Below are 144,179 nucleotides of genomic sequence, written 5' to 3'. Positions count from 1 at the left end.
GCTGATTGACTTACTCAGTGATCACATTCCTAGTATATGTCTGAGGTAGGCCAGCCCTCTACCTATTATTTCTTGTGCTTAATATGCAAACTTGGGTGCTTTGTAGAAGTGATAAGACAAGGGCAACCTGAACCCCTGTAGGTGAGGAATGGGCCCTGAAGGACATATTCAAGAATATCACCCCGGGAGTGACATGTGTCAGTCCAACTCTATTAAACATTATAAATGCTGAGGTCAAGGAAAAGAACAAAATTTCCTGGAAACAAATGAGGGTGGAACCAGGGGTATACAAGGACAGAAAAAATTCCCAGGGTCCCAGGGTGGAAGTCCCCAGAGTCACAGTTCTGAAAATGTTTCTAAGGAAAGGAGAATAGCTATACTGCCTAATGAGAGTTACAGTCTCCATCCAGGAAAGCACTAGAGGTGCCGCCACATGCACAGTGTGCCAGTGGGCATGGGAACCTCCATGTGTACTTGCTCAACTAGCCCTTTTCTTTGCAACATCCATAACAACAGTTATCTTGCCAGCCTCCCCTTGACCTCTGAGATGTTATTCCTATACATGAGAACACTTTCGTGATTTTTATCACATAAGCCAATGGAATGATTAGATTCATTTATTCATAAAGCTATGTTGACACAAACTTTTCCTATAATTCATCCAGAGTATAAAGCAACTGCTGGACTTGGAGCCAGGAGGACTCAAATTCAAATCCTGTCTCAGACACCTACTAGCTATGGGATCCTGGGAAAATCACTTTATCTCTCTTAGCCTCAATTTCTTCATCTGTGAAAACAAGGAGAATAACAATATCTTCCTCATGGCATTATTGTGGGGATCAAATGTGGTCATGTATGTGTGTAAGTGTGAAGGCTGATTGCATCACCCAACTTAGTCCTCTGCATTGCATAAATTCTAGTTTTCGTTTTCCCGTGTACAAGCATCAAAATCAGAGGATTTTAGAGTCAAAAGGGACCTAACTATTACCTGTTCTCTCATGCTTCTCAATTAACTTCATTTTAATACTAATTAATAATACTGCTTTCTGGACCACTGTGAGTTTATGTTGAAGGTTAGCTTGGTTCTCTGACTGTTCCCCTTCCCCAACCCAATTCCCAAAAAGGAAAAATATAAAATAAATCCAGGCCGTCCATGTCAGGGTTAGTTTATTGAGTTAGTTGTTCAAGGAGAGAGGAATCTCCCTACAGCAGCAAAGTACAGGTGTTAACAGTGTGAAATCTGGAAGTGCAGGCAGATGTGGGGTGTGAAAGGGGCTTCTACTGAACCAAGGTCTCCTTTATGCCCCCACCTGACCTTGGTGACTAGGTAGCATGCAGGAACCTCTTGAAGAAGCTGAGGGATCTGGATTCTGTCAGCCAAGTGGTGGGGGAAACTCCATTCACACGATTTGATTTTCTCTGAGAAAAAGAGAGAGAGGAAAAATGTTCCTTGAGACAGTATTGATGAATTCTCAAATAGCCCTACAGATAATTAACTTCCTTTAACTGGGGAGGAACAAAAAAATTCCACTAGGCAACATAGGGTTCCACTAATTGGGAAAGTGCTAAGCAATTTACAGCACCATGAAAGTGGTGGAATATTAGTGCACCATAAAAATGGATCAGTAGGAAGAATTCAGAGATGCATGGGAATACTGCTGTGGAGTGAAATAAGTGATAGACACAGTGATTCCTGAACACAGGTAATTAGAATGACCAAGTTCGACCCAGAAGAAAAGATGAGAAAATGCACTTAACTTTCCTTCTTTGCAAGTATATAATATTGCACATACTTTTAGACTTAGTGATGCATCTGTTAGCTTGGCCAGCCTTCCTTTTTCCCCCCACCTTTTATAACCTATTCTTTGCTACAGGAGATGATGTTCTGGGGGGTGAGGGTGGGGAGTGAGAAGAATTCATCTGCAAGTGAAGGCAATGTAATCATTAATATATAATATGTATTACTAATAAAACATTTTAAAGAAAACTACATTGAAAAAGAGAAGTCTCTCTATGTCTTTAGCTAGTAAGTAAAAGGGAAAAGGATGGTAAATTTTTCTTGGTTTCTGAATTGAGCTAAGGGACCTCCTCAAGAACAACAAATCTTATAAAGGGAGGGTGGTATTCCACTTTTATTTGAGATGGGGGAGAGGAAAGAGCACTAGATTCGGAATCAGAGGTCCTGGATTAAAATTTCAGTACTTACTACCTGGCTTGCCTTGGGCAAATCACTCTTTGATCCTGTTTCCTCATCTATAAAATTAAGGGGTAGGATAAAGTGACTTTCAATTCTAAATATATTTTCCTATGATCCTAATAACAGTGACCACCAGGAATGGCCACAGGCATCCTCTGGCCACCTGACTCACAGATTCTTCTTTTTGTATTGCTTAAGGGCTTCATCTGCTACTATCTCCATGAACTTGGGGTCATCCCAGGAGATCTCTGCAGGCACAGTCAGTGTGATTGGTTCGGAGTCAAAGAGCTGCACGACCACTTCTGTGTCGGAGGGTTTGGATGGGTCCTCCGGGTTTGAAGATCTGGAGTATACCTAAGGAAAGGGAGAGTCCAAGGCAGAGCATTGGAAGCTTTTCATTTCTAAAGACAGAAAGATATCCTATGAGATCTCAAATCTGAAAGTGGCTTTAGAGGTTGTCTAATCCAGTCTCTACTGAAAGTATCGGCTTTCTGCACGACATCCAGGAGAACAGTTTTCTAACCCCCCTTAACCTTGTGATAGGAGAAGAAAGGAAGAAAATAAGCACTGATAACATACCTACTATGTGCCAAGCACTGTACTGAGCATTTGATGAACACTATCTCACTGGCTAATTCTCTACCTCTGGAAGAAGCTCCTTTCATTTTGGGGGGCAGCTCTAATCATTCAGAAGCTCTTTCTATCGAGTCAAAATCTGCCTCCCCCAATCATTTCCAGCCTCTGGTCCCCTGGGACTAAACAGAGCAAGTCTCTTCCAAATAGCAGTACTTCTAATACTTGAAGACAGTAATCAAGCCCCTATGAAAACATTTAGGTAATTAGAGGAAGAGGTAATTGGCATGAAGGGCTTGGAGTCAGGAAGACCTGAGTTTCAACACTGCCTCAGACACTCCATACTTGTGTGATTCCAGGCAAATCACTGAACCTCTCTGTGCCCCAGGGATATTGTGGGGATCAAATGAGGAAGCATATTCTGAGAAATGATTATTTCTCTCTTATGAATTAGGACAAGGATTTTTCAGATGACTGTAGGTTGTTCAGTCTCTAAAGAACGTTGTTAATGGAAGAGATTGCCCAAATCCCCAAGATATATGCCTTTTAATCCTGGATGGGAGTTCCCACTCAACTAGAGAATCTTTCAAAGAATTTAATCTAATCTGGGTGAAATCTGGTCCATTGTGTTCTAGTCAGACAGATCCCAGTGATCAAAGTCACATCTCCGAGGCCCTCATTAGAGTAGGTCCACCTCCCACTATAATATTCATTCTCTCACTACTTACCAAACAACAACAACAACAACTGTGCTGACTGACCATTAGGAGTTCTTCTGAGGGCACCAGAAATAAATACCAGTAAATCCTCTATCCCCCACCCTACCCCCAATCTAATTGAGGTGCAGAAAAATCTAGAGAGGGGATAAGGTGGTTCACAGTCTAATGAGAGGCTTAAAATATCCCTCCTTTTCATTTGGGATAACCAAGACTAAAGAAAAAGGATCAAATTCTACTAAATTGATAAACTGATAAAAAAGTGAACCTGGCTTTATTCACCAAATCTTAGAACTAAGGTGGCACCATCCTGAAATTGGAAAGAAACACACTTAGGATGATCCCAGCTCTGTCACTTGCTCCATATGTGACCTTGGGTAGATCAATTAAATTCCTGAGTAAATCACTCCCTGGGCCTCAGTTTCCTCATCTGTTAAAAAATGAGGAAGTTGGAGTAAAAGACTTCTAAGGTCCTTTTGAACTCAAGATCTTGGCAAGAGATTTAATCATTATTGATCTAGAACTAGAAGAGATCTCTGTCCAACCCCCTCATTTGGCAGTAGAGGAAGTATAATCCCATGACAAATCTTAGGAAGCCCATAGCAATCTATAAGTTTAGAACAGGAACATCATGAAAGGTTCTACTAAATACACAGAAGATACTCCAAATGGACTCGTAGGAAAAACCAAACACTTGGGAAATATCCCCAAACTTTTAAGATTGTCATAAAAAAACAATAGGAACAACAAAAAGGCCACCTCTAGCCTTCTACATTCTGGGCTGGGTAGAATACTTTCAGGTTCTTAGCCAATGAATTGTCCACTTGGAGATATCTCCCAAGCCAGTGGGAACTCTGGGTATTACAGATGTACAAATAAGCATATTGGAGAAATAGACAAAAATATGGAGAATTCATCTAGTTTGAGGACACAGGGTAAGGGCAAGTGGCAAACATTTGTCAATGGAAAAGGAACTTACCGTGGAGACCTGGAGATAATCGCCATTCTTGCTCTGGGTGAGGTTGGCCAGCCGGGACACCCAACCGAACTGCTGGTTCAGTTGGTTGAGGAGGGAGGAGGTGTTGAGCATCTTCAGCTGGTACATTTGGAGGAGGTCTTCATACTCTCTGTCAAATTTTTCTACTATCCGAAGAGCATCTTCATACTTTTCCCTCAGGCGGCTCTGGCTTGGGTCTGTATCAGAGCAGTCTTTCCACAATGAAGAGAAAGGTAGAGAATGGAGGCATGAGGTGACCAGATAAGAATGGAAACTTGGGCCTCCACTGAACTAGAGGCCAGTCTGGGGTATTCAGGGTAGGCTGGATGATAGAATGGCAAGAGCATTGGATTTCAAAAGACCAAGGGTCATGCTCTGATCTTGACATTTATTCATTATATGACTTCAGGCAAATCAATGAACCTCTCAGTCTCCTTTTCTTCATTTGTAAAATGATAATGCCCAGACTGCCTACCTCACAGGGTTCTTGTGTGGAAAGCACTTTGTAGGCTGTGCTCATGTCAATGGGAACTATTATCACCTATTTTTATTACCACTTTACTCACTACTTCAGCAGCTAGGTGGTCCAGCAGATAGAGAACTGGGGTTGGAATCAGAAAAACTCCCATTCTTGAATTCAAATCTAGCTTCAGATATTTACTAGCTCTATGACCCTAAGCAAGTCACTTAACTTTGCCTCAGTTTCCTCATCTGTAAAATGAGCTGGAGAAGGAAACAACAAATCACTCCAGTGCCCTTGCAAAGAAAACCTCAAATGTGGTCATGAAAAATCAGACTCAACAACAAACAGCAACAAATCACTTTTTATTGAAAAGTCCCTGAAAGAGCCTGAAAACTGGCTGTTCTCTGTAGTCTCTTGAGTTTATACAAGTGGTCCTGGGGTTTTTTCCCACACTTTATCTTTGGGCATCAGAATCAGGGATCAGCTTTCCTACTTAGATTAGCCATAGGCTTGTCCTTCAGAGTCAGTACAGCAGCAAAAAGCATCCAGCAGATTCTGTTCTTTCACTCATCAGTTGATGTCCTTTGTCTATTCCCCTTTGATGAGTAACAAAATATGCCAGGAGAGTGATAAGAAGGATATGGATTTCCAGCACTCTGCTACCAGTGAATGTGGGGAGAGAATTACCATAAAACTCTGTTTTATGAGGGCGCCATTTTGTTCCATGGTGTCTTAAACTGCTCAGAACAATAAAATACTTTGGGTCCTTTTATGAAGCCTCTGGCAAGAAACTAGGTTTAAAAAAATGTTTTCTAAATCCTGTTGGGAGTTGTTGTTTTGATGGAGAAAGGAAATGAAGCAAACTCTGAGTAGTTGAGAATGCTGCCAAGAACAGGGGATGATTCCCCTCATAAAGAGGTAGCTCTTTATACTGAAAAGGAGCTAGAGATATTTTTTTAAAAATCACCAAGGCAACAAAGAGCTGTGCTAAAGAAGGAAATTAATACCATCTTTTAGATAATATACAATATTATTTACCCCTAAAAACACCACGTTGTTATTGTTGTCCAGTCATTTCAGTCATGTCTTACTCTCTGTGACCCCATTTGGGGTTTTCTTGGCAAAGATACTAGAGTGATTTGCCTTTTTCTCCTTTAGCTCATTTTACATATGAGGAAACTGAGACAAATGGGGAGTCAAGTGACTTGCCCAGGGTCACAGAGCTAGTAAGTATCTCAGATTGCTTTTGAACTCAGGTCCTCCTGACTCCAGGGCTGGTGTTCTATTCACTGCACCACCTGGCTGCTCATAAAAAACAAACAAACAAACCAAAAAATCCATATGTGTGAAAAATGAAATGCTTTCCTTAAAGCAATAGTTTAAGTACTTAGAGATCAAAAACAGTTGAGTTAGTTGGCAAAAGGCCTTTGCCTGGGTGTTTATATGTCTTTAAATCTTACTTGAACATATATTCCTTTCTTATATTTCAGTTCTACCAGGAGTTGTAATTTCAACAGTATAGGAACTTCTCCTACCCATGAGGACTACAATCTCTTCACATCTTTGAAGACTCCCTGTAAAAACAGAAAGACTAAAGACCTCTCACTGGATGGTTTTCATGAGTTATGGTCACTACCAGTGGCCAACCTTTTTCTGGCAATGTGCCACTTCAGAATGAATTAAGTTGGTCCTTTAACAGCAGATGTAGTTCATTCCTAGGTCCACACTCAAACCTTTCCAGCAACCTCAAGGCTCTCACCACCCTTCCTCCCCTCCCCATTCACCTCATGCCAGCTACTAGAATTGCAGGTGTGAAACCTGTTACAATAGGGCTAATTGTGCAGAACCTAAACCAGTGAAGCCATATGTCAGTCACTGAACTGACAGAGCTTGGAAAAGCCTTGGGCACCACTAAACAGACTACTGTTTCAGGATTATTCACACAATGGGAAGAGGAAGAAAGGCAGGTTTCTAGATTCCTGGTGGACTTTACAGCACTCATGAAAAGAAAAATATTTCTTTTGCCTTTACAAAGAAAATAGGGTAAAGTACTGAGATGTTATTTAAAGTGGCATTCTGACCCTGGAAGCCAATGGTTGTCAAACCTTCTTATTATTGACCTAAGCTTTGAGCATCTGGAAAGGAGAAAGAAAAATAGAACATGCTCTCCATCCTTACCTCATAGAATCTCAAACTTTGATTTGTCAGGATCCCCATACCAAGACCACCCCTCTCTTTTGACTCCTCTCTATTTACCACTAGGAGAAACCCTGTTTTCCAGAGCTAAGGTCCAGCAAGCAAGGTGTGCCCTGAGCTCACCTTTGTGCTCACCCTCTGGATGATCTCAGTCCCAGAAAAATCACAGAATTGTTTCATACCAGTACTAGGTGGTCCCTGAGCTTGGACAGGCAGTGGCAGTACCCATGTTCTGGTCACGAAGTCCTGCTAGGAATCAAACTTGTTTCATCGTTGCTATTAGCCCTCACTGTGAGGGTTACAGCTCACTAAAGTGGGTCTCCTAAAAGAGATCCTCTCAATTTACAAATAAGGAGACCAAGGCCCAGTTAGGTTAAGTGACTCATCCAAGATCACACAGGAACTAAATGACAGAATTGGGATTTGGACTTACGTCTTCTGGTTCTAAATTCAGTGCTCCTTCCATGGTACTACTGACCCAATGAATAAAGGGACACATGTGCTCTTTGGGCAGTTAGTAAACAGTAATTAAGAATAACGTTGTACTGATGAAAAATATTTTCCCCATGTTTCCTTACCTAATGACAAAATCTCCCGGCACTTCTCACATTGATCCTTCATCTTCAAGCATCCTGCTGAGTTGCGACGGATTTCCCGGCATACCATGCGGTCGTTGGTGCCATTTTCTAGGGACAAACAAAGAAGAAAATTGCATCTTGTCATGGTTCAACTGTTAGTCAACCATCAAAGGAAAGAGTGTTCCTATGGTCCATATACATCCCTTTCTCCTCAGAAAACACATTTCTTGATTCCTGTGTCTCTTTCTTACTTCCTGCCTCTCTAACCCTTAATGTTTATGTACAACTATGGAGGATGAATTTTTATAGGATGAAACAAAATTAGTAACTAACGTATCATTCTCCTATGGTAGAAACAAGATCATAAAGCTTGAAGGAACCTTAGAAATCATTAAGGAGCATACTCAAATACAGAGGTTACTTTCTCTTCATTCATTTAATTTATTCATATCCACTGATGTTGGACTGGACTGCCTTGGAGGATGGCCAAAAACTCAATAAAGGAAAGGAATCAATTCAGTTCCTTATTAAGTACCTACTACGTGCCAGGCACTGTGCTGTGTGCTGAGGATACAAAAACAAAAATCAAATAAAATCCCTGCTTTAAAGGTGTTTCCATTCATTGATAACCAGCAAAGTGGTAATCAGTGTAGAACCCCAACATTCCCTCCCCTTTCACCGTCCCACTCCAGAAAAGGGGAGTCACCATAGCAAAGCTGGAGAAGGAGACAGGAAATCTTTCTAACTGTCAAGGCCCAGAAGAAAATCAAAGGCTTTGGTATTGGGAAACTAGAACAGGGTTACGTGGGCAAAGGAAGCTAGGGATGGCCACAATGATGGTTGCCCATAGCCCCAATCTGCTACTTCCTATCTGTGTGTCACTGAGCAGGGCACTGAATTATTTCATTTTCTCAGCTTTAAAACAAGGGGGTTAAACTGGGAGGCCTTAGATGCTTTAAATCTATCCTATGAACTTATCTATTCAGCCCTGCTGGGATTTATAATAGGAATGGTTTGAAGAGAAAGGTATGATGCATCAAAAACTACCACTGTTGTTGTTAGCCTCTCCCCAGACACCTAAGCAATCCTGGCAGCAGCCACAGCCAGAGCTTCCATTCCAAGCCTCACATACTCCTGCCCTTCTTGACAATGATACTTTCCTGCCACGCACTGGAAAATTCTCTCTCAAGGTAGAGCGCTACCAAACACTTCACCCTGACCAAATTTATTTTGTTTAAAACATATAGACTCTTGGGCCTCTAACCAGTGAGGAGTAGTCTTCAGTACAAAACAGAAAAAAAAAAAAGACCATAGATTTAGCATAGGTTCCCAAAATGGGCAATACCACTCCCTGGAGGGTGCTGGAAAGACTGGGGGCAAGGGGAGTAGGGGTGGTAGTAGCCTCAGATGCAACTGAGGGGCACTGAATAAAAATAAGGGGATGGTGGAAGCATAACAAAAGAAGAGAAGAAAATTGTGAAAAAGCATTTGTACATGTTTTGCCTGTTGGGTAACAGAGTTTGAGTCATGGTGATTATATTATTTTCCAAATAAACACATAAAATGCAAGTTATAATCAATCGGTGGTCGTCAGCCAAGAAGTCTTAGGAAGCAAGTGTTGGCAGGCAAACGTTGCATATTATCAGGAAGTCCAGTATGAATTAGCAGGAAAATGTGCATGTAATGACTTGTATATGATAGGATATTATATGGTTATATGATACAATATTGCATCATCAAAATTAAATGCTGGGAGAAAACCCACAAGTTTATAATTAATTATTCAATTTAAGATGCGACATTTAAAAAAATTTATATATTTTTTGAAATGACGCAAATTTCTAAAAGAAACCCTGGAAGGGTTAAAGAAAATAGCTTTCCAGGGGAGCATAATTTTTTTTAAAGGGGGCAGTAGGCCAAATAAGTTTGGGAACCTTTGATTTAGAGCTGGAGGTACCCTTAGAGGTCATTTTACATCCTCATTTTACAGATGAAGAAACTGAGGTCCCTATAAATTGTGTGACTTGCCCAAGGTCACATGAGTGACTGAAGCAACATTTGAGGCTATGTCCTCTCACTCCAAATCCAGTGTTCTCTTTCTCTGTAGTGGAATTCATTTTAGCTTAACCTTAACACATGCCTTCAGCACAAAAACATGTTGAAAGTCTCCATTTTTTGCTTCTGATCTTGTATACACCTAAGTTTTGGGGGTAAAAAAAATTATTCTGAACTTCAGCACACAAACATGAAAAAAGGGCAATTTCCACATAGCAGAAGACAGACAGGATTCTTGTTGTATCTACTTATGTAGAAATTTTTTCCCCAATTAGAGTATAATCTCCTTGGTTTTTGCTTTTTCTTTGTAGCTCTAGTGTTCATTAGAATGTCTGGCACATAGAAGGTGCCTAAAAATGCTTGCTGATTGATCAGTCCTAGCTCCCTAATCTGCCATAAGAACAAGATGATCTCCTTTGTTTTGAATATGTAGACATGGGGGTTTTAGGCACAAGGCACTCTAAGTTCCTGGGAAGATGTTAGGAGCAGGAAAGGAGAAGAGGAGAAGGAAAGGAAGAAGAGAAAATTAACCTAATCTAAGAAAGAAGAATGAGTGAATAGCTCCAATTTATTGAGTACTTACCTGAAGAGTGATAGGAGCTGAAATTCCAGTGTTTTTCCCTTTCCATAGCCCTGTGGGCACTCTCCATAATCCTTTGGGACATTTCAAAGAGTGGCTGGAACAGGTGATGGAAACCTACTGGACGTTGGGAGAAGAATGATGGAATGTCTCGGACTACCCTCTGCTTTTGGAAAAACCAAGGTCTGAATACAGGCCTTGGAGAGTCATCGAATACCCCTCTAAAGGGGCTGATGAAGAAAGGGTGTGTGTTCTCGGGGAACAGGGGGCTGCCCTGGAATAACTCATCAAGGTTGCGTTGAACCAAACTGTAATCCTCTTCCAGGTTCATCAGCCTCTGGTTTTGTTCCTGATCATCTTTCAATAGGGTGTCCATGCGGTCCCCATTTATCCAGATGGAGAAAGGTGAGGACTGGTTCAGGAACTCCTCTAACTGAAAAAGCAAAGAAAGGAACACCTGAGTGTCAGTCTCCCCTGCCTTGTTCACTCTTTGTGTTGGGAAGCTGAGCCAAACTGGGGATGTAGGTATTTCTACAGACCAAGGGTCAATAGGGATGACAGCTAAAGGTATCATTTTAGGGAAGGGTTTTTCTTTGTTTGTTTTAAAAATATAAAGGAATTTGAGTGGGATTCTAGTTAAAAGTATTTTTAAAACATCTCCTCCCACCACCCACTCTAAAATGCCTTAAGTATCAGGTTATACTAGAGTTATAAGGGGCTTGCGTTTCTTAGAACCAATAAGATTCACATGCTCAAGTATTTTTGTTTATTTCAGTTTACTAAAACCCCATCAAGTCCATACATTCCCTCATCTATAGCCTTGATAGGTCTTGCTCCTGGGATGACTTATCCAGCTGGACTGTCCCTTTCACACAATAGGAAACTCTATTTGAATGTCAATCACTCCTCAGAATCAGACATAATGAGAAAAGGTTAAAAAGTCATCATTTCAGGGGAGGGAAACAGCTATTTTTATCTAAGAGCGATTGTCTTTCTTGGAGCTCACATAGGACTTTTCCTCAATTTTGTTGTCCTTTCAGTAGTATCTGACTCTTGACTCCTTTTGGGGTTTTCTTAGCAGAGATACCGGAGTGGTTTGCCATTTCCTTCTCTAGGTCATTTTGCATATGAGGAAATGGAGGCAAATAGAATTAAGTGATTTGATCAAGGTCACACAGCTAATAAGTATCTGATGCCAGATTTAATTCAAGAAGATGATTATTCCTGACTCCAGGCCCCATACTCTATCCCTTATACCACCTTGCTGCCCTCTACAGTCTAATGCAATGTATCATAGTTGTCTGTATCTTGTGTTGTTCTCAAATTTTAAGTTCCATGAGGGCAAGGACCATGGATTATCTAAATATTTGCTGACATGTTCAGCAAGGCAGATTCCACAGATCTCTACATTAACCCAATCAATTGTTGGTTGAGAAGAGGCTAGACCATTGGTCCCCATTCCCTAGTCAAAAATAAGCAAATACAGAAAAATTGAGAACAGGGAAACTTTTCAGGTGAGGGAAAGGAGGAAGTAAACCGTCATCTAGAAGTACCTCTCATATAGCCCTCACTGCCCAAAGACTGGATACTCATCACCAATTCTGAAAAGGCAGTTGCCCCTACCCCCATTATTCATTTCAGTTTAGATTTTTTTGGGGGGGACAGGAAAAGAGAAAAAGAAGAAAAGGGGTTCCATGTAGCTTTAAGATAAAAGGGTTATTTTTTTGGTAATGTGCAAATCCTTGTTATAGGTGGGTGTTTTTGTTTTCTGGTGGGTTTTTTGGGTTTTTTATTTTTGAAGCACTAGCTATTTTAGCTTCTTTTCAGGATTTAAGGTCTCTAAGTCCTATAGAATTCCAATTTAGATCCTGGGAAGGAAAGTTGGGGAATCACTGGCCTAAACCCAAAAACCCAAAGTGGTTTTGGGGGGTTTTTTTGGTACTCAGGAAATACCCTGGCCATGTCTGCTTGGGGTTGGCTCACTAAAGAAGAAACAGTCTGTGATCACATCAGTGTGAGCATTTCCTCCAACATTGCAGACAAAAGTTCATCCCATAAATCTGCCATAGGGCAACCAGCCAACCATGCTAGGGACCCCTCTCCTATTCTCTTGACACTAACAATTTCACTGAAGCACATGGGCTGTCCATTAGTTAGCTCATGCCCTTGCCAAATGACCAGCCCATCTTTATCTCCCCAGTCATATATTTCTCTGTGCTTAGCATATAGAAGGAAAGGTCTTCTTGTTCTTTGCCTTGAATGTAGCCAAGTGGATAATAAGTAGAAGTGATAGAAGTGGCTACAAAAATAATTTTGGTAAGAAAGGCAAAGATATGGAAGCAGCCCTCTCAATAGTCTGAAAATCTTAGGTCTAAGGTTGGGGTTAATTAGAAGAATTAGCATCCTAGAAGCTTAGGGTGCTATTATGACCATTTCACCTAGGTGGACTATGATGTCACCAGGCCCTTCTGCTCTTGCTTTATTTCTAGCCTGGGTTTTACCACTCCTAGAAAGAAGAATTTTCAGCCCTCATTAGTTTGGGTTACCTATCACCTACTGGCCTGAGACTTTGGTTAGCTCATGAAGTCCAAAGTCATCATTTCTCAGTTGTTTATGGCTACTGCTACCTTAACAGGTCCCCTTCCTTAATTCCCTGTGGGATAAAGGAGGAGGCTAATGTTTCCTTACCAAGTGACCCTGTGGGATAAAGGAGAAAAAAGCTGTTTCCTTACCTGGCGGCCCACAAGACCTGAGCCACTCCTGCAGACCTTTGTGTAGAACTTCATGCAGGTTTGTTTCAAGCAAGGCTTGCATTCCTCCCACAGGGCTAGCATGGTGTCGTTGCACACTTCAGGCTTCTCAACCATCTGCTTTTCTAGGTTCTTGGCCTCTCTGATGGCTTCCTAAAGGTGGGACAAAGTGATAACAACCAATCACCCACAAAGCCACTGCATGCTAGATGCCTCAGGCTTATTCCTGATTCTTACCTGGGAGTCTGCTCACCACCATCCTTCATCCCCAAACCTCTACTTTTCTGTCCACAGAAGAGCTTATGTGGTTCCTTCCCGATGGCTTTCCTTGGGGGAGTGACAAAGTGGCACGTGCATTTGCTCCCACCCTGCCCTGCTCCCTATGCCCCAACTACAAGGGATATTCAAGCATCTAGAATTTTTTTTGTTTGTTTTGGTATCACTACAAATATCTAGAAGCAACTCTTTCAACTCCAAGGAAAGTCAATTATCATTTTCAGATAGTAGAGTTCCTCCAGACCATGCTCAGAGAGCCCAGAGCATCTCCATTCCTTTAGAGTAAACCTGAACAGGCTCCAGGGAATGACAGCTCCCAAGAATATATACTTTCATGACCCCTGAACAGACAACCCAGGTCAAGGCTTCCCTTGCCCACCCTCTTAGAGTGTTTTTTTCACTGGAAGACAAGGAGAAGATAACCAAAATTCCTCCACAGATCACTAGGAAATGTCAGGAGTGTTCTGGACACTACAAACTATATACTGTCCTTGGCACTTTGGTAGAAAGCCTAGAAAAGACATCTATGGAGCCCCAAGATCATTCCATGATAAGTTTATGTTCCTAGGATGATTTCAGCCAACCAGGAAGGTTCAAGTGAATGGGTCCCTTATGGATACCACTCAGAATGAGAGTGTCCATTTGGGTCTATGCCATATAAATTGGTACTCCTTCAGCCAAGGCCACCCTTCAGTTTCAAAAAGCTTCATGGGATATGTCAGTCTCTACAGTGGCAGCCAAGCCCACTGGGCTTCCAACCATCCCATCTAGAAGCAGTCATGTCACAGTAATTATAAAGAGGTCTCTTTTGTGGTAGTGACCTTAGCAGCTCCCTCCAAAGGGCATAAAAGAAATCTAGCAGGGACTTGTCCTTTCCTAGATTTGGCAAGTGTGTCAAAGAATTACATTATAATAATAACTAATATTTATATAGCACATACTATGTGCCAGGCACATAGTTAAGCACTTTACGACTATTTCCTCATTTGATCCTCACACCAACCCTGGGAGTTTGGTACTATTATGATCTCCATTTCACAGATGAGGAAACTGAGGCAAAAAGAGATTAAATGATTTGCCCAGGCTTACACTAGCACTAGTAAGTTTCTGAGGCCAGATCTGAACTCAGATCATCTAGTCTGCAGGCCCAGTGCTCTATGCACTGCTCCACTGGGCTGCACAGAAGTACCTCTGAACAGGGAAAGTGCAATTAAGTAGGTATTTGAGTCAAGGTACTCTATCCCAGCTGGTGACCAAGCGTATGTTAGTATGAATGTTTTCTTCCAGGATGCCTAGGAAAGTACAGGTCCCTGCTAGGCTTCTATTAGTCTATGTATGTCTCCTGGAGGGGGCAGCTAAAATGTAAGAGTGCCTAAAGATGCTCAAGTTGCCAGGACAGTGACAAGTGATGAGATCTCTGGGTAGACTAATAACTAAAACTGTAGCCACAAGGCCCTATTTAACAGGAGGGGGTGCTCTTGGGAAAGGGAAAGGATACTCACGGTGGTGGCCTGCCTTTTGGGACACTCATTCCCCAACATGCAACTTATTTAGCCTCCAAGGGTGAAGTAGAGAGAGGGAATGATAAAATATTAAACATCTTTTTATGAGACTGGATGGCCTAGAGAATCTAGCTAAAGCCTTGGGACTAGAAGTGCCAAGTTCAAATCACAGCTCTGTCAGTATCTTTGGGTGTAGTACAAGAGAATTACTGGCCCCTCATTTACCCCATTAGCAAAATGGGCCTCATAAAATGTCACATCTAATAATGCCTCATGTGATCAGTTTGCAGTTACCCATGCTAATGTGACACCAACAAGCTACAATGCCAGGAACTGCTCAGAAAAATTTACTGTGGAGAGTCCAAAACTCATTTCTATTTGAATCCTATCTGATGGCTTTTAGGAGAGTCAGCAAATGAAAAAGGAAACGGACCTCCAGAATCTTGACCTACCAATCCACCATTGGCTCTGGCATTCCAGGCTTGTCTCTTAATTAAGAATCTTCACTAAATTGTAAGTTTCAAGAAGGCAGAGACTACATTTTATGTTTTCATCCTCATTTCCACCCATGCTCTCTCCAGTTCAGCGTGTTTTGCATGTTAGAAACCAATAAATATTTGCTGAAAAAAAAATCAGTGAAAGATGGTGGATGTAGTAGAAAGGTCTAGACTGGCAATTTGGAAATAACCTCTGGACCAGGATCTACGCCACAAACTAGAATCCAAAAGCCTTGACAAATACTCTTTGGTAATCCCAGCAGGCTTCAAAACAAACAGACCTTCCCCGTGACTCACCGCTTACTCAACTACTTCATTTTAAAGAAAAATAATAACAACCAAAAACTCTTGAGAAACGAAACAAAACAAAAAACCCCCAAAAGAGCTACTTAAAACATTCTCCCAGGAGAATTAGAGACTGCCATAGCAATCTAACCAAGAAAATCACAGTTCTGGCTCAGTCTCCAGTGAAGGCAAGATTACTCTTCCCTCATCAGAGTGGAGTCCCCCAGAGGTACTGGGGTATGGGGCTGTCCATTCTCACCTCCTTGTGTTTCTTGGTTTCTTCTAGGTTGTCGAGAAGCATTCTGCGGTCCTTTCCTGTCTTGTCCATTAGGTTTTTCATCTGTTTCACGCCATTGAGAGCATTTTCAAATTCATTACCAATGTATTTACTCCCCTGGGCAGACATGTCTGCAACAGAAGGAAAGAGTGAAGCTGAGGGACCATCACAGAATGTTAGCATTGGTGGGGACCCCCAGAGACCATCCAGGCCAAGCCCCTGCAGCCTAGTCATCCCCCCACCCCATCTCCAGCACCAGGGCATAAACTGCCCCCACCTTCATTTTACAAATGAGTCAATGGAAGCCTGAAATGGGAGTCTGGAACCCACAGCTCATAGTTAGTATATACAAAAAGGGAATTTAGAGTGGAGAAAGCCTACACCTAAATCCTAGGCTTGGTTTGGGGTTTGGAAAGATGTGGCTAATCCAACTAGTAATAAGGTGAGAAAATGTGTCTCCTGTTTGTGGTTATTCAGTGTTGTAGGAGATAGCCAGATTTCTTCATTTGCCACTCAGGCCATTAAATCCACCCAGCTTCTTGGGTGCTGAAGATGGCATGCAGGCATGCATTCATTCGTTTTCCATTCATTCAACAAGCTTTTATTAAACATCTAGGTGGTACAATGGATAGAGTGCCAGGACTAGAGCCAGGAAGAATCGTCTTCATGAGTTCAAATCCGGCTTCAGACATTTACTAGTTGTGTGACCCTGGGCAGTCGCTTAACTGTTTGCCTCAGTTCATCATCTGTAAAATGAACTGGAGAAGGAAATTCTGAGGCAAATAAAAACCAATCAATAACAAATGCTCCAGGCGATGGGGAATACAAAAAGGGAATAGAAACCATTCCTGCCCCCAAGAAAGCCTATATTCTACTGGGAGAAAAAAACATATGGAAATATGTTAAGCACTTATGTAAGTGGCAAAGAATGTAAATAAATATAAAACGCATACAAAGTAAATACAAAGGCATTCTAGGAGAACAGTGGTAACAAGTGTTAAGGTGACTCTAGAGAGGTATTATATAGGAGGTGGCATTTTAAACAAAAGCCCATTTAAGACTTTAAGGAAGCTGAGGAAAAGAGGGAGTGCATTCTAGGAAGGGGGAACAGCCTGTGCAAAGGCATGGAGGCAAGAGATGGAATACCTTGTACAAGAAACAGCAAGGAGTCATTTCCTTTTTGGGTGTAAAGGGTTGGGTAGAGGCAATTTTTATTAGGATGCAGAAAAACCACTTTATAGCTCTGTTTAAAACTGCCATTAAGCTCATTTTAGAAGTGTTGTTGGTGTTGGTGCTGTTGTTAAACACATTCAGGGAAGATGTTTTAATTTTGTTGACTCTTACAGCCTTAAAGAAAAACATCCACTCCCCAGGTCATTTTCACTGTTCTCTAGCTGCTGGAGTTGGCTGATGAGGCACTAAGTGTCTAGGAGTCAGGCAGAAACCAAGAGGAGAAGGTAAAACAATTCAGAGAAGCAGCTCTGGACGTATCTCTGTCCATCCTTTCCTCCCCTATCTGGGGGTGGTTGCTGTTCAGTCATTCAGTCATGTCCAATTCTTCATGAACCCATGAATTTACCCACGGGACTTCCTTGGTGAATATATTGGAGTGTTTGCCATTTCCTTCTCCAGTGTGTCCTCAGTGGGGTGGTTGTAGCTATGCTGTTTCAGTCATGTCTGACTCTTCATGACCCCATTTGGGGTTTTCTTGACAAAGATACAGGAGTGCTCTGCCTCTTTCTTGTCCAGTTCATTTTACAGATGAGGAAACTGAGGCAAAGAAGTTAAGTGACTTGCCCAGGGTCACACAGCTAGTAAGCATCTGAGGCCAGATTTGAACTCAGGAAGATGTCTTCCTGATTCCAGGCCTGGCATTCTATGTACTACCCCACCTAGCTGCCCAGCTTGAGGTCGTGTACCTACAAATACTGGATGGATAGATATGCACTCTCTTTTTCTTCCACATAATCAGAAAAGATCCAGCAACTGTTTGTAACAAGAAAATTGTTCCAAAGTGAGGTGAAGGCAATTTAAGGCCCTTCCTGGGACTTATAGGAAGCAATTATAAGACTCAGAAGGTAGCTGTTAAGGAAGCTGGTGGGGAAGGCTATATGCAGGCTCTGATGAAAGCCCCTCCTTGGACTTGGTGCCAACTTCTGGTCTGCTCAGTGTCCTTTTGGGTTTACTTTCAGGTTTTGAAATGCACTCAAGGTCACTGAGATTGATGGATAAGTGACTTCTGCAGAAGGGAGTTGGTCTTGTTCCCCGAAAGCCCCTGGATCCAGGAACATGGTAGAAGCAGCAGAACCAGCTCAAGAGTGCTTCTATTTTTAACATAAGCATTGGTGCCTCACAAATCCACAGCTACAAATCAGGGCTGGGTTTATTGTTTTGACTGTTTAGACATAAGAAAGTCTTAATTAAATAAAAGTGCATGTGTTGCTGCTATTATTGAGGTTATCTTGGCAAAGATACCGGAGTGGTTTGCCATTTCCTTCTCTAGCTCACTTTATAGCTGAGGAAACTAATATAAACAAGATTAAGTGATTTGCCCGGGGTCACATAGCTAGTAAGTGTCTGAGGCCAGATTTGAACTCCGAAAGATGAATCTTCTTGACTCCAGGCCTGGCACTCTATCCACTGTGCCACCCATACTCCCCTCCCTCTGCCTGTTCAGAGTCCAATTATTAAACATTTACCAGCACACTCCTGTATTGCCCTGTTTTGCTTGAGCTCCACAGGATTGCTGAAAAAGGTTTAGAGAATGAAATTGTCACTAAAGACTAAAGAACCAGTGACTCAGACAGCAAGTTGACTCAGTAGATAAAAGTGCTGAACCTTGAGTCAGAGAGAAGTGACTCTAAATCCTCAAACCCTTACTAGCTTTATGATCTTGGACAAGTCACTTAACCTCTATTTCTTCACCTGTAAAACTGGGATATAATAGCATATACCTCCCAGAGTTGTGAGGATCAAATGAGATAAAAACACTCCTCTTCATGAGTCCAAATCTAGCCTCAGACACTTATAACTTGGCACATGATGCACCGGCACATAATAGGCACTACACAAAATATTAGCTATTAATGATAGCTGGCAATCATATTGAGTTTTGAACCTATCTCATTATCTCATTTGAGCCTCCTGACATCCCTACTTAGACCCTAACCCCTCTTTAATAGAACCACACCACTTCTCCACCATATCAAAAATGTACTGAGTTCCCTTGATAGTAGAATAGATTTAGATTAGCCCACTGTCATCTATCTAATGTGCAATCCCTCAAGGATCAAACGTTTTTTTCTCCCACACAGCTGACATCTGCATGCTGAGCAGCAACCCCTCTACAGACAATAGCACCCTTGTTCTCAAACCACCTTTCTGAGCAAGGACTGCCATTACTCAATTTAGGTCATGTTTCTCTATGATGAGCAGACACATATGGAGGCAGCTGTGATGGGGAGTCCTCTGGCTTTGGCATCTGAGGATCTGGATTTGAATCTCAGCTCTGCTACTTAAGACTTGGGCAAATCCTCTACCTTCCCTGGGCCTCATTTGGCTTCTGAGGTCCCCTTAGTTGTAAATTGGGGATCATATGATTTGTCCCTTCCAGTTCCAAAGCCTACAATTCTATGATTTGTTGAACCCCACTGGCATTCAGCATCCCCTTAAGGTTACAAGAAGTATAAGACCTGGTCCCTACTCCAAAGGTAATGATCTGGCTGAGAATATGGTATTAATACACATCAGACAGTCAGAGAATAATACAAAGCAGTATGTAATTGAAGGTTAAATAGACTATATGTTCAGAAATAAGCTACTGAACAGTAATCGAGGAGCCTTCCTGGTGGAGGTGGTGGTCTTCTTTGGGAACAACAACAACGATGGTAGGCTAGGCTTTTGAGGGGCAGCTAAGTGGGCCAGTGGATAGAGTGCCAGGCCTGGAGTCAGGAAGACCTATCTTTGTGAGTTCAAATATAGCCTCATACACTTGCTAGCTGAGTGACCCTGCCCAAGTCACTTAACCCTGTTTGCCTCAGTTTCCTCATCTGCAAAATGAGCTGGAGAAGGAAAAGGCAAACCACTCCAGAATCTTTGCCAAGAAAATAGCAAATGGGGTAATGAAAAGTTGGGCACAGCTGAACCACCACAAAAAGGCATTGGAGAGGTAGAAAGCAATGAGAACCACCCAAGTAAAGGAACAAAACTGAATATAAGTGAACCAGAATGAGCAGGGCAAGCTTGAGGCACAGTAGAAAGACTGGATTGACAGGATGGCATCATGGTAGATAAACTAAGTAGGTAGGGTGGGGTCAGATTAGGGGAGACTTTGAAAACCAAACCGAGGCATTTAGGCTGGTCTCTTCAGAAAAGAGAAGTGAGGGAGTCTGGGAGACACAGGAGAAAATTCATTCCTTTATGCCACAAATGTTTAGGGAGTAGATAATACATACAATGCAAAAGGGCCAGGTGCTGGGGGAATTCAGAAGATGCATAGGACACCTCATTGACTAGATTTTTGTACCAACTGTGCCCCTTGACTGTAATACACTCCTTCTTTAGTCTCCTTCACTTAGAATATTCCAGGTTTGTCAAGACTTTGTCAACATCTGAGCCTTCTCCCCAGCTGCCAGTGCCTCCTTCTATTGAAACAAATTACCCTGTGTTTACTTTGTATATATTTGTATTCAGGTATATGTGTACATATGTGTGTACATATATATATATGTATGTATGTATGTGTGTGTGTCAACCTGCTTATGATTTTCCCAGGAGTAATGTCGTTAAAAAGAGGCATGATCATCAGCTTTGCTGTTGAACCCTAAGGACCACGAGCCCTTTCCTTCTAACTTGCAGCTTCAGTCTTCTCTGGGTATTGTCTCCCCCATCAGAATGTGGGCCTTTCTTATTTTTCTATTTATATGGCTGATACTTTGCACGTAATATATGCATTTTCATTCATTCATTTGTTTATGTTTCCCCCTAAAAGAGAAGGTAAGTTCCCTGGGGGCAGGGTCTATTTCCTTTTTCTTCCTTTATATGCCTAGCACTTGGTACTATGACTGGAATACTGTAGAGCTACATAAATGATCGCTGACTGTTTGATGTTTGTTACTTGTATGTGTGTCTGAACCTTCCTTTCCCTTCCCTTCCCTTCTCCTCCCTTCCCTTCCCTTTTCTTCCCTTCCCTTCCCTTCCCTTCCCTTCCCTAACTAGATTGTAAATTTCATGAGCGTATCTAATCTTTCCATCTTTCTGAGTGCCTGGAACGTTACAGGTATTAATGTGCTCAATCAAATGGGAGATTATCTGAAATGACCCGGCACATAGTAGGAGCTTAATAAATGTCACTTCTCTCTACCCCATCCTCTCATTAGGGATCTTTTGGGATCCCTGGTCTCCTCCACCCTTCCACTCATGCACCATCCTCTGCCTGAGGGCTTCCTGGCCTCCTCCCTCAGGTTCCCTTATAGATATCTGTATTGTATCTACTTATATCTGCGCATGTGGCCTCTCCCGTTGGCATGTAAGCTCTTTGGAGACTGGGACTGTTTGACTTTGTGTCCCCAGCACCCAGTCCATGGCTGTGCACATAGTAGGCAGGTAATAGCTGCCTGCTGATGGATTGAGTCATACTGAAAACCCAGTCCTTAAAAGAGTTTAAAATCTATAGAGAAGTAGGACAGCATTACTAACTTACCCTGGAGGTCATTGGGAGAAACCAGTGCCTCTCCTCTCTTCCAGTTCAGTGAGAGCCCAAGGAGCAGAAGTAGCAAGAGGGACTTCATTTTCCTTTGGTTTTTGGTTCCAGAATCTTAAGGCAAGGAGGCTGCATGAAGAAAAAAGAGGAGATGGGTCACAGTAACCGTGGAGACAGAGCTTGCTGGCCGCCAAGGCTCAGCAGGCTGCCTTCCAGCAGCTGCATAGGGCACTCCAATCCAAGTTTATAGGCACAGAACGCTAACAGACTCAGTGTCAGAGTCAGTCTCTCCTCCACTCTGGGTTCCAGTTACCCGAGTAATAAAATAAAGTAGAGGTCTTGGCCATCCCCAGTGAAGCCAAAAGATGGCCTAGAGAGGAGGAGATGAAAGCATTATTCTTGGGCCAGCTAAGGGAGCAACAGGAGCACATCTCTGGGAGCCTTTCAGAGGATTAGAAGGTCAATCTGCAGGTAAAGAAGAAACTTTATTTAAACAGAACAAAACAAATGAACAAAACCCTCTATTATGCACATGATGTGAACAGATCATCTTGAAAATATTCCTCTAACTAGGAACTTTTTGTTTTTAATAACAATAGCATGTATATAATGCTTTTAAGGCTTGTGTCTGATCCTCACAACAGCTCTGCGAGGGAGATGCTATTATTATCCCCATTTCACAGATGAGGACACTGAGGCACAGAGAGATTAAGTGACTTGTTCAGGGTCACACAGTGTCTGAGGCAGAATGCCAGTTTGGTTCTTCCTTGCCATCCATCCACAGTGCCACCGGGCAGCCTCACTTGGTATGAACAGAATTTTTAATATATTTAATCTCATCTACTTGGAAGTTCTTTTGAGTTTTTGTGACTATCACAGCCTTTTTGAGTGCAGTTTTTGTGACCACTGTGTTCAAAATAGCATAATAATGTCTAAAATGGAATGACAGTTGTAACATAACAGAAAAAGCCCCTGCCTAGAAGTTTGGAGATCCGGAGATGTGTGATCCTGGGCAAGTCACTTAGCTTCTCTTGGGCCTTGTCTCCTCATGTATAAAATGAAGAATTTGGAGTACATGGTTCCTAAGGTTCCTCTCAGCCCTGGTATTCTGTGTCTGCTGCCTTGAGGAGATGAGGAAATCCTGAAGGGAAGACAATTTCCCTTCTGGTTTTTTGGGCCCCAGCAAAGCCTCCACCGAACAGGATTTGGGAAGTACCACCAGCCTGGTTTTGTTTTTTCTTTAAAACAAAACTCCTCCCTTCATTAGTCTCCTAGCCAGTATAACCTGCCACAGTGTGACCATAGCCTTGGGGCCAGAAAACCTGGCCCAGGGCCTCCCTCTTATGCAATAGATACTTTCCCAGAAGCTAAGGGAGGTGTTACACAAGACCTGAAACCCCCTCTGCCAACTGAAGGCCACCAATTTCCCATAACACATTAGGGGGAGGTGGGGTCCCTTTTTCCTAGAATTGTCCATTGTCTATCCATCAAAAGGGAGCAGGAAGATTCTAAGGATTGGAGAAACAAATGGGTAAACTTGAGGTGGGGGCTGGGCAACGTTGGACAAGGGCAAATACCACCTCAAAGACCTCTTTTTGGTTGAATGACCCCCTTCCGAATACAGAAACGTTAATGAAAAGGCGCCTCAAAGAAATTGCACAACTAATGAGTTGCCTGAGCTGTCTTTCCAGAACTGGATGGGCAACGATGGGGCAGGGAACTGGGCCGAAGGGGCACAGAGCCAGGAGTGACCATCTACATGGCTTGCAGCTGGGAACAGCCTGTGATTTTTTTCCAGATACCCCTTCCTATACACACTGTCCAAAACGTTGTGCTAATCTGCTCAGTGAGGCCTGAGGGTTCCTCCTCTAGGGAATCCTGGTAGGATCAGGGATTCAGAGCTGGAGGGGGACGTTAGAGACCATGTAGTAGTCCAGTTCCCACAGAGACAGTTGGTGGTTCAGCGGGTAGAGCCCTCGGTCTCAGGAAGACCTGAGGATCAATGCAGTCTCAAATACCTACTAGCTGTGTGACACAAGACAAATCACTTTCTCTCTGTCTCCCTCAGTTTGCTCGACTATAAAATGGGGATAATATTAATTAGCACCTATCTCCCAGAGTTGTGAGTATCAAATGATATGATATTTATAAAATATTTAGAACAGTATCTGACATGTAGTAAATGCTTATCTCATTTCATTTTGTAAGGGAAAGAACTGGGGCCTAGAGAGGCAAAGAGACTTGATCAATGTCCCATAGGTAGCAAGCAACAAACAAGATGCAAATTCAGGCCATCTGAATCAAAATCCAATATTCTTCTACTATATCTTCATTTCCTAAAGAAAACAAGGGCTTAAGACACAGAAACTGTTATAGTCCAGTGGAAAGGATAATGGATTGGAGTTAGAGGACCTGGGTTTTCATAATAACAGCAACAATAATAAACATTTATTCCGTGCTTTATGGGGGCAGATAGGTGGCCCAGTGGAGAGTGCCAGGCCAGGAGTCAGGAAGACTTACACTCCTGAGTTCAAATCTGGCCTCGGACACTTACTAGCTATGTGACCTTAGGAAAATCGGCTTAACCCTGTTGGCCTCAGTTTCCTCATCTGTAAAATGAGCTAGAAAAGGAAATGATAAACCACTCCAGTATCTTTGCCAAGAAAACCCAAATGGGGCCACGTTCAATGAAATGACTCAAAAACAAAAATCGTACTTTATGGTTACATGGCACTTTGTAAAGCACTCCAAGAGTGCTTCATAAATATTATTTCAGCTAATAAGTGACTGAGGCCAGATTTGAATTCCTGACCTGGAGTCGGGTTCTATCCATTCTACCCCTAGCTGTCTCAAGCTCTGGCCCTTAGTACCTTTGTGATCTTGGGCAAATTGACTGACCTCTCTGGGTCTGAGTTTCCTGTGATGCTATGAAATTAACAGGGACTTCAATATATACTACTATTCTCGGAGCCTGGCTGCCTTCAACTCAAAGCCTACCTTCTGAGAGCCTTTCCCAGTCTTCTATCCCCTTCACATACACCCTTACCACCTTGCTTCTGAGATGACTTTCCATCTGCTTCGTATATGTCTTGTATGTACATCACTGTTTGTGTCTCCCTCTTTAGAATGTAAGGTCCTTGAGGGAAGGAACTGTTTTTTTAGCTTTCTTTGTATCCCAGGACTTAGCATACAGCATATAGCATTTAATAAATATCCCTTGACAGAAGTCCTGGGTGCCTAAGAAAAAAGTACATCTACTTTTAAGTTTTGCATAAGGTTTGGTATTGGGAAAGGGGGTGAGTTGGAGCTCAGCTCTGTGGGCTGATGAGCTGCGGTATGCATGAGTGAGCATTACTCAGACCCTATTCAAAAATAGCTTGGTCCTCTTTGGGCTAACCTATCAGTTTCTTCCTTGCTTTCCAAAGCTCTGCCTAAATGTAATTTTATTTGCCTGACCTTGCTCCATATCAATTCCATTTCCCCATCAACTAGTTTGTCAGCTAGCTCCTGCTGGGAGGGAAGTGGGTGCAATACTTCTCAGCTGCTCCCATTGGGTGATCTTCACCCCTCCCCTCCCTTCATTTCCCAGGCACATTGATCCAGTGCTGTATCGCTGAGACCAGATGACTTGAAGTGACCTTGCAGGTATTCTGTTCTCGGTCAAGGCTGGTGTCACAAACTCAGATGAGCCTAGAGCATAAGAGCTGGGTGGCATGAAGGGGAAAGGAGGGGAAAGGGAAAGAGAATGCCAAAAGGACTGGTCCTGACACTGGCTTGTTTTTCACCCCCACCACAAAAGAATGACTCCCCCCTTAGAATCAAAACACATGCATAGTTCAAAGGAGAGATGTAATTCATCTCCACTGAAAGTACCCCAAACCCTTATTCTGCAGCATGAGGGGTCTTTAGCAAGAAGAGAATTGAGAAGTTCACAGAGAACAGCTAGGCAAATGCAAGGAGGTAAAAGATGGAGGTACAAATGTTAGGAAGGGTAAAAAGTCAATTTGGCTGCACCAAAGTGTGTGTGTGGGGTGTGTGTGTATGTGTGTGTGTGTGTGTGTGTGTGTGTGTGTGTGTGTGTGTGTGTAATCAATTAGAGGGGGAAAGGGACAAGGTTATGAAAGACTTTAAATGCCATCATGAGCACTTTATATTTGATTCTGGAGGCAACAGGGAGAATGGAAAAGTGAGGGATGGGGGATAGGGAAGAGGAAGAGAAAGAGGTAGACAATTTCAGGCACTCCCAGTTTCCCTACTGAGCCAAACTAAGCATTTGAATCGAATGAAGGGTTTTTTTGCCTTTATCAGAAATTCCTTCTTCTCCCCACCTCACCAATCACAATTCAACTCAGTTCAATTCAATAAACATCCATTCAATAAATATTTATTTCACTCCCATTATATGCCAAGCACTGTACCTATAATACTTGCAATTGTTGTAGGTTTATTTTTTAATAACATTATAGGACAAACTCCCCCACCCCCATCCCAGGGTCTCACACATTTGTAGACTCTTAGAGGAAGAAGGAAACTTGGAAGTCACCCTGCCCAGTCCCTCATCACTCAGCCTCTCAGATGTAGAATTTAGAGCAAAGAAGATGCAGGAAGTTGGTCTAATCAATACACTGCTGGTCAAGGATATCTATTCTTAGATGATTAACTGTAAAGGTTTGGGGGGGGGGCATCAGAAAAAGGGAAGGATAATTTCAGAGACTTTTAGAGGTCCTGAATGATGTTCAAGGGCTCATGGGGGGTCCAAATTAAATAGTGAACTCCCAAAACTCTGTGGATATGGTTCAAGATGCTAAGAAAAGACCTTAGAATGATCCTAACTTCACCTGGAAGTCTCTACAAGACAGCAAACCATCCTCTAAAATCCTCTGGTTTGGATCGGTAGCCCTGAGTTAGTCCCAGAGTCTTTTAGGATTTGATAGTCTGGACAGAGGGATGCCAAAAGCATGATAGCACCTCAAGCAGTGACAGTCAACAGTCAACAAGCCTACTATGTGTCAGGCAGCACACTACAGTACTTGGAGTATTGGGGTACAGGCAACACTGAACTAAAGGTCAGAGGATCCAGGTTCGAAACCTTCCTGTCTACTTCCTAGCCATACTGACCTTAGGTAACATTCTACCTCTCTCCAATCTCAGTTTCCTTTACCTGTAAAACAGGAAGGATATTATCTAACCTCTACCTTTTCAGGTATTTTGAAAATGAAGTAAGGCAACAGAGAGAAAGGATTTTGAAAACCATAAAGGAAGTTACAAACATAAGCTGTTATTCTTAACATTTCTGAGATCAAGTAATAAATAACTCTTATGTTGAAAAAGGAGAGGGAGAGAGTTGAAGGAAGCTACTCAGGATCTCAGGCTGCTGGGTAGCCCTAGGTGGCAGAGTGGGCCAGAAGGTAGAAAGACCTCAGCCTTAGACACTTATTAATTATGTGACCCTGGGTAAGTTATATAACTGCTATCTGCCTCAGTTTTCTCATCTGTAAAATGGGAGTGATAAGTTGTCATGAGGATAAAATGGGATATTTGCAAAGCCCTTAGCACAGTGCCTGGCACATAGTAGGCACCTAATAAATACTTATTAAATCTAAATCCTAACATGATAGGGATTCAGTAGTAACCTCTGTGCTGAACAGCAGGGCTGAGGGAACCTTGTCAGGGGTTGCTAGATAACTTGATGGGGATAAGAAGCCATTTATCATCTACATATTCCACTTTTCCCAGTTCTTTTGCTGATCTGGTTCTTCCAGCTTGATTTCTTTAAATCTATCAGGATTTTTCAGAGTCCTCTTGTTCACTCACCCCTCCTCACTCCTACCCCAGAATTTTAAGCCTTGAGCCAATGGATAACTCAAGGGATGGGCAAATACTTGCTGCAAATGGGTGGAACTCTCACATGCTCAGTCTCTAAACCTATTTAACTTTATTCAGCAAACATTCTGCCTATAAAACTACTCTGTGGTTAAAAAAAAAAAGATGAAATAGACATTATCCCCACCCTCACTGAGGCAGCCAGGCAGTGAGTAATCTCAGATAACTCAGGTAGCTGAGAGATTCTGGTTAAGTCACTGATCTTCTGTCTGCCTTAGTTATCTCAGCTATAAAGCAGGGATCATAACAACACCCACCTTCTAGGGCTGTTGTAAGGATAACGTGAGATATTATTTGTAAAGTGCTTAGCACAGTGCTTGGCACATAGCAGACAATGTATACTTCTTTCTCCCTTCTTTCCTTCCTTCTTCCCTCCCCTTCTTTCTTCATTCTTTTCTTCCTTCCATCCTTTCTTCTTCCCTTTCTTGCTTAAAATTTATAAACCTAATTTGAGTTTTAAGGATTTGGAAACAAATTTTCACAGTGAAGGTCCTTATTTTTTTCTGTCCTCTCTACTGTCAGGCAGATCATCAGCTCTAATCAGCATTATCCTTAGAGATATATCCAGGCATCTTACAGAACAGTGTCGTAGAAAATGACAAAGCTGAAAGACAATTGATTTGTGTTCTGGCCCCAATCCATCACTAACAAGCTATTTGGCTTTGGGAAGATATTTGCTTTCCTTAGCCTCCATTTCCTTCTTTGTCGAATGAGATGTTTGATGGTCTGTAAGGTCCTTTCATGTTCCAATATTCTATCTGTTCGTGTAATTGGAGAAGGGAAGGCTGAGGTAGCTCTGACTCATCTGGAGGGAGATGACTGAATGTGGAGAAAAAGGGAAAAGAATAAGCATTTATAGAACTCCTACTATGTGTCAGGTACTTTACAAATCTATCTTATTCAGGCCTCACAACAACCATAGCAGTCTGGAAGGCAGAAACTACTATTATCCCTATTTTACAGTAGGGAAGACTGAGGCACACAGAGCTTACATGACTTGCCCATGATTATACAGCTAATATCTGATGCTGGTTTTGAACTTAGGTTTTTCTGACTCTAGGTCCAGCACTCTATCCATTGATAGCTGTCTAAGAGAGGGAGGGAGGGTCATGGATAAAGAAGTAGACACAGAGTTAGGAAGACAGGTCCCTTTGTGTGACCCAAGACAAGATTCTCTTGTACTCAATTTTCTCATCTGGAAAATGGGAAAAATAATAGCTCCTACTTCACAAGGTTGCTGTAAGGGTCAAACAAGATTTTATACACACAGATATATGTATATTGATATTTATATACATACACATAATACATATGTATTTATTACATATATGCATGCAATTATATGCATATATTTCTATTATATAATGACAATTACATGCATGCATTTATATTATATATAATGATTTGCAAATTTTAAAGCAAACGTTCGCTAACTGTATCCTTAAATCTTACAATATTATATACATTATCACAGAACTCAAAGTACTTCACAGGAAATGATGGGAAGAACAAGCCAACACTGTTAGCCATGCCCCTGGGCTCTGAGGAGCCCCCCCCTCCAGTGGGAGCCAAGAAGGAGTTGTGGGCCCCTGATCACTTAGAGCATCAGAGGCTCATCTGGAAGCTTTATCCCTACACAATCTTATCCCCCTGCCTCTAGGCCCACCCTCTTTTTTTTGGACAATGGCCAGTAATCATAAGCTTCAGGATTTCAAAGCCTACCTTTGATTGCTTACTGTCTGTGTAAAGTCACTTCTCGTAACACTGAGCCTCAGTTTCCTCATCCATAAAATGAGAGAAGGGGACTAGATGCCCAGGGAGATAGAACTACAATACAAATTGCTGATGCTGCCAAGTCCTAACTCTTCTGGGTGATTTGGAGATAACTGACACATCAAAAAGACTAAGAGTCTAGCTCTGAGTTATAGCCAGAATGCACCTCAGAGATGATCTAGAATCTCCCTTCCCCCCTCTTTTTCTAGGTGGGTTAGTGGAACCCAGAAAAGTAAAATGATTTACCCAAGGTCACATAGATAACTAGTGGCATAGGTTAGGACTCCAGCTCAAGGATCTAAACACTAAAACTTTCCTTGAATCACAAAGCTGTTTTACTACTAGTTCCAAGAAGATTTAACTACTGGTCTGAAAAGCAAGAGGGGGAAAAAAAAGACTCTGAAGGAGATCTATCTTGTTCCAAGACTCACAACCAAGGGAGAACATTTGACCTCCGTCAATTAACTGAAAAGGGCTTGTTTTTCTTCTCTGGCAGCAATATTTCTTGTTCCAGTTGACCAGGGGGCTTGTAAGGACTATGAAGAAGGGGCCTTGGGTTTACCTTTCCATTGTTTCTTCCTGTTTGCCCCCTCTGCGGGTCACAGTGACCTCTCTTTGGCATAAAGGCAGAAAATTTTCCCAGTTGCTGCTAGCACCCATTTCAATTAAGCCATATGGAGTTTCCACTATCCTGTAGACAGGAGATTTCTCTGTAATTTACTGAAACTGGTTGGGAGGTGGGGAGTGGGAGGAAAGGAGGCAGGGAGGATGAGCATCTTGACTATTTTTATAAGCAGTAAAGGGTTAACAACATCATAGGATTATCAGTCTGGAACTGGGAGTAGCCTAGTGAGTCAACTAGTCTCATTTTGCACATGAGAAAACTGAGGCTCAGGAAGGTGAAGTGATTCACCTGAAGTAACACAGGTGGGACATACCATAGCCAAGATTCAAACCTGGGTCCTCTGACTGCCAAGTTCAGGGTTCTCCCTGCTGAAGAGAAAGGATAGCTATAGGAATGAAGGGACCCAGAGAGTTCTTTATAGATTATCTTTTCACAAAGGTTATGTCTCATTCATTCTTCATCACATGGGGAAAGAGTGAAGGAAAGAAGAGAGGGTAAAAGTCAAATATAGTTGTCATCTATTCACTAGACACCTGGATGCCCCTTACCTGGACAGAGGAGGAGCCAAAGACTACGCCAAGGTATAATAACAATAGGATAGAATAATATAAGGATAATAGCATGTCCCAGAACCATTTCTTTCTAGTCCATTGAAAAAGATAAGAATGAGAAAACAGTAATAACAGCAACAGTAACAGTTGCTAATCTTTATACAGCACCTTAAGGTGCATAAAACATATTAAATATATTATCTCATTTGAGCCTCCCAACCTTCCTATGAGATACCTGCCGCTATTATCCCCATTTTACAGATGAGGAATCTAAAACGGAGAATAGCTCTTAGCCTAAAAAAAAGTAATAGAAATAACAATAATGACAGCTGGCATTTCTGTCACACTTTCCAATTTACAAAGCCCTTGACTTCCATTATTAGCTCATCTAAGCCTTCCAAACCACCCTGTCAGGTAGGTATTGCCTCACGGGTTTCATCTCTGCTTTTAAAACCTCATCTTAGTAGAGTCATCAAATGTCAAAAGAAAGGAAGGAAGGAAGGAAGGAAGGAAGGAAGGAAGGAAGGAAGGAAGGAAGGAAGGAAGGAAATAGACTTTTTGAAATTATCTTGCCTCATTTTTTACAGATGGAGAAACTGAGGCCCAGGAAAGGGAAATGATTTGCCCAGGGTCTCTTGCCAGATGATTGGAGGCAGTTAATATTAAAAGCCAAGTTTCCCAACTCCTAACTCAGGGCCCTCTTCAGTCTCTCAGAATACAATCTACCTGAGCCCACAGATGCCCCCTGAGCACAGTCCCAGACATCCCTTCCCTCCTGTAAGAACCTGTATCTCCCCAGCTTTGGTAACGCTAAAAACAGCTGACTCCTGAGACAGGTGCATCGCCCCCAGCAAGTCCTCGCTCTCTATTTCTGTGCCAGATCTTCTTTGCAGTTGAGAGAGATTTTACAAAGCATCTCACCCTGTCAGGAGGATGCCGGGAGGCCCAGCTCTGTTCCTCTCCACTCCTCGCCTCTCCACTCCTTTCTTCCCTGCGCCCTTGGTGATGTCTGATGGCTGGCGCTGTAGGCAGTATTTATAACCCTCTGCGCACGCACCCCTGCCTCTCTCTCCCGTCTGCAAACCTTAATGAGTCATACACAAAGAATGCCCTGGAAACGTTCAGGGAGCGTTCTGGAAGCTGGCAGCTGGAGTCAAGGCAGGCTGCGGCGGGAGAAGTGGCAGCAGGGGGCACCTGCGCTCTGTGGATGGAGGAGGAAAAGGACTGCAGCTTCCCAGGGACAGCTCCTGACCTGCAGCCAGGCAGTGAAGGACGCGGGGGGGGGGGGAGAGAGAGCGTCGTGGCATCACTCGTCTGTGCGCAAGGGCAGAGAGAGGCAGAAAGGACAAGATTTAGGGGAGCAGGGATTCGTGCAAAAGTTGGGAAAGTGACCCCCGCCCCCAGAAGGGAGGCATCATTCTTAAAACAGTATATACATTGTATACCCCCCAGTCTTTCATCCCGAAGAGCGCATTTTCCGAGAGCCTGTGCCAGGAGGATTGGTTTTGTTTTTCATTCTAGAGACAATGGGGGAAACTACTGAAGATCTTTGAGTCACGGAATGACGCGGTCAGACCTATGCTTCAGGAATGTTAATTTGGTAGCTGTTTAGAGAAAGGTCTGGAAGAAAAGAAAGCCTAGGGAAATCAATCAGGTGGCCCCATCAGGAGCCCAGATGAAGCAGACGGAAGGGAGGTGGGCTTGTGATGGAGAGAAGGGGTTGCCTCTCCTCCCTCATCCCAGCGCTGGGGCTCACATGCAGTTGTGAAGAGATCTGAAATCCCCTAACTATATACCACCACTCATGGCCCGATTCCCCAGGCTAAATCATGCAGTAAAAATGATTCTTCACCAGGAGAACGCAGTACACAGTAACAGAAATATTGTTCTAAGAATAACTTTGAAATACATTCTGAGTAGCATGCTCAAATCAACTGCAAAGAACGTATGGAGGAAAATGCTAGGAGCAAGGAGAAAAAATAAGTGAACATCGGACACCAAAAGAAAACTAGGAAGCCCAGAAAAACTGGGTAGCTTTGAAAATAATGTGTAGGGGCAGCTAGATGATGCAGTGAATACAGCACCCCACTTGGAGTCAGGAGTTCAAATTCCCCCTCAGAGGTTTTTGATCCCTAGCAAGTCACTGGTCCTTGATTGCCTCAAAATAAAAAGTGGTGTGGGATTTTTTACATAGTTTTGAAAAACAAAATAAGCAGTGGGAAATGAAAATTCACAGCTCTATACTGAATCTTTTTGTTGTGCTATGTACATGGAAATGTTCTCTGTTTTGTATTTAAGTTCAAAATGGATATTAAAAATTGTTTAAATGATTCTTCACGTTGAACCTATTACCCATTATCCCATTTCAATGGGAAAAGGTCAGAATGAGGGGGGGGGTCAGGGTTCTCTACAGATCTGAGGAGTCAGAGTGAGAGAGGCAGCTATGGGGCCATAGAGAGAACACTGGGTTTGAAGTCAGAGGCTTTAAGCATGAATCCCAGCTCTGGAGGTGGTCAGGGGTCCAGTCATATGCCCTCTTTGGGTCTGTTTTTCAGATGTAAAAGGGAGAAAATGAAACCTACCTTATGGAGTTGTGAGGCTCAAATATGATTATATATGTATAACACTTTGCTAATTACTAAGTTCATATCAGTTTTTATTATTCTGTCCAATCTTAGTAGGAAGCTGGTAACTGTGCTTCATTGTTCAGAAATGCCAGGAAACTCTTCCGAATCCAGGACCTAAATTGAGACCTTTTCGTGGGAAAGCAAATAGTCTAGAAGGGCATTAGCTGGTAAATGTGATCTAGTTCCAAAGAGATGGTCCTGGAGAAATGGTAGAGAAATCTCCTGTAGAAATATTGAAGAGCCATTTTGTTCAGGATCATAGATCTAGAGTTAGAAGGGAGGCCATGTAGTTCAACATCTTTATTTTATAGGTGGGGAAACTAAAGCACAGAGAGATGAAGTGATATGGTCACATAAGGATCAGAACTGCTAGGATGAATTAGCGTGAGCAGTGTTTTGAAAAGGCTCCATGATGAAGCTGAAGGATATACTTGTCTGGGGTCTTTGATGAGCTGGTAATGTTAAGGTCATTCCTTGGGCCTTCTTGTCCAGGATAATACAACTAGTAAGTATCAAAAGTGGTATTCAAACCCAGGTCTTCTTGCCTGTAAGACCCATACACTATCTGCCATACTATACCACCAGTCATCTCAGGTTCTATAACTTAAGGGAGCCCTTATCTCTTCATCTGGACCTAGGAAATAATGCCACCTTTTCTGCTTTACCTTCTGTGGTTGTGAGGGTAAAACAAGATAATAAAAATAAAAATATTTTTAAAAACATAAGCTCACCCTACAAATATGTCTGTAAACTTTTTCATAATTGTAACAATAATAATAAAAAATTCATTGGGCATCCTTGGGATTCAAACCATCATGAGAGGGCTTCAAACAGAGAGAGACTGAGAAGGTTGAAGAGAAAGTTTCTTTTCAGATGGGGGTTGGATTAGATGGTAATGAAGGAGTTACTGGAAATCCTGCATATCTTCCCATAAGAAATCTGACTCACCCCACCGAGTAGGGCCCCTGGTGCATGGAATGGCCAAGCTGGAAAGAAACAAGTTATGTACCGGCAACATTAGACTTTCAGTTGTTAATGATTACTCTTTAACAATTACTGTTCTTGTTTTTTTGGCAAGGGAAAATGAGGGTAGGGGAAGGAAAATATCTCAGAGAAAGCTGATAACAAATGTTCTTTACTATTTTTATTATCTGTTGGTTTGCTTGGAAATGATCTAACCAAAATATGGTTAAATTATTATTTCTATGTACATAACATACACTTCTTTATATTTGGGTCTAATCTTTTTTCCTGAGTTCCAATCTTGTCTTCAAATGCCTGTTACATATCTCTGGTGGATGTCCCATTGGCATCTCAAACCTTGCATGTCTAAAACAAAATTCATTATACATCTCTTTGCCCATCCCCCCCAAAAAAGTATCCCTCTTCCAAAATTCCATTTGTTGTTCCACCTAGGTAGGGAGGTATCACAATGGATAGAGCCCAGGATTTGGGAGTCAGGAAGACCTGAGTTCGAAACCTGCCTCAGACACTAGTTGGGTGATGCTGGGCAAGTCACTTAACCATTCTGTGACTCAGTTTCCTCAGTTGTAAAATGGGCATAATAATAGAACTGATCACAGCGGTATGAGAGTCAAATAATCTGTGTTGTGTTTTACAAACTCTAAAGCACCATATAAGTCATAATATAAATAATAATTATTATTATTTGTATTGAGAATATCACTTTCCTTTTAATCACCAGGCAAAGTTATACTTAACTCTTTCCTCTCCATCACCACCCATACCCCATCAGTTACTTAGTCTTATCCATTCCACCTACATATTATTTATTATCTTCTCTCTCTTCATGAACCCACCACCTTGCCCTCATCACCTCTTCCTGGTTTATTGGAATAGGTTCCTGATTGGTTTCTCTTCTTCCAGTATTTCTCTCCTGTAATCTGTTCTTTGAAACTGCCAAAGTGATCATCCAAATATAGGTCTGACCACTTCATTCCCCTACTCAGAAATCTGCAGTATATTTATTGACAATAGGATAAAATGAAAGTCCTAAGTCTAGCATTTAAAGACTTCCACCACATGGCTCTCACTCATCCTTCTAGACTAAGTGGATCGAATAGCTGCTCCCCAAGTGTAACAAGTCCCCTCCTCCCTCAGTGCATCTGCACTTGAAATATACCGACTCTTTATTTGCATCTTTTGGAATCCCTGGTTTGGTTCAAAGTTCAGGTCAGATACCACCCTAGACAGAGCCAACCTTTCCTGATTCTTTCACTCCTTAATGCTGCCCCTCCTAAAACCACTTGCATTTACTTCTCTTGATACAGTAGAAAGAACAGGGCCCTAGGAGCCCAAAGGCCTTGGTTCATATCTTGCTTCTGTCACTTACTAGCTGTGTGACTCCAGGTGAGTCACTTAACCTCTCTGGGCCTCAGTTTCCTCAAATTGCAAAATACCTCTGAGGTATCCTCCAGTCTAATTCTCTGATCCTATGTTCTGTGTCTGTGTTGCAAATACTTCCCCACACCCACAATGTTAGTCTCTTCGGGGTAGGGACTGTAATATAGAGAATACTATCTATAGTATGTATCTACCTTATAGGACTGATGTTTGTTTTGCATCACTCTGATTTAGCCTAGTTCCTGGCACACAGAACATTGTTTAGTATTGTAAAGACATTCAACTTTGAAAGATTTCCTAATTGTGATTAACACAATGATCAGCCATAATTCCAAAGGACTCATGATGAAAGACACTAGGATGCAGATTGAAGCATATTTATATTTGATTTCTTTTCTTCTCTTTCTTTTTTTGGATATGACTAAGATAGGATTTCTTCTTGCATGACTATACATACATACATACATATATATACATACATATTTGTAACAGGTTTTGTTTTTCTTAGTGGGTAGAGGAGGAAGAGAAAGGAGACAGAGAATTCAGAAGTGAAAATAAAATAGAATTTAAAAAGAAATCTTTGTTGACTCAAAGTAAAAGGAAGATTTTTGGTCTTTTCTTTACCATTATCAATAAATAAAAAATCCTACTAAGGTATAAGATTCAAGGTTTAGCCTACATCTCATAAGATATACCTAAGGAGTCTGAAAATGCTCTCCAAAGTCAATGACTAATGCTTAATATTGTATGTACATACATTAAAAACATACTGAATATGAGAGACAGCTCAAGTGGGGAGATCTCCCAATGAGAGGGAAAATAGATTCATGAAATCTTATTTTAGGTGAAAAAATTGATATGGCAGGAAGGGAGAAGGGGTTAGAAATAGGACTGGCAAGCAGAAACCCATCTCACCGCCTCAGCATTCTTGAACACTCTGCCTTCTCCTTTCAGACAAACCTGCTGTATAGAAATGGTCTGATATCAGCCTTGTACATCTTAGTACGAATAAGTTCAAGTTCCATATGACACTTTTCAAAAGTATTTACATTTCAGAAAAACCTGGTAAAATAGAAGGGAACTAGATTCTTTGATGCATAGTAGTTGTGTCATCAACTGAAGCTCTCTGTACATCAGTTTTCTTATCTGTAATATGGGGATAATACTATTCATAGTAAATATCCCCCTTATAGGATTGATGTATGATCAAAGGAGATAAATTATGTGAATCACTTTGTAAAACTGAAAGTTTTATATAAATCCCAATTATTATTGCTGTGGTATAGAAGGATCACAAAAGTGTAGAAATGGAAGGGAGTATCTATCATTCAGTCCAGCCTCCTCATTTTAAAGATTAAAAAAACTGAGTGCCAGAGAGCTGAAGGGATTTACCAAGGTCATAAAGTAGTAAGTAGTACAGATTGGGTTTGAACTCAGACTGTCTGACTCCCTCATTAGAGGAATGTCAGGCACCAGCCTAGGAATTAGGAGTGATATTTTTGAGTCAGAGGGCTTTTCATGCCTTGAAGCAGCAGGTAGGCACCCATTCATTTTGCATTTCTGGGAGTGATAGGCTGCTTGTGCTTGGGCTCCAGCCCTAAGACCATGTCTCTAGAAGTCACTCAGTTTCTCCATAGGCCTGTGGTCACATGGTCACATGAAGCTCAGACTGGGAGGAGCTTGCCCAAGAAGGAGAGAGAGAAGAGAGAGAGAGAGAGAGAGAGAGAGAGAGAGAGAGAGAGAGAGAGATAGAGAGCACGAGCAGACTGAGAGCAGGCAGAGCAGAGAGAGAGAAGCAAGCTGTGAGTGGGCAGAGGAAGGAATTTGTCTAGGGGAACTTGTTTTGGTGGGAAGATATGACAGAAAGGTTTAACATGTCGTCACTCCCTGAATTAGTGATATGAACCCTGCTAAATCTTACCTCCTGGTATTCTGATGATGTCCCAAATAAATATTTTGGTTTTGCCTGTAAGGAAGAGGGTTTATTATATTTTTAAAATTTACCCTGGAAACACACGTGCATATTCATAGTGGTTGCTATGGGTATTGTATTGGCATTACAGCCCGGGTGAGAAAATATTCTTTTGTTGCAAGCACATGCAAACCTAACCCTGGGATTCCTTTAACAAAAGCTATCTCAGAGGTTCCTGGCCCAAGGATTCTTTCCCTGATGCCAGATCCCCGAGGACCATGCTCTGGCAACCCTTCTATCTTGTTCTCTCCCAATTGTCTGGTATCAACTGAGCTATCTCTGCTGACTCCCTGAATTTTCCTATCCATAGATCACTGGTACATTTTTTCAAGACACCTTGCATATTCCTCTGAAGTCCCTAGATTCCCTAATTAGCATCCTTGACATTCTTTTCCTGGTCCCTTATCCATTTAAGCTCTAACACCATCCTCACTAGTTTGCAGGTTCCCTAAGAACACTTGCCCACTTTGTTAAGGATTACACTAAATTTTACCATTTGGCTAAGAGATGGCTGGCATGCAGGAATTCGTTCAAGGCAACTCCACCTTGTGCTCTGACACTTCAGGGTCCCAGAACCCCTAAACTGCATTACAAGTGCTTATGCCAGTTGAATGTTTCTTCATACAAAGGGGAGAGGGAGAGAAAGCAACATGTTTCTATAATGTCTTTGATTGGGCAGACTGAATTAGGTGCCAGAGAAATGGAAGTTACCTTCTTACTAACCTCCTATGACAGTGAGGATACTAGCAAAGTTATCAACTCATAAAAACTTCTAAAATTTAAATACCTCCTGGAAAGGCACCTCCATGATTTCCACCCCTAGGAGTACCATGAAAGAGAAAGAGATGGAAGTAAACAGACCAACTAAGAAATGTTGGTGGGCAGATATGTATACAAAAGTCAGGATTACCGATGACTGATGACAATTGTCCAGGTTTCTTAACCTATCTTTTGTTCTTGCCTTTAGCTTTGTTTGCATGCCAGTCAAACACCTTAACAGTGTGGCTAAGCTCTGCACCCTAGCCTTCTGTCTATACTTTGGGGTTTTTTGGTTCAACTAGGTCTCCCAAATAAGGTTTGGGGATGTGGAATTCAACCAGGAATTTTAACAGAAACTATGAAGAGTTTTCTAATCCCAAATCAGATAGTTGTCTGAGACCATGGACCTGGAATCAGCACTAAACAAAGCAGGTCAAAAGACTACTTAATCTTAGCCTGGGGGCACTTAATCCATGCCTTTCTCCCCCATATACCCCAGATAATAATCTCTGAGAGGGTAGACTGGCACTCTTTTAAAACCTAGAAGAGATTATGAGGCACTATACAAAACTAGGACAGCCAACTGAAGCTCTCCTTTTTTCTTTCTAGCCACTGCACTTTAATTAATTATCTGGGATATGGGGAGAGAGATGAATTAAATTTATCCTTTTTAAGTATAGATACTAGTTGTTGTTCATCCTTTGTTTTTGAGACATCCTTTATGATATTTTGACTTGCAAATGAACTGGATTTAAATGAGACAGAATTGCACAGAGTCATGTCTCTGTTCCAGAGACATCCAAGGCCAAAACAAATCTCAATATGATTGGCAATGACCCAGGATGTAGTGGATAACCTTGGCATTCTCAATCTCTGACTAAACTAAGCATTCCACAGAGCCTGCTTCAGGTACCTTCATGGTTGTGGGAACAAAGTGTTCTCATCCACACATTCTGATAAGGGCATTCTTCACATCCTTGGGAAGACACCACCTCCCCCCAATTCACCTACAAGTTTGAGGCTCATCAGTTACCCTTAATGTAGTTTAATCTATGTGCAATGGTAGTTTTACTAGGGTGTGGCCTCTTCTTGGAGCCATGGGTGAGATTGGGTGACAGGTGGACCGAGTACCATGGTGGATGAGCAACCCTAAAAAGTGCCTAGCAAGGCCTCACACCAGAGGTACTAGTCTTCGCTGAACACCCATACACCCCTTAGATGCTAGTAGCCTGAATATGGAGTGGTATGCTTCAGGAGCACATAGGTCCACTTGTCAATTTGCTGTTCACCACCATGAAGAAGAAAGTCCAGGACTTCCCAACCATTCAAGATCCAGATACTACTACAGACTCACGCCTTTCCCTACCCCTGATCAAAGAAGAGCCCCACCTTCAGGAGCACTGAAGGACTGAAGTGAGCCTCTAAAAAGAAGGCAGCTTGTCCAAAAACCTCTCACAAAGAAACCTGGTGAGACCCTGCAACAATGCTCCCCCACCCCAATGTCTCAATTTATTTTATTCAGTAGTTTCTAAAGATATCTAAAAACAAAGTCTGATTGTTAATAACAATTATTTGGATACAAATTGCTCCCTTTTTATTTATAAATATTCAGGGTCAGGATCCTCCCTGGTAAACATTCTTTCTAAGTTTCCCATTATCTGCAGGTTCCCCCAGGATCAAGCACATGAGCATGGACACAAGACTAAGATAGAAAATATGACCTTGGAAGAGAGATAGGGAGGCCTGGCCTATCTTGTTGAAAAATGGGAAAATGGATGAGCATAGGAGGAAGAAAGCAATCGGTACTCATCTATGTAAAACCTGGTGGTTTTACCTGTGGTCCCTGAATAACGGAGACACTTAAGAAACAACTGAGTTAAGGAAAAGTTTGGATTAAAAGTTAGGAGTGGAAAGAAAGCCAACAGCATCATTGACAATTCCCAGCCCAAAAAATTAGGAGTGGGAAATTGACAATGGTTCATCAAAACACTGCATCTAAGGAGACCGAGGAGTCCCTCTCCTGGCTGGTTTCTTATCCAGCATTACTGGAAGAATGAGCTGCTTCATGTTAAATGACTTTACTTTTTTTTTTTCAATGACTTTTCCAGCTATCTAAGACCAAGAAAAGTTGGCTGGCGGATATGTATACAAAAGGCAGGACTGTAGATGATGGACAACAATTGCCTAAGTGTTTATCTCTCTTTAAACTCCCTAACTTAAAAAAAAAAAAAAACTTTCCCCATTATTTTTTATGGAAAGAAACCTTTCAGTGAAATCACATTTTGCTGCTTCTTTAAATAATATAATGAAAATAATTTAACTCTTTCTTTTTTAACTTTTCAGGGTCATTTTGGACATCAATCACTATAATAATCATTGATTTTTTTTTTAAAGTAGCCTCATAAATATGTATTCTCATTGGAGTGGGTATTTTCTTTCTTCATATTACAACTCCCTCAGATATTCTCATTCTGTGATTCTTATACATACTTTCTTGTGTTAGGCAGCTCAAAGAGACCTGTTGCTGGATATATAGATATATGTGTATGTATGTGTATGTATATATACACATACATATTTATACACACACATATATCATAAAGACAAGAAAGACAAAGACAATAGGAAGAGGATGATCTTGCCATCTTAGCTCAGCTTTTGTGTTTTCTCAGATTCATTTTCATGACAGTACCACAAGGATTTTGTGGGGCCTGAGGAAAACTTCAACGACTAAGACTCAAACATCCCTTTGTAATTCATTACAAGGGAGCCCCCTAAATGATTTGAGGGTGGTACCAGTGGGTCAAAGGAACTGAAAAGAGTTAAGTTGGACTTTTTAACCTTAAGTCAGAGAGAGTCTCTGTACAGAGATATTAATTCTGTTAGCAGGAGGAAGTGATTCAAAGATAGTCTAAATACCTAAAGACTCTACTGTTCCAAAATAAAATAAAAATAAGCCCTAGTTCTTGATGGCAGACTCTGGGAGCCAACAATTTCTACTCTTCATAGGAGGAAAGCACCTAGCTTTTCTTTTATTTTTCTGGTCTAATGACTGGATTAGGAGGGTCCTTGCATTTCTAAACAAGCTGAAGCAGGCTCTGGGGATTAAACTAAAAAGAAGATTAAAGAGCAGACTCCCCTTACAAACAAGAAAGCTTCTCAGCTGAGATTTTCTGTCTAGGAGAGAAAAAGAGAATGAGGGAGTGGCAGAGACATGGCACTCAACAGGGGACCATGAGGTACAACATGATGAACAGATAAAAGCTCAACAGAGAGCAATTGACCATGAGGACCAGGCACATCATGAGTTGCACAATGTTATTGACCTTTCAGCTACTTGGAGACTTTTTTTGTTTATTCCTGGTATCTCATTGCATTCAAGAGAGTTGTTTTTTCTATAACTGGACCCTAAGTTAGTTAAGTGCTGCTCTATGCAACTTTTGGAAATTTTGGCACTTTTCCTCATGCAGTCCACAGAAATCTACCATTTGTAGAAGCTTAGTGCTAGCAGGAATTGCTAAAATAAAGAGTTAAGAAATGCGAGGTCAAGAGAGACCAGCCAAGATGGTGCAGCAGAGGGAAGCCATGCAGACCAATTATCCCTCACGACTACTCCACAGACGTCTAGAAAAGGCACCAAATTAAGTTATGATAGAGAAATGCAAGGAAAAAATCAAAATACATCATTTTTCTAGGCCAGGGCTGCATGAGAAGACAAACAGAGGTTTTGGACAATAAGGATAGGGTTTAGTGAGGAGAGAATCACACAGAATCTTCTAGCATAGGGACTAAACTGGGGCCTGCGGCCTGGGGCCATATACTTGAAAAAGAAGAGGTTCTGGATCCAATGTGGAGTGGCCTGATGCTGGGTAAGGAGCAGAGATCAGTGCCAAACAGCAGCTGTTACTTATATTCAAAAACTGGGTCATGGGCCCAGGGCAAACTGAGGAGAAAAATCTGTGTGTAGGAATGGTCATACAGGACAGGTAGTAGTTGTGGTTGTAAGCTTGGGAGATGACATAAGTGGCCCCTCAGAGCCCTCATATCATTGGAGATCACAGAAGAAGTCAAATAACACAAGAAGGCCTGGGAATGATTTTGTTGTGATGATCTTTAAAGAAAGGAGAAATAAAGATAAAAATATACCTTTCAAATCTTGGCTGGCCTCTCAATGAGACCATTGCATTTCTTAATTTAACTCTTTTTTTTAAAATTAATTTATTTTTTTTATTTATTTAACTTTTAACATTCATTTTCACAAAATTTTGGGTTCCAAATTTTCTCCCCTTTTGTCCCCTCCCCCCACCCCAAAACTCCGAGCGTTCTAATTGCCCCTGTCTGCCAATCTGCCCTCTCTTCTATCATCCCTCTCTGCCCTTGTCTCCATCCTATATCCCTTTACCTTTATTTCTTATTTCCTAGTCGCAAGAACAGTACTCGACAGTTGTTCCTAAAACTTTGAGTTCCAACTTCTCTTCCTCCCTCCCTCCCCACTCCTTCCCTTTGGAGGGCAAGCAATTCAATATAGGCCAAATCTGTGTAGTTTTGCAAATGACTTCCATAATAGTAGTGTTGTGTAAGAACTAATTATATTTCCCTCCATCCTATCCTGTCCCCCATTACTTCTGTTCTCTCTTTTGATCCTGTCCCTCCCCATGAGTGTTGACCTCAAATTGCTCCCTCCTCCCCATGCTCTCCCTTCCATCATCCCCCCCACCCTGCTTATCCCCTTATCCCCCACTTTCCTGTATTGTAAGATAGGTTTTCATACCAAAATGAGTGTGCATTTTATTCCTTCCTTTAGTGGAATGTGATGAGAGTAAACTTCATGTTTTTCTCTCACCTCCCTTAATTTAACTCGTAATCCCAATAAAAATACCCATTTAAGCAAACATAAATGGAAAATAATTTTTATTTATTTTTTAAATGAATTATTTTATTTGTTTTCAGTATTTGACAATCACTTACATATATCTTAGATTTTTTTCCACTCTTTCTCCCTCATTCCCCCCTCCCTCCCCATTCCCTCCTTGAGATAGCATACAATCTTATATACGTTCTACATGTACATTCCTATTAAATGCATGTGGCATAGAAGAATTAAAATGAATGGGAGAAATCACAAAACAAAACAAAACATAATACAAAAGAAAATGATCTGTTTCTATCTGCGATCAAATTCCATAGTTCTTTTTCTGGATGTGGAAGGCATTTTGCCTCGAGTCCATTAGAAATTTTTTAAGTCCATGCATTTCAATGAAGTACTAAGTCTACCAGAAAAATTCCTCGCACACTGTGGTTGTTGCTGTGTACAAAGTTCTATTGTTTTGGGTCCTTTTACTCAGCATCAGCTCATATAAGTCTTTTCAGGCTTCTCTGAAGTCTTCCTGTTCATCATTTCTCATAGCACAATAGTATTCCATTACATTCATATACCACAACTTGTTCAGCCATTCCCCAATTGATGGGCATCTCCTAGATTTCCAGTTTTTGACCGTCACAAAGTGAGCTGCTATAAATATTTTTGTACATGTGGGACTTTTTCCATTTTTATGATCTATTTGAGATACAGCCCCAGAAGCAATATGGCTAGATCAAAGGGTATGCACATTTTTTTAGTCCTTTGGGCATAGTTCCAAATTGCTTGTCAGAATGGTTGGATCAGCTCACAGCTCCACCAACAATGAATTAGTGTTACAACTCTCCCACATCTTCTCAAACATTTATTATCTTCCTGTTTTGTCATATTAGTTAATCTGATAGATGTGATATGGTACCTCAGAGTTGTTTTGATTTGCATCTCTCTAATCAATAGTGATTTAGAGATTTCTTTCATGTGATTATAGATAACTTTAATTTCTTCCTCTGAAAATTCCCTATTCATTTCCTTTGACCATTTATCAATTGGAGAATGACTTGTATTCTTGTACATTTGACTCAGTTCTCTATATATTTTAGAAATGAGACTTTTATCACAGACATTAGTTGCAAAAATTCTTTCCCATTTTTCTGCGTCCCTCCTAATCTTGGTTGCATTGGGTTTCTTTGTGCAAAAACTTTTCAACTTAATGTAATCAAAATTATCCATTTTGTACTTCATAATGTTCTCTATCTCTTGTTGGGTCATAAATTTCTTCATTTTCCATAAATCTGACAAATACACTATTCCTTGCTCTCCTAATTTGTTCATAGTATCAATCTTTATACCTAGATCATGTATCCATTTGGACTTTATTCTTGTGCACAGTGTCAGGCATTGGTCTATACACAGTTTCTGCCACACTGCTATCCAGTTTTCCCAGCAATTTTTGTCAAACAGTGAGTTCTTCTCCCAAAAGTTGAGGTCCTTAGGTTATCAAACAGTAGATTGCTACATTCATTAATTACTGTGTCTTGAGTACTTAATATATTCCACTGGTCTACTCCTCTGTTTCCTAGCCAGTTCCAAGTGGTTTTGCTGATTGCTGCTTTTATAACACAATTTGAGATCTGGTAGGGCTAGGCTACCTTCTCTAGCATTTCTTTTCATTAGTTCCCTTGATATTTTGGACCTTTTGTTCTTCCAGATGAATTTTGATATTATTTTTTCTAGCGCTAGAAAATAATAATCTGGTAGTTTGATTGGTATGGCACTGAATAAGTAAATTAATTTAGGTAGAATTGTCATTTTTATTATATTAGCTTGACCTACTCACGAGCAACTGAAGTTTTTCCACTTACTTAGATCTGATTTTATTTGTGCGAAAAGTGTTTTGTAATTGTGTTCATATAGTCCCTGGGGTTTGTTCTGGCAGGTAGACTCCCAGATATTTTATAGTGTCTACCATAGTCTTAAATGGGAATTCTCTTTCTATCTCTTGCTGTTGGGCTTTGTTAGTAATACATAGAAATGCAGATGATTTATGTGGGTTTGTTTTGTAACCTGGAACTTTGCCAAAGTTATTTGTTATTTCAAGTAGTTTTTTACTTGATTCTCTGGGATTCTCTAAGTATATCATCACATCATCTGCAAAGAAGCATATACTCTAAATAAAGTTTCTCTCCCAACCCCTGAAGACTATTTTCCAAGTGGCACAGTTTGTGGCTGTTAAACTTTGGAAACCAAAAGATTGCTAGAGTTGTGCAGAAGGACACTGAAGGGCTACATGAAGCAAAAAGGAGAAGGAGGAAGAGAAGGAGGAAGAGAAAAAAGGGAAAGGGGAAAGAGAAATAGAAGAAGAGGAAGAGAAGGGGAGGAGGAAGAAGAAGGGGGAAAAGAGGAAGAAGAAGAAAAAGAAGGAGAAGAAGAAGAAGGAGTAGAAGGAGGAGAAGGAGAAGAAGGATAAGAAGGAGGTAAAGGAGAAGGAGGAGGAGGAGCATGAGAAAAAGGAGGAGGAGGAGGAGAAAAGGGAGAAGAAGAAAGGAGGGGAGGAAGAGGAGAAAGGAAGGAGAAAAAGAACATATTGGGTAGAAGGGAGAAGCTTGGGGGAAATTATACAATCAATTAGGTTGTGCAAGTCAAAGTTCATGCACACAAGGACAAAAAGGTAGAGGGTTGGGCAACACTTGAAACTGATCAAAGGAAAGAAGAATGCACACATACATATAGTTGGGAACAGAAACACCTTTGGTTCAATAGGAAACAGGAAGGAGAGGAGAGAAGGGGAAAAGGAAGATAAGAGGCTTGGTATATTTAGGGAAGCATTAGTCCTAAGCAAAATAAGTTCATGAAGAGGAGTTAAGAGCAAACAAAGAAGGGGAAAGAACCTTAGATCAGGATCTAGGCCAGGGAAACAAAAGAGGAACAAGAGAGCAGAAACAAACTGGCAATCCAAAAATTTTAAAAGATTTTACACAAACAAAACTAATGCAGCTAAAATTAGAAGGGAAGCAGGTAACTGGGATTGTTTTGTTTTGGTTTTTTTTGCAAAAACATTTCTCTGATTAAGGTCTTGTTTCCAATATATTGGCTAAATGAACTGATTCAAATTTGTAGTAATAAGAGACATTCTTCAATTGATAAATGGTTGAAGGACATGAACAGGCAGTTTTCAGAGGAAGATATCTAGACTATCAATAGCCATTGCTTGATTATGCACATTTGTTACAAAGGGTTTGTTTATTTGTTTGTTTCCAATTGAGGGAGAAGTGACATATAAAAAAAATAGAAAAATTACTCCAAATCACTAATAACTAGAGAAGTGAAAATTAAAACTCTTTTGAGAATCCACCTCACTTCCATCAGATTGGCAAAACTGACAAAAAATGAAAACAATAAGTATGGGAGGAAATGCAGAAAAATAGGTATATTAAATGCACTATTGGTGTAGTTATAAATTGTTCCAGCCATTTTGGAAAACAATTAGGAACTATGTCCTAAAAGTTATTGTATTGTGCATACCCTTTGGCCCAGAAATGCAACTGCTATGTCTGAGGAAAAGGATGCATAAGTACAAAAATATATCAGCTCTTTATGTGGTAGCAAAGAAGTGGAAACCCAGGAGGTGCCCACCAACTGAGCAATAGCTAAACAAAGTATGGTATGTAGATGTATTGAAAAACTATTGTGCTGTAGGAAATGAGGAAGATGGTTTCAAAGAAACTTGGGAAAACTGGAATGGATTGATACAGAGAAAAATTTATTCAAAAACTGCAAAGTTGTCTTAACAATTTTGAAAGACTGAAGAACTCTGATCAATGCAATCACCAACCAGAATTTCAGAGGGCCCATGATGAAACACCTACTGACAGGTAATAGAATTAGGGTACAGACTAGGACAGAACATATGTTTTCTGGATGTGATCAGTATAGGAACTAATTTTGTTTGATTAAGCATATTTGTTACAAGGGTTTGGTTTGGTTTGGTTTTCCAATAGAAAGGGAAGCGAGATAGAGAAGAAACATTTTTCTTAATTGAAAAATAATAAAGCAAAATTAAAAGAAAAAGAAATGCAAGATTATGATAGAGAAGGATCTGGGAAACTTTAAAAAAAGAAGAAAAAAAGACAACCTTTAATCATCTTTCAACCATCTGCGTGTTGATGAGTGCCTGAAATTTTTTTAACCCACCATGACTTCCTCCAAACACCCAAAAAGCTCAGAGCCCTTCTTTCTCCCACTTCCGCCAGCTGAGGTGAGTTCAGGGAATATCTGCTCATTTTAATGTAGTTTAAACCAAACATCATTAAGATGGCAGATCTACTGAGAGGAAATGCTTTCAAAAGTAAAATGCAAATGATTTTTTGCTTATTCTCAGTTTAAAATGATGTGTGTCACTGTTCACATCCAAATCTGTTCTGAGGAAACTCTTGGGAAAATAGCTTAAAGCTGCCTGGATCGTATTTTCATGGGAGACCCTGGCAGCTGGAGCCATCTCCCTTTTAGTTTAGCCCCATTCAGAAATTCACATTACATGTTTGCAAGCAAAAGACAATCAGCATTGTCCATGATGAGTTTTCAGTGTTTTACCCCATGAAAATATTTAACACTCAACCACTGAACACCTAAACCTCTTTCTTTCTTGTCTAGGGTCCTTCTCATTCAATTCTGGAGGAGTGGAATATTTTGTCATTTGGTAAGGGGAAGGAAAGGTTACCACTTCAACTAAAGTCTATAAACTAGATAGATTTTACTGGTTACAAAGGATCAGTGACTCAGCTTAGTGAGTTATAGTTTCGTGTATGTAGCTGATCTCGACAGGTAAAATAAAGAGGCACTGCAGAGCAAACTAGACATAGAGTAAGGGAAAGAGTCTCACCTTTTACTTTTACATAGGGACAAAGAGCATGAAAGAAGTCCCTTCATTTTGTAGAGGAGTAGAGGCTGGAACAGAGGCATAATACTGGAAGTAGGTTTTCTTTTTCTTTTTTTTCTCTTTTTAAATTTTAAACAAGAAGTTTTTTTAAACTGCAAGATGTTTGACTTAAAGGGAAAACTATCTAGGATCAATTTCTTTATAGTAATTTATCCCTACTGAGAGACAGAGATTGCCCTACATGTAACAACTATATACAAAAAGTTATAAAATTGTCCTTGGTTTTACAATGATAAAAGAAAAACATTGAAATTATCCAATCAAACAAGGTATGCAAGAATTTTTTGTGTGAGGTTTTTTTTGTTGTTGTTATTAAACAGTGAGAGCAAAATAACTTACTGGAATATAAAGATCAAAGTTGAATGAGCATGCCACTAATGGAGAAAAGGGATATTTTCACAGAACCAGTTTGTTTTTTCCCTTCCCCATGTCCCTTTGACATAGATCAAAACACACCATTGGCCATTTAGTTTAAAAAAACACGCATTATGCCTGTGCACATACACCAGTTACTTTATGTACTATAAAGGAATGGGGGAAGGGAAGCAAAGAGAGAAAACTATACGGCAGTACTCAGGCTGTGGATGAACCAAATCTTGGTTTTCTAATTGTGAATGTATTGTTTTCCTTGGGAGCACAGTTCTGGAGTACAGCTGTAGATTTTCTTTTTAGTAAGCGCCTCCTGCCTGTTGCTGGAATACATCAACTGTATCTTCATCCTCCATTTCCAACTGTGCAAGTGTTTCATTGATTGGTTGCCCTTCAAATCAGATTCTGATCTGCCTCATTGACAAACCCTGTCGTTCACAATAGGCTTTCATTAGTTTACTAAATGGTATGTGCCTCTTAATCTTAAATTGCACCATCGAACCATCTTGCCCTGCCACCTTCAAATTAATGTGGTCTTTGTTTTCAATCTTGACTCCTTCCCTAGGCTTCTCGCCTGCCATGGCGAGTCCGGGGGTCTCCTCAGCAGCCGCTTCACAAAAGAGGCACCAGGACGGTCAGCTCCAAGGGAACAGGGCGGGGTGGGAGGACGTGGGGAGAGAGAAGCAGCAGCGGCAGGAGCAGGAGGACGAGGAGGACGAGGACGAGGAGGAAGACGTAGTAGGTTTTATTTTTCAAAAAAGGAGACCTTTCTTAATTTTTTTCCTTAGGAGTCTGGGATTTAACTTATAATTATGCCAAACATTTGAACACTCATAAAGGATGCTTCCAAGTTACCACGGTCGTTTGAAACATACTCAACAGTCCCCAAGATGCACAATCTCATTTTTATGTGACATTTTGTTACAATTGTGCTAAAAACACGAGCCTTTGCTCCAGAGAACAGCTTGGAATCATTAAAAAGCTCTGTACCATTTCCCAACTACAATCCAGCCTGGTCTCTTTCTTCTCCTAAATTCTGGGCTTAACCCACTCCCCATGTACAGTGCCTGCCCCAGATATTGATGATGCAACGTTAGCCTGGCCATCCGATTGCATGTCATAGTGCAGAGTTTAAACAATAGGTATATTTTATCCATTTAGTTTTTCTGAATGAATTCTCAAGCTAATTTCCTACCAATGAGATCTATGCAAAAGTAGATGGACTGACTGACTTGTAATAGTTGGATGAAAGTTTGTCAGGTACATTGCAAAGGTAGAGAAACATCTCATTCAGTTACAGGTTACATCAGATGGCCTAAGATCATAGATCTTAGATCTAGAGTGGTCATTTTACAGATGACCCATCAAAGTTAAGAGATTTGTTCATGGTCAGATAGGCAGGCAGTAAGCTGCAGAGCCAAGGTTTATGTCAAGCTCTCCAAGTTCAGGGCTGTTTCCACCATACTACCCTGTCTCAGACTGGCAACTAGGTGGTGCAGGAGATAGAGTACCAGGCCTGGAGTCAGGAAGTCTTGAATTCAGAGTCAGCCTCAGTCACCTATTAGTTGTGTGACCCTGGGCAAGTCACTTAATCCTGTTTGCCTCAGTTTCCTCATCTGACAAAGTGAGTTGGAGAAAGAAATAACAAACCATCTCAGTATCTTTGCCAAGAAAATCCCAAATGGGGTCACCAGAGTCGGACATGACTGAAACAACTGGACAACAACAGCAATCCTGTCTCTGAGGTCCCTTCCAACTCTGGGATCCTGTGAGAATAATCATGGATCTCACAGAGGAGGTCTTGTGATATGTCAGGGCTTGATGCAATTAGCATAATACCATTTGCAAACAAGGGAATCTGGAGGTTCCCACCATATAGAAAGAATCCCTTTCTTGGATTTAGGCCTCAAACAAGACATCCTTCAAGACAGGGATGGATGCACATGGTGGAAATGCATCACCCCCTCTTATGCCTCATCTGATGTGAAGAGTCAGATAGTCCCTGACCAAAGTTGTCTCTGTGGTTTCATTTGTAGAGAAAGTTTGGATCTGGACAGAAGGTCATTGGTGACCCTTCCCAGAATCCCAGAATTGGAAAGGCCTCAGTGGACATCTAGCCCAATCTGTTCCCAACAAGGACCCCATCTTCACAACTGCCCTAACAAGGGACTATCCAGGCTCTACCTGAAATCCTCCAGGGATGGGGAGCTTACTGTCCCCTCAGGCAACCCAGCATGATGTGGGGCAGCTCTCAGTATTGAGTGTTTTTTTTTTTTTACCAACATCAAGACACCCACCTCTCTGCAACTCTACCCATTGCTCCTGATTCTACCCCCTTTCCCATACAGAGCAAATGTAATCCCCTTCCTCATCATGGCTCTTCAAATAATCCAAGGTAGCTATCATGTCTCTCCTAAGTCTTGTCTTCACCAAGCTAAGCAAAGTAATGGCCGACATTTTAGTAGTACTTTAAAATCTGCAAAGGGCTTTCCATATATTATCTCATTTAATCCTTACAATAACTCTTAGAATTAAGGGCTATGTTGCTATTTGTTGTTCAGTTGTTGTTTTTCAGTCAAGTCTGACTCTTCATGACCCCTTTTGAGGTTTTCTTGGCAAAGATAGTGGAGTGGTTTTCCATTTCCTTCTCCAGATCATTTTACAGAAGAGAAAACTAAGGGAAGTGACTCACCCAGAGTCACACCACCAATAAGTGTCTAAGGCTAGATTTGAACTCAGGAAGATGAGTCTTCCTGATTCCAAGTCCACTGCTCTATCCACTGCACCACCCAGCTGTTCTCCTTAAGGGCTACAGTTATTAATATCTCCATCTAGAGATAAAGAAATTGAGAAGTCCTGAGAAAGGAGGGGAAGAGGGCAAAACCAGGCAGTAAATGTTTTGATATGTATTTTTCATTGTCTTTGTTCACATGTCTATGTCTATGTTCAGTGGTAGGATTTGAATTCAGATTTTCCTGACTCTGGGTCAGTACTCTAATTTTATTTCAACAGTTTCTCATTTGGTGCAATCCGAAGGTCTTTTATTGATTAGGTTTCTGTCTCCTGGGAACTCTTTAACTTATCAAAGGTCTTCCTAAACTATGGCTCCCCAAATCGAACACAACCTTTCAGATGTGATCAGATTGGGGGCAGAATATGGTAAGAAATATAGTATCACCATCCTAGGATGAATTCTGTTTATTTCAACTCAATAAAGGGGAAAGGAAGGGAATAACCTTTTATATAGTGCCTACTATGTGTCAGGTCCTGTGCTAAGCACTTTGAAAATATGCTACCCACTCCTGGAGAAAGAAGTGATGGTGTCTAAAAACAGATTGAAACAGACTTTTTAAAAACTTTCTTTATTAGTTTTGTTTTTTTGGTCTGTGTTTTCTTTTCAAAATGGCTAATATGGAAATATTTTGCATAACCACACATGTATAATCTATATCAAATTGCTTGCCCTCTCACGTAGAGGGGATGGAAGGGAAGGAAAGAATTTGGAACTCAAAATTTAAAAAAAAAATGTTAAAAATTTTAGTTTACTTATAATTGAGAAAAAATATAAATGTAAAAAAATATATAGAATCTTGTTTGATCCTCACAACAACCCTGTGAGGTAGGTGTTGTTCTTTTGCATGGAAAGGGTCAATGGAGACAAGAGAAATCCTGCTCCATCTTTTATTAAAAAACAAACAACAGAAAACGACAACACAAAAAATGCTTCTCTCACTCAGTCTTGCTGTTCCAAGCACCTCCTTCTAAAAATGTTTTCAGGCTTTAGTTGGTTGCAAAAGATAGAAGAGACATTAACTAGCTGAAAGTAGGTAGGTACTCAGTGGATAGAGGAAGACATGAGTTCAAATGTGACCTCTGACAACTTACTAGCTGTATAATTCCAGACAAGTCATTTAACCTCTGTGTGTCTTTGTTTCCTCATTCTGTAAAATAAGGATAATAATAACATTTACTACATTCCAGGGTTGTTGTAAGGATCAAATGAAATAATAGTTGTAAAGCACTTTGCACAGTGCCTGACATATAGTATGTGTTTAATAAATGTTTTTTTTCTTCCTTCTTTTAGATCTGACTTTCCTAACCTGTAAAATGGGGATGTAGCTATAGTCCCTGTAACATTAGGCTAAAGCAATATAACTTAGGAACACACAAATGTCAGCTACCATAATCATTATTATGTATTAATATGCTTTTGTCACTAAAAGCTTTAACATATTACCTGAGGCAAGAATTAGAAATCTATCTTATCAAGACTTCAGATTGTCTTCAATTTCCAATTCAGAGAGAGCTATTACAAGACAAGAAGCTTGATTTTATGAATAAGTATTTTAAGATTATTCTGGGCTGAGCCAGGACGACAGAATACAGACAGCAACCCAGCTAAATTCTCCCAACATCCCTCTCTAAATGACTTTCAAATCCACCTTTGGAGTGGCAAAGTCAACAAAAAGTCAGAGTGAGTGAGACATTTTCCCAGTCTAAGACAATCTAGGAAAGAAAGATCTCTAACTCCAAGGTGGAAGCCAGCCCAGAGTGCAGCAGGAGGACCAGCAGTTGCCATGACCAGGGTAGGAGCAGCAGCAGGTCTCAGCCCAGAGCTGGGACAGGGGTTGGACAATAGGGCAGAAAGAGATTCCAGGGGAGCCTTTGCTGGCACTGGGAACAACTGGCACTGATTAGTAGCTCTGTGCCTGCATGCAGTTCTGGGTCACAGTTCTGGAGCAGAAGGGAATGCTTGTGGTCTGTCACAAGGAAGAAGGGACCCTGGTCACAGTTCTTAAAAATAAACAAATATGATAAACCAAGCCATATCCCTCTGTTTGGCATATAAAGTTCTTCACAATTCAGCTCCTTCCTATTCCTCCAAAGTTCTTACATATCACTGTCCTGCACACACTGTACAATCTTGTCCTACTGTCCTGCTTCTCATTCCTCATACACAATACTCCCCTTCCCATCTCTGTGCCTTTGCAAAGGCTGTTGCCTATGCCTAGAATGGACATAGAAGGACTTAAAAAATGCTTATGAGTGGATTGATTCCAGGAGTGAAAGCTCACCTAACCAATTAAGATGAAGCAGCCTTGGGCCAGGCCTCCTATCCTATCCATTTATTCATCAGAATATCAGGGTCTACTTAGCTAGAGTGCACCCTGTCCCTACTACCACATTGTTGTCGCTCAGTCATGTCTAACTCTTCAAGACTCTGTTTGGGGTTTTTCTTGGTAAAGATGCTGGAATGGTTTGCGGCTTCCTTCTCTAGCTCATTTTACAGATGTGGAAACTGAGGCAAGCAAGGTTAAGTGACTTGTCCAAGGTCACACAACTCATAAATGTCTGAGGCTAGATTTGAACTCAGGAAAATGATTTTTCCTGACTCCAGGACAGGCACTTTATGCACTGCGTCACCTAGAGACCCATATACCCTACCACCATACACACATCTTTCCACTCCTGCTCTCACTCCAGGAACAGCAATGAAATTAATGCCACCTTTATTAATGAATGGGAGGATGCAATAATCAATTGTCCTATGACCCCACTCAAACTCCCTCCAACTGCCCAGACCAAAATTCCCTAACTCCCACTGTTCTGTAGTTTTTGTATCCCCTTCTTAAGAATGGAAGCTCCTGAGGAAATGTTATGTCCTAGTGAATGGCTGGCGTATTTGATGTGCTTGATAAATGCTTTGTCATTCATTCATGCCTTCATTTATCCATTCTCATTTCTGCTAGCTGAGAGATATGTCACATCTCCTCCCCCTCAGTTTCTCAGGACTGAAATTTGTCTTCTGCCCCTCCCTTCTGATGCCTCCTCTCCTCCTTTCTGATTGCACCCACTTCTCATGCCACCAATAGCCAAAGACCTGGCAACTCCTGGTGTCAGGAGGGGTCAAAACTAGAGAGAGATCTAGGAGCGGCATTTGGAGAACTCCAACCCTCCTTTACCTGAACCTTGTTGGAAGAAACATATACTGATATCTAGATAAAGATATATGTCTGTATCTGTATCCAACACCTACTCTATTTTATGCCATGGAAATGTTAGACTCATTTGTTTTTCTTAGCAATAATCAGTAAGTCAACAAGCATTTATGAAGTTTTCACTATATTCCCGGCACTGTGCCATGCCCTGGGAATACAAAAAGAAAGACAATCCCTGACCTCAAGGAGCTTATATTCTAATGGGGGAAGATATAACATCAAATGGATCTGAAAAAGGTAGGGGAAAAGATGAGGGAATGATGAGAAAGTTGTGTGAACCAAACTGACCCCATCTTTTTTTTTGGAGGGGGGAGGTGAGGCAATCGGAGTTAAGTGACTTGCCTAAGGTCACACAGCTAGTAAGTGTCCAGTGTCTAAGTCTGAATTTGAACTCAGGGCCTCGTAACTCCAGGGTTGGTGTTCTATTCACTGTGCCACCTAGCTGCCACTAAAACTGACTCTATCTTGTGATTCAATTCTAGACCTAGCTTAATTCTCTTTCTATTCAATTATGGGAATTGTGAGAAAATTTCATCACATTGTTTGAACCTGTCCCCAAGTGTGTGTTGGTCCTTTGTTGCCGAAGAAGACCATGCCATCAGAGAAATAATGACATGACTTGAACTTGACTTTGTTTTTGAGTGAGAGAGGGCTGTGCAGGTCACCAGCCTCACTTCTCCTCCAGAGCCATCTGAATCCAGTGACCAGATATTCATCAGGATGACTGGAGATGACCCAGGATGACTGGAGATAGCCAAGGATGAGGCAATTGGGGTTAAGTGACTTGCCCAAGGTCACCCAGCTAGTGAGTATCAAGTGTCTGAGGTGAGATTTGAACTCAGGTCCTCCAGATTCCTGCACTGGTGCTCTATCCACTGCACCACCTATCCCCGAATAGTTGGGAAGTTGAACCGCCTCTACCTGCTACTTAGAGACCTTTAAGGACCTAGGTTATGCTGATCAGAAACACAGTCAGATCTGAAGACTGGACAAATAGTTTTCTCACAGTTATACATCTTGAGCAACCTATGTGTCTTCTCTGAAAACTGGCCCTGTACTAGAACACTTGAGTGAGAGGGGATACCTCTTTTTCTGATTTCAGGGAATTTGCTTATCCTCTTCTTACTTAGAAAGCCCCTAGTCTTTCCTCCAATTAGAAATCAGATGATCTAATCCTGTATCTTGGTTTTTATATCTTGTTGATTATTTTCTTTTAATGCATAAAAATCTATCTCCTCCTGTATTTGCGGTCCTTTGACAATCTGAGGACACCTGGTCCTGATTTGTTATGTAATTGGCTTGCATTACTTTATAAATCGATATGCTAGGAAGCTTGAACCTTTGTTTCCTCTGTTATTTCAGATTTCACCTACCACAGGGAGAAGATACTAATGCAGTGGCCTAGAGAAATCTAGAAAGTCAGGATCAGAGTCTGGAGAAGAGTGAAGGAGTGAATATCACTAGGCTGAACACTTCCCCAAAATGGAGGTTCTGGAAGGAATTCACCAATTGGAGAAGGAGTCCATATAAGCAGAAAGATCTTCTGGGATAAGAAGGTTTCAGAGAAAGAGGCATGATGGAGAAGTATGGGGAATAAATAACCTTACCGCTAGTCATTAAAATATTTAGAGTAACATAACCAAAAGAAACAAAAAACAGCATTCTGGCCATAACAAAATAGCCCACTGAGGCCTGTGCAATGGCAAGGAAGAGATAAAACAAATTGGGTGTTTCTTTTACAGCACAAAAAGTAAGTGATAGATCGTTGAGGTAAAAGATGTGTGTTGAAAGTCCAGGCCAGAAGAAATCAAAAGAAATAGGTGGTGATCTATTATACTGTTATTTTGTCCTTTGTTCTCAGAGGACCAATGACATCAGGGTGACGTCTTGACTTGTGAGAGAATTGGATTTAAGCGAAGCAGAGCTGCACAAAGTCACAGCCTCACTCTCTCTTCCAGTCATCAAAGTCCAGTGGCAGGACATAGGATGACCTATGGATGCAGTGGATGACCTTGGTGTCTTTAATAGCTGACCAAGCTCTAAGCACTCCACAGAGCCTGCTCCAGCTGCTTTCACAGCTGTAGGAACAGATTGTTCCCATATACCTATTTCACCAGAGGCAGTCTTCACGTGTTATGCATAGACATTCTATTATACTAAAAACTGTAGAGAGACTGAATGTAAACAGGAGACATCATAATTACCTCCACCTTCAATATTTGTATATAGAACAACATCTTACTCCTGGGGTGGTCTGTGGAGGAGCTTTAGCTTAGGAGGATACTTTTCCACCTCCTCTTGCCCGGGAATAGGCTCGATGCCACTCCCCAGCCATCTTCTCATCCTGCTGCCCACTCTCCAGCCATCAGCTTCATTTTCCTTCTTAGATTTCATGCCTGGTTCTTTCATCTCTGACAGGTGGGCTTTTACCTTGTCTTGCCTGTAGTTAGACCTCCGTGTCTCTCGCACTCATCTCCTCACCAGGTTACCTTCTCTGTCCTCTCCAATCCTTTCCCACTCCCCTTTATGTGTTGTCTTCTCTCATGAGAATGTAAGTTTCTTGAAGGAGGATGTATCTTGACAGCTTATACTTGCATCCTCAGAGGTTAGTACAGTGCCTAATATATAATAAACACTTAATGAATGCTCTACCAATCTTTATATATACCTAGATATATCTGTATCTATCTATATAGATCTAGATAGACATCTATCTATATCTATGGACATCTATTTATCTCTAGATAGAGATATGGATCTATAGCTATATTTAGAGAGAGACGCTTTAGATATCTAGATATCTGTTGTTGTTCAGTCATTTCATTCATGTCCAACTCTTTGTGACCCCTTTTGGGGTTTTCTTGGCAAAGATACTAGAATGGTTTGTTATTTTCTTCTCCAGCTCATTTTATAGGTGAAGAAACTGAGGCAAACAGGGCTAAGTGACTTGCCCAGGGTCACACAGCTAGTAAGTGTTTGAGGCTAGATTTGAACTCAGGAAGAAGAGTCTTCTTGACTCCAGACCTAACTCTCTATTGTGCCACTTAGCTGCTTGCAAATATCTCTCTATTTACGTATACATGTATGTATGTATACACCTATATGTTATATATATATGTGTGTTTACATCTAGAAATAGATACAGATCCATAAATATAAATGTCTCACTATCTTTCCAGAGTATTCTGTATGCCACTAATAATAGGACATTGGGGTTTCAAACACAATTTAATAGATATGGATTCTAATATCTAATAGATATGAATTTACAAACTAGCTTAATGTCAAGTAACACCATCAACCACCAACAGCTGATCAGATGACCAGCTCAAGAACTACCTCCCAACTCACCCAATGATAGACAAAGAGAAACCTTATAACAGTCCTCTGCTCTCCCAGGATCATGAGACCAGACCACTTCCTCTTCCATAACCCAGAAAGAAAAAGGGCAAAAGAGAAGCTAGCCTAGAGACTCGTTCCGAAGAGTAAAAGGCCAAATGTGAACATTTCTAGCACTTTTCTCTCCAAGATATGATATAGTACTCTTAACCCAAAAGAAAAACATCTGGTAGTTGGTGGCAGCCTCTGAGTCAACAGAAAATTGCATGTTTCTTGTACAAAGCTTTTGTCACTTAGGAAAAATGAAAGCAGGGTAGCATGACAGTTCCACCCAGTCCTGCCTTATGTTTATTCTTAGCCTGCCTCACCCTTCACTGTATTAGCTTTCAAGGGCCTGCCAACACCTTCAGAATATCCCTGTGGTATTATCTATAGAGAGAGGAAAAGGAGAGGTTGTCTGAATACATTCCATTTCTTTCCTTCTGAGGTCAAGTATCATTGACCCACAGAACCATTCCAATCATACTAATCCAAACTTTCCTACTCTCCAATAAGTAACGACAAGATGTACCACATGACATACCTTCCCTACCATTTTCCTGGAGTTGGTGGTGTTCCTACATCATATGTTCTTGGCTGTCCAGGGTCCTGACCTTATCTACCTTGGCTTACTTTTTTTTCCCACAGTATGACCACAAGGGTTTTCTTCCCAATCTAGCATGTAATGATCTGAGTTCTGGAAACTCTGTAGGGACTCTTTCCCATTCTCTAATGGAATTCACAATTCCAAAATATTTCCTGTGATTTAGTATAAATTCCCCTTTGCATAGTTCATCCCATCTCTCTTTCCTTGTCCCATCCCCATGCAGCCCCAAACAGATGGCTCTCATTAGCAATCAGAGATAGCCATCATAGATGACTTGGCTTTGCCAAAACTTCATTATTTTGATCTGAAAGATTCCTTTGAGTAAAGGATCAGGTCTCCCAGCAGAAATATAGGCATCTTTTCTTCTAACTAAGCTCGTCATACAGAATGTCAGACCTATAGAATTCTTAAGAAAAGCACCATTAGCTAATTTTGCAAAACATAAAGCTTTAACTTACAGAATTAACAAGCTGTATTGTATATATTACATATTAGATTGTATATATTATATGCAATCTATACTTTATATATATATGTATGGGTATATATATGTATATATATTTACATACTATAGAGTAGTTTCTACTGATAGGTTATGGTATTGTAAGCCAGAGCTATCAGAAATCAGGAATACTTAGGAAAGCTATTCCAAGGGATCTTCAGGCTTAATAGAAATTGCATCTCATGAGTTATCTTTCAAGAACCATACAAGTTGTTTGCCCCCCACTTTCCTCCATCCTTGTTGCTGTTACATGATGACCTACAGGCCATTGTCCCAATTTTTTCAGTGACTCATGCTTACCTAAGTAGTAGTGTTCCTCTCCTTTCCTCTGTCATCACCCTTGGAAGATTAACATATACATTGATGAGTCCTCTAACAACCTGAACATACACTGCCCCAACTCTGATTTTCTCTTTCACCCCATTTTAGTCACACAGTACATGGTCACATCTTAAATTTCAATGTCTGTATAAATGTGCTAGATCCAAAATCTGAAACTTGGAACAGTCATCCTCTGACCACAACTTCTCATCCTCCTATGCCCCCACATTTTCATTCACTTTAAGCCCACTTTTTGCATTGTCATTGGCCATCCATATTCTCCAATCCACGTCCCTCACAACTTCCTTTTCTTCCATATCCATCTTTAAGTCTGTGGTCTAATCTTCATCTTTCACTCTCTGTTATCATAATATCCCCTGAACTTCTGCCATTCTCAATTTGTAAATCCTCATCCCTGGGTAACTCTTGATATCTCTGATTTCTGTCTTCTACCTCCAGGCTGCTGAAGTAGATGGGCAAAATCAGAAAATTAAGCCAATTTCACCCACTCCAAATCTGTGTTATGGTGTGCAATCTTGCATTTCCCATGAGCCTGCTCTCCTCTGGATTTTTTTATTATGTGCCAGTATGATGTACAATCTATGTTTAATCATGTACCTGGAAGATCACTTCATCCCTAGATCTCATACCTTGGAAGTAAGCTCTGCTCCTGGGGCCCCTCCCTCTGATTGGAGGGTGGAGGGTTCTGCCCAGAACCTCCCTTTATGAAAGGACCCCAAGTCAGCCATTTCTTCCTTTCCCCCCAGACAGCACTCCCCCATACTTTATCATTTCCTGTGCCAGATACCTTCACTCGCCCCAATTTTCAGTTTCCTTTTTTTTGTCCTCCCCATTAGAATATAAGCTTTTTAAAGGTAAGGTTATCTTTCTTTTTTGTTTATATTTTTATCCCCAGTGCTTAATATAGTACCTGGCACGTAGTAAGTGATTACTAAGTGTTTGTTGATTGACTAAGTTGGGTCATCATTGTTACTCAACAATCTTGCTCTCGTCTTTAACTCATAGCCCTATGATAAACTTCAAAACATTTACTTCACCAATGACTTGCCCTTTACTGGTCCTTCAAAGTTACCCTGTAACTATTTCATACATGTCTGGTGTATACAGTTATATGTGCATATTCACTCCCCATTTTCAATGTAAGCTTTGAGGGCAGGGACTAGTTCAACCAACTCCCTGCATTGGTAGAGCCCTACAACTAAAAATAGCTTTTAGAATTTTACATTATTACAATATGTAAAAACTACTCTTAGCTCCTGCCTATACTAGGTGTATATTGCCAGCTGGGGTGTAATTTGGTGACCCCTGAGTCCTATCACAGTACTGGGCATATAGTAGGTGCTTAATAAATACTTCCTGATTGTCTCATTGACTAATTGATACACCAGATACTTCTGGATTCTTTCCATATACTCCCTTCAGCTGTGTTCAAGCTTCTGCCCTCACCTCTCTAATGAAACTGTCTTTTCACAGATTATCAGTGACATCCTAATCAACAAATACTTTGAAAAGTCCTCTTATGAAACTTAATCCTCCTTCACAGGAAGCTAGGTGGCACAGTGGATAGGATACCAGGCCTGGAGTCAGGATGACTCATCTTCCTGAATTCAAATTCAATCTCAGATACTTACTAGCTGTGTGACCCTGAGCAAGTCATTTAACCCTGTTGGCCTCAGTTTCCTCACCTGTAAAATGATCTGGAGAAGGAAATGGCAAACCACTCCAGCTTCTTTGCCAAGAAAACCCCAAATGGGGTCATGAAGAGTCAGACATGACTGGAAACGGCTAAACAAATTCTTCTTTGCCTCTCTACACTCTTGGTCACCGTCTCTGGCTTCCCAATTCATTCCAACTTCCTTTCTTTATCCCAACCCTGTACAACCTAAAGTAAATCCAGATGGTCCTCATTAGCCAAAAGAGATGACCATCAAAAATGACTTGGCCTTGCTAAGACTTTATTATTTTAATCTGAAAGATTTATCTGAGTTCTCTCTTCCTTTGGCTTCAAAGATTCCATGCTTTCCAGTTCCTCCTGTTTCTCTACCTACTCCTTTTCTAACTCTTTCCCTGGCTCCTCAGCCTCTCCCCAATCCCTTACTGTAGGTGTTTGCCAAAGGTCTGTCCTTGGCTGTCTTTTCTTTTCTTTTCTCTTTATTACCGTCTCCTTTGGCAATCTCACTGATCCTTTAATTTGTAAGTATTTCCTCTAAGCAGATGACTCCCAAGTCTGTATGTCCAGTTCCAGACCCGCATGTCCAATGGCCTACAGGACATCTTCAGGCAGATGTCCTCTGTCAATTTCAAGTATCCAAAACTTCAGCATTAAGACTGAAGTTTCCCCACCCTGACTTAGATAGATACTATCGTTGTCTGCTCCATCCCAGCCCCAAACTTCTCCTGTCATCACTTTTCCTTTCCAGAGAGCTACTGTTCAGCTGTCTCCTCTGTTTATAAACTTGGAATTATCTTTGATTCTTCACTCTTTCCTCACATCTCATATCAAATCAGTTACCAGAGCCAATAGATTCCAGTTCCACACCATCTCCTACATTTCTACCCTCTTCTCTATCCCTACCATCACAACCCCAGTGCTAACACTTATCACTACTTTTCTGAATTATTTGTGCCACCTCCTAACAGGTCCTCCAGTCTGTCCATGCTGCTACTAGAATCCTCTTTCTCGGGCAAAGATCTGGCCATGTCATTCCTCTGTACTGAGTGAAAGTCAAACTTCTCTGCATGGCATTTAAGCATCACCAATCTACCTTTCAAGCCTTATCTCATACTAACACCTATGTCCCCAAACACATGAATCTTGTCCTCTAATAGCTGTGTGACCCTGAGAAAAACATCTAACCTCTCTCAGTCTTAGTTTTCTCATCAACAAAATGGAAATAATAATAGGACCTCTCTCATAGGGTTATTGTGAGGATCAAATGAGGTCATGGATGTAAAACACTTTGCAGACCTTAAGTCAGTTTTTAAGTGTTAGCTATTACACTCCAAGCTTCAATCTATCAAGCATTTATTACTCGCCTGCTGTTTGGCAATATGCCCTGTGCTCTCCAGGCCACACAAAGTCTGTGTTGGCCATTTTGCAGAAAATGAAGCTTTACCTTAATGAATTTACAGGCTGGATTGTAAGTTACTATTGCTCAAAATGTGCAAAATTGAACTCAATATATTTCCCCAAAAATACTCCCCCCTTCCAAGCTTCCCTATTACTATCAAGGGCACAACTATTTTCCCAAACACCCAGACTCAAAACCTAAATATAATCCTTGACCCCTCAAGATCTCTCATCCTCCATATCTAATCCATTGCCATGGTCTCTACTTTCCCTTTGTAACATTTCTGTGTCCTGTGTCCTTCTGTGTCCTCATTTCTCCTCTGACACTGACACTATCCTGGTGCAGAAAGAAAGGAAACATCTTTTAGGTGCCTGCTATGTGCTGGGCACTATCTTTTACAAATATTATCTCCTTTGATCCCTGAGTGGTAGATGTGAATATCATCCCCATTTTATGAAGAAATGGAGGCAGATAGAGATTAAATGACTGGCCAAGGATACAGTGTCTGAGGCTGGATTTGAATTCAGGTCTTCCTGACTCCAAGTCCAGAGCTCTATACACTGCACCACCTAGCTGCCCCTACTCCTCATAGCTCACAGACTCTTGCAGTAGCCTGTGGTTGGATTCCCCCATTTCTCACTCAAGTGTTTTCCCACTTCAGTCTCCCACTTAAGCTGTCGATCTTCTTCAAGTGCAGATCTGATAATGTGCTCTGCCCAATTCACTAAATTCTCCTTATTGCCTTCAGAGCCAAATATAAAATCTTCTGTTTGGTATTCAAAGTCCTTCATGACCTCTTCCCCTCACCCCACCCCCACACTTTTCTAGACTTCTTATAACTCACACCCTAACCACACACTCTTCAATCCAATAATATTGGCTTCCTTGCTGTTCCATCTCCAGACACTGGGTATTTTTACTGGCTGCCCCCAGTGCCTGGAATGCTCTCCCTCTCCATCTCTGTCTTCTGAATTCTTGACTTCCTTCAAGCCCCAGCTACAATCCCACCTTCTGCAAGAAGCCTTTCCCAATTGCCCTTAATTCTACTGCCTTCTGTCTGTTGTTGGTTTGTCGATTAGTCATGTCTGATTCTTCATGACCCTACTTGGGGTTTTCTTGGGAAGAATACTGGTTTATCATTTCCTTCTCCAGTTCATTTTATAGATGAGTAAACTGAGGCAAATAGGATTAAGTGACTTGCTCAGAGTCACACAGCTAGTTAGTGTCTGAAACTGGATTTGAATTCAGATTTTCCTGAATCCAGGCTGGGCACTCTATCCACTGGGCTATCTAGCTGTCTTTTTCTCTCCATTAATTATCTCCGATTTATTCTCTCTCTCTCTCTCTCTCTCTCTCTCTCTCTCTCTCTCTCTCTCTCTCTCTCTCTCTCTCTATATATATATATATATATATATATATATATATATATATATATATATATATATAATCTTGTTTGTATGTAGTTGTCAGTATGTTGTCTCACTGCGAGCTCCTTTAGAGCAGGGACTATCTTTTTTAATCCTCAGTGCTTAACACAGTGCTTGGCACACAGTAGGTCTTTAATAAATGCTTACTGACTACTTGCCCTCTTTTCTACACCTGTAATCTCCTCCTCCACTTCTTGGCCTGTTTAATTCTTCCCTATCCTAGTTTAAACCCTAACTTGAATACCAATCCCTCCTAAAATTTTTCTTCCCTCAGGTTGGTAAGGATCTTTCAGAAGTGGAACAGCATATCAGAGTGGGTAAGAACTGAATTGGAAGTTGGAAGACTTGGGTTTACCTCCAGCCTCTGCTACTTAAGACCTAGAGTGACTCTCTAGGCCTCTAGACTGTCTGAGACCTATATAATACATTTGTGTTACAGGGCAAATCATTTCACCTCTCTGCTCCTAAGTTTTCTCATCTCTAAAGTGAGGTGGGGAGACTAGGTGAACATTGGGGGCCCTAAAAACTCTAAATCTGCAAAGGGCCAGATCTGCAATCAGGAAGACCTGAATTCAATCTGGCCACAAACACTACTAGCTATAAGACCCACACAAGTCACTTAATCTCTGTTTGCTTCAGTTTCTTCAAATGGGGATGGGGCAGCTGGGTGGTGCAGTGGATAAAGTGCCAGGCCTAGAGTCAGGCTAAGTTCTAAGTTCAAATCTGACCTCAGATACTTTCTGCATGACCCTGGACAAGTCACTTGGTCCTGTTTGCCTCAGTTTCCTCATTTGCAGTATGAGCTAAAGAAGGAAATGGCAAACTATTCCAGTATCTTTGTCAAGAAAACCCCAAATGGGGTCATGAAGAGTCAGACATGACTGAAAGGAATGAACAACAACAAAAAATGGGGGTAAATAGTACCTACCTCCTAAGATTATTGTCAGGATCAAAGGAGATAATAATTGTGAAGCCTTTACCACAGGGCCTGGTACATAGAAAGCATTATATAAATATTAGCTATTATTATCATTAATCTTAAAGCTTCAGATAATGCTTTGTTTTGTAACTCTTTAATATACTCCAGGACAGGATCTGTGTCTTTTTTTGTTTTTGTATACAGGCAACCTAGTACCTAATAAGTACTTAATAAGGGTTTGTCCAATTGCATTGAAACTAAATTTGTGTTGAGTCTTTATTCCCTCTACTAGACTATAAGCTCCTGGAGGACAGGAGCTAGGTCTTGTCTAAACATTCCATCTTCCCCAGGGATTGGCATTGTGCTTTGCACTCATAGGTGTTATTGCTTATACTTGATGAGCTCTGGTCCAAACCCTGCCCCTCTGCCCAGGAAGAGATGGCCTCCACCTTCTTCCTTCTAAATGCTAATCAAAAACATCTGCTCATGGGCAACACCCCCCACCACCATGTCTGTAGAGCCTACATTGGAAAAGGGAGAAGGGAGAAACTTGAGACTGGGAGACCAATTGGCAGGCACTACAATGGAACAGGCAAAGGTGACAGGACCTACACTGAGGTGGTGCCAGTGTGTTTGCATGTGTTCGTCCTTCATTGCTGAAGACCATGCCATCAGAGAAATAATGACATGACTTGAATTTGACTTTGTTTTGAGTGAGAAAGGGCTGTGCATGTCACCAGCCTCACTTCTCCTCCAGAGTCATCTGAATCCAGTGACCAGATATTCATCAAGATGACTGGAGATGACCCAGAATGAGGCAACTGGGGTTGAGTGACTTGCCCAAGGTCACACAGCTAGTGAGTGTCAAGTGTCTGAGGTGAGATTTGAACTCAGATCCTCCTGATTCCTGCACTGGTGCTCTATCCATTGCACCTCCTAGCTGCCTATAGCTTGCCATATAAATTGCAAGAAGATAAGGAATAGAGATGCTGTATGATCAGTGCTTAATAAGTGTTTATGGCTCAAGTAGTTGAACTTGGCAACTGATTGGCAGAGAGAGAGAAAGAGAGAGAGAGAGAGAGAGAGAGAGAGAGAGAGACTTGAAGCAAATTCTGAGGTTGCAACCTTGGATAATTGGAAGATTATTGGAGGATAATTGGTGGTAAGCTCATCAAAAATTGGGAAGTTAGGGAGAATGGTAGTTTTGAAGAAGGAAAGAAAATGAGCCCCATTTTGAACATGGTGAGTTTGAGATGTCTATGGGATACCAAATTAGAAATGCCCAATAGGCAGTTGGTAATGAAGAAGTGAAGCACAGGAGAGAGATTAGGGCTAAATACATAGATGTGGAGGTCAGCTGTACAGAGATGATAACTGAACTCATGGGAGCTGGCAAGAATACTTCAGAGAAAGATGAAAAGCCCCATCATATAGCCTTGGGTGACACAAACTGTTAGGGGATAGGATATGGATGATGATTCAACAAAAGATATTGGAAAAGAGTGATTGGACAAGCAAGTGGAAAATCAAGAGATAAGAATAAAGAAAAACAAGAAAAAGAAGGGAGAGAAGGAGAAGAGGAAAAAGAAGATGACGATGACAGCTATGACAATGATGACAAAAAACAAAACGATGGATAAGAAATGGTGGAGATTAGGAGGGATGCTGCAGGGATGTCAAGAAGGATGAGGATTAAGAAGTTTCTAATGGTCTGGGGACAAGAATGGAGAAGAACACACTGTCCTATAAGGAAAATATTCCCTACCAAAAACACATACCTTGCCCATGTACAAACATGAGCCAATTTTTCCCATGGTCAATAGACAATGACCTCTTCATCCCATCCCACAAACCCTTTCAAGAGATCCTTATATCTAACCCCCATGCACAAGGGTTGGAGATAACCAACCTTCAAACCCATCAGGTGAACTCTATCTGCTAAGTCAAAATATTGATTCTGGAGAGTCCACCAAACTGAAAACATCTATATAACCATAGCCATCATCCCCTCAATGACACCAGGAAAGACTCAAAAGACTATGTAGGTTACAAAGACTACGTAGGTTACAAAGTTGTTCCTGACCTGCAACAGTGGAGGAATTTCCTCTATCAAGAACTCTCCATGATGAAAGTACAGGAATGGGCCAATTCCTCCCCCTAACACCCATACACACACCCATCCCAAAGGCCTTTCCTAGGGTGTTAGCCATCATAGCAAGGATTCTTCCTTTGGACCTCTTTAGTAGCCTGTTGGAGCTTATGAACTCTTCTCAGAATAATGTTGTTAAATAATTAAAGGAAATGCTAAACTTTAGCTAGAAGTTCGTGGAAATAAAGATGTAATTTTTTTATGAGCCCCCTAAAAATCTTAACCATCCTTCCCCTTCCCAGGTTAAGAATCCCTAAACCATAGAATGATAATTCACAATCATGAGTTTTGAGATTTGTAAAGCACATTCAATCCATTAACAAATATTTATGCGATGTCCCAGATAGTGTGCTGGGCATGAGGGGTTCAAGTACAAAGGATAAAACAATTCCTATTCCCAAGGAGGATATATTTCTCATAACAACCCTGTGAGTCAGTATAACTGTTTTTATCTCCTTTTGAAGATGAGGAAACAGAGGTTACATGATTTGTCCATCATTACGTAGTGAATGTCTAATATGAGATTCAAACTCCAGTCTCCTGACCGAAAGTCCAGGACTATATCCATCTATAGTCCACAAATTACTCCATGGAAGGACACAAAGGGTACTGGAAAACACTGAAACTCCTAGCCTGGGCTTTCTGATGGACTTCAGTCCATTCAATCACGAAGTTTTGGTGCAGTTCTATGACATGTACACACCCCAAGGTTCTCATCCCCCCAGCAAAAGCCTCCATGGAAAGCACTAGGCATTGCCAACCATCAAAGACCTAAGGCAGGCAACTCTCTCAACCTCATTAAATCCCCTCCTCCAACCAGAAGAAGCATCCTAAGGCATTTTAGTGGTACTCCAACATACTCACCAAAATGGCTCATTGCTGTTCCTACAAAAACTTTCTCTAACACCACTTCCAGACCACCCGTCTGGTCTTATACCACATTTTCCAGTTACCAGCCTCCTACGTGGTATTCTTTCTCATTTACAGGCATTAATTTAGTTCCTGGTTTTGGAAGAACTTTATGGTATTTCTAGGGGATGAAACCTATCTAGGTTTCATCAAGAATGAAGACCTACCAAGAACGACTGATTGAACAACGATCATAATTACCATGACATATATAGTATTTTAAGGTTTATAAAGTTCTTGACACATATTATCTACTTTGAGCCTCACCACAACCCTGGAAGGCAGGCAGCAAAGGAGTTATAATGATGGTAGTGGTGGTGAGGACTGGAACTATTTCATTGGCATTTACCATGGGTAACCTTGGCAAATTGGCAGCTGTTTTGCAACTTACCATCCTAGAGTGATGCCTAGGACCCTGATATGTTAAGCAAAGTGACCAGGTCCATCTGGGTGCTCCATTAGGATCTAGCATGGGAAACCCCTGCCTTGGATCTTTTTAGAGGGTTTGACTGCACTCCTTTTTGGTTTCTTTTGCTGCATCATCATCCTAGTCATGACAGAGCTTCGAATCCAGAGCCATGAAGCCAGTGTGTGTCAGATATTTGCGACTCCAAGTCCATTTATTTGTCTCCGGCACATAACACTGCCTAGCATGAGATGTATTCATGCCTCTGATTCACTTCAACAAAACACACATTTATTGAGTGGCTTCTGTGTAACTGGCCCAAGCTAGGCACTAGGCCCAAGAAGTGGGTTCTGACTTCAAGGAGTTTATATTTTATTTCTCCCCATTTTATAGATTAGGAAACAAAGACTCAGCAAAGTAAAGGGAGCTGTTCATGATCCTGCAGGTATTAAGTATTAGCACTAGGACTCCTACCTAGGTTTTCTTGACTCTAAGGCTGGCACTCAGGGCACTATACCTAGGCATGTCAGATGATCAGCAAGATCAACTACATCACTGGCTGAATTCACTCATAACACCCTCTGTGAGGTACTCAACCAGGACACCCTCTACATAGATGATGGATTCCATTCATAAAACATGTCCACTTGATGCTCTCCCATCACTTGCCCCATGGCCAATAACTGGATAGCATATGGGCCAGTTAGAACTCACCCATCTTTTGAAGCAGGATAGAGACAAAAGACAATTGAGGGAATGCTGGGAAAGACCTCTGTTTTTCATTGAACAAATTGTGGCTTTCCATTGGGCATCAGCAGAGCCATCCACAAGGGTGAACCATGGCTGTCTAGGCCTACACAAAAGCATAACCTCCAGGAATGATAAAGAACCATAGAATTATAGAGATCCTGGCTGATAATATCTCATAGAATCACAGAACTTGAGAACAGAAAGGGATGCCCCCGACTTTAATGCTTAAATTGGTTTGTTACCTCTACCCATTATTCCTGGTTCTTTGCTCTGGGGCCAGACAGAACAAAACTAATCCTTTCCCCCATGCAATAGCACTCCTAATACATGAATACAGTGATCACATCCTCCTGAGTCTTTTTTTCTCTGAGCTAAATATCCCCAATTCTTTCAAATGATATTTATATGAGATGGAGATGGAACTCAACTTGCAGATAAAGTCTTGCCACCGGACTCCAATGGCTCTGGGGGAAAGAGTGAGGCTGACGACTTTTGCATTGCTCTGCCTCATTTAAATCCAATTTACCTGCAAGTTAAGACGTTGCCTTCCGGATGTTGTCAGTCCTTTTCTAGAATGAAGGACTGACAGCTGCACTATGGATATGGAACTCAACGCAATTCTGCAGATGAGGTCGGATGGGGCAGACGGGAGTGGGGCTATCACCTCCTTATTCCTGGAAGTGATACTCCAGTCGTCTCCTGGCCCAGCGGCTCCAGGAAGTGTTCCACTCCCTCCTTAAAGAAAACTCCATCCTCCCAACAAACCTTGGCTCAGATGACCTCCGAGTCCCCTTCCAGCCCTGAGGTCCTAAGATTCTATAATCACACAATCTAAGCACAGCCAGAGACCTGACATTTGCTAGCAATTAGAGTTACTAGGGAGTGGGGATGGGAGGAGGGCTGGAGAGCAGGGGAGGGAAGGGAGGGAGGGGAAGGAGAGCTGAAAGAGAGTGGGCTGGGGGAAGCAGAAGAGTTTTGTGTCAGATTTCCCTGAGCCTGTCAGCTGAAAGCATCCCAGTCTGCCCCGCCCTAGGGAGTTGCTAACATTTTCTCCCACTGGGGGCAAGGTGGGTGTGAGCCACCAAAGGGGAACTCCCGGGGTGTTGTGGAAGGTGGAAGGGGAGCAGGGGCGATAGGGGGGCGGTTCCCAAGGAGGAAACGGCCACACAAATAAGTCCTGGCCGCGGCAGTTTCAAAAATACCAAGGAAGTTGATCTGGGCTCTGGCCCAAGGAGTGACGAGGCTGGGAGAGGGAGGAGAAGGAGAGGGAAGGCACGGGAAGCCTGGATCACACACTTGGAGTTTGGATGTCTAGTGGGAAAGAGGGTGACTCCTTGCTGTTGGGTGAGTGGGAAGAGATGGTTCCAGAGAACAGCTGTGTCAGCTCCAGGCCCTAGGCAGCAAATGCCAGTGGGGAGGAGTCATCGCAGGGTACAATTCTAACCTGGGGCATGAACTAAAATCCTCCAATCCCAGGCCTTTGAGGGAGCCCTGAGAGAGGTCCAGAGGCTAAGGATGAGTCCAGAAAGCTAATCCCTTCCTCACTATAGCTCTTGGGTTGAGAGGGGCACTAAGATGCTTTGTATAGTGCTCTAGTGCATCACCTGCCATCCTGTCTTGGGCCATCAAAGCTATCCCCTCTCAGGTCATTCCAGAAGCATCTGAAGTTCCCAAAGAGCCCCTTTCACCACCTTCCAACTCTGGCTCCCGACTAACAACGAGACCATGAAAGGTAAGTTCTGGGCAAAGACGGGGCCTAGGGTTAGGGAGAGCCCGTTGGGGTCAGACCTGCTAAAAGACACATTCTTCCCTGTGACTACTGGGAGAAGCTGGGGACAGGGAACACAATGGGCTGCTTTGTCTGAAAGGCTGCTGCTGGTGTCCCGGGATGGAAACATTCACGTTCAGGGCAGGAGAGGGGCGGGGGAGGTGTGTCTGCATTCTAACCATACTGGGAGATCCCCTATTCTGTGACAGCAGCAACAAGGGAGCATTTAAATAAACAGATTAACAGAAGAGCTCTTAGGCAGACAGATAGAGGGCTGGGGGAGAGATAGGAAGGTGGGGCAGAGAAAGGATGGAGAGTAGTAACCAGGGCAGAAGAGTTCCAGAGTTCAAGACACACAGGAAGTTATTTCTCTGATAAGGTTTTTGCTTTTCCACTCATCCATAGAGTCAGGATGTTAGACCAATCCTTCCCCATCACGTGTCTCTTCAACTCCCATACCCATTTTACAGATGAGCAAAGTGAGGCTTAAAGACATCCCCATGTGAGTCCTAGAGGAGCTCTAACTTCCAGTGTCAGCAACTGAAACCAAGCAGTGAGATTTGATAAGAAGAGTGGTCCCATCTGCCCCTACCCCATAACAGTGCAAAGCATATAGCCATTACTAGTCTGAGGTACAGCTCTGCCATCTGCCCCCAGGAATGATTCCCAGGAATTGGCTGCAAAGGATGGCCAGCACCTCTGCCCTCTTATTTGGCATAAAGAATTCCAGTAGCAGATTCTGTCTCTCCCCTTCCCCGCCCCCCCCCCCCCCCCCCCGCAGATGGCAGGCAGTAAAATATGGGTTGTGCATGTGTAATCATGCAACACACTGAATAAAACTTCTTCCTGCCCTGAGCCCTAAAAAAAAAAAGAATTCCAGTAGGAGGGGGCATGAAGAGAATGATGGTCCAAAGCTCCCTTGCCCTGCCTGCTCTGTCGCTGCCCTCCCCACCTTACTCCTGACTTCCTCAAATTTCTTTACAGGTCTCCCCTGTCCTCATCCTGACCCTACTCTTCCTCTCACCTACATCATTTTCTACAGTTAAGCAGCTAGGGCCAGAGCTAAGCAGGGCAACCTGCGCCAGCTGAGGAACTGAGCCCTTCACCCCAGGTCAATAGGGATTTCGTCTTAGAAGAAACTTTCTGGACTGTTTTTGGTGTTGGGACCAAGATTCAAACAGAGCCCTCTCCTCTGCTAAAGCTCTTCTGCCCACCACTTCTGACATAAGTGATAATTAGCACTGGCCTATTACATGGCCCAATCTCCCCAGTATGGGCAGAGGAGGAGAGATGCTGGAGGAATCTGGCAGTCTCAGGCAACAGAGGTCTTAGAAATCACCTGGTCCTGCCTCCTTCTCTTCTTTATTTTATATATATATATATATATATATATATATATATATATATATATATATATATATATATATATATGTATGTATATATATATATATATAATGTTTATAATAATATATAATAAATATAAGTATATATTAACCTTGGCTAAATAGCTTTGTAAAAAGGCCAGTTTGCTTCCCTATCCCCTTCGTGTCCCATTTCTTCTGTCTACACTTTTATTTATTTTTGTAGCTATTATCATTTTTATATAATGTGCACACAGTTGCTCTGCTTTCTTAATTCACCATCTCCCCATGTAAGTCTCCATATATTTCTTTGGATTCAGATTTGTAATTTCTTACTGTGCAATGACATTCCATCACAGTTGTACACTCCAACTTGTTCAGCTATTTTCCAGCTGTTAAACATCTACTATCAGCTGTTTCTAGGTTCAGAATTTTTCTTTCTTCCTTCTTTTGCTCCTTCCTTCCTTTCCTTTTTTCTTTTTTCTTTCCCTCTTTCCTTCCTTTCATCCTTTCTTCTTCCTATATTCTTTCCCTTCTTTCTTCCTTTCCTCCCTTTCTCCTTCCTCCCCCTTTTCTCTTTTCCTTTTCTCTTTCCTCCTTTCCATCGTGTCTTCCTTTCTTCACAAATGAAGCTGCTATGGAGAGTTTTATACAGATAAGAGGAATATCTTTTTCCACTTTATCCTTAGGGTATAATCCTCCCTATGCCCCTCATTTGACTGATAGAGGCAGCAGAAAAATCAGTAAATTTGTAGTGGGTGTGCATGCTGGTTCTACCACTTATCATTCATGTGACTTCAGACTAGCTAGCCTCTTCGGGCCTCAGTTTTCTTCTCTGTAAAATGAAGGAGGTTGGGTCACATGACCTCTAAGGTCCCTTCCAGCACTAAATGTATGCCCTTATTAATTCCTATTTATTTATGTAGCGCTTAAGGTTTACAAAGTACTTTCCGTATGTCCAAAAATGGGGACAGTTCAACATAAGAGGAGAGCACTATGCCATGACAAAGTATGAGGAAAGACACTTGATGACTTGCTCCTGGACACACAAGAGGTCAGTAACAGAGCTGAGCCAAGAGCTCTTCCCATTTTACTATGGGACACATTTCTTTGTGCTGGAGATCATATCATCATAACCTTGTACACCCAGAAGTCTTTATTATTTACAAAGATATTCCCACAAATTCTCACAAATTCTCATAAATCTAGAGCTGAAAGGGACTTTAGATATCCCCTAATCTAATCCCCACATTTTACAGGTGAAGAAACTGAGTTCAGAGAAATTAAGTGACTTGTCTAAGGTCAGGTGGAAAGGTAGTAAGTAGAAATCTCGGACAAAAACCCAGGTCAAGTCATCAAGTCAAATCAACAAGCATTTTTTAAGCTCCTACTATATGCCAGGTCCTATAGTGCTTTCTTCCATTGTCTCATACTCCCTCCCAAACCCTTCAAGGTATATCCCCATTTTGCAGATGAGGAAACTGAGATTTGAAGAGGGTTGATGACTTGCCAGTTAGTAGTAAGGGGTAGAACTCAGAGTTAGTTTCCGTCTCATAGAGTCCAATGCTCTGCCTAGAGCTGTATAAAATCCCACCTTTCCATTACCCTTCCTATATGGCTCCCCTTCATGATAACAAAACTGTTTTCAGTCCCAGGGGTTTCCAGGACTTGACAGTGGGGAATCCTGTCCAGCCAGCTCCATTCTATAGCTTCCTAGACACACAAATCTCAGGGCTCATTGTCAAATCTGTAAGAAAGTATTGGTTATTTATTATCTGAGGGAATCAGGAGGAACTTTAAGCTCTGATTGTGACCTTACCTCTGGCTGCTGGATCGACACATGACCATCCCTGGGATGGTGGCAAGCCTAGGTCCAACATCCTGTCAGGGTGGCTTGGGGTCTTACCAGAATTCCAGGCATAAACATCATAAGATAAAAATAATGATAGGGTGGGGAATGATGGAGGCCCTTGCTTTTAAAGACAGAGCCCCAATCTGCTGAGGTTGCACCAATATAGCCCAGCTCCAAAAAAAGGAAGCCTATAACTTAAGTCATCCTGGAATAGTGGAAAGAGTTGTGGATTTGAAATCAGAGGAGTGGGTTGCAATATCAGTTCTGCCATAGTCTGTGTGACCTTGGGTAAGTCCCTGAACTTCCTCTGGTCTCAGTCTTCATTAAAAATAGGAATGCCGAACTAAGTGACCACTAAGGTCCATTCTACCATTAAATCTATGATCTGATGAGTCTATGTTTTAAAGCAGTAGTATCAAATTCAAATAGGAATTGGGGTTACTAAACTATACATAAGATCCTGCAGTCTGCATATTGACTTAGAAAATCACATGTCAACACTATATTCTATTATGTTTTTATTTGTTTTGTTAAATATTTCCCAGTTACATTTTAATATGGTTCAGGCCCACTCAAGAGTATTGTGGGATGCAATCCATGGGTCACAAACTTAATACCTCTGTTCTAAGGTCTCTTCAAGTTCTAAATCCCACAATCCTTCACCGTTCACAGGGGTAATGAAGAAAAAAAATCCAGGCTTGGAAGATTAAGGATCATAGATCCTAGGTTTAAGGCTAGAAGAGACCTTCAAGGTCACCTAGTCCAACAACCCCTTCATTTTACAGAAAGGGAAACTGAGGAATAAATACAAATGAAGTCACTCACACATGGAGTAACTATCAAAGCCAGGGTTTGAAGTCAATCATCTGATTCTAAATCTAGCATTTTTCCTATGATATCGTTTTGCTGAATAGTGTGGTCATGAAATAATGAGGATGAGGGGGAGAAAGTTCTGGAAATAACATTTTGAACCTTTAGTAGAATCAATTAGCATACATTTATTAAATACCTACTATGTACCAGGCACTGTTGGTAAGGAATATAAACACAGGAGTGAATCAGTCTTTTCCCTCAAGGAACTCTTATTGTGTTAGGAGAGACATCTACTAAGATACTTCTCACTTGGCCAAGGATGCTTCATTAACTGCATAATCAAACCCAAGTCTTACCTTTCCTATCACGCAGTAGGTTCTTCAACAAATGACTGTTGAGTTGAATTGCATTGAATCACATCACACCCCTCTTCATCACCAAGGATGAAGAGTCTCTTCACTAAGAGCAGAACTTCGAAGTTTGGCAGAGAGACTTTGGCACTACCACTGCTGGAGATCAGAAATGCTATGGAATTCTTCCTTCAGTCATACAGTGGATAACTGGAGACAGAGCTTTAACTGGGGCAGGGCAACATGGACTTTGTACTAAGGTGCCAAATTTAGAGGTAGAAAATGGAAAAAAGAAATAGAACTTAGCACCCTGTTAGCAAGAAGAATTACTGAAAATAGGAAGTTATTAGGTGACCTGCTTCCCAGATGAACTTCTCCTCAGCTACTCCCCCCGATCTACACCTCTGCCCCTCCTCCAGGCAGCAGCAACCTCAAAGTATCCAAGGGTCTCCACTGACCAGGGTCCTCAGTGAACTGGTTTAAAAAGTTGATTGAGGGGGAATTTCATGGAACTTACCTTGGATGTGACTTGTGGTGACCTGTCACAAAAATTACTAGTTAAAGTTTTGACTCAACTGTTTTCTTGGTTTTCTGTATGTTTATTTATTGAGTCTGGGTTTGCCTATGTCACCCAGGCTAAAAGTTCAGCAGCTACTTACTAGCCTAAATACAATATTAATCAATACAGGTTTGTAGTTTTTTGGGGGGGAGGAGGCATTGTTTATTTTTACAAAAATATTTTTCAATTTCATATTTATTTTTGACAAATTTTTCTTTTTAAATTTTGAGTTCCAGATTCTCTCCCACCTCCCACCCCTCCCCCACCCACTAAGAAAGCAAGCAAATTGAGATCATGTTACATGTGAAATAATGCAAAACATTCCTATATTATCCATATCAAGAAAGAAAGAAAGAAAGAAAGAAAGAAAGAAAGAAAGAAAGAAAGAAAGAAAGAAAGAAAGAAAGAAAGGAAGGAAGGAAGGAAGGAAGGAAGGAAGGAAGGAAGGAAGGAAGGAAGGAAGGAAGGAAGGAAGGAAGGAAGGAAGGAAAGAAGGAAGGGAGGAAGGGAGGAAGAGAGAAAGAAAGGAAGAGAGAAAGAAAGGAAGAGAGAAAGAGAGAGGGAAGGAAGGAAGGAAGGAAGGAAAAGAGAGAGAAAATTATACTTCAGTTTGCACTCAGAGTTCATCAGCTCTCTCTCTGGAAGTGGGCAGCACTTTTCATCACGAGTCCTTTGGAACTGTCTTGGATCACTGTATTGATCAGAGTAGCCACATCTTTCACAGTTGATCATCATCTACAACACTGTTGTTATTGTGCACAATGATCTCCTAGTTTTTCTTAATTAACTTTGCAACAGTTCATTTAGGTCTTGCAATACTTTTTTCCTTTGTCATTTCTTATAACACAATAATATTCTATCACAATTGTATGCCACAGTTATTCAGTCATTCCCCAGTTTATGAGCCTCCTCTCAATGTCCAATTCTTTGCCACCACAAAAAAAGCTGCTATAAACTTTTTTTATGTTCAGGTCCTTTTCTTTTTTCTTTGATCCATTTGGGGTATAGACCTAGAGGTGGCATTGCTGGTATCCTGCCTGGGCTAGTTTTCCCCTCCTTAGGCAGCCTGGTAGCACTCTGCCCCTGGTGAGCTACCATATTAGTGTCATCAGCTTCAGCTCTTCTGTAACTCACAACTCCTGAACTGAAGTGATCCACCAGCCTTATCCTGGGAAACTTGGTGGCCCAGTGAATAGAGTGCTTGGCCTGGAGTCAGGAAGAGGCCTCAGACACTTACTAGCTCTATGACCCTAAGCAAGTTAACCTTGTTTACCTCAGTTTCTCATCTGTAAAATGAATTGGAGAAGGAAATGGCAAACCATTCCAGTACCTCTGCCAAGAAAACCCCAAATGGGGTCATAAAGAGTCAGACATGACTGAAACAACTGAACAATAAAGACTTATCCTCCCCCCATAGCAGGGATTACAGATATGGGCTGCCATGTTTGGCTTCACCTGTTTCCTAGTATGTTCTCTGGAAGAGCATTAGAGGTATATGCTACAAGGAAACCCTACTGGAAGAGGGCCTGCTTTGAAGTCAGAGGACATCAGAGGACCTTAGTTCAAATTCCAACTCTTGATGCTTATTATTTGTATGACCTTGGGCTGTGTCCCTGGGCCTTACTTCACTTCCTCTGCCAAAAGAGGAGATTAGACCAGGTGGTCTCTAAGGTTCTTTTCCACTCTTGGTCTACAATCCTATCATCTCTTAGGATACTAAGTACATTGGGTCACTGACCATTTGGGGATGTCTGTGCCCTAATGATTTCTGGTTTTATGTGAAATGCAGAAGTGGAGAGAGCCCCACAGTTGGAATTAGAAGACATGAATGCTAGTCCTTATTAACTCTGTGACTCTGGATGATCTATTGTACCTCATTCTCCTCATCTATTAAATAAGGGTATTGAACTAGGTGGCTTACAAGGTATCTTCTAGCTCTAAATCTATAATCCTATAACCTTCCTGAGCTTTTTTCTTCATCTGGAAAATGGTGAAGAGCTATTATTTGAATCTAGTGACATAATACTTATGAACTTTCTATGCCTCAGTTTCCTCATCTGAAAAATGAGGCAGTTGTAGTAGTTGACAAAACCACAGTTCTGAAAGTTGGGAGGCACCTCTCTGGTCATCTAATCTACCCCATACTGTAAAGAAACCCCTACTATGCCCTCCCCAACAAGTGGTGAGCCAGGCTCTTCTTGAAGAACTCCAAACCCGTTGCCTTGTTACTTTGGGTTAGCTCTGATTGTTAGGAAGATTTCCCAATACCAAACCTAAATCTGATTCTTTGCAAATCGCATTCATTTTGTATCCATTGGTAGTGAGCACTTTGTCTGGCAATGTATAAGAGCTTAATTAATATTTATTGATTAATTAATTGATCCTTGTTTCATGCTCTAGGACCAAAGGGACCAAATCTAATCAAATCTAAGAGGCCTTCTAAAGTTTCTTCCGGTTCTAATTCTCAGATCCTATGACTGATAGGTTTGAGAGCTGAACTTGATCTTAGAACAAGGAGAAACCTTAGGGATTACCTGAATTAACCCTCTTGTTTTACAAAGGAAGAAACTTGAGCCCACTTAGGTGGAATGACTTACCCAACTACTTTACCTCTGTTAAGATCGCAGTCTTTCATCACTTCCAGCATAGCAGGGGTCTCTGTGTATAGCTGAGCAGAGCTATGGACAGTCTTCTTAGCAAAGGGTCAAAGCTGGGCTTCTAATCAGGTCCCTTGACTCCAAATCTAAAACTCTTCCTACAGTCCCTCTGTAATGATCTTCTTCGAAAATGAAGGATGAACACAACAACAACAGAGGGTTATAGGAAAAGGAATCATTATAACCTCTGGGGACCCACAGGCATAACATTCCTGATGGGGTCCTGCTGTCCCCTCAGCCCGGAAATGCAAAGGTTCTTAACCTTGGGTCCACTGACTTCGATAACTGTATTTCACTATATTCAGTAAATATTTTATTTTATGCATTAAAAAGACTATTCTGTTAAGAGGTCCATAGGACTTATAGGCTGCCAAAGAAGTCTGACATTTAAATAGGTTAAGGACCCCTGTTCTTGAGAAAAGTAGAGAAATTCTGTATCCATATTTTATAGGAGATCTGAGTTAAAGTACTAATATCCTCTGACAGTATTACCAGAGGCAGGAAAGGCAGCAGTACAGAATACAGTCTTTTCCCAGGCTATAAACGCTAAATATCTGAACTGCTTTCAGTTCAATAACAACTAGTGACCTACAGAATATGTACAGTCAGATGGCAGGATTTTGGTAGATGTTTTTATTTCTTTCCCATGGTAAACAACATGGCTGGGAAGTGGGGGCAGGGGGAAGAATAGGGGTCCCTTCCAGGCTGGATGTTCTCTGAAAGGAAGTCCTGGATTTTATAAGCTTTCTGGAAAGGGCACCACCAAAGCTCCAGCTGATCCTCTGAGATTCACATTTTCTGGCAAAACCTTCCTGTGTCCCCATCCCCCCCACTCCTCTCAAACCAAATAGTGTCAAGTTATGGACTTTTTTTTTTGAGGAGAGGGCTGAGAGAAGGGAAAACCGCATGCATAAGATTCCTCATCTGTAAAACGAGGCGGTTGGTCTCTAGGGTCCTTTCCAGCTCTGAGATCCTATGTTCTTGAAGAAAACATGCACATGCACGCACACACACACACACACACACACACACACACACACACACTCACACACACACATACATACTAATAACAGAATACTCTACTTCTGGGCAGAGTGCCCAGGACAACTCTGCCAAGGCAAGTCCCTTCCAACCTGCTGCTCCCCTCTTTCCTGCCTCACCAGCCCTGACCGCCCACATATGCCATCTCTTTCCATGAAAATCCACAGCTGGCACAGCCCAGGGCACATCTGAAGGCTCCCTCCCCATAGCCCCCACATTTTCAAAACACAGATCCCTTGCTCCACAGCGATAGGGTTGGGTCAGAATCTCTTTCCATGGCTTCCTGCCTGCATGTCAGAGCCATTACTAGTGACCAAGAGGCCCTTTTGGGAGTGGGATATGACTTTATAAGCCAAGATTGCTATTTTAAAGTTCTGACCCTAATTCCCTCAGGACCTTGGACCAAAGGTCCCAAAGGAAGAGGCATCGAGTGGTTCTGTGGACATAGGCCCAGGCTGCTGTAGCTTCCAAAGGAGACTATTTTGACTCCTTTGACCATGGGAGCCCTATAGACTCAGCTGTCATGAACGCTGGGGGCTAGGTTCACACTCTGCTGCTGTCCCATGCACAAAGAGATGGTTCCCAAAGCTCTTTGTGGGGGGTGGATGAGATTTCATGGCCCTCATCATGTGTCATAAACACAGATCCCTCGAGCAAAACAAATGGGCTGAAAGGAGGCAAGAGAAAATGACATAATCCCCAGGAAAATCTACTTCATGCAGGCTGGCCATGGGGTGATTAAATTCTGCTACTGGCCTCATGAGTTGGCCCCACGCCCTGACTGGAAGGACTGTGGGCCTCCCTCTGAAAGCTCCAATTCCAGACTGCAGACCTCCAGTGTTTGTAAGGGACCAGAGGCTGCAGCAAAGATGCTTAAGGTGGCCAAGCTGTGTTCTTCGTAAATTACAGTTTCCTTAGGATCAAAGTCTTAGGGATAGAGGGGACCTTAGAGGTCACATAGCCCAACCTCTGCATTTTTACAGATGGTGAAACTGGGGCTCAAGTGATTTGCCAAAAGTCATACAGGTAGAAAGTGACAGAGCCAAGATTCAGATTCAACTTTACCATAATAGAAAGGCAGAGTATTACAGTTTAAAGAACTTCAACTGGAGTCGGAGGACTTCAATTCAATCCTTATCCTCAACATTTATTATTTGTAAGACCTAGGGCAAGTCTCTTTTCTTTGCCTCAGTTTCCCCATAGGTTAAATGTTAGAGGTTGTGCTACGTGCTCTCTAAGGTACCTTATAGTTCTGATGATCTTTAAGTCTGAGAAAAAGAGTTGTTCTTTTACTCAGAATTGTTTTGTTTTTCAACAGAAATCTGTGAGTCTAAGAGAGAGGCTAGGGAGTGTCTCTAACTTGGCAGCTCTCAGCCAAGAACAGGCAGTTGCCCTGGGTGGTGGAAGAATGGCTTAGGGCTGTCACTGGCTGCTCAGAATACTTATTATCAACACCATATATTTTTAGCACTCGATTATATTCACTTCAACTCTCTGCTGTCTGGAGTTGTTCTCTAATTTTTTCAAGCCAATAAAAGATAGGAAGAGAGGGAAAGTGGGATCAGACAGCCTCATGAAAAACCATCCCTTCTATTTATATGGAAGTTTCACACTTTATAAAGTACATTCATGCCCACCATTTTACTTGCCCCCCCCCCCATATTAGACAAAGGAGATGTTGTTATAGTTCCCATTTTACAAATGCAAAAACTGAGGCTCAGAACTTATCTTGAAAGTCATCTATTCTAACACTTTCATTTTACAGATGTGGAAGCTAGGGCAAAAAAAATGATAATTAAACCAAAAGGTTAGGCAACTAGAATAAAGTCTAACAGGTAATAAGTACTAAAGCCAAGATTAGAACTCAGATCCCAAATCCTTCATTTTAAGGAGGAGAAAACTTGAAGTGAAGTAAGTGTCTAGGTCTCACCCCTTTGTTGTTCAGTCATATCTGACTCTCTGTGACCTTTTTGGGGTTTTCTTGACAAACATACTGACTCAGATTTCCATTTCTGTCTCTAGCTCATTTTACAGACAAGAAAACAAGGCAAACAAGGTTAAGTTACTTGCCCAGGGCTACATAGCAAATCAGAGGCCAAATCTGAACTCATGAAGATGAGTCTTCCTGACTCCAGGCTCAGTACTCTATCCACCAAGACACCTAGCTGCCCTAGTACATGGCAAAGCCAAAATTTGATCCTATCCCAAGTCCTCTGATTTCAGAGCGAGCATTCCTTCCAGTGAACCAAAATGGCTAAGTGGGATACCAAGGATCCCAAAGTGAATTAATGAAAAGGGGAAAGGAACAAAACAGAGGTAAGATAGTTGATGAGAGTGAAAGGGGTATAAAACTTTGGGTGGAGGCAACAAGGATGAGACATCTGTGTCCAGAGCACCTGGTGTGGATGATGGGGGTATATGTCGGAGGCCAGGAGGCGAGAGAGGCCAGGGTGTAGTACGAAGTGAAGCAAGAAGCTTCAGGTGGAAGGATGAGATTCACCAAGGTAGAGAGAGAAGGGCAGATTCATAGACTCTGACATATACACCCATGCAAGTACTCCTAAGCACATACACACACCGAAGTTCAGAGAGAAGTTCCAAGTGAGGGCTGGGCCTGGCAGGCTGGGACTAATGAAAATCATTTTGCAATCTTAATTGCAGCGTTTTCTAACTTTAACTATAGCTATCTCCCAACTGAAATTACAGTGTTGACTACCAATAGACTCAGAGCTTTTTATTTCTTTTTTAGACAAACAGCTATTTAGAAAACCCACACTGTTAACTTGACAAAAGATCACCATCCAAATATGTTCCTTGAAGCTACAAGAAATTTCAGTTATAATTCCTTGACTCTGCCTTTTGTTGCCCCTTATGGAAACCAATGGCCCAAGAGAGACCAGAGAATGATCTAAGACCTCAGCCTTTGGTCACCAAGGGTTTAAGGATGGAGCTGGAATCAGGAAAACCTGGGTTTGAACCCTGTCTCAAACACTTATTAGCCCGGAGACTGAACAAAGCATTCAGCCTCTTTGGTCCTGAGTGTCTCATGTAAAATGAAGGGCTAGATTTGATGACCAGGTATCTTTTAGCTCCAAATCTATGATTCTGTCTAGGGCTGAGCTAGCAGGAGACGGCTTGGTTAATAGCTTCAAGCTATTTCCTGCCTTTGGGGAGCTTAAATCAATCTCATTACGAATGTTTAGAAGATGCAGAGAGAAACACCAACAAGCACTGAAATTCTCTGTCTTGCTCTTCTGAGCTAGAAACAAACAAGCATAGCATATCAAAAAGAGCCCTAGATTTGTGTGACCTTAGGCAAATCACCTTCCCCCAGTTTCCTCACCTGTAAAATGAAGGGTATTGGACTGGCTGGCCCTTTTCAGTTCTGAATCTGTGATATTAAGAAATACCCACCCTTGTTTCTGCTCCTACATTATCATTTCAATTGGATAATATGTCACTGGGACTATAGATCTCAGCCACTAGACAACCAGATTTTCCAAAAGTGTCCTTTAAAATCTGTAACAGTTAATATAATTTCCTAGATTTGAGTCTTTAGGACTAACCCTTCAGAGACTATCTCTGTAATTGGGTAACCTAAGATGTAGTTTGCTGCAATTCAAAACTAATCTTCCTATAGGGCATGAATGTTGGAAAGGAGAAGGAATATAGTATATTTTTCCAGCCAATTATATTTTTCTATAAAAAAAACTCAAGTAAAATAAACTGTAACAATTCATCTTTAATCACTAAAAATAAACATATACATAATTCAGAGCAAGATTTAAAGAAATAGAAACATAGGAATTATCTGGTAGCTTTCACACTAATCTTCAAATGTTATCCATCAGTGTCTAATCTAGCTATAGTCCTGTCTCTGAGATAAGTAAGACAAAACACTTTGAACTTTTTTGTAGAGTTAGAAGCCTTCTAAAGGAGATGATAAGTTCCAAATTTGGCTGTCACGTTGGCATTTTAGGGCTTATCACAGCAGTACAGTTATAAAAATTCTTACAAATGGATTTTTCAATCTGTAACTTTTTCACACTACTAGGTGATGCTCTGGACTCACACTATCTAAATTTTCAAGGGGAAAATACTAATAGTTCCTCTATTTACTAACTTTCTTTAATTTGCATGTCAAAAGAAGAGAATGTTAAATGAGAGTAGAATTAGAATTCAGATCCCATCCCCTTTATTTTTCCAAAGAGAAAATTGAGATGAAATGATTTAACCCTAAGCTCTCACAGCTAGTAAGTAGCAGAGACAGTGCACCACACTATGACTTTGTTGTTGTTGTTGAGTCATTTCAGTCAGATCCAATTCTCTGTGACCTCATTCTGAGGTTTTCTTGGCAAAGATACTGGATGGTTTGCCATTTTCTTCTCCAGATCATTTTACAGGTGAGGAACTGAGGCAAATAGATAAGGAACAGGCAAAGTGACTTGCCCAGAGTCACACAGCTACTAAGTGTGTAAGGCTGGATTTGAACTCAAGTCCTAATTCCAGAGCTCTCTATTCAGTGTGCCGCCTAACTTTTTGTGGTCTATGTGAAAATTAAGGATTTTCCATTTCTAGTCTGGAGGGCATTTTCCTCCACCTGAGTGGTCCTGCTCAGTTTCTTGTTCTTAAAACCCCCAATTTATATCAAATAGTGAAGACTATCCACTAACTGTTCTTGTGAACTTATCCTTGTCTTCAAACTTGCTCCCAGTTTTTAAGGGATCAGGCCTTTTTTTCTGAACATTTAAAAATATATTTGAAAAAACGTCTTTAAATGGAGTCATACAGTGATTTTTCCATAAAACAAATACTCTTAATAAATCTTTCTGAGGGACTTAACAAAAGAATAAATAAAATATGCATTTTATTTCGTTCTTGAAAACTTTTCCTTGACCCTGACCCATGTGCATTTTCTTGGGTTAAGGAGTCTTTAGCTATTTATTCCATTAGTCCAGGAGCAGCTGGGTGGTGAAGTAGATAGAGCACCAGTGCAGGAGTCAGGAGGACCTGAGTTCAAATCTCACCTCAGACACTTGACACTCACTAGCTGGGTGACCTTGGGCAAGTCCCTTAACCCCAATTGCCTCATCCTGGGTCATCTCCAGTCATCCTGATGAATATCTGGTCACTGGATTCAGATGGCTCTGGAGGAGAAGTGAGGCTGGTGACCTGTACAGCCCTCCCTCACTCAAAGCAAAGTCAAGTGCAAGTCATGTCATCATTTCTCTGATGCCATGGTCTTCTTTGCAACAAAGGACAAACATGCACCATTAGTCCAACAGAATGGTGCCATCTCATCTTGTTCATAAGTAGGTTTTTTTTTTTAAATGGAAGTGACTTCTAGGAAGAGGCAGAATGAGGTAGGAGAGATGAGCTAGTGGTCTGGTGTGGAGACCAGAACTAAATGTAGGGTTAATAGATCACTTTTATGTTGAACAGTTCTACATAGTAACCCCCAACTTCCTTCTTAGGAGGAGGGTTTCCTTACCACTTCTGGTTCTGGAGCATTAGCCAGGAATCTCATAGCTGGTAGGACAAGTGACAAGTGACACAGCTGCTGCCCCCTCCTTCCAATATTACCTACATATGCCTGGAGTTCAGCCCTGGGAGAAAATTATTTATTCTGATACTCAGCAAAGGTACAATGATATAACCAAGGTGGTTGGGTACATGAGGGGCACAAAGAAGAAGGAGCAAAAAAAAATTCCTGCCCTCATGGAACTTTCATCCATTAGGGGAGAAAAGACTGCCTCCCTCAGTTCGAATACCACCTCCCCCAGGAGGACTTTCCTGGGCTCCCCAGCTGTCAATGCCATTCTCTCTACAGGTGCCTTCCATCTACAGTTACCCCTTCCACATTGCAACTTTCCCCATCTTGGTTTTGATATATCTCAGGTCAACGTAAGAAATGAAATGGGAATTTGGGGGAGTTTTGTGGAAGACACAGATGAGATGTGAAAGCCAGAAGACAACAGACAAAAAGTTTAAAAACTCAGAAATGCATTAAAAATATGCATAGGATTGATTGTATGATGTCAGCATATTTTATCTTTCAATACCATAGTAATTCAGACTTCTTCTCTGATATAAAGGGAGGGCCAAAAAATTTTATGTAGATTTTCCAGATTGAGGAGGTACCCAGTCCTAATACCCTCGATAGGGAAGGGATAACTTAGTCTGGGTTTATCTTGTTGGTAATGATATATGGATACTGTCTTCCCTTCATTAGAACTGAGCTCCTTGAGGGCAGGGATTTGTTTTACTCCTGCTTTATATTCCATTGCTTAGTAGTACCTGGTGCAGAGTGGATGATTAATAGTAGGTGATTGATTAGTTAACTGATTATACATAGAAAAAGTGAAGAAATGAAAGAGAGGAAATAATAGGAATAGGAGGAAGGAAAGAAGGGAGGGATGGCATTCTAGGTTAGTACAGCACCATTTGTACAGACACAGAGGGGGAATGAAGCTTATAAAGCAACTCAGGAGGCCAGTATTTTCCAACTATTTCATAGGAATTTGTCACTGGTCCACAAAGCTTCTACTACCTAAGATCATAGAATCATAGGTTCATAGACTTAGAGCTGGGAGGGACTTAGATATCAACAAATCCAACTCCCCTCATTTTACAGATGAGGAAACTGAGACCCTAGAGCAGTGACTTGTTAAGGGTTACTCATTCAGTAAGTGTTGAAGGTGGAGTTCAAACCCAGATCTTCTTGACTCCAGCTCCAGGTCTCTATCCACTATGCTACAGTTCTGATTCTTCCTTTTCCTTCTCATTCTGTTCTACCACGTCAGTTCCTTTATTCTCCTTGGCTCCTGTGGTCTGCCTTCCAAGAGTCCCCAGACAAGGCATTCTTAACCTAGGGCATTCAGAGGAAGGCTTTGGGTGGAATAGAAAAGTTACGTCTTTATTTTCACTAAACTCTAATTGAACATCAGTATTTCCTTCAATTAATTAAAAGCATTATTCTCAGTCCATAGGTTTTATCAGACTGCTAAAGGAATCCATAAGACACAAAAAAGTTAAGAACTCTTGTCCTAGGAGTAGTTATGTAGTTCAATGGATAGAGCACTGGCCCTGCAGTCAGAAGGGGACCTGAGTTCAAATTCAGCCTCAGATACTTACTAGCTATTTGACTCTGGGCAAGCAACTTAATGCAGACTGCCTTAAAAAAACAAAACAAAACAAACCTGTCCTAGACTAAACTAAACTGAGGCTATGAAGCAGAAGTACCTTAGAATTTTTGTCATTGAGGCAAAGGTGGATCAAGATAGAGGTACACCTGGGATGTAGCCATCAGGGGAGAAGAATCATACTTTGGGATTCCTGGACGTTTAGTTTAATTGAAAAACATGACACTAGACAAGATCAGAGGATGTATATTGGGGAGTAATGGGAAATAACAACTGGACAGATAAGATAGGGGCAGATTATGGAGAGCTTAAAATCAAGCAGAGGGATTCAGATTTCATACATCACAAGATACATACTTTTCTCCAGATTGACAGTCTCTCCTTAAAAATAGAACATAGCCCCCTACACACACACACACACACACACACACACACACACACACACACACACGCACGCACTCCTTAGTTGATGACCATCCTGAGTTTCTGTGGCCAAAAAGTCTGTTCACAGTAGGCAACCCTCTGTGGACGAGTTTCTTCAAATTTAGCAAAGCTGATTCTCAGACAACAGAAAAAACAATCCATTGCTGAGTCTGCCAGAATTTGTGATTTTCTGGCATAAACTCCAAGACCTCAAAGTCACCCTTGTACCATGCAGAGGCATCAGAGGAGGACTCCAGTGGAGGAGATATTCAATATGGTAGACAAAAAAAGCCACAGCGTAGTTTTTTAGCCCAGAAGTGACATGACACAAGCTGAGTTAAGGGAACATTCATCTGGTAGCTGGGACGTCTGAGGACATTTCAGGGTGTCCCAGCTCCAGCTAGAATTATCCCAACTCCAAAAAGTTACTTTCCTTTTTGACATGCCTACCATCTATTTTGAGGGTCCATTACTAATGTCCAAAACATTTAGATATATCCCTATCTAGTAGCAACAGAACAGCTACAAAATACTCATATGGAGATGAAGAAACTATATTTAGAGAAACCAGTTAAGAGGCTCTCCTCTAAGATAAAATACAAATTGCTCCATTTGACATATAAAGCCTTTCACAATCTGACTCCAAACTGTTTTTCCAAGCTGATTAAACATTAGTCCCCCTCACACCTTCTATATTCCTCCTCAAATGGTCAATTTGCTATTCCCAACAGTCCATCTTCTGTCAGTGAGTCCTTGGGCTGACAGTCCCCCGTTCCTGGATTGCTCTGCCTTACTTGCACTGTGTAGCATCTCTAGTTCCCTGAAAAACCCAGCTTAATGCTCCTTCCTGCATGAGACCTTTCCTGAACCCTGACCCCATGCTACAACTTTTCATCTTATTCCTAATCAATCAATGAAGAGTTATTAAGTGCCTACCATATGCCAGACGCTGTCCCAAGTGCTAGGGATACAAGAAGAGACAGCAGACAATCCCTGCCTTCAAGAAGTTTACAATCTCATGAGAGGAGACAATATGCAAGGAAATATATTCAAAGGATATAGAGAGAAAAAGGAAATAATTAACACAGGAGAGGCACTAGAATGAAGAGGGGTTGGGGAAGGCTGCCTGCAGAAGGTGAAATTTTAGCTGGGCCTTAAAGGAAGTCACCGAGGTCAGTCCATATTTTCATCGCATATATTTTGTCTTGACTTAAATATGTGTATTTTGCTCCCCATCCCCCAACTAGGAGAATACAAGCTCCTTAAGAGCAAGGACTGTTTTACTTTTGTCTCTTTACCTCTAGTGCCAAGAACAGGGCCTGGCATAAAGTAGGAACTTAATTATTGATTATTAATTATTGAATTGAGCTGCAGTGATGCCAGGATGTCGGGAAGGGGGTGTGAATACAATGGTCACTGTGAGGATATAAAGGATAGAGGAGACAGGCATTCCAGAAGAAAGATCAATAGTACCTGATGAGATCTTTACGAAGGATGACCTTTTAGAACTGTAGGAACTATGGCATCTTGAGTTGGATCCAAAATGGACCCATCTTGATTGAGTTCTCCTCTAAAGCCAAGAATTTTTAGAGGAGATAATATAGAATCATTAACAGTGATTCAGTAATTCTACAGCCCATGATGAGAGAGAGTGGCATCATGGACACAGTGCTGGACTTAGAGTCAGGAAATCTGGATTCAGACATTCACTAGCTGGGTGACCCTGGGCATGTCACTTAACTTTTCTAATCCTCAATTTCTTCCTCTCTCAAATGAGGATAATAACTCCTAGAGTTCTTTTGCGAATCAAATGAGATAATGTATATAAAGAGGAAAATGTCATCCATTATTATTCCATAGAAATGTCAGACTATAGAAGTGCCATCTCTTATTCCATCAGTGTTTAAGTGTGGGGCACATATTCTACCAGTCTAGATGATAATAATAATAGCTAACATTTGTATAGCACTTACTATATGCCAGACATTTTACAATTATTATCTCATTTAATCCTCATAACAACCTTGGAGGTAGACACTATTATTATCCCCATTTTATAAATGAAGAAACTGAGGCAAAGGTTAAGTGACTTATTCAGGGTCATATACCTAGTAAGTGTCAGAGTCTGGATTTGAACTCAGGTCTTCCTATCTCCAGGCCTGGAGCTTTATCCACCATACCACCTAGCTGCCTAGGCTCTCTATGATTTCTTAGACAGCCTTCAAGAGTTTCTGTCTCCCTCTACTCCCGCTACCTGTCACCCCCAAAATCATCATGCACCTAATGTAACAAACCTCTATGAATTTAATTGGCCTAATTCTAAGACCACCAGTCTGTTCTCCATCATAAGGAGAAAGCAGAAGCCTTTGCAACTTGCTAGGACCTACCTGAGCCTATACTTTACTTCCAAAGTCTTTAAGTTTCTTATGGCCCTATGTGCACTTCTAGGTCACACTGAGGCATCAGAGGAGGACCTTAGTGAAAGATGTTAAGAAATTATTTAAAAATACTGACTTTCCTTTCAGTTTGCTCTAACCCCACCTCCCTGCCACCCACTTATCCCATACATATGCACATCCCTCCAACAAATATATTCAAGGATATCGATTTTTTTAAGTTCTGTTTTTAATGGGTATCTCCTGTTTTGAAATAATTTAAACCTTCCCACCAAACAAATATTCATACACTCCCACCAAGTACATTAGGGATGTTCATTTTAAGAGTTGTCTTGTGTACAATCCAGCTTGCTTTAACTTATTCAAATGAAAGTGCAGTGTATTCATAAAATCACAGATTTGGAGAGCTGATGTATATATATGTATATATATGTGTGTGTGTATATATATATTATATATAATGTGTATACACACACACACACACACACACACACATATATTTGACAGATCTTGGTGGTCCTTTAGTCCAAAAGCCAAAGGAACTCAAAGGAAAGACCACACAAGTCATTCCTGCAGGAGAGTAATTCTTTTGGGGGGGGCAAGGAGAGGAGAAAAAAGGGTCCTTTGCATAACTGGTCCTTATGGCTTGTGTCCTTTGCTTTCTGGATTACATACCGAAGATCAGAGCCAAAAATCACCATTATTCTGAGAATTGCTCAAGACACAATGGAGGGGTGTGTGATGGATTTCAACAGGTGACAACATCTTGCAAACCAGGAAATACAAAGTATTAGTAAAGTAAAAAAGGTCATTACAAAATGACAGAATTAAAAAATATGACCTGGACCCAAGGCAAGGGTGAGGGATGGATATATAGTCTCAATGTTCTTTGTTGTCTTTGCAAATAGAGTAAGAGGAAGGTTTCTAGCATGATGGGCAGACTTCACCTGGTCTAATGGGAGGGCATGGACAAAGGTCACATTTGTGATCTGCCCCTTCAAAGGGGGTGTCAGAGTCAATGAGATCATAGGTCCACCAGACTATTGAGTTATAGCTTGTACAGCTCATATTTCTCAAAAGACTTGCATATCCATTAATATTTTTTGAGCTCTAGGGGACTGGCACAATCTCCTTCTCCCATAAGCACTCCCACTTCCCATGACCACCCGAGCATGAATTCTTGTAAGATACGGTAGTAACTGAAAACCCACAGGGGAGACTTTGGGCAGTCATAAAATCATAAATCAAAGCTGGAAGGTAATTTAAAGGTCACTAACCCACAAAATCATGGACTGTGAGGGCTGAAAGAGATAATAGCAGCCATCTAGTCCAACCCACATCTGAAGAAGGTCCTTCTGCACTATACCTGACAAGTGGGCAGTCAGTCTCTATTTGAAGATATTCAGTGAAAAGGAGGCTCCTGAGGCAGCACATCCCACTTTTAAGTATCCTGACTTGGATTTTGTTAGTTTGGGGTTTTGAGGGATAAGTTTTGCTTTATAACCCCTTCATCTATAGATGAGGGAATGGAGGCCCACAGAAATAACATGACTTACCTAAAATCAGTCAATCAACAAGCATGCATTAAGCATCTACAATATCTGAGGCCCTGTGCTAGGTGCTGGGAAGGCGAATATAAAAGTGAGATAATCCCTGCCCTCAAGAAGGTTATATTCTACTAGTGTCATACAACATATTCCCAGGTAATAACACATGGGAGATATATATATACATACATGTAGACACACATATATATACATATATGTGTATGTATATACATGTATGATACATGTACATATATAGTTGTATGTCTATTTTGTATGTGTGTGTATACACATACACACACACACACACACACACACACACACTTGTACATTTTTGTTGTTTTTCAGTTATATCCAACTCTTTATGACCCCATTTGGAGTTTTCTTGGCTAAGATAGTAGAGTGGTTTGACATTTCCTTCTCCAGCTCATTTTACAGATGAGGAAACTGAGGTAAACAGGGTTAAGGGACTTACCCAGGGTCTCATAAGTAGTAATTATCTGAGGCTGGATTTAACTCAGGAAGATGAGTCTTCCTGATTACAAGTCCAGTGTTCTCTCCTCTGTGCCACCTATCAGACCTTGTATATATACATATGCATGTGTGTGTGTAAATATGTATATATGCAAAAAAATTATGGAGACACTAATAGAGGAACCAGAAAAGGTTTCTTGAAAGAGATGGTCCCTGAGCAGGGTACAGGGGTCTCCATAAGGAGGAGATGAGAAAGAAGAGGAAGGAGAGCCTTGAACATAGAATGTTCTCTCTAGTGAACCATATATAGGGCAGTTCATCTGAAGTATAGAGTATGTGAACCAGAAAAATGTGTAAATCAGTCTGAAAAGTTAGACTAGAACCAGATTGTGAAGGTAAATGCTAAACAGAGCAGTCTGTACTTAATAAATCTAAAGACCATGGAAGCTTTTGAGGCTTCTGGGGCTGCTAAGAGTTGTGTCTTTGGGATAGGAATTTGCCCTCTGCATGAAGGATGAGTACAGTGTACAATGAGGAGGGCACATGAGTGGCATCAGGTATAACCCTGGCCAGCGTGGGGGATCATGGGGTCATAGGTCTAGAACTGGAAAGGACTTTAGAGGCTATCTAGTCTAATCTCTTCATTTTACAGAGAAGGAAACTGAGGTCCAGGGAGGTTAAGTAGTCCAGGATCACAAAAGTACCAAGTAGCAGAGTGGCCTTTCAGGGGTTCATGAATTTGGTGTTTCAAGACTTGCTGGAGTAGGTAGTGACCTTTGTCACCTAAGGAAAGGATCTCAAAAATCCTCAAATCCTACATACTCTTTTCCCCTCATTTTACAAATGAAGAAATTTAGGCCTTAAGAAGCTAAGGCCATAAGTAGTAGAATGGGTATTAGCTTCTATGTCTTTTGATTACAAATTCTGCAAGCTCTAAGGTCCTTAGGAGATACAAAGATGTCACTCTACCAACTTCATTAGACCTCTCTTCAAATCACCATGCATTGTAAACAACTGCTCTCTTTCCTTGCTCCCAAGCTTAAATCTGGTTGCACCTGAGATTATGGGAGTGGGGTGTTGGGCATTCTTCTCCTTTCTACATTGCTAATACTCTTACTGATATAAATGAGAAGTTATAGCCCATTATCCTCAGGCACTTCTGAGATCCCTACAATTCTCCCTACTGCAGATTCTTGCTATATGTCCTTCCCCGAATGTTTCCCAGGCTTTCTGGGTTTTGTTTGTGTCTCCATCCATTCTGCGGACGAGCACCATGATGCCAGGGCTCTGAGAGCTGAACTAGCTAATGCATCCTAAAGCTCTTGGCTTTTGAAAAGCACTGGGCAGATGTTTAAGATTATGTTCCCACTAAGGAAGGACCACTTGGAGAATTGGCCCCAAGATCTATACCTAGGTAAATGGATGCTCTCTAGAGCCTCTGAATACGACGTGTGGGTGTGAGGAACAGGAAGGCAGGAAGAAGGAAGACTGGGAAGAGATGTCTTTAGGGAATCTATGAGTTATAGAGCTGGGAAATGGGTAGTTAAGGGAAAGGGAGAGGGAGGGTTAAGTACAACCACTTGTGAACATTCTTAGCCTGGGGAGGGCTAAGACAAAGGTGGTGGGTACCTGCCACTCACCAGAGTAGGGTCTTGTCTGTTTTCCCTCTGTAACTAATTTGGCTCCAGCTTTTAACAAATTGGCCAGAGAAGCTAAGGAACAAGGAAACAGAGTGCCTTCGAAAGAGGATCAACTTTGGTCTCATTTGATTTCAACCTTCCTAGAACATCAGGGAAGGGGTATAAACACTGAAGTGATGAAACTGGCTGAGAAGCCAGAACTGGGTGGAACCCTCGTCACCAGGGAGGGCAGAGGAACAACACCAAGGAGGGGGAAAGAAATTAGAAACACGGACAGGAAATCACAGGCAGGGCCCCGCTTCAGCAAATAAGAGTAACGGGCCCTGAGAGGTAGGAGGAAACAGCCCTTGTGGACCCGGTGAGCCCATATAAGGCTGCTGACTCAGAGGCAGAGGCTGAACCTGGGTGTGAGAGGTGGGGGCAATGGACAGCCATCTGGGAGAGTGGGTCTGAGCAGATCCTGGAGCAAAGACCCCAGCACATTCAGGGCTGCCTCCACTGGGGTATTATCCTCTGTAAGAAGTTCAGAGGAGAACCAAGAAGGCTAACTATGGACCACTGGGCTACTGACCCTACTACACCAAGAAGAGGTAGGTAGACAGTCATGGGAAGATGAGGGAAGGGAAGGGAGAGGTGTGTGAGGACAGAGGGCTGAAAGGACTAATTTATCTGGATGAGTTTAAAAAGATTAGCCTTAGTCCATCCATCCATCCCTTTGTTTCCCTCGCTCTTCCCCCACCATGCATAGAAAGTCAAGGCAACAAGCATTTAAGTGCCTGCTATGTGCCAGGCACCGTGCTAAATGCTAGGGATACAAAGAAAGGCCCAAAAAGGGGATGGGGGGACCTATCCCTGATGTGAAGGTGCTCACTGTGTAATAGGAGAAGTGACATGCAGATAACTAAGGATAAATACAATATGCACAGGATAAATTAGAGAGAGTCTCAGAAGGAAGGCATAGGATATTGGGAAAGGCTTCTTGCAGAAGATGGAAACATGGAGTGAAATGTGAAGATGGGTTGATTTGGAATTGATGCATGAAAACTTCCTCACCATTGGACCAGAGATCTTCTGAGCTCCTTTCCAGCTCTGAGATTCTGCAATTTTGTGATTATGTAAAGTACTGGTGGTGGTCTCTCAGAGTATATAACACACACACACACACACACACACACACACACACACACACACACACTTCCTTATTAGCCATCATTTTTTGATCTTTCTAGTGTAAAGGTCATCCTCCTTGACAGAGAAAATGCAATCAAAATAAGAGTTGAGCAGCTTAGCCTTCTTTCCATCATTTACCTTCTCTTCGTCCCCCCTTAGAAGTCAGTCCCTTTTTGGATCCAATGGCTTACAAGATCCTTCAGGATAGGGCTGCCACCACTTCTGTATCAGAGAACCTGACACCTATTAAGCCCTGCACTTAGAGCCAGGAAGGACTGAGTTTTGAATCTGACCTTGGACACTTGCTGTGTGACCCTGGGCAAGTCTCTCACCTCTATGAGAATCGTTCTCTTCATCAGTAAAAGGGGACAGTAAAAGTACCTGTAGTAGCTTGAAAGAGAGATTTGAAGCACTGGATTAAGGCTGAGGTCTCTTCTGGGGCATGGATTTGAATCCCACCACTGTCATCTAAGCGTTCTTTGGGCAGCTAGGTGGCACAGTGGATAGAGTACTGGGTTTGGAGTCAGGAAAACTCATCTTCCTGAGTTCAAATCTGGCCTCAGACAATTACTAGATATGTGACCCTGGGCAAGTCACTTAACCCTGCTTGCCTCAGTTTCCTCATTTGTAAATGACCAGGAGAAGGAAATGACAAAGCACTCCAGTATCTTTGCCAAGAAAACCCCAAATGGGTTCACCAAAGAGTCTGAAAATACTGAACAATGGGAGGAGAGTTCGATTTTTCTAGTCTTTTAAATGCAAATTCAGTTCAGCTCAGAAGACAAGAGATTTCCTTGTTTTGTCACCACCAGTAATAGAGGACACTTATACATGCACTGAGGAGGACATTTCCAGAAGCAGACTAGCTAATCCTCCACATGGATGTCATCATCCCAAATTCTAAAGGTGTCACTGGCCAGTCCTTCCAATGTACCACACTTGCCTAATCTTTTCAGAGAAGAGGTATGACAAAGTAGATTAAGTGCTGGCCCGAAGGGAGAGGGAATCCTTTGTTCTAATAGTGTCTCACGAATTTATTAGGTGTGTAAAATTTGGGCAAGTTATTTCACCTCAATTTCTTCATCTGTTAAAATCCTGGGTACAAGGTAGCTTGAGGCAACTAGGGAACACAGTGGATGTAGTGCTGGGCCTGGAGCCATGAAGATCTGAGTTCAAAATCAGCCTGAGTCACTTATTAGCTGTATGACCCCAAGCAAGTCATTTAACCTCTTTTTGCCTTGAGCTTCCTCATCTGTAAAATGGGGATAACAATAGCACCTACCTCCCAGGGTTGTTGTGAGGGTTAAATGAGGTAGTATTTATAGTGCTTGGTATGTGATAGGTACTATATAAATGCTAGCTATTATTATCATTACTACAGATTTTGTTCTTCCTTTCCCCCAACACATACATTACCCCAACTTACATATGACAACTACAGAGGCCACCACCAAGCTAAAATCCGTTCTTGGAAGCAGAGTGCCCACTAAGGTGCTGGTCCTTCTGTATTCTGCCCTAGTCTGAACACATCCAGAGGGAAAATCATGTTCAGTCCTGGGCACCATATTTTAGGAAGGCCATTGACAGGCTGACCCTGGGTAGACTGTTCTGTTCAGAAAAAAGTGAGCATCCTTAGGCACCAGGGTCAAGGGTTGGAGGAAGCAGTTGCAAGGGTGGTACGGGGTCCTGACAGGCACCAACTCCTTCTCAGTGAGGTCCACTGGAGGCGACGGAGAAGCCTTATGTGTAGCAGAAGAGGAACCTGTTGGAGAAGAGGAGGAAATGCCAGCATTCCCATGCACCCAGAATGGTAAGGGGCCTCCCCAGTCTGGTGGGCAGGGCAGCCATGTGACTGGGCCCTCACACTTTCATAAGAGGAAGGCAGCAGGAGGACAGTCTGGCTGAGTCTCTAGTTGAGGCTGAGGTTATTTGCTGGCCAGTCTCACTTCCCACTGAAGTGATGAATAGAAAACCAATTGTCCCAGCCAGACAGGATAGATAAAGCAGTTTGGAAATAGACCAAAGTCTATAATTTGCCTACTTCCTCTTTTTCAGTGCCCCCTCTTTCCTTCCTCTCAATGCCCCTCTCCTTTCCTCTTTCCTCCCTCTCAATGCCCTTCTCCTTTCCTCTTTCCTCCCTCTCAATACTCCTCTCCTTCCTCTGCCACAGCCTCATGCTGCCCACTGGGCATTAAGAACCATGCACACATTCCCACCCAAGGGACCCTATTTGGATATTTCTGATTCATCCCATCCCCATCAAAATGACAGACCCTTCAGGGCCTCAGTGAATAGCCATCTAATCTGGTAAAGAAATTCCTATGGGGTAAAATTTCTATTTTAACAGGTCTGTTATTTGGAGATTGAGATGACCAAGAGACAGATTTTGAGGTCCTGCCTAAATACCCTGGAGCCTGGGGCAAAGTTATATTGCTGAATTCTGCTAGCTCCATGTTAGGCACTCCTCTCTGTCCACCACCCCCCACCACCACTGAGTCTGATCATAACTAGCCTCTCTTGCATTTCTCCCTTCAATCCCCCTATTGCAAAGTTCTAAGCTCCACTTGGTCCCTCAACTGTCTTAGAAACAGGTGAGTCTAGAGAAACTGCCAGAGGTTTGGACCGATCTGGAAAGATCTGAGCTTTGTCACTGTAGCTGCAGGATTCAATTAAAAATAATTAACCAAGTATTTACTGAGTGGGTCCTGCCTCTGTCAAGCAGCAACCTTCTTGGAATCTCGTTAGTCTAGACCAGAAACAGCAAACAGCCTGAACCAGGTTAAAACGTAATTGGGAAACAATTAGCAAAATAAATAAAAATACAATAAAACATAGATTATGAGGCCCATGGGGATCCTGATACACAGATTACTGGCTCTGCTTCTATTTGAGTACGACACCACTCTCTAGACATAGTATACGTAGTGGGTTTCTCTTCAAATATACCTCACACTCAAAGATGATAGACAGAAACACCCAAATAAAGGGAGAAAGAGACAAAAACAGAGGAGGTGACAATAAGATTAGTCCCATTCATTTCAAAGGCCTCTAGAACTAGGAGAAAACAGATGAAAAGCCTGGAGAAGGGAGCAGAAAACTGCTTTCCTCTCACTCGTGGTACAACTACCAACTGAGGGAGATCATGGCCAAGTTCAAGGAGGGAGACCTCTATATCCAGTAGGAGTCCTAGAGTTTGAATAAGTCCTACCCTTCTTTCCACACAGGCCCTGCAGGGCCCACCTGTAGCCGCTGTCAGAAGAACCTGTCCCTGCACACATCCGTGAGAATTCTGTACCTCTTCTTGGCCCTCCTGCTAGTGGCTGTGGCAGTGCTGGCTTCACTGGGTGAGTGGAGACCACCCTCCCCCCAACAGGCATCCCATGTCCCCCTCATGCCAAAATTACTGAGGAAGGAGTGAGCAAAGAACCTTGATAACTTCCTGCTATGTTCACTTCACCACTATGAGCTTCTCAGTGCCGTCTGGTCCATGTTTCCAATCCCTGCCAATTTCTAGCCTGGAGAATCTGTGTCTTTTTGGACATAAATCAGAGGTTCCCAACCTTTTTTTGTGTCATGGACCCATTTGGCAGTCTGGTGAAGCCTCTGGGCCCTTTCTCTGAAGAATGTCTTTAAATGCATAAAATAAGATTACAAAGGAAGCCAACTATATGGAAATAAAGATGTATTTTTCCCATCCAAGTTCACAGATCCCTTAAAATCTACCCACACACCCAAAGGTCACCATGTCACATGACACAGAGCAAAGAACTCTGGACTCAGAGTCAGGAGACCTGGGTTCTCATTCCATCCCTGCCAATAACTTGGGCAAGTAACTTTGGGGCCTCACTCTAGGGTCAAATGGGGGTGTTAGACTAGTCCCTTATGACCTAACTCTCTAGGAGCTGGCTGGGGGAGCTGACTAGACTAGAGACAAATTCAGCTGGACTCTCTGAGGAAATTAAGACAAGAATACAGCCTGCACATGGAATCAATCCACTACTTAACATGTAAGCATAGGGTCCTGGGGCTCCCTTCCTAACCACAGAGGCCACATAAGGTAGTAAGCAGAAGGAAAGTTTTTCATGCAATTCATCCAGATTTTGGCCATGTTATAAATATTGTTTAGTACTAGCTGGAGGGTGGGGGCAGTGCATCTAGGTAGCACCTTGCATAGAGTATGGGCCCTGGAGTCCTGGAGTCAGGAGAATCTGAGTTTAAATCTGGTCTTGGATACTCATTGTATGACCCTGGGCAAGTCACTTAACCCCAATTGCCTCAGAAAAATAGCCAGAGTATGACGGTAAATATTTAACAACTGCACTTTTAAGTTTCATGAACATGATGTTTTTTTCACCACTTTCTTAATCTAAATATTGATAAATCATGCCCTGATTTGTAGCACTCACACTAAAAATAGCTAGTTCTAGGGGGGTTGACACTCCCCTGAAATAGCAGACATTTAAGTTTTCAAAGCTTTTTACCTATGTATGGCCTATGCTTGGTGTAGGAAACAGAGAGAGCTGCTTTCCTAGGCCTCTGATCCCTACTTACTGCATGACTCTGGTCAAGTTACTTAACCTCTTAGAGCCTCAGACAACTCTACATTTTCCTGTTGCTGGGAAGGTGCTGACCTGCATCTGCAGCAGGAATGTCCTCCTATGTTTGAGTTCTCCCTACACCAATGAAAATACAGGTCAGTTCCCTACCCTACCCCTTTTCATTTTCACACTGTGTTTGATTTTCACATTGATTACAACCTGAGCCAGATTAAACTGTGATGGAGAACGTTTAACAAAATAAAAAAAAAATTCAGTACACCATAAATGATGTCGATATGTGGTTTTCTAAGTCAACATGGGACCTGCAGGGATCCATTTCTATTTGAGTTGGACAACCCTGGACTAAAACGACTTCAGAAGTTCTTTCTAGGTCTGGATCTGTTATCTTAAATTGCCTTTAAAAAACATTCACTGGTGAAAGTCAACCCCAGATCGCCACTGAAATTCAAATAGTTAGCTTCTTCCCTTCTAGATTTTACTTCCTTCCCTGACATTCTGGCTTTGAATAGCAACGGTTAGTCCCAGGTCCAGGCTGATGCTCAGTAGACAGGTGTTAATTAACAGTCCACTGGGCCCATAGAAGGTTCTCTTACGCACCACAGGAATCTTCAGAATGCCCAGTATCCCTGGGCAACAAGGAGGCCCCTTTCCATCATTCCCTGATTATAAGGTTATAGGATTTAGAGGTGAAAAGAGAGTCAGCAAGATAGAAGGGAGACATGGGAGTCAGACCCCACTCTCCCACTTACCATAGGATCTAAAGGACCTTGGAGGACCACTGAGTCCAAACTCCTCATTTTCCAGATGAAGAACTGAGCCCCAGAGAAGTTAAATAACTTGCCCAGTTGCAAAGCTAGTAATTGTCCAATGTGGGACCAGACTCCAGGTCCAGTGCCCTATCTACCATACCACTCACTACCTTTGTAATTCAAAACAAGTTACTCCAATTCCCTCAACTGTAAGATAACAGATCTTTTATACTGGATGATTGCTAAATGTCCCTTCCCAATCTCAACCTTTTATTCTATAATATACTTATTTACTCATTAGCATCTAGTTAACTGTGTGACCAATCAAGCAACAGACATCTCTTAAGCTCCTCCACCATATCATTTCAGAGCCAGCAGGGTTGTTGGAGAGCTCCTAATCCAATTTCTTCCTGCTACATCTTCCCCTAAATTGTTGTGTTTTGTTTATTCAAATTCCTCTAAGCCCTTGCCTCTCACGTTCTCATCTGTGTTTCTTCCACAGTGTTTAAGAAGGTTGACTCTCTCTCAGAAGACATTACCATCACCCAGTCAAACTACGAGAAGAAGATCATCTCTGTGCAGGAAAACCTCCAGGAGCTAGGTGAGTGTGTCTACAGCCCTCCTCACGGCTGCTCTGTGATCCAGGAGAGAACAAGTTTTGTGCCCCCAAGTCACATAGTTATTATCACATAGCTACTGGGAGACTAAACAGTTTCACATCAGTCATTCTGGGCAATATAATAATAGCTGATATTACAAAGGGCTTTAAGGTTTACAACGTTCCTTGTTCAGTTGTGTCAGACTGTTCCACACCCCGTGAATGCGTATCAATTCTGTCCATGGGGTGTTCATCAAAGATGCTAGAGTGGCTTACTATTTCCCTCTCTAGTGAACTGAGGCAAGTCGAGGTTTTAATTGACTTGCTCAAGATCACACAGTTAGTAAGTGTGTAGGCTGGACTTGAACTCTAGTCTTTTGACCCCAGACCCAGCACTGTATTCATTGAGCCATCTAGCTGCCTCCTAGACAAACAGAAGTTAAGTGACTCGCCCAGGGTCACAAAACTAGTAAGTGTCTGAGGCCAAACATGAACCCAGTTCTTCCTGACTCCAAGCCTAGAGCTCTATCCAGTTGAGCCATCTAGCTGCCTTTGCAAAGTATTTTGCATACGCATGATGTTTCACTGAAGCCATCCATACAACAATCCCTATGAGGTAGCTGCTATATGGACCAGCCCTGTTACAATTTATAATCTAAGAGTTGCCTGGAACATTGAGAGGTAACATTGTCAGTATGTATCAGTGGTGAGACTCAAACCCAGACTCTCTAGACTTAAGGCTGTACTGCATTGTTGTGGTCATTGTTGTTGTACCTGGAGAGGACCTAAGGCCACCCAGAAGACAGTGTAAAGAGGGCTGGATTTGAAACTAAAGAAGCTGGGTTCGAATCTCAACTCCACTACTTATTATCTGTTTGGTCTCGAGCAAGTCACATCAGCTCCCTGGGCTTCAGTTTTCCCATCTAAGAAATGGGATGTTTCGACTAAATTACCTCTAAAATTTCTTCTAGTTCTAAATCCTTTTTTCCCCTAAGTATCTGAGAAAGGATTCAGATTATCCTGACTCCAAAAATAGCACTCTATCCATTACACAACACTGCCTTTAAAATAAGGGTAGGAAATAACAGGTAACTAATGCTGCAAGATACTGAGATCTCCTAAATCCCTTTCAGCTCTAGGGTTTCCTTATTCTCTGATTGCTGCTGCCTTCCAGAGAGGGAGGCAGCTACCTATGAACAAATACATCCCTGAAGCGGAGTCAGGTGAAACCAGGTTGAAGTTGGAGGTGGAGGTAGATGACTCCTAACAAGTCTGTCCTGTTCCACGGGCAGGAGGTGGAACCCAGGAGCATGTATGAATGTATACCATATGCAGACCATCATTCTTTCTGGCAGAGAAAATGGGTATGTTAAGAGTTGAGCAGGTTTCCTCTGCACTGAAGGTCAGCATCATCCTTTTCATTCTAAACCTGCTTCTTCCACTCCTGCCTTAGTCCTCACCTCCTCCACTCCAGAAACTTTGTCTCTGTCCAGGGGTTTGTTTATAAATGATTAACATTTTCCAGGCTCCCAAAATGAGGGATGGGGAAGCATGCATACACAATTTTAAGTTAAATCTTCAGTATTAACATGCTCTCAAGAGTCTAGACAATCAACAAAACAATACATCAAGGTCTGATTTGCAGTGATTTCCTATTTCTGAGGTATAAATGCCTACTGAAAATTTAAGAACTGGCAAAGCTTGCTCCAGTACACTGCAGACTCTATCCTTGGAAGCATCTTGGGCTCTCGAGGGGCTTTCACCTTATCTTTCCTAGTCCCAGGTCTTTACTTTACTTCCTGGATACCTCCAGACCTAGCTACTATATGGCTCCTGCCCTCCTGCCCACCCACCCATACACATTCCTTGTATCCCTCTTCTTCCACTAGAATGTCCATTCCGGCTGTTCTGCTTGCTTGTGTTTGTATCATCGGCTGCATCCTCAGCATTGATAGTCATGCTGACTTGTCTTGACACTGAACTTAGATGACTCTGGAAGAAACAGAGAAGCTGACAATTTTGTGCAACTCTACCTCACTTAAATTCAATTCATGTACCAATCAAGACACCACTCAGTGATGTCATTGATCCTATTTGAAAACTAAGCATGCACAATATCATTCCCACTCTTTTTTCCCTCAGGAGGTTACCAAAAAAAAAACCTTTTTGATAATCTTAGAATATTTGAGCTTAAGCTCCCCAAACACTGCTCTTACAAAAACTTATTCTATTTCCTGACTTTACTTCCATCTCAATGCATCATTGTAAAAAACTAACTTGGTTGATCAGTTACCTGTCAATTTCCATTGTTTCTTTAACAGTTCCTCCATTTCCTCAGAATTATTTCTCTTCAAGTTAGAATTTCATTCTTGAGAGCTTCCTGTCTTTTCTGGGCTAACATTACCCCATGGAATTTTAAGTTCATGGAATTCTTCCTTTTCATCCCTTCCTTGTACCCTTTGAAATCTGCTCTCCCAAGATCTAAGAATAACTGTTTTTCACAACTCCCTTCTCTATCATTCTATGACAAAGCAGTTACTTCCCCCCAGGGTTGCCAACATTTCTCCTCCACATCAAGTTCTTCCTTATTGGTGAGAATCAGATTCAGAATAGAATTTCCTCTTGCAGGTTCCTTTTGAAAGACAAAATCATCACTGAAACAAGACAAGGAGTTGCTCTGCTTTTGACAGATATCTCTAGTAGATGTCTGGAAAACTAAAATCCTCCTCATCGCTGGCATATCACGCCTCTGTGCCTTGCTTTTGATCTGTTTCCCAGAAGATGAATCTGTTTCTCTTTTCTGTACAAGAGGTCTATGAGTCATATTCTGGAGGAATACTGTTTCTGTGTCTCTCTCTGGTGATTTTCTGTTGTCTTCATCATGCCTCCTCTCTCTGGTTCCTAGATTTCCTCACATAAGTACATCTTTCTGGTACACAATTATCTCTTCCACATCATGATTTTCCCCATCACAGTTTCACTATATTGCAGGTCAGCATAAGAAATTTAAATGGAAATTTAGGGGAAGTTTTATAGAAACTGCAGACAATGCTCATAGGCCAACAGATGACATAAAAAAAGTTTAGAAACTCAGAAATGGATAGAATATATGTAGAGTATTATATAATATCAACATATTTTATCTTTTAATACCATAAAAATTCAGACTTTCTTCTCTGGTATGAAGGGAGGGACAAAAAAAATCTATCAATTTTCCAGATCGAGAGTATACTGCACTCCTGACCCCCATGATGTGGAAAGGATAACTGTACAGTGTTACTGCTTATATCTCACCTTGTACCTATTTGGTTCCATTTCTATAAAGCAAGAATTTTTAAGGTGAGATGAACAGACCCTCAAGGGATCTGTAAATTTAGATGGGAAAAAAGAATTGCATCTTTACTTTCCTAACCTCTTTCTGAAATTTACCATTTCCTTTCATTATGAATGTTAGAAACAAATCTTATTCTGAGAATGGGTCCATGGGCTTTACCAGACTGCCATGTGGGCCCATCCCTGCTATAAAGTATACCCTTCCAGAGCCATTCTCCAATCCTGGTTTCCATTCCACCGAGGTCATTTAATTTTTCTCTGTCTAAGGTTCTCTACCTATCAAATGAGGTTAATACCATCTCTAACTGCCTCCAGGAGCCAATAAGAAAATCAGGGAAAACAACAACAAATATGAAAACACTTGAAAAATTTTAAAATATTATACACATATAAAGTTTTATACTTGCCTCTCCACTGAAGCCTTATTCGTAGCCCCATTGTGGTGAGGAGGTGACCCTAGATTCTCAAAGGCTACTGAGTATAAATTCAATCAGTATACCAATCAACAAACCTTTATTAAATACCTGCTACGTGCCACCATTGTTCTAGGCTAAAGGGATCCATATACCAAAGTGAGACACTCCTTGCATTCAAGGAGCTAATGTTTTACTAGACTCTAGCAACAAGAGGGATATAATATGTTCACAGATAATCCATCAACCAGCTAATAAGTGAGGCAGGTAGGTGGCACAGATAGAGTGCCAGGCCTGGAGTCAGGAAGACTTAGCTTTGTGAGCTCAAATCTGGCCTCAGACACTTACTAGTTGTGTGACTGTGAGTAAGTCACTTAACCCTCTTTGCCTCAGTCTCTTCATCTTAAAATGAGCTGGAGAAGGAAATGGCAAACTACTCTGGTAACTTTGCCAAGAAAACCCCAACTGGGGTCACAAGTGCTGGGCACGACTGAGATGACTAAACAACAACTAATGAGCATTTATTGATCATGTACTGTATGGCAGGTACTATGCCAGGTTCTGGACATAAGGAAGCAATTCTTGCCCTCAGGGATCTTACATAAATTGTAGGGCTTTTAACCAAAGGTCAGGGAACTTGTTTTTCAAAGTATTTGGTAACTGTATTTCAACATTGTTGGCTTCCTTTATAATCCAATGCATCTTATTTTATGCATTAAAAAGCATTATTCTGAGAAGGGGCCCATAGGCTTCATAAGACAGTCACAGAGGTCCATGACCCAAAAAAGGTTAAGAACTTCTACACTAGAGGGATACAACATGAACAAAGATAAGTAAATGTAAAATAGATGTTTTAATGTATATAGTAATGGAGGTAGGGTTGGGAATCCAATGACTGGAGGGAAATCTTAAAAGACTTCAAATAAGCTAATGATCAACCTAGCTATTTTTCATCACCAGAAGGTTGGCCACAAAATTATTTTTCTTTTCTTTTCTTTTTTTGGAAGGGAGGGTTATAGCAACCATCTAGAAAGCTATAAAGGAATGGTAATTTATGTCAAAAGAGAGAGTAATAACTTGGGAGAATCTAAAATCTTTTGAAGTATTAGATATTATTTAGATAGGTAGGTAGATAGACATAGATATAGATTATAGATAGCTGTAAACAGACAGATATAGACAGAACATTTATTATAGTGCTAATATAATACATATATAATATAGGCCTAATATAATATATAATTATAGGCCAGATACTGTTCTAAGTACCGGGCATACAAATATAAGCAAATAAAACAATTCTTGCTTGTAAGGAGATGTTTCTACTTTCTAATAGAGGAAGACAACAGTAAGAAAAAAATACTTGAGAGCTTAAGAGAGACACACAAGGGCATGGTCCGGAGGTAGCCGAGATGGGTCTGGCAGAGATGGGGAACCTACAGCCTCAAGTGGCCCTCTAGATCCTCAGCTGCGACCCTTTGACAGAAAAGATTTGTTCTGTGAAGTCTGGATTCAGTCAAAGGCCTACACTTGAGAACCTGGAAGGCCACATGTAGCCTTGAGGCCTCAGGTTCTCCACTCCTGACTCTAAAGATAAAACACAATCCCACCTATCTGGGCCCAAGGTTCTTCTAGGGTCACTTATCATCATCATCATCATCATAGTTTTATAGTTCAGAAAATCTATGGGGACAAAATCTTGTGGGTCTGTGGTGGAAAGGGCAATAGAGGCTTGGTTTTTCCAAACATTTTCTAAGTGATATTTTGGAATAGGAATTATAAAAAGAGTTCAGGGTATCTCCTACTTACTTACCTTTGTGTTTCTTCTAGTTAATGCCTAGCATAGTTCACTGCATGTATTGGTACCTAAATTATGAACGAATGGATGATGCCTGATGAGTGGCAGCTAGTCAATGCTTTCATGCTAATCAGTAGTGAGATTAGGTCTTTAATTTGCCCCTGTATTCCAAGCCTGGGTGAAATAAAGAGACTCAAGTTTTTAAAAATTTAAATTTAAATAAATTTCAATGAATGGAAAAACAAATTCCTTTTTCTATCAGTTTACAGAAGCTGCCCCTGTTCTATGACCCTCCAACCCTAGGTATATACCAGTTCTATCACTTTCTCCTACAGATCAGAAAGCCCTGGGCAATTGCTCCTTCTGCCATGACACAGGGCAGTTGGGACAAGAGATCCACAAACTTCAACAGGAGCTGGAAGAAATCCAGAAGATGCTTCTAGTCCAAGAGATTCAACTAGATCAGACTTCCCAGACCCATCAGCAGCTCTTCTCTACCAGCAACCAAATCACAGCTGTGGTAGACAGCTGTTCCTTCTCCATCCACGAAGTCAACCAGACTCTGGGGCAATTCTTGGTCCAGGTGAGGGGCTGGCAGGCTGCCATGGCTGGACTGGACTTTTCACTAAAAGGCCTGACCCAGGACTGTTATGATGTTAAGGCAGCTGTACAGCAGATCAACTTCACAGTGGGGCAGACCTCAGACTGGGCCCACATGATTCAGCGGAAAACAGAAGAAGAGACCTTGACTCTGCAGAAAATGGTCAGTGAGTGGCAGAACTACACCCGACTCTTTGGTGGCCTACGGGCCACCTCAGCCAAAACTGGGGAACTGGTTAAAAGCATACAGACTAGCCTCAGTACCGCCTCCCAACGCATCAACCAAAATTCTGAGGGCATCCATGACCTGGTCTTACAGGTGATGGGCTTGCAGCTGCAGCTGGACAATGTTTCATCCTTCCTGGATGACCATGAGGAAAACATGCATGACTTGCAGTACCACACACACTATGCCCAGAACCGGACTGTGGAGCGTTTTGAGACCCTGGAAGGGCGTATGACTTCGCACGAGATTGAGATAAACACCATTTTCACCAATATCAATGCTACCGACAACCACGTACACAGTATGCTCAAGTACCTGGATGACGTGCGGCTTTCCTGCACGCTGGGCTTCCATACCCATGCTGAAGAACTCTACTACCTCAACAAGTCTGTCTCTGTCATGCTGAGCACCACAGACTTGCTGAGGGAGCGCTTCAGCCTGCTCCGTGCCCGGCTGGACTTTGACATCCAGAACCTCTCCATGGTCATGGAGGAAATGAAGGCTGTGGATGTCCAGCATGGAGCCATCCTCCAGAACGTCACCATTCTAAGAGGTGAGGACTCTCGGTGTGTGTTTTGTGGGTTGATAGGGATGGGTCAATTAGCCTGAATTGAATCTAATTCAATTAAATCAATGACAATAATAACAATAATAATAATGTAATTATCATGTTAATGACAATAGCTGGCATTTATATAGTATGTTATGGTATACAAAGCATTTTAGGAAGGAAGGAAATAAGCATTTGCTAAGTGCTTACTATGTGCCAGGCACTGTGCTAAGAGCTTTACAAATATTATCCAGTTTTGCTCTCACAACAGCCCTGGGAGAGAGATGCTATTATCATCCATATTTTATAGATAAGGAAACTGAGACATACAGAAGATACTGTCGTGTTCACACAGTTAGTAAGTATCTGAAGGAGGATTTGAACTCACATCTCCCAACTCCAGGTCCAGTGCTTTGTCGTCTGTATCAAGTGTCTGCCTCACTCTAATTCAGTTTAACTTGATTCAATTCAACAAGCAATTTTAAAGTACCTGCTATGTGCCCAGGACAGCTAGGTGGCACAGTGGATAGCGCATCAGACCTAGGGTCAAGAAGACTCATCTCCCTGAGTTCAAATCTGGTCTCAGACTCTTACTAGCCATGTGATCCTAGGCAAGTCACTTAATCCTATTTACTTCAGTTTCCTTACCTATAAAATGAGTTGAAGAAGGAAATGGCAAACTGCTCTCTGCCAAGAAAACTTAGAATGGGGTCACCAAGAGTCAGACATGACTGAAAACAACTAAATAACAACACTATGTATTCAAGACAGTGCTGGTGATACAAAGATAGTTCCTGTCCTCCAGAAGCTTATATTTTATTGGATTTCCTTTTTTTATATGTAAAATGGGGTCAACAATATTTAGATCACTAATAGGACAAGATTCTATTATCCTGATAAAGAGGATAATAACATCTTAATAACTTAGAACTGGAAGGAATGTTAGAGGTAATCTAGTCCACTCCGATGATATGAGATGATTGGTTTAAAAAAAAAGAGCTTTCTTAAAAAAGTTAAAAGTCCTAGGCCTATAGAAAGAACTATTACTGTTCATTTAAGTTTATAGTCAAAGGCCCAATAGCAGAATAGAACTCAAGTCAGCCTAACTTGAAATATAATACCAGCTTATTATTGTTAACTTTCTTGTGGCTCTGATTCTTTGCTTCCTTATCTGTTCAAATGAAGAGGTAGAGATGCTGTCCAGTCCAGCATGAAAAATTCAGAGTGTTTGGTACCATTTTTAAATTGAAATTATGATTATATATTTATATGAGTTTTAACACTGATGGCATTTTTGTTTTGTTTTTGATTTTCTTTTTTAATTTATTTAATATTTTATTTTTTCCCCAATTACATGTAAAAGCAATTTTTCCATTTGTTTTTAAAACTTTGAGTTCCAAATTTTCTCCCTTCCTCCTTCCCTACACCCCTCATGGAGAAGACTAACAATTCAATGTATGTTATACATGTATAGTCATGCAAAACATATTTCCATATTAGTCATGTTGTGAAAGAAAACATAGACAAAAAAAAACCTTAAGAAAAATAAAGAAAGTAAAAAAATATGCTTCAATCTGTATTCAGATGCCACCAGTCCTTTGCCTGGGGACGGATAGCATTTTTCATCAAAGGTCATTCAGAGTTGTCTTGGATCATTGTATTGCGAGAATAGCTAAGTCATTCATAGCTGATCATCTCACAATATTGCTGTTACTTTGTACACAGCACATTTCATTTTTGCATCAGTTCGTGTAAATCCAGATTTTTCTGAGAGTATCTTACTTATTATTTCTTATAGCACAATAGTATTCCATCATAATCATATACCACAATTTGTTTAGCTATTCCTCAATTGATGGGCATCCTCCCAATTTCCAACTCCCTGCCACCAGAAAAGAGCTACTGTAAACAGTTCCATACATATAGGTCCTTTTCCCTCATGTTTTGTGTTTTTTTAATCTCTTTTTGGATATAGACCTAGTAATGGCACTGCTAGGTCAAAAGATATGCATGATCTTAGAGCTCTTTGGGCATAGTTCTAAATTGCTCTAAAGAATGGTTGAATCAATTTGTAACTCCACCAACAGTGCATTAATGTCTCATTTTTCCCAAATCCCCTCCAACGTTTGTCATTCTGTCCTATTAGCCAATCTAATAGATACGAGGTAGTTCCTCAAAATTGTTTCAATTTGCCTTCCTCCAATAAATAGTAATTTAGAGAACCCTCCCATATGACTATCAATAGCTTTGATTACTTCATCTGAAATTTTATATCTCTTGATCATTTATCAACTGGGAAATGGTTCCTATTTTTATAAATTTGACTCAGTTCTCCATATATTTGAGAAATGAAGCCTTTATCAGAGAAACTTGCTTCAAAAAATTTTTCTGTTATGATTGCTAAATGCCATCCTATTCCTCCCTATTTATGCTATTCTCTCTCTCCTTTTGCTCTATTTCTCCTCAAAAGTGCTTTGTTTCTGACTATCTCCTCCCCCAATTTACCCTTCCTTCAATCACTTCCACCCACCTTCTCTTATCCACTTCCTCTTCTGTTTTCCTGTAGTGAAAAATAGATTTCTATACTCAGTTGAGTGCGTATATTATTCCCTCTTTGAGCCAGTTCTGATGAGAGTAAGGTTCACTGTATCCCTCCAGCTCCCCCATCTTCCCACCCACTGTAAAAGCTTTTTCTTGACTTTTTTTGTGAGATAATTTATCCCATTCTGCTCCTCCCTTTCCCTTTCTCCCAGTGCATTCTTCTTTTTCATCCCTTAATTTTATTTTTTAGATATCATCCTTTCATATTCAACTCACACCTGTGACCTTTGTCTATATATACTCCTAACTGCCCTAATAATGAGAAAGTTTTTATGAGTTACAAGTATCATCTTTCCATGTAGGAATGTAAACAGTTTAATCTTTTAAGTCCCTTATTATTTCCCTTTCTTGTTTACCTTTTTATGCTCCTCTTGAGTCTTGTTTTTGAAAGTCAAATTTTCTGTTCAGCTATGGTCATTTCATTGAGATTGCTTAAAAGTCTTCTATTTCATTGAATGTCTATTTTTTCCTTCTGAAGACTATGACCCAGATCTGAGTGTGGGCAAAGCAACAGAGCCTTGCCCCCAGTGCCAGCAAAGAGATCCCTGTAATCCCCTTCTTATCAGTTGTGCAACCCCTTTACCATCTGTGGACTGAGAGCTCTGGAAACAGCTGATAGCACTGCTGATTCAGTGGCTTCCAAGGTCTGCTCCTGGTTTGCTGAGGCTAGGTCTATATTAGCATGGCCTGTGCTGGACTATGTTACACTCTCACCCAGGTGTGACAGACCTTCCCTGATAACCTTCTAAGTTGACTTTGGCTGGAAAACTATTTTACCCCATTCTTTTGTGGGTTCTACCACATCAGGAATTGTATTATGGCATTATTCAAAGGTGCTTGGAGGGATTTTGGGGAGAGTTCAGGCAGGTTTCTGCCTTTTCTTCACCATCTTGGCTTTTCCCATTTTGTTTTGTTTTGTGGAGTGAAAAGGTATATTAATAGGGATAATTAACTAATAATAATTAATAGGGATAGGAAAAAGACCTGTGATTTCACAGGCATAGAGAAACCCCTGGAGGAGAAAACTATTAGAAATTTATCCCTTTTTTTTGGAAGGGGGGTCCACAACTGTAACTTTTTTCTCAGTATGAACATTTTCTCTGCCAATGCTGTTTGATGACTCATTAGCACTCTCAATAAGTATTCTCTTTATAACTTTCATCTAATTACTGATTTTTTAATTGAAGAAGATAGGACCAAATGCTCAGTGTTGAGACATACCACCAGAGACATTTTCCTTCTACCTTGTTCTTTCTGCCACCAAAAACAACCATTTGAATCTTTCTCCTTAAACAGGAACTTGTTCATCCTTATTCTCCCCTAATTCCAATTGTCATGTTGTGGGATGGAAAGAATGTCCCTTTAGTTGCTTCTACTTTTCCTTCTTACCCATATCTGGGCCCATCCTAAGCTTAAAGCTATACACAGGAAATTTGGGGAGCATTTAGCACAACTTTAAAAATGGAGAAATAAATGGGAGCTCCAAGCAAGTAGCTGTAATCGCAGTGAGCTCACAGTAGAACTGGGACGAGACCTCAGGTTTTCAGATTCCTAGTCCTTTGCTCTTTCTAGTACACCATTGTGTTCTCTTACCCACTGAGACTACACAATGTACCTTTCTCATGATGTTCACGAACATCATCCCACCCTTCTCTACTGGTATGCCATGCTCAAAGCTTCCTTGAATCCACAGATGTAAAGGCACAAGGTCACCTGTTGTACTTATACCAGTCTCCTCTTTCTGTTTCCAGAATGAAATTCTTTGAGTTTTTTAAATTAATTTATTTTCAACTTAAATACGCAATAAGAAAAGAAAAAGAAACATATAAACTTAAATATTAAAACAAATATAAATTGAAAAAGAAAATAGCATTGCCATGTGCACAGCAGAACTTAAGAGAGGAATTATATATATATATACACACAGCAACAAATTTTCATTTCAAGAAAGCCTATGTAATAAATACTACATATTGTGTTCAGAGTTGTCCATCTTTATCTGATGCCTTGTAAGTTTTCTTTTGTTCTCTACTGTGTACTTTTTACCTTGTTCTTTTTTTCCCTTCCTCTCCCACCCCACCCCAGGATGAAATTCTCTGGCAGGTGATTTACTTCTTCTTCCCTTTACACCAAATCTGCCTTCAATGTTTATTCCCCTCTCTTCCTGCCAAGGAAGGCATTAACTTAACTTGCTCTTAAATGAACAAGTGTGACTGACTGCTCCCAAGATACTCACATCCAGGCCCAGTGTCCCCTAATGTCAAAATCTTCTATTTCAATACTTCAAGGATTTGGGATACCCAAGCTGTGGTTGCTCCTTCCACTAGCACTGATGGTCATCTTTCTGTGTCTGAATAAATGATCTCAAGTTGTGGTTGAGAAATTCCTCAGCCTGGTGATAAGCTTCCCTAAACTTGGCCATGTTGGTCCTCACCCAATAGACACTAGGCTTACACTTAAGCTCATAAAATGCAAACTCCTTTCTTTAGGATTTAAAGCCTTTCACAATCAGGTTCCAGCCTATCTTTTCAGCCTTATTATGCAGAATTCCCCTTCACAGACTGTCTCAGCCAGACTTTTCTCTTTGCTATTTCTTGCTCATAACATTCTCTCTGAATCAATTGATCAATAAGTATTTAGTAAATGCCTACTATGTGTTAGGTACTATACTAGGCACAAGGGATACAAAACAAACAATACAAAACAAAACAATCCCTACTCATAATATATTTATATTATAAAGTAGGAGACAAGTGCATATGAAAATATACATATGAACCCCTCACACACAAAATAGTTAATATAAGGTGGTTTGGGATGAAGGCACTTGCATTTGGGGAAATCAAAAAGCTGAATGTAGAAGATACTGTTTGAGTTGCACCTTAAAGGAATTGAAGGATCCTATGAGGTGAAGGAAAGGAGGGAATTAATTCCAAGCATGGGTGACAACCAGAGAAAAACCTGGAAGTTGGAAGATTAGAGAAAAGACTAATTTGGTTGGGATCACAGACTGAGGTGGGGAGGGGAGAGCAATGCTCAATCAGGCTGGAAAGACTGGGTCAGGCTAAATTGGGAAGAACTTTAAAAGAAGAGTTTATATTTTACCTAAGAGGCAATGGAACCCACTGGAGTTGATCGAGTAGGGAAGTCAGATAGTCACATCTGCATTTAAGGAAAATTACTTTAGCAACTTTATATAGGATGGACTGGCATGGTGAGAGATTGGAGGCTGGAGTACCAATTAGGAGGTTGTTGCAATAATCTGGATAAGAGAAGATGAGGGTTTGAACTAAGGTGGTAGCTTTATGAATAGAGAGAAAGGGCTGGATTTAAGAAATGTTGTAGAAGTCAAAACGATAAGATTTAGTGACTATAATTGGAATCAGAGACAATGAGGAGTTGAGGATAATGCTAATGTTACACACCTGGGAGACTGGAAGGATGTTGATACTTTTGCTAGAAATACAGACTTTTTAGAAGAGGATAGGATTTGGGGGAAAAACTGAGATCAATTTTGAATATATTGAGTTAGAGATGTTTGCAGGACATTCAATTTGGAATGTCTAATAAACAAATAGTGATGTAGTTCTGAAGCCTGAGGGAGAGTGGAGCTAGATGTTCTGTGTATATATGAGGGAGAGAGAGAGAGAGAGAGAGAGAGAGAGAGAGAGAGAGAGAGAGAGAGAGAGAGAATAGAGAGAGATGGAATAGAGATAAACTCATGGGAACCAATGAGGTTATTGAGAGAAAAATGTAGAGGGAGAAGAGAGATTGGGATAGATCTTTAGAGAATCTCCAGTCAGAGAGCCTGATATGGGTGATGAGCCATCAAAGAAGACTGAGAAGAAGCAATCAGATAGATAGAAAGAGAACCAGGAAAGAAGGATCACACAGTGTGGACCATGGAGCTAGATATGTGTTCTGACTGGGATGATATAACAACTTTTGATTGGGCTCCATGACCATGGAGGTTATATTGATGCCAAAGTTCATACTCAGACCCAAGGGAGGTACCACAGTCTAGAAAATAAGGAATTCCTCAGATCGCTTTTTTTTATATACCATTGAGGAGACTGAGGTCCAAAGAGATTAAATGACAAACTCAAAGTCACATCCTCTTCTTGACTCCATGTCTAGCAGTCTACTCTCTCCACCACCTAGCTGCCTCTAGAGTTCACCTCAACCAGAAGTGTCAAACTCAAACAGAAAAGGGAGCCACTAATTGGAACATAAGGATCCCTGCAGGCTGTGTATTGACTTGGGTTTTAAAATGTAATATTATCTATGTTTTATTGCATTTTTATTTATTTTGTTAAGTATTTCCCAATTACATTTAGATTTACTTCAAGCCACAGTGTGGGCTGCATATTTGACACCTCTGATCTTGACCAACCTCTCGTTTTACAAGTGGGGAAACTGAGTCAGAGAGGGGTTAAGTGATTTGCTCTGGGTTATACAGCCAGTAAGTGCCTGAGGCATATTTTGAAGTCTTCCTGACTCAGTCTAGTTTCTCAACTCCACGCTGCCTCTAGAGGTGAAGGAAGACATTCCAGGTAGCAAAATCATGTGAGTTAGAGCTGGGCCTATATACATCTTTTAAGAACTGTAAGGGGGCTGATGGCGATCTAGTGGGCAATTGTTAGGTCTGTCCACTCTTAATATGGACTCATTCTCTGTTGTCCTATCTTTATGATAAAAAGATAAGAATCCATTCTGATTGTATGTAGATACAGAAACGCAAAAATCTAAAAAAAAATTTAGCTATTACGTGGAAACATTCTTAGTGGACTTACGTCATTAAACCAGGGTATTACAAAGCTTTGCAATACCTTGGCTCTAAATGAAAGAAACAGTGGCAATTAAGCTCTGATCGTTTCATCTCTAGGAGCTTACCCTTGAGGGACTGCTTGAGGGATATTTGGGTCCAATCATACTGGGAATTCCAGCATTAGATACTTTCCAGAAGGAGGAAAAAGAAGTAGATTATTTTGGACATCTATGCTGCCCAGTGCCCAGTATCGTAGTCAGTCCAAAATGCCTTTATTTCTCCTTGATTCTAACTACTTATCTCTCGACATTTCCTCTCTTGAATTCTTGTGTTATTTCAGCGCAACCATAACCAAATGGAATGAGGGGTATAGGAGAAATTGCAGAGTGGTAGAAGGTATAGGAAAACATTCAGCCCCTTTGCCTCATGTTGCATTTTTACAGCTATGAGGTAGAAAGCAAACAAAAATTCTTCTAAGATACTTGGGCACCTTTTTGAAGCTAAGGAGGTTGCTACAGTCATGAAGTCACAGAAATTCTACTCATTTTCAGGCCCTTTAATGTTTTTGTTTTTTTTTTATTATTCCACAACAAAAATGAAAACCTCTGAGTCTATATAAGCAGAGGACAGAGTGAAACCAGACTGAGGTAAATAAAAAGTCTGCCCTTTAAAATCCCATTGTTGTTACTTTTAATCTTCCATTCTAGATTCACAGAAAAATAAAGAAAACTCCCCCCAAATTCCTGCCAACTTTTATGCAACTAGAACTTTCAGATTGTGCTAGAAGTGACTTATATATGTGCATAAATCTTTGAAAATGCCATTTCAGGGTTTGTATAAGGGAAGGAAAGCAGAAGTACAAGTGAATATGAATACTGCTCTTCTTGGGAAAAAGTGCATCTCTATAGTTGAAAAATATGGGTGAGCTTTAAATACAATCCACATAGGATATTTTTACAGTAAACAGACTAACTGAAAGGCCCCATGGGATACAAGGCCTCCTTCCTCTCCTCCATTTCAGCTGTTAGGGTCTCTTTAAAGTACAAAGAATCCATTCCCTCCTCAAAAAAGGGCCTGAAACCACTTCTAAAACCCTACTGTGACTGAGAGCTGGAAATGACTTTAGACATCAAGGCTACCCCCTCATTTTATAGATGAAGAGACTGAGGCCCGGAGAGATGAGATGATTTATCCAGTATCATGAAGGTAGTAAGAGGCAGAGGAAGGATCTGAACTCCAAATTCAGTCAAGATCTTTCCATGGAACCAAAGCTCCTGGAATTCCTTGCCCAGGGACCTCCACCTGAAATCTGATTATCAACCAATGGATATAGAAAAAGAAAATCAAGTCCTTCAAGGAACTTATACTCTCTCAGGGGAAACAACATGTTCACACATAAATAAATACAAAATATGTACAAATGAACAAAAGGCAGTTTGAAAAGGGGAGATGTTCATATCTGGGAGGATAAGGATAGGCTTATATATGGGGTGGCATTGAAGGAAGCTAGGCAGAGGTGAGGAGATGGGGTAGAGGCCAATGCTAAGGCATGGAGATGAGAAATCCAGTGTCATGTGCGAGAAGGAGCAAGAAGGCCAGTTTGGATGGACCATCAAGTACTTAAAGGACAGTAATATGACTTGATCAAGGTCTTTGCTAGTCACTGGCAAAGCCAGAAGTAGCTCTACTGGTTCCATTCTCTTCCCATTATTCCACACCATCCAAGAGTCACTGCCTTGATGTTCATTGCCTGTATGTGCCACTGATGTTCCCTGGCTTCATAATCTACATCCCAGCAGACTGGAGGGCTTGGGGATTCAAGCAGCCCCTGCCTAACTCCCCACCCCCTAGCTGCAGTCATATAGACCACCCACTTTTCCCAGACTTGAAGTCATTTGTGGACTGAACTTAATGGGCATGAATTACTTAATTACAACTTCTGGCTTCCTGACTCTTCCTTAGTAATTAAGGGGCTTGCTAGGACTCCTGTGTTTTCTGTTCACTTCTTTGCCTGCCTCCTGACCTTGGTAACTTCTGGCAGAATTCTTCACTTCTGTGCTCTGAATTCCCTTATGTCCTGTTGGTACCCCAGCAATCCTCTTTCTCCCCCTTTTCCCAGAACTGATGAGCTAATGTTAACTTTACTCCCACCCTCCCCTTCCTGACCTGACGCCTGTTCCTGGTCATTTGGAAACAATTGGGGTTTCTGTGGTAAGAAAGGCTCCATGATGGCTTTTGAGCTATGGTGAATGATCAACTTATAGTCACATTCTCAACCCGTCTTTCTACCAGCTTAATTATAGTTGGGAACTCCCTCCCTGAGACCCAGCTAGTCAGAAACTGCTAAAAATGCTGACTTTTACCCAGGGTATCCTGCTGCTGTGTCCTAGAATGCTACACTTCGTGGCTGGCATACGGAGCATCAGAGAAAGACATATCCTCAGCTGAGAAAGAAGCCTTTCTAATACACATTTCAGAGAAAGACAGAGAATGAGCTCCTTTTTCCTACCAGGTAGTGTTGAAGATAGTATAATCCCCAAGATAGGCAGAGTGCTGCCCATTGGGGGCCAGGGGAATGTTCCTGAGTGGGAGAAGAAGGAAAAGATTATATTAATGGTGACTGGCATAAATGTAAACGTAGAGTCTGAGCTTACTCTCCTACCCTTTCTCCCAGCATTATAGCATTGGTTCCTCAGAGCTCATTCCCTCTCTTAGGGTTTGAGTACCCTGAGAAAGACATCTTTTTTCTACTATTTTCTAGTATTATATCGTCTTCGTTGCTATAGTCCTCACTCTCTCAATGGGTGACCTCTAAGGTCCCTTCTCCCTCTTGGGATCAAAAACCTTCAATGATGGTTTCCTAATTATAAGATTCAGTCCAAATTCCTCAAACTAGTATACATATGGATATATTCTAACTCTTATCAAGCAATCAACAAGCATTTATTAAGCTCTTGATAGGTAATAGGCACTGTACTAATGACAGGGGGCACAAATACAAAGAACAAAGTGATTCCTATTCTTAGGAAACTTACATTCCATTGCGGAAAGACAGCTTGTACACACACATGTACAGTACCTGTATGTACAGTGAATCATCACAAAGCTGTTAGGGGGAGAGGGGGCCAGCAGTTGGGGAGATCCAGAGGGACTGCATGTAGACAGTGCTATTTGAGCTACATCTTGAAGGAAGAGAAAGATTCTGTGAGGAAGAGGTAGGAAGTCCCCATTCCAGGGAATTCCTAGGTCAATGAAAAGGATCTCCTCTCTACCTAATAATAGCTCCCATTTACACAGTGCTTTAAGGTTTGAAAAGCATTTTATCTATACCAATTCATTTGGTCCCTTCATTGTGGGTAAGGACCACAATGCAGAGCACAGAGATGGGTGATGGAGTGCTGTGTATAAAGAGAAAACTTGAGTGTCTGGTCCATAGAGTGCAGAAAAGGGAGTCATGTGTAATGAGGCAGGCAGAGAAAAGAGGTTGGGGCCAGTTTGTGAAGTCTGCTCATTGGCTTTTTGGACCTCTTTTGTCATTTGAGTCAGTCTATTTTTAAAGGTGTTATTTTCTTCAGCATTTTTGGGGTCTCCTTTAGCAAGCTGTTGACTCACTTTTCATGATTTTCTTGAATTGCTCTCATTTCTCTTTCCATTTTTTCCTCCACCTCTCTTACTTGATTTTCAAAATTCTTTTTGAGCTCTTTCATGGCCTGAGACCACTGCATATTTATTTTGGAGGTTTGGGACGCAGAAGCCTTGACTTTGATGTCTTTCTCTGAGGGTATGCACTGTTCTTCCTCATCTGAAAGAATGGAAGAAAATACTTCTTCATCAAGAAAATAATGTTGCGTAGTCTTTTTTTTTCCTTTTTGGGGGCATTTTCCCAGCCAGTTACTTGACTTTTGAGTCTTTTGTCAAGAGAAGGTTATACTCTGGGGACCTGCAAGTTCTGAGTTCCTCCAAGGTGTCACAATGAAGGAAGAGGAGTTTACTCCTCTCCTGGTCTGTGCTCTGGTCTGGGAGCAACCACAAACCTTTTTGCCAGGATCTGTGAGTAGAATTCCCTCTCCAGATCCTCCACCACTCATAACTGAGACCCAGATCAGCAGCTCAATTCCCCAGGGTCTTTAGGTTGAGTGCTCCAAAAATGGATGCTGCCATTGCCCTGGGGCCAGGGCTAGAGCCTTCTAGCCCTTCTCCCTTCTCAGTCAGCTGAAAGAGCTTTCTCACTGACCTTTGAAGCTGTCTTTGGCATTTGTGGGTTGAGGAATCTGGGAACTGCAGCTGCTACCTGAGATTCCGCATGCTGAAGCCTGCTCCAGTCCTGTCTGAGTCACCCCATGTGGCCAAGGCTGGGCTTTGCTCCACTCCAAGAATAGATAGACCTTTCCTGTTGGCCTTCTAGGCTTCCTTGGGCTGGAAATCTTTTTCACTCTATCGGCTTCTGCTGCTCTAGAATTTGTTTAGTCATTTTTTAAAGGTATTTTATGGGGTGTGGGGGTAGAGCTAGTTCAGGTCCACCCTTCTACTCCACCATCTTAGCTCAGCCCCCCAGTTTGTGAAGTCTGAAGTCAACATTTCCAAAGGTGTTTTCTCCAGCATCTCCTTCTGGAGTTGAGTAGGAATAGGCAGAGGTCCTGGACCTGGGATTTCATTGGCATAGACTTCCAGGTGAGGAAATGCCCAGTGCAGTTCACACTTCTTCTGCAACTTCTCCTGAAAACATGTCTAGAGCAGTGATGTCAAACTCAAATAGAAATGGCCACTAAACTTTACATAAGAATTCCTACTGCCACATATACTAATTTAGAAAGCAACATGTAAATATTACATATATTCTATTGTATTTTATTTACCTTGTTAAATATTTCCCAATTATATCTTAATCTAATTGGGGCCACACTCAGAAGCAGGTTGGATTGCATGTTTGACCCATCAGTCTAGAGAACTAAGAAGCTAAGTGACTTGTCTAAGGTCACACAGTCAGCTGGTGTCAGAAAAGGGACTCCTGGCTTCAAGTCCAGTTTTCTGTCTAAAACACAGAGGTTTCCAAACTTATTTGACTTACTGCTCCCTTTAAAAAAAAAGTTACTTAGTAATCCCTTCTCCTCCCCCCCCCCAGAAAGTTACTTTCTTTAACCCTTTGATTTTTTTTAAATTAGTTCATTTCAAAAAAATATAAAATATTTTCTTTAAAATGGCACATCTTAAATTTGATAATTTATTATAAATTTGTGGGTTTTTTCTTACATTGAAATTTTGTTGATGCAATATTGCATCACGTAACCATACACAATGTATTATAAACAAGTCATTACACACACATATTCCTGCCGATGCATGCTGGACTTCCAAACAATGTGCAACACACTTGTCTGTCAGAGCTTAAGACCTGTCAGCAGACTTGACCACTGATCAGTTATAACTTGTTATATGTTTATTTGGAAAATAATGTAATCACTAGGACTTTAACTCTGTTATACAACAGATGAAATATGCATGAATGGTTTTTCAAAATTTTCTTATCTTCTTTCCTTATGCTTCCACCACCCCTTTATTCTTCTTCATCACCCCGCAATTGCACCTGAGGCTACTCCTGCCTCCCCTCAATCATTCCAGAACCCCTCTGGGGGCAGTATCACCCATTTTGGGACCTATGAATTCTACTATAACCTTTCTACTGGTTAGTAAGAGTAGGAAACTCAGAACATGGTACCTGAGACAAGAGTCTAGAGAATGATTTTTCAGCTTTCACTCTAGGCCACTGGCCACTGGTGGCTCAGCTAACCCATAATTAAAGTCTACTCCCTTCCAGTTCCAAACAGTACACACAGACCAGTGCAACGGTATGAGAAGGTTCCATCTTCCCAGGTACACAGAAGATAGGACACATCTAATTCTGGATCAATGGCAGCTGCATCATTCTTGGAGAAAAATATATGGAATCTACAACACCAAATACAGGTGTGGATTAACCAAATGCAGTGAGGATAGAGACCCTTTTGGGCATGGAATCCTTCAAAGAGTTTCTCTCTAAAAGTTTTGTTGTTGTTCAGTCATTTCAATCATGTTCAACTCTTCATGACTCCATTTGGGATTTTCTAGGCAGACACTGGAATGATTTGTCATTTCTTTCTCATGTTCATTTTACAGATGAGTAAACTGAGGCAAACAGGGTTAAGTGACTTTCCCTGGGTCACACAGCTAGTATGTATCTGATGAGTCTTCCTGATTCCAAGCCTAGTGCTCTATCCACTACACTACACTACACTACACTACACTACACTACACTACACTACACTACACTACACTACACTACACTACACTACCTAGCTGCAGGTGAGCTCTGAACTAATATTCTGCAGATAGAGGCTGAGTTAGCTCAGGCAACCAGCAACTGGAGGAGGTTTCTGCCTTACTTTATGGCCTGTCTTCACTGTGCTCTGTTCAGGCCAACCTTATACTCTGACTCCACAATCCTGAATAGCAACAGCAGCCATAGATGATGAGTATGTTTACCTACAGTAAGACAGGTAGGCATGCAAAGACTTGGCAACTCTGCTGAGTATATACTATAGCCAAGAGCCTCATTGCTGCTACAAAGAGAAAGTCCTTTCAAAAGATTTTGTACAAGTAAATAAACGGTTATTGAGAGCAAAAAGGAGGCAATCTGGGAAAATAAGAGTTACTTCACAGCATCAAAGTTACAGCCCTTCAGAGCCAGGAGTCCCAAAGTCAGTTTGTAAAAACCCAAAACTGTTTCAAATATACAGAAACGGACTGTAAGGAAAACTAACTCCACTTCAGAGATTTAAAACAACCTTTGGGCTGTTTATAACAAAGGTGCTGAAATGACAAACTGAGCAACTTTTGGGCTCCAAGAAGTCCTTATGACACCACAAGGGGACCATGATTACATTATTAAATGTTGATAAGATTCACCTGTAAATTCCTAGGTCAATGAAAAGGATCTCCTCTCTACCTAATAATAGGTCCCATTTACACAGTGCTTTAAGGTTTGAAAAGCATTTTATCTATACTAATTCATTTGGTCCCTTCACAACAATCTTGTGAGGTAAGCACATTATTATCACCATTTTATAGATGTGGAAACTGAGATTGAGAGAAGCTGCTGGGCCAGCTCAGTGTCACACAGCTAGTAAAGATTTAGAATCTATTGAGGTGGAAGGTTGAGCTGCCCCTAGATTACAGCACACCCCTCTCCTCCCTGTGTGCATGGTATAGCGTTGTGGCTTGAATACAGTTGGGGAACAGTGAGTTCCACAACAGACATTTTACAAACTATTATTCTTATCATCTTTATTATTATTCAAAAGAACATTTATTCAACGCCTCCTGAGTGCAGAGGATCACCCTAGTTGTAGGGAAGGACATTTCACATAAAGGCAGGATGTGTAATGAAAAAACATTCTGATTTTGGAGTCAAAAGACCTGACCTCTAATCCTGGTTCTGTTACTTTCTACAAATGAGATGCAGTGAGTGAAAGTACTTTGGACCAAACACACAGGTACACCCTGAATTAGGCTGCACCACCACTTGGCTTTGCAATAACTTTGTGAATGCATTGTAACCAAAGACTACAGTAAAGTCATCAAGTCTTGGTATAATATCCTTTGGCCAGCGAAGCCAATTAGGACATTTATTATATTGTCCCTTTTGAAGCTAACTGTCCTGGATATTTTGGCTTAACATCATGTTTTTGTAAAGACTGATTAATAATGTTAAGTAGGATAGGTCTATAAAAATATAAGCTATGAAAACATAAAATAAAAACATTTTTTTCATTGAAAATAAATGGGATCTTTTTATTCTCTTACTCAGTAGGGGACTTTGATACCTACTGATAAAATAGACAAGAGAAAGAGTATTGTAAAAATGAATAAATCTGAAACACCTGAGAACTCTGACCAATTAAATGATCAACAAGGATTCCAGAGATCAGTGACTAAGAATGTTAATCACCTCCTGAGAGAAAAGATGATGAGTGAATATGCAGGAGACATACATTTTCTTTCTATCACATAACCTCTGACTACCTCAGTTTCCTCATCTGTAAGAAGGGGGTAATAATAATAATATCTACCTCTCAGGGTTGTTGTGAGGATCAAATAAGATATTTAGAAAGTGCTTGGCAAATCTTAAAGTCTTATATTATCCTTATTACTATTTTTCTTTTTCAATAGGTGGAGGAAGGTAGGAGGTGGAAAAACCAAATGTTTGGTCATTGAAACAAAGATACATATACATATACATACATACACTATATATATATATTTAAAAGAATGAGTAGGGTACTATACCATGAATAAAAAGATCAAAGGATGTGAATAATTTCAAAAGGGGAAAAATGATCAGCTATCCCTTAAAACAACATTCAAACTCACTAATAATTCAAGAGATGAAAACTAAAGAAAGAAAATTGATCCTGTTAGGTCAAGGCCCCAGAATGGGAGCCAGGGGCCTGGTGGAGTGCTGGGTTATAGGTTCTATTCTAACACCAAGTGTGGGTGTTATAATGATGCTGGATTAGTTTTATTTTTTCATTCTTCCCTTTTGCTTTGTTGTAGTCACTGTGGCTATATTGTTTTCTTGGGCACCCATTCAAATGAGTCTTTCCATCTTCCTTTGAACCAACCCCTCCATGTTACAGAGGAAACTGAGGCCACACATGTCAGTAGATGAGGTAGTTGGCAACAGAATGAGAAGTGAGACCAAGGAGTCTTTCTGACTCGTCCTCCCAGTGTCCCTTCCACCACACTTCACCAGGCCAATTCTCCAGCCTCAAAATGATGCTTATGTTTTGGCCAACTTGAGCAGAGCCAGGTTATAAACAAATCTAGTTCCAGAACTGTGGCCCTTGGGCAGTGCTTTAGGGAGCCTATGTTGATTTTGGTGCCATCCCACCGGGAAGGGAGGGTGTTAAATAATGGAAAATAGGCCAGGGCAAAGCTTCTCAGGCTGTTGGCATTTCAAAAGCCCCACAGCTGTCCTCAGTCTTCCTCCTGCAGACAACCTAGAAGCACACAGGGAATTCTTTTCTCTGTTATTGAGATATCTAAGTGAGTCAATACATGACAACATCTTCTATGGAAGGGGGAGAGGCTGGGAGGGGAAGGTTAGGAATGGAGGTGGCATTGAAGTTTTGGTTGGCTCCAGTGGGTTAGAGACTGGGCTCTGATTCCTGGTTTAGGTCATAAGAGAGCAACATTTACAGCCTCTCATTTCCACTTAGAACCAATCACTCCAAGAGAAGTGATGGGGGTGTGGGAGAAGGAGGATGAGGGGTGGAGGCTAGAGGGAGGACAAAGGGTGGGGCTAGAGGGAGTATTGTTAGAATCTGAAAAATCAGAGAAGTTATAGGGTGGGGTGGGAAGGGCTCTGGTGGGGACTAGGTTGGTTTACAGTAACTCCCAGGGAGCTCCCAGGGGGCCCTTCTCTCTGAAAACTAAGGTTCTATAAGTAGTGATATCACATCATGGCCAGAGCTTTGAGGCTACAGTCAAAGGACCTGCTAATTTTGATATTTCCTACACGTGTAACCTCTTCGGACCTCTTTCCATATGGAAAATGAGGAGAATTGACTAGAATCTTCTAGCTCCACCCTTCTATAATACTGTTAAAGGTGTGCATGAGAAGGGAGAGTGGGCCTAGCCTTCAAAACCTAGTTGTCTTCTACCTTTCCCATCTCTTTACACCTTAATCCCTGCCATTTCCTCTTCAATCCAGCCACTCTGGCCTCCTGATCCAACAAATAAAACATCTCATCTGTTCCCCTCTGGGTATTTTCTTCACTGTCCCCTATGGCTGATGCAGACTCTCCCTCCTAATGTCTGCCTGGTTGCTTCCCTGGCTTCCTTTAAATCCAAGTAAAATCCTATTTTCTGCAGAAAGCCTTTCCCAACTCCTCTAAATTCTGGTGCTTTCCTTGCCATAATTAATTATTTCCTAATTATATGTGTGTTTGTGTAATTACAGCTTATTTGTATCTATTTGTCTGCCCATAGTCTCCCTCATTAGACTCTAAGTTTCTTGTGGGCAGGGACTCTTTTGTCTCTTGTGTATCCCCAACATTTAACATACAGTGCCTGGAACAGGGAAACATATAACAAATTCTTGTTAACCAAGTATGCGTTGGTAGAGAGAGTTTCCTCACTGCAAGCCCCCATATATCAGTGAAATTCTTAAAAAACATCCATGGGTTATTGCACTAAGCTCTGGAGTACAAGGAATACAGGATACGGGACTTGTCCTGTTCCAGCTAGAGAGAAAGAACATAGACACAAAATATTACCAATATTACAAGGAAAGCTGGCTAAAGACTATGAGAATCATAGGGAAGGTGAGTTCTGAGGGAATTAAAAAGAAGGAAGCACCCTATGAGCACTGGGATGGGCAGGGAAAGATTTCAAGGAGACCTGAAGCCATAAAAACAACTTTCGATTTTGAAGTCAGAGGATCTGGAGTACAAAACAGGAAAATGATAAATGTAGGAGAAGATGGGGGAAAATTGGAACACTGATGCATCGCTGGTGGAGTTGTGACCTGATCAATTTGGAACTATGCCGAAAGAACAATAAAACTGTGCATATACTCTTTGGTCCAGCAATACCACTTCTAGGGCTGTATACCGAAGAGATCATAAAACAGGGATAAAGGACACACATGTACAAAAATATTTATAGCAGTTCTTTCTGTGGTGGCCAAGAATTGGAAATTGAGGGGATGCCCATCAATTGGGAAATGGTTGAACAAGTTGGGGTATATGAATGGAATGGAATACTATTGTGCTACAAAAAATGATGAGCAGGCAGATTTCAGAAAAACCTGAGAAGACTTATATGAGCTGATTTTGAGTGACATGAGCAGAACGAGGAGAACCTTGTACACAGTAACAGCCACATTGTGTGATGATCAACTTTGACAAACTTAACTCTTCTCAGTAATGCAATGATGTAAGACAATTCCAGAAGACTTGTGATGGAAATGCTATCCACATTGAGAGAAAAAACTACAGTCTGAATGCGAATTGCAACATACTATTTTCTCTCTTTTTTCTTTCTTTCTTGTGTTTGGTTCTGATTCTTCTTTCACAACATGACTAATGTGGAAATATGTTTAATATGATTGTACATGTATAGCCTCTATCAGATTGCTTGCTGTCTTGGGTAGTGAGAAGGAGGGGAAATTTGGAATCTAAAATCTTATAAAAGTGAATGTTGAAAGCTATCTTTACATGTAATTGGAAAAAATAAAATACTAATAAGTGGGACAGGGGAGAAGAGATGTTATTCATAGAAAAATACCAAAGAAACTAGTAGAACAAATGCTGAGGGACAGCGGTGGAGTGGGGAGAGTCCCTGACTTGGCGTCAGAAAGACTCAAGTTAAACTCCTACCTCAGATTCTCACTAGCTGTACGATCTTGGCCAAGTCTATTTCTCTCTCTCAACTTCAGTTTCTTCATCTGTAAAATGGAAATAATCATAGTACTGACCTCACAGTGTTGTTGTGAAGTTCAAGTGAGATAATCTACATAAAGTATGTTATAAACCTTGAAGTGCTATGTAAATGTTCGTTGTTATTATTATTAATTATTATCTAGACCAAAGTCAGAAAAACTTGAATTCTTAGTTTGATTTCACAACTCCCTGCCTCCATGATCCTAGGCAAATCATTTCATGCATCAATAAAAGATGCATTTCATAAGTTCTTTTTAATATTTTTTTAAAATAATTTATTTTCCCCCAATTACATGTACAATTTTTAACATTCTTTTCTTTAAAGTTTTGAGTTCCACATTCTATCTCTCCCTCCTTTCTTCCTCTTCCCCTCCCCTCTTTGATATAGGTTATACATGTGCAAGCACACAAAACATTTCCATATTAGTCATTTTGTGCAAGGAGATTTGAACAAAAAAAGGTAAAAAATAGTATGCTTCAATCAATATTCAGACAACATGAGTTCTTTCTCTGGAGGTGAATAGCATTTTTCACCGTGAGTCCTTTGGGATTGTCTTGGATCATTGTATCGCCAAGATACAATGCACTAAGTCATTCAGAGTTGATCCTTGTATGATATTGCTGTTCCTGTCCACAATGTTTTCCTCATTCTGCTCACTTCATTTTGGATCAGTTCATGTTAGTCTTTCCCAATATTTATTAAGTTCTGGGCACAGTGCTATATACTGGGGATACAAAGAATAAAGCAAAGACAACTCCTGCCCTCAAGAATTATTATATATTATATTATGTATTATTATATTCTAATGGGAGAAAACAACATGTATAGGGAAGTCACAGGAATGGTGAGTGGCCTCATAGGTCAATCAACTCTTACTCTCTTTCTAGGAATGATAAATTGTTGATTTGCTTAGTGTTCACAAAGCTAAATGTGGACCTGAGAGCAGAGGGGAGGGAAGGTGGCCTAGCAGTAAGATAGGTGTGGTGTAGTGGAATTGGGTATGAGGCTGGGACCATATGGTGAACCCTCACCATTCAGGTAAGCACAATTCCAGAATGGGGGCTAGAGGAAAAGGTCCAGATCAGAGAGGAAGGGTAGAAGAATAATCAGCGTCAGTAATGGAAGTAACAGGATATCATGGCAGGATGATGGCTGGGATACCAGCATGGTTGGGTAAACCCTCACCATTCTGGGCCTTAGTTTCCTCACATGTAAAATGAGACAGTTGGAGTAGATCTCTAAGTTCTCTTCTAGATGTCACATTCTACATTCTTTACAATATTAAGCAAAGTCCCATGTCTTGACCTCCCATTTTCTTCCAATCCTAGGTATCCCTGGACCTCCAGGACCAAGAGGACTCAAAGGCGACATGGGTGTGAAGGGACCCTATGGGAGCAGGGGTCCCAAAGGAGACAATGGCACTATGGGCCCCCCTGGGCCTCAGGGCCCTCAGGGTCAGCCTGGTAAAGCAGGGCCAGCAGGTGAAAGGGGACCCAGTGGCCTCAAAGGTTTCCCAGGCCTTAAAGGATCTAAAGGCAGCTTTGGATCAGCAGGACTCAAAGGACAGCCAGGTCCCAAGGGTGATATGGGACCCCAGGGGCCAGAGGGGCCCCCAGGTTCTCCAGGTCCACCAGGACCCCAGGGCAAGCCAGGGATTGCTGGGAAGACAGGGTTACCAGGCCAGATTGGGCCCATGGGTCCAAAGGGCGAGCCTGGCATACAGGGCCCCCCAGGTCTTCCTGGATCTCCAGGGCTACCAGGAAACCAGAGTCCCTACTGAACAGAGTCCACTTCCTAGAAATGCTTCCACACAAAAGTTCTGAGGAAAGGGACTGCCCAAAGCAGCCCAAGGTCCCGTCAAGGAAGAAGCATCTCTCCAAAGACAACTGTGCTTCCTTCGTCTCCACTAGGATTCCTTTTGGATCTGACCTGTCCATTTCCAGCTTTCAAAACACTTCCTGCTTGCTGCTTTGGCTAGTCCCAGTGGGGATCTTAGAACCTCAGTCTTATCCCAAAAGGCTGCTGCCATGGTTCCCAGTACTAAATTAATGGGACTAAACTTGTTCATTCTTAGGGGGAAGATGGGGATGGAGATGATGATGATGGTGGTGGTGGAGGCTGCGGTGGTCATGTTCATGGAATGATTGTGCTGATGGTCAAAGATAAGAAGCAGCAGCTCCCTTCTTACTATTCCCCTTTCCCATAAAACCTTTCTCCACTGAACAGGGGTCTAACTGGACTAGCATTGGGAGGGTGAGAATACAGGTCATGAGGAGGAGCAGATGGGTTCAGGGTGCCCATGCAGATGGGAATTAAGCACATTACTGTATGGGAGTCAATAACCGATCTGGTAGTGATCACCCAAGAGAAGGTGTTGAACCAGTGTCATCACTGGTATGGCAAATATTCTCTCTTATTCCTCCATCATATCCAATATGACTAGGGTCAACTATATCCTGGATGTGTTGAGGAAGAAGACAAAAAGGAACTTCCTGTTTGTGCAGATCATTAGGTAGTAGATCTATTTCGCCATCAAAAAAGCTTCTTGGTTTGGACTCTATCCTATTGGAGGTGATTGAGAAACCTTTAGAGGAATAACTTCAGAGAGAATGATCTTCTTGATTGGAATAGAAAGAAATAGCCATGCCTTCCTCTGGGCCCGGCCTCTGGTTTCAGTTGAAAGCAAGGGGCCTTTATAAAAGGCCCCTTAGCTCCCCACCTCCTCTTTGGGCATGCAGCAGCCCCATAAGAACTAATATGGAAGGGTGTCTTCACTTTAGAGAAAAAAACCCAGTGATTGAAAGTGCACTGTAAAGTTTGGTTTAGGATCTGGAACTGTCATTTTATTGGGGCAGGAAACTCCCCATGAGGTAACTCCCTTCACTAGCACAGATCAGCACCTGCTCTGCATCTTCTAGTCTTTGAAAACTGCTTAAAGTAGGTTGATGAAAATGGATGGAAAAGGCTACTGATGTGGGGATGAGGTAAAGAGAGCAAACTGAAGAGGATGGTCCTGGTTAAACATACTCATGCTTGGGGGCTTTGGGAAGATAGGTCTTCACACACACACACACACACACACACACACACACGTTCACACCCAACCCTGAGGCTGGCCCTCTCTGTTCCCTGAACACGAGCTCATTGTTGTCACAGGGGATGTACCACGCAGCGGCAGGTACCCCCTGCTTCCACCACACTAGGTCCATCTGGCCCTAGCATACACTGAACAGCTGCTCATTCTATACGCATATTTACAGTGATCCCACAAGGAATGCCTTTCTGCTCTCTGATCCAGGACTAAAAAGCATCCCCAGCCAATCCAGTGAAGAAGGATAAATTCACTGTAGTAGTGGACAGGACTCACCACTTAAAGATCAAGGGTAGGGCCCTCAAATGAGTACAGTGTTTGATCCTCTTGTTTCCCAAGAAGATACAGGCCATCCCTCTACTTCCACCACCCTCAGCTTCCAGAGGGCACTGGAAAGAGAAATATCAAGAAATTCCTTGGGAAAGGATAAAGATTCCCTAAACTATGGCCCTCCCTGGTCTGTGGGAACCACAGAAGCCACCTATCCTCACATTTCTGCAGGATCACAATCCCAGACTTTAGGGAAGAGGGGATTAGGGTCTTTGCTATCAGACTAATTGATCTGGAACAAAGCCCTTGTACCACTTTCATTGTCTTTGTTCGAATTAATATGCAACTGGTTTGCATATTCCCCCACTGCAGCTGTGCAACCCTCATATCTACCTATATCACAAAACATTGTATTAATGGATGAATAAAGAGATACCTGAGGGAGATGGGCTTCCTGACCTTTCTTCCAAGGAGGTGCCATTTTGGTGGAAGATAGAGGAATCACCCACAGAAACATCTACCCCACATAGAGTCTCTATAGACTCAGGGAGGGACTGCTCTGGTGGAACAGAGAAATCACCCCCAGACACATCCAACTCCATCTAGAGTCTTCATATCTGTGCCTCTCTTCCACAGACATACTGCTCTGATAGAACATGGGGGAATCACTACAAGATAGGTGCATCCCATAGTCTCTGATTCTGGATACTCTGGTCCATCCATCAATCAACAATCATTTACTGAGTGACTCCTTTATGGACAACATAGTGCTTGACCAGGGGATTAAGAAGTTGGGGATTGTAGTTCCTACCCCACAGGTCTTTATGACCGAATTTGGGGGGTAGGCAGTAGAATAAGCCAAAGCAGAAGAGAACATACGCATAAAAATATGCCCAAAGATAAAAAGAAAATAATAATAGCAGATAGCATTTATATAGCACTTCAAGTTTTTCAAAGTACTTTACACAGATTATCTCATATTATTTAAAATAGGGGCCAAGTTCCAACTGAGGAGTACAGGCAATAATTTCCAGAGGATCATAAATTTAGAACTAGAGTGATTTTAGAGTGTATCCCAACCTCTCCATTTTACAGATGAGGAAACTGACACTCAGGAGGTTTAAATGACCTGTCCGTGGTCATATACAGGCATACCTCAGAGACACTGCAGGTTCAGTTCCAGACCACCACAATAAAGCAAATATTGCAATAAAGAAAGTCACTTTGTTTCCCAATGCATATAGAAGTTATATTTTCAATATACTGTATTCTATTAAGTGTGCAATAGCATTATGTCGTAAAAGAAAAACCAATGTGCATACCTTAATTAAAAAATACTTTATTGCTAAAAAATGCTAACCATTATCTGAGCCTTCAGTGAATCACAATCTTTTTACTAGTAGAAGGTCTTATCTTGATGTTGATGGCTGCTGACTGATCAGGGTGGTGGCTGCTGAAAGCTGGGGTTGCTATGGCAATTTCTTAAAATAAGACAACAATGAAGTTTGCCACATTGGTTGACTCTTCCTTTCATGAAAGAGTTCTCTGTAGCATGCAATGTTATTTGATAGCATTTTACCCACAGTACAATTTCTTTAAAAATTCTTTCAAAAATTTCCTCTCAAACCTTGCCACTGCTTTATCAACTAAGTTTATGTAATATTCTTCGACAGGGAACAGGGGGGCCCTAGGAGAGGGACAAAGATGGGGGAACAACTGGATGCGTGCAGCGGTCAGAACACACACACCTTTATCAATTAAGTTTACTGTCTTACATGGGCATGGTTTGTGGTGCCCCAAAAGAATTACATCAGTAACATCAAAGATCACTGATCACAGCTCACCATGACAGATACAATAATAATGAAAAAGTATGAAATAATGAGAAAATTACCAAAACGTGACACAGGAACATGATGTGAATATGTGCTGTTGGAAAAATGGTGCTGATAGACTTGCTCAATGCAGAGGTGCACCAACCTTCAAAAAAGGCAATATCTTCATAGCACAATAAAATGAGGTAAGCCTGTAGGCAGTAAATAGAAGAGTCAGGATTTGAATTCAGGTTCTCTTCAGATCCATTGCTAATTTCACTGAAACATTCATTCCCTGGCCACAGAAAGGAGAGAAGACAGCAAGCTGGGGTAGTCAGAGGAGGCTTCATAGAGAAGGTTGGCCTCCACCTGGGACTTGAAGAACCAAAAGGATTCAAAAGAGCAGAGGAAGGGAAAATACACTCCTCTGGCAAACTCTGATGCCACCTATCCCCCAAACAAAGAAATCCTTCACGGCCTGTGTCCTTTCCTCTGATGTAACCTCTAGGTTGACTTCCATGACCTTGTAACTGCAATGAGTCTCATTGTTTGACTCAACCCAACAGGTATTCAATAAGATCTTAGTCTGTGCCAGGCCCTGTGCCAGGTGCTGGAACTATAAAGACAAAACCAAAACGATCTCAGCCCTCAAGCAGTTTACATTATACAATGAAACCTTACTGAAGGATCATAGAGGTTGAAAGTCATCTAGTCCAACCATTTCATCTTACATATGAGGAAACTGAGGACTTAGCCCAGAGTCATACACAATACAAGAAGCAGAGTCAAGCTTAGAAAGAACATTCTCCAATATTGGATCCAAAGCTCTCTATCCACAGCCAAGTTCCAGGGCAGGAATACATGCCAAGCATGTAGAATTGGAACAGGATGAGATGAGGCTTCAGGGTTACTCTGGTCCCCAACAGCATTGACTCCAGTCCCCATGAAGACCACCAGCTACATGAAAGCATGTCCTACTTAGCTTTCTATCTCCTGGAGTGCTTAACATGGGCCTTGGACAGGGAAGGTGTGAAATAAATTTGCTGATTTGAATTCAGACTCCGTGTTATCTCCTTATCCAACAAATAAATCTGGCTGCTATGGAGAGAGCTGAGTAAGTAGAGAAGTTATTGCCATTTTCCCGTGTGGTACTTCAACTATCCTCCTAGATTCCTATGACTTTCCAAAAGTAATAGTGTCAATAGACCAAATGGGAGATTGGTCAGTAGACAGAAATTCAAACCAAATATCAGGTCTAGGGTAAGAATCTTTCTCAGGAAGCTAGGTGGTGCAGTGAATAGAATGCTAAAGTCAAGAAGGCTTGTGTTCAAATCCAACTTCAGACACTTATTAGCTGTGTGACCCTGGTCAAATAGCTTAATCATGTTTGCCTATTTCCTCCTTTGTAAAATGAAGACTCAATGACCTCAAAGTTCCTTCCAGATCAAATCTATAATCCTATGATTTGTCAAGTAGTGAGACAATTTCTGAAGCTTAGGAGTATAGGTTTAAAGCTAAATGGGATGTTAGAAATCATTTGGTCCATTCCTCTCATTTTCCAAAGGAGAAAACTGAGGTCAGAATGATTCAGTGACTTCCCTAAGGTAAAATGGCAAAGTCAGAATCTGAATCCAGGGTCTCTTGAGTTCAAATATAGCATATAGTGTAGTCAATACCAGGCCCTGTGCCAGATGTTGGAACTATAAAGACATGCTGCACTACAAATCTACACCCTAAAAAAATGGGATTGGGAGGGTGGAGGGAGAGATGCTGCTTTGGGTACATTCCTGAAGGCCATTATTTAATTGCCCTTACCATCCCAGTCTTCTCCATTTCAGCTCTAACTGCCTCATTATCCCCTCCCCTGCCTATGTATGGAAGCAGACTAAGGCACAGTGCCTCCCGCCCCAATTTGTGCTGAGTCTAATGATTCCTGCCCACAAGCCCTTAGGCACACCTGTCAAAATAGAGAAGTGGGGGCGGAGGGTGGTGAGGTGGAAAGTACTGCCTGGTCCAAGCTACCCTCTGCAGAGGAAGACGCTGAGCTGAGCTGGCTCAAGAAAACTTCGCTGCGTAGGCAGTTCTAAGAGACCTGTACTACGAAGACCACTGGTTTGGAAAATTCAGAAGGGCAAACACTTCAACACCCTTGCCTTTCTTTCTTTAACAGGCCTAGGAACAGCCTGTATTAGCATAACATTCTCCTATTTATAAAGTGCTTTCCTTACAACAATTCCATGAGCAGAGTGTTATTGCCATTACCCAGTTTTCAAAGGAGAAAACTTGAGATTTAAAATAGTTACTTACCCATGATCAAACAACACATAGCAGAGCCAGGACTCAAACCTAGATCCTGAAAATCTGAGGCCCATGTTTTTACCACTACATCATATCCAAATGCATAGCACTGGGATGCTAGAGGGAATAGGGAAAGGCATATGACATATCATCTATAGTACCTTCACACACTCTACTAGCCAGTCAAATTAGCCTTTCCCATATCCCACATACATAACACTCCATCATGGGTAGCTAGATGGTTCAGTGGGTAGAACAGGAAGTCAGTAAGCATGAAGTCAGGAAGACTCATCTTCCTGAGTCCAAATCTGGTCTCATTCACTTACTAGTTGTGGGACCCTGGGCAAGTCACTTAACCCTGTTTACCTCATTTTCCTTATCTGTGAAATGAGCTGGAGAAGGAAATGGCAAACCACTCCAACATCTCTGCCAAGAAAACCCCAAATGGGATCACGAAGAGTCAAACCCAACTGAAAATGATAGAACAACAAAACAACACCCTGTCACCTCCATCTCTGAACTGGCTTTGAATTGGAAAGCACTCTCTCTTCTCTTCTCCCTCTTAGAATCAAGAATCTCCTTCAGCAGATGAGTGCCAGAACCTGATCAACCATCTACAAATAAATAGAACCAAATAGGTTAAATAGCTTGCCCATGGTTATGCAACTACTGCATGATGGAACTAGCATTAAAACTGTTTTTCTGTCTCTCAGGCATTTTCCAGTATATCTCACTGCCCTTCCCCAAACTGCCATGTTATTAGTACAGACAATAAGTGAGGAGGAAGGCTGGATGGAATGAGTTTAATATCAATCAGCTGCCACGCATTTATTAAGCTCTTATTATGTGCCAGGCAATAGTGTGATGTAGCACTCTCCAAAAAACTAATGCACACTTAGCTTGTATTATTAAAAATAATAATAGTACTTTTAAGATTTGCAAAGCACTTTACAAATATTATCTCATTTTTATCCTCACAACAATCCTGGTACTATTATTATTCTCATTTTACAGAGGAGAAAACTGAGGCAGGCAGAAGTTAAGTCACTTGCCCAGCTAGTAAATGTCTGAGGAAGGTTTTGAATTCAGGTCTTCCTGACTCCAACTCCACAGTCTATCCACTGAGCTACCGAACTGGCAAGAGAGATGATAACCCCATTGTATTCTGTCAGACCACACTTACACTACTGTGTTTAGTTCTGGGCACCATATTTGGGGAAGAACATTGACAAAGTCAAAGTCTAGATGAATGCTCAGATGTGGTCTGAACAGGACTTTATCTGGACCCTCCACCTCTACTAATATCACCTGTTGGCGTGAGCATTTTGACCACTGTGCTCTTTTCTACAAAAACTCTTTTCTAGCCCTCTCCCCCCACCCCCACAGTATGGCAACCAAAACGGTGGCTATGAAGACAATAACACATTATGGCCAATTGAAAGACCTGGGGATGTTTAGCCTAGAGAGAAGGAAAATTAGAAGAGACATGACGCCTATATTCAAATTTTCAAAGGGTTCTTATGTGGAAACCAGTACCCATTTCTTCTGATTGTCTTCCAACTAAAGGCATTGATTGAAAGTTGCCAAGGGGTGGGAAGAGGAGGTCTTGATAGAGGACTCAAGGGGCTTCAGCTGGGTAGCCTGTCACATTGCCCTTGCACAACCCATAGACAATGGTACTTGGGTGCAAGTATGAGAACTACACAGTATGGCAGCCTCAACTGTTTTCCACCTTTCAGTCCCCAGCCTGCCAGGTTTGGGCCAAGCCCACTGCTTCTCAGCCTTCACAGCTGCTTTTCAGGAATGTGTCTCTTACTGAGGCAGAATTGAGCCAGGCAAGATCTTGAATAAATGGATGACTCTAAAATTTTTACAATTTAAAGATTCATCCAGAATGCTCAAACCAGTGGGAAAAGGAGGGATGCATGAAGGATCCTCTTTGGTTCTCTCTCAACACAAAGGGTTCTTAATCTAGAGATTCATGGATACATTTCAGGGGGTATATGAACCTGGATGGGAAAAAATACATCTTTATTATCACTGACCTGTCACTGCAATTTGTCATTTTTTCAATTATGAATTAAAAGAAGATATTCTCAGAAGGGGTCCAGACTCCCAAGGGTACATGACACACCACAAAAACCTCTGCCCCTGTATGTCTCAGTGATATTATCAGCTCCTGTGGTTCAGTTCTTGTCTCTGTGTAGATAGATGACTTCCAAATTCATTTTTCTAGCCCTAGTCTCTCTCCTGAACTCAAGTTCAGAATCAGTCACTTAGCCAACAAAAGTTTATTAAGCACTTACTATGTCTCAGGCACGGCACTTTTATATCTGAATACACAAAGAAAAGCAAAAACTTTTGCTTTTCCCTCCCTTCAAGGAATTCACATTCCAATGGGAAAGACAACATGTCAGTAACTATAAACATACAAGATATCTACAGAGTAGGTAGAAGGTAGTCTCAAAGAGAAGTCACTGGCAGCAAGAGGTCCAAGAAGAGCCTCCCCCAGAAGATCAAAATCATCAACCACCTGATGGACATTTTCCATTAAGTGTTCCTTAGGCACCTCAAACTCAACACATCCAGAGTACAACTATCTTTTCCCCAAAATCTACACCTCTTCTTAATAGCCCTATTACTCCCACAGGCATCATTATCCTTCCAATCATTCAGATTCACAACCTCTGAGTCATCCATAACTCTTCATTCTCTTTCATCCCCCACATCCCATCGGTTGCCAAGTCTTGTTGAGTTTATATTCACATCTCTCACATCTGTTCCCTCCTCTCTACTCACAGGTCACCACCTTAGTTCAGTCTTTTATCACCTTTCTGCTAAACTATTGCAGTTGTCTCTTAATTTGCTTCCCTGCTTTAAGTCTCTCCCCCTCCAATCCATTATCTGCACAGCCACCCAAGTGATGTTTCAGGAATGAGTCTTACTATCTTGTCTCTTCCTTGCTCCAAAAACTTCAATCGCTCCCTCTTGTCTCTAGGATAAAATGCAAACTTCTTTGGCACTGAGAGCCCTTCACAGTCTGGCTCTAACCTTGACCTTTCCAGGCTCTTTTTCATGAACTTGATCTTTCAGCCAAACTAGCTAGATCACTATTTCCTATATCTGACAGTGGGAATCTAGATGCCAAGCCTCGAGTCAGGAAAATCTGAGTTCAAATCTAGCCTTAGATACTTTCTAGCTGTGTGAACCTGGACAAGTCTCTTAACCATGTCTGCCTCAGTTTCCTCACCTATAAAATAAACTGCAAAAGGAAATGGCAAACTACTCCAGTACCTTTGCCAAGAAAACCCCAAATGGAATAATGAAGAGTTGGACATGACTAAAAATGACTCAGTAACAACAAATATGTGACATTCCATCTCTGATCTTCATGCCTTCACACATGAAACAAGGTCTTGAATAAATGGATGACTGAACATTTTACAATTTAAATATTCATCCAGAATGCTCAAGCTAGTGAGAAAAGAAGGGCTGCATGAAGGACCCTCTCTGGAGGACAGCCCATTCATGACCATGTTCATATTTTGCATTTTTAAATATATGCATGTGTTGTTTCCCTTGACAGAGTGGATGTAAGATCCTTGAGGGCAGGGACAGTTTTGTTTCTACTCATGTTCACTAGCTATTTTGTGTCTCCAACACCTAGCACAATGGTTGGCACACAGTAGACACTTAATAAATACTTCTTGTTAAATGAACAAATAAATGTTTGGAGCTGAGTTCAAATCCAGATCCTTCCACTTACTACCCATGTAAACTTGGGAAAATCACTTCATGTCAATGAGTCTCCATTTCCACATCTATGAAATGAAGGAATTCCACTAGGTGATCTCTATGGTCCTTTCCACCTTTAAACCTATGATCCCAAGACTTATCCCTCCCAAGATTCTTCAGACAATTTGATTTAAACCAGCAGATACTTGCTGTGTCTACTGTATATCCAGGCCCTGTGAAAGTTAGTGTGGAAGGAGGTAGGAATACAGATATGGTTCCTATATTCTTTAGGTTTTCTTAAATTTGAACCTAGCCTAAATTCTTCATGGACCCTGAAGTCTAATAGGGTAGAAAAGAAGGACCCACCAACAACCATAGTACAAACTAGAACATGAAATTTAAATAAATGCTATTCAGAGTGGGAGAAGGGACAGTTCAGAGGAGAGAAAGATTATATTTGATCTGAAAGTATAATGGAAGATTTCATGAAGGAGGTGATGTTTGAGCAGGGCATTCTGGGCCACAACTCTAGGACACACACACACACACACACACACACACACACACACACACACACACACACACACACACACCAGTGAATGTCAGCCACAGGATTAAGCCTTTTTATCTGCCACCATCAGGGCTGAAATCCACCACTAGTCTTCCAGCATCTCAAAAGTCTGGGGCAACAAGTGAGAAGGAAGTTTCATGGTCCAAGAGGTTGCAGAGGTGGTAGTAGGAACGTGGAACAGAGAACAGTCTGAATAGAACCAGGAGTGAATCATCCAGCTCAAGAAGAGCCATGAGATGTCTGGTGAATGTGAGCAATCACCCAGAAAATAGTGCCCATGAGAGTACAGCCTGTCCTACATCCTTCATTGACTTCTTATCGAGGTATTCACTACAACACCTGGGTTGAAGCCACAGTTTGACTTTTAGGATGCTAGTTAATCTTCTTGTGTTCATCCTTCATTGCCGAAGAAGACCATGCCATCGGAGAAATGACGACATGACTTGCACTTGACTTTGTTTTGAGTGAGGGAGGGCTGTGCAGGTCACCAGCCTCACTTCTCCTCCAGAGCCATCTGAATCCAGTGACCGGATATTCTTCAGGATGACTGGAGATGACCCAGGATGTAATGGGAGACCTTTGCCCCTTTAGGCCAAGGTCTATGCAGGTACTCACTTAGGGTGAGGTAACATCTATTCATTGAATAGGCCTGTTTAAGAAGTAGCCAGGGCATGACCCCTTTAACAAGGCAAAGAAAAAGAAAGACATCAGGCGTGGAGAGAAATAGCAGCAGTTACTACTGATAATCACTCTTAAGCCAAGAGGGTCCAGAAAACAGCTCTTAAGTAGAGCTTGGGGAGACCCTAGTGTTGTCCAATCTGTGGGCTTCAGAGTCACAAGAGTGACAGATGCTCATCCTCTCAGGCAACAAGCATTTCTCTTTTTTTAATTAATTTATTTGTTTTCAGCCTTAAACAATCACCTCCATAAGCTTTCAATTTTCTCCTCCTCCCTCCCTCTTTCCCTCCAAGATGGCATGCAATTCTACATGGGTTCTACACACACATTCTTATTAAACACATTTTCACATTAGTCATATTGCATAGAAGAATTAAAATGAATGGGAAAAATCATGAGACAAAACAAAACATAACACAAGAGAAAATAGTCTGCTTCATTCTGTGTTCTGATTCCATAGTTCTTTCTGTTGATGTAGATGGCATTTTGCATCAAGAGCCCTTTGGGAACGTTTTAGGTCCTTGCATTGCTGTGAAGGACTAAGTCTATCAAAAACAGTCCTCACACACTGTGACTGTTACTGTGTATAATGTTCTCCTGGTTCTGTTCATTTCACAGAGCATCAGTTCATGTAAGTCTTTCCAGGTTTTTCTGAAGTTCACCTGCTTGTCATTTTTTATAGCACAATAATATTACATTACATTCACATACCACAACTTGTTCAGTCATTCCCCAACTGATACGCATTCCCTCAATTTCTGGTTCTTGGACACCACAAAAAGACATGCTATAAATATTTTTGTACATGTGGGTCCTTTTCCATTTTTATAATCTCTTTGGGATACAGCCCTAGAAGCAGTACTGCTGGGTCAAGGGGTATGCACATTTTTATAGTCCTTTGGGCATAGTTCCAAATTGCTCTCCATAATGGATGGATCAGATCACAACTCCACCAACAACTCTCCCACATCTTCTCCAAGGTTTATCATCATCCTGTTTTATCATGTTAGCCACTCTGATAGTTGTGATGTGGTACCTCAGAGTTGTTTTGATTTACATCTCTCTAACCAATAGTGAGTTAGAGCATTTTTTCATATGACTTTAGATAGCTTTAATTTCTTCCTCTGAAGACTGCCTTTGACCATATCCTTTGACCATTTATCAATTGAGGTATAACTTGTATTCTTGTAAATTTGACTCAGTTCTCTATATATTTTAGAAATGAAGCCTTTATCACAGACATTAATTGTAAAAATTCTTTCCCAGTTTTCTGCTTCCCTCCTAATCTTGGTTGGCTTTGTTTGTGTAAAAACTTTTCTATTTAATGTAATCAAAATCATCTATTTTGCATTTCACAATGTTCTCTGTGTCTTGTTTGATCATGAGTTTCTCCATTCTGCATGAATCTGACAAATAACCTATCTCTTGCTCTCCTGATTTGCAGCAAGCATTTCTTAAGCACCTGCAGGTGTCAGACACAGAGGATGCAAAGATAAAAACAATAATAATAGTCGATGATGATGTCATTTCTACAGCCCTTTAAAGTTTGCGAAGTGCTTTACAAATATATCTCTTCCTATCCTCACAACAGTCCTAGAAGGTAGGTGCTATTATCACCCCCAATTTAAAGTTGAGGGAACTGAGGCAAGTTTAAATGAGGTGAAATGACTTTCCCAAGGTCACACAACTAGTGAGTTTCTGAAGCCAAATTTGAACACAGGTCTTCATGACTCCAAATCCAGGGCTCTATCCACTAAGCCTTCCTACATTCAAAAAGTTTATATTCCATCAGAGAAAAACACTAGATTATAAAATTCAAGAGTATGAGGACCATTTCTGATAGACTTAACCCTTCACAGCAATGCAAGGACCTAAAACACTCCCAAAGGACTCTTGATACAAAATGCCATCTACATCCAGAGAAAGAACTATGGAATCGGAATGCAGAATGAAGCAGACTATTTTTCTCTTGTGTTTTGTTTTGGTTAGGTTTGGTTTGATTTTTCTCATGGTTTCTCCTGCCAGGCCTAGAGGCCTGAGGGCTACCCGAGTCTTACCTTACCTATCGCAGGTCTTCGGCTGGCCAAACCAGATAAACGTATGAGAGAAGAGACTTTCCAGAGTCGAACGAGGGTTAGGCTTTATTCAGGGTCTTGGTTACATGTGCAGGGGGAACTCTTCCTTAGGAGAGAGGGAAATCTCCCGAAGAGGCAAAGATCTTACAGTAAGAGAATGAAAGCAGAAGTGGAAGTGGAAGTGGGGAGAGAGGGGAGAGGGAAGAGAGAAGAGAGGAGAGAAGGAAGAGGGGCCTTCTGTCCTGTAAGGGCCCCTCAGCGCTAAGAGCACCTTCAGGCTTTCCTGACCCTACTTAAGCTCTCCTGCCACATAGTTTGCACCTGAATACCGTGCCTGTTAGATAACAATAGGTGTGCTCAGACCCGGGCCAATCTCAAGGGTGGGGATGCTCTCTCCCATCACTTTTCTCGCAGGAAGAGGCGGAAATTCATGAGATATCCCGGTCTTACACCTCAATTCCCTGCTGTTCCCTGGGGGGCCTCATGAGAACTCTAAGGTTTAGAAGTCCTCACCTTTTACCCGCCCGAGACTGTCCACATGGAACTGAGCTTACACCCCCAACATTCTCCCACTTGTTTTAATTCTTCTATGCAATATGACTAAGGTGAAAATGTATTTAATAAGAATGTATGTGTAGAACTCATGTAGGATTACATACCATCTTGGCATTCTCTAGAATAGTTGGATCAGTTAGTTCACAATTCCATCAACAATGTATCAGTATTCTAATTTTACCATATCTTCTCCAACAGTTATCATTTTCCTTTTCTGTCATATTAGCCAATCTGATAGGTGTGAGATGATACCTCAGAGGTGTTTTAATTTGCATTTCTCTAATCAATAGTTACTTAGAACATTTTTTCATTTGATTATAGATAACTTTAATTTCTTCATCTGAAAATCACCTGTTCCTATCCTTTGACCATTTATCAGCTGGGGAATGACTTGTATTCTTGTAAATTTGACTCCATTTTCTATGTATTTTAGAAATGAGGCCTTTATCAGAGACATTGGCTGTAAAAATTGTTTCCCAGATTTTTGCTTTCCTTCTACCCTTGGTTTCATTGGCTTTGTGCAAAAACTTTAATGTAATCAAAAGTATCCATTTTTCACTTCATAATATTCTCTGTTTTTTGTTTGGTCATAAATTCTTCCCTTCTCCATAGATCTGACAGATAAACCATTCCTGGCTCTCCTAATTTGTTTATGGTATCACCCTTTATGTCTGAATCAGGGACCCATTTTGACCTTATCTTGGTATATAGTGTGGGATGTTGGTCTATGCCTAGTTTCTGCCATACTATTTTCTAGTTTTTCCAGTTTTTATCAAATAGTGAGTTCTTATCCCAGAAGCTGTAGTCTTTGGGTTTATCCAATAGTAGACCACCATAGTCATTGACCATTGTGTCTTATGTTTTCCACTATTCCACTGATCAATCATTCTGTTTCTTAGCCAGTACCAAATAGTTTTGATGATTGCCACTTTATAACACAGTTTTAGATCTGGTACAGCTAGGCCACCTTCCTTTGCATTTTTTTCATTAATTCCCTTGATATTCTTGACCTTTTGTTCTTCCAGATGAATTTTGTTATTATTTTCCCTAGCTCTATAAAATAATTTCTGATAGCTTGATTGGTATGACCCTGAATAAGTAAATTAATTTAGGTAGAATTGTCATTTTATTATATTAGCTCAGCCTACCTATGAGCAATTGATTTTTTCCAGTTGTTTAGATCTGAGTTCATTTGTGTGAAAAGCATTTTATAGTTGTATTCATATAGTTCCTGGGTCTGTTTAGGCAGGTAGACTCCTAAATATTTTATATTGTCTAGTTATTTTAAATGGGATTTCTCTATTTCTTGCTGCTGGGTTTTGTTAGTAACATATAGAAATGCTGATTGTTTGTGTGGGTTTATTTTATATCCTGCAACTTTGCTAAAATTGATAGTCATTTCAAGTAGCTTTTTAGTTGTTCTCTAGAATTCTCTAAGTATACCATATCATCTGCAAAGAGTGAGAGTTTTGTTTCCTCAATACCTATTCTAATACCTTCAATTTCTTTTCCTTCTCCTGTTGCTAAAGCTAACATTTCCAGGACAATGTTGAATAATAGTGGTGATGATGTGTATCCCTGTATATAATCCTTGATCTTAATGGGAAAGTTTCTAGTTTATTCCTGTTATGTATAATGCTTGCTGAAGATTTTAGATAGATGCTACTTATCACATTAAGGAAAACTCCATTTATTTTTATGCTCTCTAGTGTTTTTAACAGGAATAAATACTATATTTTGTCAAAAGTTTTTTCTGCATCTATTGAGATAATCACACAATTTCTGTTAGTTTTGTTATTGATATGGTCAATTATGAAAAGTTTTTCTAATATTGAAGCAGCCCTGCATTCCTGGTATAAATCCTACCTGGTCATAGTGATAAATTGGTGTAATCTCTTGGTTAATACTTTATTTAAAAATTTTACATCAATATTCATTAGGGAAATTGATCTATAATTTTCTTTCTCTGTTTTGACTTTTCCTGGTTTAGGTATCAGCACCATTTTTGTGTCATAAAATAAACTTGGTAGGACTCCACCTATTTTTCCAACAGTTTCTATAGTATTGGAATTAATTGTTCTTTAAATTGTAGAATTTGGTAGAATTTACTTGTAAATCTATCTGGCCCTGGAAGCTTTTTCTTAGGGAGTTCATTGATGGCTTGTTCAATTTTTTTTTTCTAAAATGGGGTTATTTAAGTGTTTTATTTCCTTTTCTGTTAATCTGGGCAATTTATATTTTTGTAAATATTCATCCATTTTACTTAGGTTGTCAGATTTATTGGCATACAGCTGGGCAAAATAGCTCCTAATTATTTCTTCAATTTCCTCTTCATTGATGGTGAATTTACCCTTTTCATATTTGATACTGGTAATTTGGTTTTCTTCTTTCTTTTTTAAATCAAATTAACCAAAGTTTACCTATTTTATTGGTCTTTTCATAAAACCAACCCTTAGTTTTATTTATTAGTTCAATAGTTTTCTTATTGTCAGTTTTATAGTCTCTCCTTTGATTTTCAGAATCTCTAATTTGGTATTTAATTGGTGATTTTTAATTTGTTCCTTTTCTAGTTTTTTTTTAGTTGCACGTTCAATTCTTTAATCTGCTCTTTCTCTATTTTATTCATGTAAGCATTTAGAGATACTAAATTTTCCCCTAAAGACTTCTTTGGCTGGATCCCATAAATTTTGGCATGTTGCCTTATTAGTGTCCTTCTCGTTGATGAAATTTTGAGTGTTTCTGATTTGTTGCTTGACCCACCCATTCTTTAAGATTAGATTATTTAGTTTCAAATTAATTTTTAATCTATCTTTCCATGACCCTTTATTACACAAAATTTTATTGCATCATGCCCTGAAAAGGACACATTTAACATGTCTGCCCTTTTGCATTTGATTGTGAGATTTTTATGCCCTAATAGATGGTCAATTTTTGTGTAGATACTATGGACTACTGAGAAAAAGGTATATTACTTTCTGTCCCTATTGTTTTCTCCAGAGGTCTATCATATCTAACTTTTCTAAAATTCATTCACGTTCTTAACTTCTTTTTTGTTTATTTTGTGGCTAGATTTACCTAGTTCTGAGAAGAGGAGTTTGAGGTCCTCTTAGTATAGTTTTACTATCTATTTCTTCCTATAGCTTGCTTAACTTCCTCGCTAAGAATTTGAATGCCATACCACTTGGTGAATATGTTTAGTGTTGATATTACTTCAGTGCCTATGGTACTTTTAAGCAAGATGCAGTTTCCTTCCTTATCTCCTTTAATTAAATCCTTTTGCTTTTAGGATTGCTACTCCTGCCTTTTTTACTTCAGCTGAAGCATAATATATTTCACTCCAGCCTTTTACCTTTACTCTGTGTGTATCTCTCTGTTTCAAATGTGTTTCTTATAAACAATATATTGTA

The 144,179-nt window shown here is 41.2% G+C and overlaps 2 protein-coding genes across 9 annotated transcripts; one reads left to right on the top strand and one right to left on the bottom strand.

The window, feature by feature from the left end:
* Positions 1-1,150: 1,150 nt before the first annotated feature.
* Positions 1,151-31,823, bottom strand: CLU (clusterin). Of its 2 annotated transcripts, none has more exons than XM_072633843.1 (9): positions 31,397-31,823; positions 21,644-21,772; positions 15,925-16,073; positions 13,088-13,258; positions 10,359-10,788; positions 7,721-7,828; positions 4,466-4,695; positions 2,370-2,551; positions 1,151-1,419 (listed from the first exon to the last, which is right to left on the bottom strand). In XM_072633843.1, exons 2-9 carry the CDS (start codon positions 21,729-21,731, stop codon positions 1,401-1,403), a joined length of 1,377 nt encoding a protein of 458 aa, XP_072489944.1. In that variant the 5' UTR covers positions 21,732-21,772; positions 31,397-31,823; the 3' UTR covers positions 1,151-1,400. The 2 variants fall into 2 exon arrangements, with proteins under 2 accessions (XP_072489944.1, XP_072489945.1); XM_072633844.1 differs by lacking the exon at positions 31,397-31,823 and adding an exon at positions 30,238-30,287.
* A 38,044-nt stretch (positions 31,824-69,867) lies between these two features.
* On the top strand, positions 69,868-131,913 carry SCARA3 (scavenger receptor class A member 3). 7 transcript variants are annotated; one of them, XM_072633839.1, is made up of 7 exons: positions 69,868-69,886; positions 70,465-70,551; positions 95,721-95,819; positions 97,234-97,353; positions 99,820-99,918; positions 105,795-106,838; positions 127,014-131,913. In XM_072633839.1, the coding sequence occupies exons 2-7, from the start codon at positions 70,545-70,547 to the stop codon at positions 127,463-127,465; spliced, it is 1,821 nt and encodes a 606-aa protein (XP_072489940.1). In that variant the 5' UTR covers positions 69,868-69,886; positions 70,465-70,544; the 3' UTR covers positions 127,466-131,913. The 7 variants fall into 7 exon arrangements, with proteins under 7 accessions (XP_072489940.1, XP_072489939.1, XP_072489943.1 ...); XM_072633838.1 differs by lacking the exon at positions 69,868-69,886 and adding an exon at positions 69,966-70,163; XM_072633842.1 differs by lacking the exons at positions 69,868-69,886; positions 95,721-95,819 and adding an exon at positions 69,966-70,163.
* Positions 131,914-144,179: the final 12,266 nt, after the last annotated feature.

The sequence above is a fragment of the Notamacropus eugenii genome, chromosome 1 (genome assembly GCF_028372415.1).
Source record: "Notamacropus eugenii isolate mMacEug1 chromosome 1, mMacEug1.pri_v2, whole genome shotgun sequence".
NCBI lineage: Eukaryota > Metazoa > Chordata > Mammalia > Diprotodontia > Macropodidae > Notamacropus > Notamacropus eugenii.
The sequence above is the reverse complement of the archived record's forward strand: the minus strand, read 5'-3'. Positions and strand labels throughout refer to the sequence as shown.

Excerpts from the sequence above, each read along its gene's own strand:
- CLU (XM_072633843.1), bottom strand. The coding sequence starts at position 21,731 with ATGAAGTCCCTCTTGCTACTTCTGCTCCTTGGGCTCTCACTGAACTGG. Across the intron at positions 13,259-15,924 it reads AAACCAAGAAACACAAGGAG|GAAGCCATCAGAGAGGCCAA; the intron begins GTGAGAATGGAC and ends TCCCACCTTTAG. Across the intron at positions 2,552-4,465 it reads ATTATCTCCAGGTCTCCACG|GTATACTCCAGATCTTCAAA; the intron begins GTAAGTTCCTTT and ends CCCTTTCCTTAG.
- SCARA3 (XM_072633836.1), top strand. The coding sequence starts at position 93,390 with ATGGACCACTGGGCTACTGACCCTACTACACCAAGAAGAG. Across the intron at positions 93,430-95,720 it reads CCCTACTACACCAAGAAGAG|TGAGGTCCACTGGAGGCGAC; the intron begins GTAGGTAGACAG and ends ACTCCTTCTCAG. Across the intron at positions 95,820-97,233 it reads ATTCCCATGCACCCAGAATG|GCCCTGCAGGGCCCACCTGT; the intron begins GTAAGGGGCCTC and ends CTTTCCACACAG.